The sequence below is a fragment of the Phyllobates terribilis genome, unplaced genomic scaffold, assembly GCF_046119375.1.
Source record: "Phyllobates terribilis strain yellow unplaced genomic scaffold, ASM4611937v1 Scaffold_13__5_contigs__length_258822181, whole genome shotgun sequence".
Taxonomy (NCBI): Eukaryota; Metazoa; Chordata; class Amphibia; order Anura; family Dendrobatidae; genus Phyllobates; species Phyllobates terribilis.
This window is the reverse complement of record NW_027362773.1, coordinates 160,005,089-160,149,267: the sequence shown is the minus strand read 5'-3', so window position 1 is coordinate 160,149,267 and position 144,179 is coordinate 160,005,089. Positions and strand designations below refer to the sequence as shown.

The window sequence follows — 144,179 nt, the reverse complement described above, 5'->3', positions numbered from 1 at the left end:
GGGGGCCTGTCACTTGCCATAAATATGTAATTTTATTACTTGGAGTAAATGCCGCTGTTCTCCTGAATCCGGCGATGTTTTACTTTTGTTCCTGCTCCTCTCCGTTCCTGAGATATGGCCCTTTCTTCCCTGTCTATAAATCTAGTGCAAGTAGGCATGGTCTTCATGAACACGCCCAGAGAGAAAAATTAATGATCACGCCCACTTGGTAACAAGACTGGATTTATATATCATAAAAAGGAGGCCGTATCTCAGGAACGGAGAGGCGTAGGAAGAAAAGAAAAACATTGCTGGATTCGGGAGAACAGCGGCATTTACACCAGGTAGAAAAAATTACATGTTTATGGCAAGTGAAAGGTCCCCTTTAAGGTCCCCAGTTGCATGCATAGCTGCTGCTAGGTGCCTGTAACAAGGGGGTTTTATTAACATAAAAAAATCCAATGGGTGAAGTATAAGGAGTGTGGAGGTTGCCACTACACCAATGGTGTGGAACATATAAGGGTCCAAAAGATATCGCTGCCCATTAAGAGGCTACAAATTAAAAAGTGTAAAAATCCCTGTAACAAAGTTTGGATTAAGCCCAGGAGTAAATGATGTCGCTTCCAAATAGATGCTGGCTCTTATTAAATCAATGTTCTAAAGGGGTAATTAATTATCAGGGTGTATAATAACTGGAACAGTCCCGTATTTCAGGAGCTGGATCAAAAAAGTGCGGGCTTATACCAACGGGCATAGAAGAGACATTTCTAGGATCCTTCACATTTTCACATACATCCTGCAGTTGTGGCATTTTCCGCTGGTATGTGATATCTACCCTTCCTACATGAAATCATAGTCATTAGATAAGAATATTCACAATGCGGAGATAACGATGCTGCCGAAATGCTTCTCTCTTTATCAGCCATCTCACGCAGGGCCGGAGCCGTCTCCTGAGTTCTCCAATGAGATTACAGAACAGGAGTGCAGCAGAGTATCTCTCTTCACGTCCACAGCCATATCTCGCACATCCTAAGTGCTGATAAACTCCTAAAACTTTCACTTACATATAAACACCCATAAAAAGTCTATAATAATTCATATAGCAGAGCATGCCAAGAATGCCGAAACACGGACCCACAATGCTCTCTTCTGTCCAGACAGATTTAGAGTCTTCCTTATGCACATATTTAATAATACCGCCATATAGCATCGAAATAATACTGCCAAATAGTGTGCACTCAACAATGCCTGCAATACTGCTTTTAATGCCCAATTAATTTGCTATTCAGTGGCCAAATAATTCCGCCAATCCAGTGCTTAATAAATACACATATAGGACCCAATTTACGCGGTCTGAGCTTTTTGTGCATATGTAGCGCCCCGAGGGTTCAGTCGCTACAGAAGTGTGATATCTCACTTCCAGGTAAGGATGGAGTGTGGCTCAGGACCCTAACACCCACATGCACTACACCACATTTCCGGGGGGCAGGGCGACAATGCTCCCAAGAGTGAGCACAACTGCCCCTGTCCCTGGCTGGAGTGGGGGGAGGGAACACCTAGAGAGGGGGAACCCGGTAGTGTGTGGGTGGGGAAAGTAGATCCTGGGTGCACTGATGAGAGAGGTATAAAAGGTGGGAGCCATCTTAGAGACAGTGTTCAGTTCAGTCAGAAGGAAGAAGTGACAGAGCAGGGCCTCTGTGGAGCTCTGCTCCGGAGGCGGGCCTAGCCTGTGAGGCCCTGCCAGGACTGAGAGGAGAGAGCAGAGAGAGGAGACTGGGAGCAGGGGCTCTGCACGGGCTCTGCTCCGCAGGCAGGCCAAGTCTCAAGGCCTGAGCCTGGAGGAGAAGAAAGGAGAGGAGAGGAACGGAGGAGGCTCCAGGAGTGGAGTGAAGGGACCCCGGGGGTGCGGACCGGCCAGTCGCCACCGTACGCCCGCCGCTACCAGAGTAGGGGGGTCAGGCCAAGAAAGGGAACCGGATCGCTCATCTAGTGGAGGAGAGCAACTACCCTCAGCTAGTAACCGGAGGCCGTGGCATTGCACGTGTTACGGCCCCTCACTACACCCGTTAGGAAGGCACCATATAGGGCCCAGGGAAACGGAACATACGTTTGCCCGCCAAGGCCCGAGGCAGCTGGACAGAAACGTGGTCAATTGTGGGGTACGACGGGCCAGAGAAAGGACACACGAAGGGGGTCCTGAAAAGCATTCCAAAGGTACCTGGGAGTTGGCCGAGCCCCTCACCTGGTGAGCACAGTACGACGTGGGCAGCCATTACCTGCAGAAGTGGCTTGGAGTGTAAAACTGTGAGTAAAGACCCTGGACTGCATCACTGGACTCTGAGTCATTACTGTTGCTCCCACGCACCATCACCCCCACCATCTGCGCGCACTGCCCTGAGGCTGTACTCCTCCCATGGGGAGTTATACTACCCCCTGCTGCGCACACAACATCAGCCTCAGCGGTCTGCCCGCATCGGCGGTTCTCAGTGACCGCAATCCACGGGTGGCGTAGTCGGACATTTAAACCTTACAAAACCCAAATAAACAGATCCGCCACTGGTTTGACCACCCTTAGCCACGGGACTGGGTCGCCGCCACGGAGACTACAACCCCCAGCATTGCACAGAGGCCCGGCTCCGGGTATTCCCCTACACACACGGCCCAGGGGGCGCGTCACATACACCTTTTTAATGAATTTGCCGCCTCCTTCAGCTGTCATGTGCCACCACAGGGGCCGGCCTACTTTTTTGCTGCACTTTATGTAAATTTTTGTGGCGCATATTATGGCGAATTTGTCAGGAGCACTTGGATGTGGTCGGCAGTGTCCGAGATGGGGTAAGCTGGCCGGGGCTGCAAAAAGTTTGCGGCATTTCAAAAAGTTTTATTCTGGAATTCTGGTGAAAAGTGCTTGATGAATCGGCCCCACTGTGCCCAAAATATAAAAATATTGTTCCCTTTAAGAGCCCACGTAGGCATAGCACTGCCATATACAGTGGGTAAAAAAAGTATTTAGTCAGCCACCAATTGTGCAAGTTCTCCCACTTAAAAAGATGAGCGAGGCCTGTAATTGACATCATAGGTCGACCTCAACTATGAGAGACAAAATGAGAAAACAAACCCTGAAAATCACATTGTCTGGTTTGGAAAGAATTTTTTTTCAAATTTTGGTGGAAGATAAGTATTTGGCCAATTACACAAGTTCATCTCAATACTTTGTTATATATCCTTTGTTGGCAATGACAGAGGTCAAACGTGTCCTGTAAGTCTTCACAAGGTTGCCACACACTCTTGCTGGTATGTTGGCCCATTCCTCCATGCAGATCTCCTCTAGAGCAGTGATGTTTTGGGGCTGTCGCTGGACAACATGGACTTTCAACTCCCTCCAAAGGTTTTCTATAGGGTTTAGATCTGGAGACTGGCTAGGCCACTCCAGGACCTTTAAATGCTTCTTACGAAGCCACTCCTTCGTTGCCCTGGCGGTGAGTTTGGGATCATTGTCATGCTGAAAGACCCATCCAAGTTTCATCTTCAATGTCCTCGCTGATGGAAGGAGGTTTGCACTCAAAATCTCACGATACATGGCCCCATTCATTCTTTCATGTACACGGATCAGTCGTCCTGGTCCCTTGGCAGAGAAACAGCCCAAAAACATGATGTTGCCACCCCCATGCTTCACAGTATGTATGGTGTTCTTTGAATGCAACTCAGCATTCTTTCTCCTCCAAACACGACGAGTTGTGTTTCTACCAAACAGTTCTACTTTGGTTTCATCTGACCATATAACATTCTCCCAATACTCTTTTGGATCATCGAAATGCTCTCTAGCAAACTTCAGACGGGCCCGGACATGTAATGGCTTAAGCAGAGGGACACGTCTGGCGCTGCAGGATCTGAGTCCCTGCGGCGTAGTGTGTTACTGATGGTAGCCTGTGTAATGTTGATCCCAGCTCTCTGCAGGTCATTCACTAGGTCCCCCCATGTGGTTCTGGGATTTTTGCTCACCGTTCTTGAGATCTTTTTGACCCCACAGGGTGAGAACTTGTGTGGAGCCCCAGATCGAGGGAGATTATCAGTGGTCTTGTATGTCTTCCATTTTCTAATTATTGCTCCCACAGTTGATTTCTTCACACCAAGCTGCTTGCCTGTTGCAGATTCAGTCTTCCCAGCCTGGTGCAGGGCTACAGTTTTGTTTCTGGTGTCCTTCGACAGCTCTTTGATCTTCACCATAGTGGAGTTTGGAGTGTGACTGTTTGAGGTTGCGGACAAATGTCTTTTATACTGATAATAAGTTCAAACAGGTGCCAGTACTACAGGTAATGAGTGGAGGATAGAGGAGCCTCTTAAAGAAGAAGTTACAGGTCTGTGAGAGACAGAAATCTTGATTGTTTGTAATTGACCAAATACTTATTTTCCACCAAAATTTGAAAAAAAAAATTCTTTCCAAATCAGACAATGTGATTTTCAGGATTTGTTTTCTCATTTTGTCTCTCATAGTTGAGGTCGACCTATGAGGTCAATTACAGGCCTCTCTCATCTTTTTGAGTGGGAGAACTTGCACAATTAGTGGCTGACTAAATACTTTTTTTTCCCACTGTAGGTCTCACATCGTGCTGCAATTTCGTTTCCAAAGGCCACACATTTCTAAATTGTTCTGGTTACTTACTTCTAGAGGTTCTGTCCTCATGGGCCACTTAGGAAATGGTGGGTAATGGTCCAATGTGGCCTCCAAAGTGATCAATCTCAGCTCCTGTTGGACAGAATTCTTACTCCTATACCAAATTGGGTAACGGGGGAGGCTCTCTTATTAGAGCGCTAGCCCCTGAAGTTCCAGGTATCGATTCTACATATAATAGCACCTACCATAACCAATGGACCTAAGGAGAGAACGGCAGTCAACTTTTATGGCAGGTCAAGCAGGAATTTGTTCTTCTCACCTTTTAATTTTCCGCATCCCGTTCTCTTCCGAGTCCTGCTCCTAAATCTGCTCCTAAATGCGAGGACTTCATTAGAACGGCTGTGTCTTTAACCGCCTACATCTCCGACGGCATCACTTCCGCAGAAACATCGCAGTGTGATATTTTACTATTAGTCTCATCTCACATAAAAACCTAATCTTGATTTTTTTTGCTTTCAATTAAATGAGAAAAATCTCTGTGTTTTTCTGTCCGGTTTTATTTAATGAAGTGTAGAAATGGATTATCATTGAAAATTCAGATCTCATAAAGAGAATTTCCCTTCCCGAGAATCTTCCGCACATAACTTCTCTTAATGGACAATTACAGACATTTAATGGTGGCCTTTACGCTGCTCTGTCAATGGAGCGGCAGGTAATTGCGCTGATATAATAGTGTGCCCATGATATCTGATATTAAATCCACTGATACCTGTCATTTGGTCATTGTCCGTGTCCGTAAATTACGTCATCCGATGATCGCCGTTCACTTTTATCTGTGGTATTATTCAGGTCCGCATCTATAATTTGGCCAACATGGCTGAAGACCAGATGACATCTGTGGCTGTGATAACACAATTATCATTTTTGATCTAAGACTTTTCTATCAATTGTAAAATCCATACGACATGTAAAATTAGAATACTTTATTACAACAGCTTGAAATATATTTTTAAAATCCAGAATGTCCTACTGAAATGTCTGTTCAGTAAATGCCTCAATACTTGGTCGGGCTCCTTTTGCATCAATTACTGCATCAATGTGGCATGGAGGGATCAGCCTGTGGCATGGAGGGATCAGCCTGTGGCTGCTGAGGTGTTATGGAAGCCCAGGTGGCTTTGATAGCAGCCTTCAGCTCGTCTGCATTGTTGGGTCTGGGGTCTCATCTTCCTCTTGACAATACCCCATAGATTCTCTATAATAGATTCTCTATGGGGTTAAGGTCAGGCGAGTTTGCTGCCAATCAAGCACAGTGATACTGTTGTGTGTAAACCAGGTATTGGTACTTTTGGCAGTGTGGACAGGGGCCAAGTCCTGCTGGAGAATGACATTTCCATCCCCATAAAGCTTGTCGGCAGAGGGAAGCATGAAGTGCTGTAAACTGTCCTGGTAGACGGCGGCGCTGACTTTGGTCTTGATAAAACACAGTGGACCTCCACCAGCAGATGACATGGCCCTCCAAACCATCACTGATTGTGGAAACTTCACACTAGACCTCCAGCAGCTTGGATTGTGGCCTCTCCACTCTTCCTCCAGACTCGGGGACCTTGATTTCCAAATGAAATGCAAAATTTACTTTCATCTGAAAACAACACCTTGGCCCACTGAGAACAGTCCAGGTCTTCTTCTCCTTGGCCCAGGTAAGACGCTTCTGGCGTTGTCTGTTGGTCATGAGGGGCTTGACACAAGGAATGCGACACTTGTATCCCATGTCCTGGATACGTCTGTGTGGTGGCTCTTGAAGCAATGACTCCAGCAGCAGTCCACTCCTTGTCAATCTCCCCCAAAGTTTTGAATGGCCTTTTCTTAACAATCCTTTCCAGGCTCCCGGTTGCTTGTGCACCTTTTTCTACCACAATTTTTCCTTCCACTCAACTTTCCATTAATATACTTGGATACAGCACTCTGTGAACAGCCAGCTTCTTTAGCAATATCCTTTTGTTTCTTACCTTCCTTGTGGAGTGTGTCAATGACTGCCTTCTGGACATCTGTCAAGTCAGCAGTCTTCCCCATGATTGTGGAGCCTACTGAAACAGACTAAGGGACCTTTCTAAACACTTAGGAAGCTTTTGCGGGTGTTTTTTGTTAATTATTCTAATTTACTGAAATAATAACTTTAGTGTTTTCATTGGCTGTAAGCCATAATCATCAACATTAACAGAAATAAACACTTGAAATAGATCCCTCTGTGTGTAATGACTCTATATAATATAGGAGCTTCACTTTTTGAATTGAAGAGCTGAACTAAATTAACTTTTTGATGATATTTTAATTTTGTGAGAAGCACCTGTATGTACAGAGAAGAGGAGGCCATATCTCGGGAATGGAGAGGCGCAGGAACAAAAGAAAAACATCGGCAGATTCAGGCATTTACACCAGGTGGAAAAAACTGCATATTTATGGTAAGTGACAAATCCTTTTTAAGCATAGAGCAATGTCATCTAGTTAGATACACCATTTACAGCTGTTCATCGCTAGATTTTTCATTACCCTGTGCAAAATTTAGATACAGCGCTGTATCGAAAGGCCCCACCACTTCTACTTGCAGATGTGGATCCTGGAGGTTCTGGGCCGTTGGGCAATTGTAAATTAACAATCAGTTTGAGTCAAAAGGGAAATCAACGTGAACATAAGGCGTTTATCTCTACATGAAATCGGGAGATTAGATTGTGAGCCCCATTGGGGACAGCGACTGATGTCAATGTTCACTAATGCAGCTTTATTATTTCCGTGATGCGACAGATGTGTGACTGACGGAGCTTGGACCACATAACAGATGTAGGTGATTGATGAGATCAGGACTTGGAGTTTGCAAGGGAGATACAACCCCTGGGTTAGGAAATGCCACATGCAGGTTGTTGCTGGGTAGCGGATTGAGAATATGAGTATATGCACTAATAGTTAAATGTTCATTAGGTTGCAGGTGAGAAGACAAGGGCATGGATCAGAGCAGCAGGCAACCTCATGCCCTTCTTGGTGACGCGCCCCCTGGGCCAGTGTTGTTGGGAATACCCGGAGCCGGATCAGATGGGGGTTGTAGTCTCCGAGTGGCTGTGACCCGGTCCGTGCCCAGGGTGTCAAACTCAGTGTGTGGCAGTCCTACAGATGTTATTAGAGTTCTTTGTGTCGACTATGCCACCCGTTGATTTGCGGTCAAAAGGCCGCCGCTGCAGCAGGGTCCACTGAGGCTGGTGATGTGTGTGCAGCTTAGGTAGTATAACCCCCAACGGGAGGGGTATAGCCTCAGGGGGTCAGCCGTGGAGGATGGTGGTTGTGAAGGTGCAGCAAGGAGACTCAGAGGCATAAAATGCAGTTCCAGGGTTTTACTTACTGGTGTTGCTCGGGTCACTGTGTACAGCAGTGACCACCCAAGCCGTGCTGCGTCCACCAGGTCCTGGACTCGGTCAACTCCCAGGCAACTCCGGAGTGTGTTCCTGAGCTCCTTTCTGTCTCTCCCTTCTTCTGGCCGTTCCCACCAGGGATCCACCTAAGTCCGGCTCCCTCGGGCCTCTTGTTGGTCAAGCCTCCTCTGGGCTCCCTGACCCTATTCTTGGTCTGCCTTCCGGGTGGATTTAGTGGGTGATCGTGGCAGATCCTGCCCACGACCTCCGGTTCCTGGCTAAGGTGTGCTGTAGCCTCTGCCAGCTTGGGATCCGGTACCCTGTTGCCGACCCTTCACCCTATTAGCTCTCTTATGGGCTCTTGGGGTCCCCTCTGTGCCTCTGGGTCTCTCTCTCTTCTCCTCTGCTCTGCTTCTCAGGTTACACTCTGACAGACTGACGTCTCACAGACTGACAACTGACTGACTGACTGACCCTGATCTAAGATGGTGCCCACCTTATATACTCCCTCTATGTGTGAGCTCAGGTGACCAGCACCCAATGAGCTCCTAACTTTACCCAGGCTGCCCCCCCTATCTGCCCCTACACTACTGGGATGTTCCACCCCCCTCCCACTCCAGCCAGGAACAGACACTGTCGTACCTGCACATTTCTCTAGTGGGAGTACCATCGGTCTGTTCCCCGGAAATGGTTTGTGTGTAGTGCAGGCAGCCTACTAGCTCAGTTCCACACTCCATCCTTACCCGGGAGTGGAATATCACACCTCTGGGTTGAGGTGCAATACCCCTGTAGCAGCCGAATCCTCAGGGTGCTACATTCCCCCCTGGTAAATCACAGCACGTCCTCGGGCTGTAAAATATAAACATCCAAAACATACAATTTTTTTCATAAACATAAACATAGAAAACATCATATAGATATATCAGCAATAAACTTTTCATATAAATAACATTCTTGTTTCTGGTTCCTCCGGTCACTGTGCAACTTGTGACCGGGTAAAGTACGACAGTCTCTCTTGGAATAAAACAGTTCCCTATAAAACCGGTAGGGGGCGCTTTAGGAAGCGCAACTATATACAAGGGGATATGGCCGCTCTCAGTCCTCGGCCAGGTATTAGGAACTAGGGACACACGGGCATCAGTTCAATTGGCTGGTCCCAACGGGGACTATATTTTAACTAGAACAGTTCTTATACCCTGACGGGTAACTATGTACAGTCTCTCTCTACCGTACTCAACGACGGCGTCCTCCTGCTCTTTCTTGTTGGTTGGTTTCAGTTTCAAACCCGTCCGGGTCCTCTTGCTCCTCCTCACACCGCAGCTCCTCCTCTGTCAGGCGATGCACATGGAGGGCGTAGGGTCCTTTGGCACACTTGTGCCGGGTGAAGGTGACCTCGTCCCCTACATACAGGTCACGACCTCTGTGTCCCTCCGGCAGATGGCTTTCTACGTCTCTGCGGGTCACAAAGACGTCGCCGGGGGTATGATGGTCTCTAATGAAGCCCCACCCATGCTGCATGTTGAACTTAATCACAGTCCCGATGGTGCGGGGACCATGAGCTGCACGGGGGTTCCTCCTGGTTCGGCTCTTCTGCTCCGCGCTCCTTATCTGCATTTGTTGTTCCCGAACCCGCCTCTCTCTCCGCTCCCTCTCGAAGACCTCGAGCTGCTGCCAGCAGCACTCTGCACGCTCCGCTGCGGCCGCCCGAGTCTCCTGAGTGAACCCCATGAGGTCTTCTCCAGTGGGGTCCCACTCGAACTGTGCCTCCTCCAGCGGGGGCGAGGTCCTCCTTGCGGGCTTCGGAACCGGAATCAGGGGTTCATCTAGGGGTCTCTCTTTCCGGAGTCGGGGATGGTGAAACTCCGGTGGCCATATAAAGGGCTGCCCATCCGGGCACGTATGCTGGGCGAACAGGTCTTCACCCAGGTGCGGCACTCTAGATGTTGAGGGCGCGTTGATGGTAGCGGCGCCCGGGTCGACCAGGCCTTGCGACCAGGCTTGGGGCACCCTAAAGGCAAAGGGCACCGTAAGAACGGCGGCGCCCGTGGTTACTCGGCCCTGCGGCCAGGCCGGTGGCTCCGCGGAGGTAGGGGGCGCTGTTGGAATGGCGGCGCCCGGGGGTACTAGGCCTTGCGACCAGGCCGGTGGTATTTCCTGCTTGGCCACGCTCGAGGTCGAGGCGTGTGACGTCACAGGGGTCGCGGCCGCGGTTTCCGGTTGAGGCCTAGTCGGCGGCGGTGACGATGCAGCGACGGGCACGGCAGGGGGGATTTCGGGCTCTGCGACGGGGAGCTGGGACAGGTACACGGTTTCTCGGCTCGGGGTAGAGACGTCCCCTTTACCTGCCTCCATCCGTTCAGCTCCCTTCTCGGCGCCGTCTCTGGCCTTCAGTCCTCCTGCACCATCCTCAGAGGCGGTCTGTCTCCTCGTCTCGGGCGGCGTGCTCCGCTGACGGGTGCCGGTCTGCTGGGCCATCTCTCGGCTCCACTCCGCCAACGTCTCCCGCTGCACCAGGGCCATCCTCCGTGCGAGGCCCTCCAGCGCGGTCTGTGCACACTCCCGGTCTCGGGGGAGCTGTGTTAGGATCTCCAGCAGGCCTTCTGGAGTGGCGACCTGCAACAGGCTCCTGACCACTGGGTCGGTGCTGCCTGACTCTCCCTCCATCTCCGGGTAGGCTCTCTCTGGACTCTCTTCCAGACGTCTCGTCTCCGGGTGCGCTCTCTCCAGACTGCTCCAGGCTGCACCCATCTTTGTTCTCTTGTTCTGTCTCCGCCCACATCGAGGGTGGTCCCGGGGCAACTTTGTGATTGTCAGTTCCAGGGGCAGTTCTCTTACGCTGATGGACACTTCCAGCATCACAGTCTCTGTTGGTGGGCGCGGTTTCCGCTTTTGGCGCCATTCTTCGACCTGGCCCACGATGGGAGGTGGCCTTTTGCCACCCTCTGGCACGCCCATAATGGCGTCCGCTCTTCCAAGGCGGGAAATCTTTGGAAATGGCGGGAATCGTCTCCCAGTGGCGGGAAACTCCATGGATGGCGGGAAAAAGCTGCAAATGGCGGACAACCGGCGGGAAACGACCTGTGATGGGGTCCGTTGGCGGGGACCCTCCGGAACCGGCAGGAGACTTCTTTTTGAGGTAACGGTGTACTTTTCTTCAGGCACGCAGTACCCGGTTGTTGCGGGCACGTAATCCTGCCGACTACGCCAAAGTTGACGCGCCCCCTGGGCCAGTGTTGTTGGGAATACCCGGAGCCGGATCAGATGGGGGTTGTAGTCTCCGAGTGGCTGTGACCCGGTCCGTGCCCAGGGTGTCAAACTCAGTGTGTGGCAGTCCTACAGATGTTATTAGAGTTCTTTGTGTCGACTACGCCACCCGTTGATTTGCGGTCAAAAGGCCGCCGCTGCAGCAGGGTCCACTGAGGCTGGTGATGTGTGTGCAGCTTAGGTAGTATAACCCCCAACGGGAGGGGTATAGCCTCAGGGGGTCAGCCGTGGAGGATGGTGGTTGTGAAGGTGCAGCAAGGAGACTCAGAGGCATAAAATGCAGTTCCAGGGTTTTACTTACTGGTGTTGCTCGGGTCACTGTGTACAGCAGTGACCACCCAAGCCGTGCTGCGTCCACCAGGTCCTGGACTCGGTCAACTCCCAGGCAACTCCGGAGTGTGTTCCTGAGCTCCTTTCTGTCTCTCCCTTCTTCTGGCCGTTCCCACCAGGGATCCACCTAAGTCCGGCTCCCTCGGGCCTCTTGTTGGTCAAGCCTCCTCTGGGCTCCCTGACCCTATTCTTGGTCTGCCTTCCGGGTGGATTTAGTGGGTGATCGTGGCAGATCCTGCCCACGACCTCCGGTTCCTGGCTAAGGTGTGCTGTAGCCTCTGCCAGCTTGGGATCCGGTACCCTGTTGCCGACCCTTCACCCTATTAGCTCTCTTATGGGCTCTTGGGGTCCCCTCTGCGTCTCTGGGTCTCTCTCTCTTCTCCTCTGCTCTGCTTCACAGGTTACACTCTGACAGACTGACGTCTCACAGACTGACAACTGACTGACTGACTGACCCTGATCTAAGATGGTGCCCACCTTATATACTCCCTCTATGTGTGAGCTCAGGTGACCAGCACCCAATGAGCTCCTAACTTTACCCAGGCTGCCCCCCCTATCTGCCCCTACACTACTGGAATGTTCCACCCCCCTCCCACTCCAGCCAGGAACAGACACTGTCGTACCTGCACATTTCTCTAGTGGGAGTACCATCGGTCTGTTCCCCGGAAATGGGATGTGTGTAGTGCATGCAGCCTACTAGCTCAGTTCCACACTCCATCCTTACCCGGGAGTGGAATATCACACCTCTGGGTTGAGGTGCAATACCCCTGTAGCAGCCGAATCCTCAGGGTGCTACATTGGCATCTCACAGAGCAGATAAGTAAGGGACATTCCAGTCTGTAGAGGTCTGACTGACAGACGGTGCAGATAGGCAGAGAGGGACGATCAAGGAGACGCTATGTAGTTACCTTGCACCCACCGAGGTCCTAGTAAAGACCATGAGAGGCAATCTAGTTGGAACAGCAGGGGCATATGTATCAGAGCTGGGACATCGACACCTGAAGCAGCTGAACTGGATCAATAGAAGCAAAACCAGATCAGCAGTGTAATAGAGTGACTTTAGTGATGACGAACAGTTATAGCAGAGCTGAGTTTGCAACAAAGGTTCAATGTAGCAAAGCTGGCACAGTGAAATAAAATATATATAATAATGTAGCAAAGTTGTACAGCAAAGCTTGATGCAGATGTGCAGGAGCCATGGAACGGCAGACCTGTACAGTGGAGCTTGACGTAGCAATGCTGGGACCATGATATAGCAGAATTGTACAGAAGAGCTTTATATAGCCGTGCTGGAACTACAAAACAGCAAAATTGTGTTTGCAGTGGTGGTGCAGTGTAGTGGCATGAAACTCAACTACCTGAATACTCAGACGGCACCTGCTGCTCCATTTGGATAACGTCATCTGAGTTTATCGTGTTGCCTTGCCAGTCTGAAGCGTCGTAGAAGAGATGGGAACGTCCGGACATGCTGAGTGCTGCAAGAGAGACAGCTTAGTAACAATAGCAGTGAGAGTGTGCGCTGCTGAGGGAGTGACACAGAGACTGCTGCAGAGTGATGGAGGTGCTGCTGAGGACAGTGCCAGCAGACTGTTGCAAGTTTTAGCAAATTATCACAAGGGAAAGCCACCAAGTGTAGCAAGTGCCAACTATCTACTTCACTTCAAGTCTACCTGTTGCATCCTGTAAGATGGTGTAACCACCAAGCTCATTGCCTCCTTGTGACTACAGTTCCCCAACTGACATCTGTGCACGCCTGAATCCCTCCACCAACCCTATGTGGGGAACCTTCATCTTTTCCTTTTCCCAGGCCCAGTTGCTCTTATCTCATTTGCTATTAGGTAGGCAAAACCTGCGCATGACGCCCCCTCTAGTGGAACTACGAGATGGGAAATAAACGCCAAGGGTCACAGAAAGGAGGAAAAAAAAAACACCAGGTTCTTCTGAGGCCAGAATCAGAAATGGGGCCCAATTTGATTTTCGCTTCTTTGTGGTTCACTCTTTCATTTTCAATCCAAAATGATCCTCATCCCCAATTTTACAACAGGGTTTCCTGACAACTCTTCGCACCACTGACTAGACATGATTTTGGAGGGTTGTCAGTCGTGCCTATATTTTTATATGCATGCTACAAATTACTGAAATATAAGAAACTACCAAGACAGTTATAAATTATTTCTGTGATATTACAACCCAGCGCCTCTCTCTCGCTCCCATTACCAGGTTGGACGCCTCATTCCTGCTCTTCCTAATTATCGACACATCATCTTGTTCTTACCGTACATCCCAAATACCATTGTTCCCCTGAGCTCAAACAGACCTGGCATTTCCACCCACACAAGCGAACGCCGGACCCGTGTGATAACAGAGTGGAAGAGACAGACATAACTGACTGCATCAGATTGTTAACTAGAGACAGTAATCCACTTATTGCATTACGGCCTGTGCTCCTGCCGCGCTAATGTTATGTAATGACCAAATTTAATTCAAAGAAATGGATTTTCGTGCTTGGCGTGTACGTGTGCACATCTGTTCTCCCGGTGCATTGCTCTGCAGCTCGCGACGGCTCCGAAGATCAGAGGGTCTCCATTCAGAGGGACGGAGTTGTATTTCCAGCTTTCATGTGCTATTAGAGTCCCCCGCGTACGACCTGTACAAGTGGCACCGATAACATAGAAAACAAATATTGCTTTATGCTTCCAGCGAGCAGACAAAAAGCCAAAAGGCGTCCAGTTGTTCCCAGCTTACCTGCCTTCATTATAGAGTAAGCGGCATTGAAAGAAGAGACGCTGAGGCTTTGTTGTGCAAGCGGGAATCCAAACACAGCTGCAGCTTCTCTTTTCTAAACGCATCTGTTCTTCGGAGACCCGATCCGTTCTCATTTACAGACCCGTAATCCCCTTTTATACGTTTTTATCAGTGTTTTATAGAAGTGTGGCTTAGGTGGGTATTCTGGCATCTTGTGTGAGGTGCAGGAAAGGCCCCCCCTGGAGATCAAAGATGGCACAATGCGTTAACACTGCCGTGGTCATCATGCCCATGCTTGGGTTAATCTTCCTTTAACGATATGCATATTACAGAATTCGACTGGCACAGCAGTCGTGAAATAAATACCCAGGGGAGTGTTTGTAATCTGCGGAGATGGTGCTTTACCAGCAGTTTAAAGTCTGAGTGTTGGCATCAGCAAATCTAGTACCTAAGATCAGACTATCCCCGCTCCTTTATAATTGAAGCTTGGCATCCTCTACTTTGATTGGCAATATGAGGCCTAAAGCTTGAGCTTTAATTTCTGTGACTGGCACCGACGAAGATTTCTCTTGTCACGGACTGGTTGCATGTGCTCGGTGCCCCCGGCTATTGGCAGTAGACTTGCTGTTGATACTGGCAGTGCCAAGGCTTTCACCCAGCACTTATTGACTGGCACAGCCAGGGTACTTCTGCTCAGTGGAGCTGAAGTCATTTTGGCAGAAGAAACCAGTTTACTGGCAGTATTGTCTCTAAATTATAGCAGCTTCCAACCCAGGTGAAGCATACTGAAAGTAGGGCATGATGCCCAGACTGCCACTTCTTGCTGGCCTTCTATTGAACCTGACAATTGTTTCCTGACCCAACACTCAGCAAAAATGAACATTGTCACAGGAACAGCCCAGAAGAACAGTATTATTTATTATGTGACCGGTTGCTTGGGCATTGACAGAGCTCATTAAATGGATCCCTCAATATTTAGAAGAGAAAAGTGGCACTAATCATAAAATATTGGCATTGTTTATATCTATGTATCTTCACATGGGCATGAACTGTGGTCATGTGTGGTGTGGCTGGCGCTCGCCTTTGATAAGGGACGCAATGATAATGGCTATGCCGTTAGCAGCCACCAAAGCAGGAGTTGTAGTGCAAAGTTGGCAGGGGTTAGTGTCATGCAGGTAAGATTACCCCCTGGTAGTGTTGAAGCAGTAGCAAACGGGAGCACTGATGGCACTTGGACTATGCGAATGATGGATATGCTGCTTATAAGCATCGGATGGCTCCATCTTGAGTAGTTGGGAAGGTGCCTATAAAATGGCCGCATCTCCTGGGGTTGCAGGTTGGGCAGGAGGACCTGTAAGGGCTTTTGAAGAGATGTCAAGAAATCGGTTCTGTTCTGCAGGAGAGTGAAGGCAAGAAGACTTCCCACCACCAGGGTTAGCTGCCACCTGCCATGCAATCCTACACTTTTGGCTTGAGCATGAATTCTTGAGGCAAAGCTGGAGAAAAGATCCTAAAGGTCTGAGAGAGTCCTGTGATCTGCCCATGTTATCACTGCAGGTTGCAGAGACTTTATGTAGTTCTTGGACTCAGCCTCCAACCACCATGCTGAGTGCCTTCATATCTGGACCCACATGCTTGGTGGCGTATAAATGGCTTTATGCATTTGCTTTTAGTAAAGATTCAAGTTGCTTTTGTGTTGCTAACTATGAGTCCATCTGCCATTATTCCTGCGCCATCCCATCACAGCCCATCACAGCTAAAAGGAGACTATAGTGGGACTCTTTAAGGATCGTATCCCACCTGCAGAATGTCTTTGACTTAATATTATAAGACTAATGGGAGTAAAATCATATATTTCTAAAGCAGTTCATCATATACAGTAAATATCTTTATTTTTGCTTTTCCTTTATTCCCTCAGTCTTAAAGTGTGAACTTGCTGATTGTAGGTGGTCCGACTACTGAGACCATGACTGATCCTGAGATCAGGGCTCTAAAATTCCTCAATAAAATGGAACAGTGGCCACCGATCCACTCATTGTCTATGGGACTGCCGTAGTACAGTCCTGGATCGGTAAGTAAAAGGGTGAAGGTGGGCTGCAGATAGGCTGTCGTTATAATCGGTATGTCGAGCCCATGATTTTGCATTGCTCCTTTGCACTGTGTTGTATGAACCATTGTATTTTATTGCCAGACCTCAGCACTGCTGGAGGAAGATGATGCCCTGTGAGATTTGTGAGTTTCCAGCCCTTCCATTGAATTATGTTCAGTGCACTTGTCTATGTTTTACTCCTTTGTGAATTATTCCCCTGAATGCATTCTATGTGTTTTCTGCGTGCCCGTGAGTAGTGCCAGGCCATGCTAACGCTGCAGCAGTTTACGAGTTAACATCTGTTGTCCAGTTGACTGAGAGAGGCTGGGAAGAGAGTGTTTGAGACAGAGAGAGATTATCTACAGGGCACTGGTTTCCCTCCATCCAGTATGAGTTGCAGAGGGCCTGTGTGCTGGACCAGATTGTGGAGGGGAGATTCCCTCTGTGACTCTCCCAGGCATAACAGAGGGAGATGGGATTGCCCTAGCAGAGAGTGTCTCGTAAGAGGAGATACGAGGCAGAGAAGAAGGGCAAACGCATGGTGCCTGAAATAAAAGTAGCCAAAGTATTGAGGGAGCAGAGCTTAGAGAGAGTGCAAGTACATGCAACTTGAGGAAGGTTCTGGTGGACATAGACAGAAGAGGGCCCCTGTGCAAAAACAATATCTGGGCCCTTTGCAGTCCATAAGCACATAATGCTGCACAATTCCACCTGCTTTGGAGGTTAAAATGGGCCCCCTTACCTCTTGGGCCCCTGTGCGGCTACACAGGTTGTACCAATGATATGTCCACCTATGGAAGTAGGTGATTGCAACCAGTAAACTTCAGAGGAACAGATAGCTGCACCTGAAGTAGCCCGATACAAGAGCCAGTGATCCAGGACTGTACCATCTGGTGTGCAGGTGGCACTGTGAGATTCAAGGCCTGGTGCGCACATTCAGAAGGGTACAGTCTGGGTTGTGAAAAATAACAATGTGAGGGTGAGGGCATGGAGTGCAGAGAGCGACTTATGTGAGGTTGCAAATATTGGAGTGAGCCTCATGGAGAGACCCATGGAAGTGGTCCTAAGAGTGGAACTGGTCCTACAGTGTGACCTGCAGTGGAGTTGCAAGGCTGGTGGTGATAGGTGGCAACACGAGCTCAGACACACCAGGAGGGCTGGAGAGGCCGGAGAGACAGTATGTATTTTTTGAATATACAGTACAGACCAAAAGTTTGGACATACCTTCTCATTTAAAGATTTTTCTGTATTTTCATGACTATGAAAATTGTACATTCACACTGAAGGCATCAAAACTATGAATTACCACATGTGGAATTATATACTTAACAAAAAAGTGTGAAACAACTGAAAATGTCTTATATTCTAGGTTCTTCAAAGTAGCCACCTTTTGCTTTGATGACTGCTTTGCACACTCTTGGCATTCTCTTGATGAGCTTCAAGAGGTAGTCACCGGAAATGGTCTTCACTTCACAGGTGTGCCCTGTCAGGTTTAATAAGTGGGATTTCTTGCCTTATAAATGGGGTTGGGACCATCAGTTGTGTTGTGCAGAAGTCTGGTGGATACACAGCTGATAGTCCTACTGAATAGACTGTTAGCTGCTTTTTTCTTGCCATAATACAAATTCTAAGTAAAGAAAAATGAGTGGCCATCATTACTTTAAGAAATGAAGGTCAGTCCGAAAAATTGGGCAAACTTTGAAAGTGTCCCCAAGTGCAGTTGCAAAAACCTTCAAGCGCTACAAAGAAACTGGCTCACATGAGGACTGCCCCAGGAAAGGAAGACCAAGAGTCACCTCTGCTTCTGAGGATAAGTTTATCCGAGTCACCAGCCTCAGAAATCGCAGGTTAACAGCAGCTCAGATTAGAGACCAGGTCAATGCCACACAGAGTTCTAGCAGCAGATACATCTCTACAACAACTGTTAAGAGGAGACTTTGTGCAGCAGGCCTTCATGGTAAAATAGCTGCTAGGAAACCACTGCTAAGGACAGGTAACAAGCAGAAGAGACTTGTTTGGGCTAAAGAACACAAGGAATGGACATTAGACCAGTGGAAATCTGTGCTTTGGTCTGATGAGTCCAAATTTGAGATCTTTGGTTCCAACCACCGTGTCTTTGTGCGACACAGAAAAGGTGAAAGGATGGACTCTACATGCCTGGTTCCCACCGTGAAGCATGGAGGAGGAGGTGTGATGGTGTGGGGGGGCTTTGCTGGTGACACTGTTGGGAATTTATTCAAAATTGAAGGCATACTGAACCAGCATGGCTACCACAGCATCTTGCAGCGGCATGCTATTCCATCCGGTTTGCATTTAGTTGGACCATCATTTATTTTTCAACAGGACAATGACCCCAAACACCTCCAGGCTGTGTAAGGGCTATTTGACCAAGAAGGAGAGTGATGGGGGGCTACGCCAGATGACCTGGCCTCCACAGTCACCAGACCTGAACCCAATCGAGATGGTTTGGGGTGAGCTGGACCGCAGAGTGACGGCAAAAGGGCCAACAAGTGCTAAGCATCTCTGGGAACTCCTTCAAGATTGTTGGAAGACCATTTCCGGTGACTACCTCTTGAAGCTCATCAAGAGAATGCCAAGAGTGTGCAAAGCAGTCAACAAAGCAAAAGGTGGCTACTTTGAAGAACCTAGAATATAAGACATATTTTCAGATGTTTCACACTTTTTTGGTAAGTATATAATTCCACATATGTTAATTCTTAGTTTTGATGCCTTCAGTGTGAATGTACAATTTTCATAGTCATGAAAATACAGAAAAATCTTTAAATGAGAAGGTGTGTCCAAACTTTTGGTCTGTACTGTATATTGTTTACAGTCATCGAACCTGGATGACTGTAAATAAAGCCATATTGAAATATTCCTATTGTTTGGTTTCGGGAGTCAGTGTGTGCTCGGTACATAGTACAGAAAGTACAGTGACTGTCTCCTCCTTACAGGGGAACGTCCGGAGTCCCAGCCATCAGTTCCGATACATCTTATTTCAGGTGTGTACAATGGAGGAGACAACACAATAGATATTGTTGTGAGCCTTAAAGGGGTATTCTGCTTTTGGCTAACCCCAGTCCCTCAGAACTCTCCAAAGGTTGCTGATTTTTAAGTTAGGGGACAGGGGTTCTTCCAAAACTGGAACACCCCTTTAAATGGAAATGAAAGGAGCTTGCAGAATATCCTCAAACATTTCCCGAGAGATTCCATTACAAGGAGATCTGATTAATGTATATGTTACATGCCATAATAATTGTGTATATCTCCAGGTTGTCTGTTTTCATTTTCTCTCGGTGACATAATTTGCAGCATTATTTAACACTTCCACCCCCTCCGCAATAAACGCTACTTAACCTTTTCCTTGTCAGTAAATCCTGCCTGTGCACTGACTAGTGGTGTCGCCTCACATCTATTAATGTCGTATCATAGATTTGACGTCTCTTGAACAGTTGCAGGGAACATAGACACCTCAAGCAGAAAAAAAAGAAGAAAATATTGGCATGGCGACGCTTTTGGGAAAATTTCCTCAGCGCTCATCCTAGTGTTAAATGCTAATCTGTCTGCTATCGGGGAAGAATGGAAGAGGAGGGGAGAGCAGAGCGCGATGGAGGGAGCAGAGTTTAGTGGAGTAGAAGGAGAAGACGGATGAAGGGAGTGTGAATTATGGAAGGTAGATGGTGGAACAGATAAAGGAGAGGCGCGCACGTGATTGATTAAAGTGAAAAGAGCTGAATTCTAGCAAGTATCAACTGATGGAAGTGACAAGTAATATGGCGATATGATAGCCGTCACGACCAAGGCAAGAAATCAGTAGACTTAGATGAAGATTATAGACCTGTGACCCTGTCAGATTGGAGTTCCTTGGACCCATCAGAGAAAATGCCCCTCTATCCACCCTCGTCGTCAATGAGATCTAATAGGGTATTCATCATCATCCCATAAGAAGTAGATCTAAATACTCCAAGTGACCCCCTTTCTGCAGGACCTTGATGACCATTTTACTAAGGGCCCCTTATCAAGTTGAAGAGTAGGCACACTGGAGGGTCCTCTTGTCCAATGGTGGTATAATTCAACTGGACGTTCCGAGGAGGAATAAAAATACCAGTAGGGGGCGCTCCAGCTGTAGCTCAGCAACCTGTGGCACTCCAGACGCTTAATGGGAGTTGCAGTTTGTTTCCCGACAGGGGCCTTCTCACAGGTTGCTGACCCCAATAGTGGGAGTGATTTGCACCTGAGCCCTGGAGGTCAAGGGTGCCCAAAAAAACAGTACTATGAAAGTCCCCTGATAATTGAAGGCCCTTTTGGAAATTTTGCATTGATGCCCTCTAGCTTCAAATTATACCACCCTGAATCTAGATGTGGCGCCCAGCTGCGCTTGGTACCACAGATCCTAGAGGGGTGCATTAATGGAATCCTCCACAAGAGGCCCCCATAAGCATTCACACATCTCCACCTTACCACCTCAGACCACCAGAGGGAGCCCGTTAGGGATATAAGTAGGGAAGGTGGAGCTAGGCAGTTCAGTCTAGTCTGGAAGCAGTCTTTGAGAGAGGTCCTCCGGAGAGTTCCCGCAGATGAGCCGGTGAGAGGTCAGTCTGCAGTGGAGCCCAGCTAGACTCAGGAGCTCAAGTAAGTGAGCCCAAGGCGTGCCGACGCCTGTAAGAGCGGTGAAGAGCGGCAAGCTGCCGTTACTGTGAGTAGCCTAGTGAGGGCCCAAGTAGGCCGAAGGCTAGAGGAGTGAGTAGCAGTGGGGGCAGAGGAGCTTACCCAGCTCCGGGTACCGGGATCTCTACGACCCAGTAAGGCATAACCGGAATCCCTGGAGAACTACAGGTCCCAGGATCACCAGAAAGCTGATACATAACAGTGCCAGGAGACACATAGGCCCCGTAAGCTGGGAGCGTGCACTCCAAGAGAAGGCCCTACTACAACGTCAGCCGATGCAGGACAGAGACAAAGTTAGGCTTAGCTTCAGGCAGGTCAGAAACTTACTACGCAGTGGCAAGAAACAGGAGGCCCTACACCCGCTCATTGGGGAGGATCCTGTTATGCACCCTTCACCCTACAGTGCTCCGGGATGTGCCTGAATTACCACCAGTAAAAGGTACTGAAGTGACTATCGTGTCTGTCCCTGTTCTTGCTCTGACCCGGCTGGGTCTCACCTGTCCTGCATCCCCCCTCTCCATATACTGCCCTGAGGCCTAGCTCCACCTGTGGGGAGCTATACCATCAAGCTGCATTATCACCGGCCTCAGCGGACTGCCGCAGCGCTGGTGATTCTCACCAGATACCACAGGTGGCGTCACAAACTTTCATATAATTAACAAACCACCCTTTTATAAGCTGACCCCAGGGTACGGGCCCGGGAGCCGACCACCGCGACATCCCCAAGGTCAGGCAAAAGGCCTGGGTACCGAGTCGCCCCCATTCCCCTGGGCTAGTCATAGACATTGCTCTTATTTTAAATTAATAGGAGACTAAGGGGTCATTACTGGATTAGCTTTAGTTACTAGAAGAAGGTTCCAAGATTGCTAATTTGGGGGGGCTATCGCCTATGAACATGCCTTGGCCCACTATAAATGGGCTTAAAGGAGTATTCCTAAATTTATAAGTTGCTCTCTATCCATGGGATAAAGGATAAGTTTCCGATGGCTGGAAGTCCAATTGCTTGGACTCCCACTGATCCCAAGAACCTGGTGTCTGAAGAGCCCCCTATAAATGGAGCGGTGGTCAATCATGTGCACTTCTGCCCCATTCATTCTTATGGGAGTGCAAAGGACTAGTTGCGCCCAGTGCTTGGCTATCTCTGGCGGCCATATTAATGGAGCAACAGTGTGCACGATCAACCACTGCTCAATTTATACGTTCTTGGTATCAGTGAGCGTCCCCCCAGCGGTCAGAAAGTTATCCCCTATCCCTTGGATAAGAGATAAGTTCCAAAACTGAGAATATGCCTTTAATAATCTAGCTGTCCCATTTAACATTGGCGGCCTTTTGTTGTCAGTGGATTAACTCCATTGTTGCCCATAGCGACCAATCACAGAGCAGGTTTCATTTCTAACACAGCTCTGGAAAAATGAAAGCTGTGCTGTGATTGGTTGCTATGAGCAACAAAGACAATTTTCGGCCCTTATGCTCTTATATTAATAAGTACTGCCTCTGCCCTCGGTTGCTATGGAAATTAGTTATGATTAGATTACGACTGGTTGCTATGGCAAGAGCTGGACATTAATGCAGGATAAAACCTTTTCCTTTTGCCCTGGCTGCTTCGGTTTTATTTTACCACATCTTGTTATGATTTGCATATTTTGACAAAATTACCAATATGGCTGAATATTCTGTTGTCACAGAGCATAAATCAGCTATAAAGAGTATCCGGAAGTCTGCAGGACCCGGCACATGAGAGAACTACACAGCCAGCCCATGAATTTCACTGTGTAATGCTTTATTTCTCCATCGGAGGCGCTGCAAGGGAACTGGAGACTTGACACGGGATTCCCACATATAGATTAAACTGGGGGTCTGTGATCCGTTAACTATCTGGGGACCTTTCTAGCAAAAAAAAAGAGATTATCCGAAATGGACAATCCCTCTAAGTAATCTAATTGCACATATTTTTTGATAAATTCCAATAATTCACCTTTCAGGGCAATTTTTGTTACTTAAAGGGGTATTCCCATCTCCAAGATCCTAACCCAATATGTACTAGGTGTAATAATGATAATATTAGCAAATACCTTCAATTAGAAATGAATAGTTTTTCTGATGCACTATGTCTGTTTCCTCATGTGCAGACATTGCAGGACCTTAGGTATCCATAGTTATGACCACTCGCAACTAGCTAACTAACTGTCACCATATCAGTGGTCGTAACCATAGATACCTAAGGTCCTGCAATGCCCTGTACATGAGGAAAGAGACATAGTGAATCAGAAAAACTATACATTTTTAATTGGAGGTATTTGCTAATATTCTTATTATTACACCTACTACACATTGGGATAGGATCTTGGAGATGGGAATACACCTTTAAATGCATATTTTTGGGGCTAAAAATCATTTTTGCAATTGGGTTTTCTTGAAAATTTTGTACCATTTGACTTCTATAGCATCAGTGTTGCACTGCTTATTGTTGGCTATAGAATGAGTGAACTAAAAATCCATCAGTGAGCTCATTCAGATAGTCCAATCGGAGAGTTTATGACTTTTTTTTTAAATCTGCTAAGATGAATATGCTCGGAAACAAAAAAGGCTGTAAAAGCCAAACGGTGCAAAATTTTTCATGGAACCCAATTGCAAAATAATGATTTTTAGCCCCAAATACATGCATTTAGTAAAAAAAGAAAAAAAGTGTCCCCAAAACTGGACAACCCCTTTAAGCAATCAATACAATTCAGGATTAGAGGATTTTTTACATGTCTGATGTAACATTAAAAAGACAGGTTGGGAAAGGAAGAAATCTGTTATTTTTCGGAGTAAAGTTCTTCTAGGAGTTCTCATTCGAGCAGAGATTCTTAGATTACAATAAAAAAAAGATGATAAAATATAACATTCACCCGTATTCGTTGCTTTACTGTACGGGAATGTAATATTTATGTAATTAGTGTGACAGCAGACACAATTATTGTTTGTGCCTGTGCAGAAAATGACAGTGACTTGTCAAGTACTGTATAATTAGAAAGCCAGTAAACTGACGTCATTGCAGAAAATGTAATACAGCATAGTAAAAAGCACACAAAACAAAAAAATCCCCATAGAGGGATGAGATAATGGAACTGCACAATGAAATCTCACACTGGGCTCCAGAATACTAGACTGTGGCTCAATATATATGAAGATGCAGAGAAGTTCCTGGACCTATATTTGGTGACACAACTAATCGGATGGGTCTTCTGATCACCAATCTTCTCCTAAGGCCACGGCCAGACTATCGGTATTCGGTCAGTATTCGGTCAGTATTTTTTCTCAGGAGTGGGAGCCAAAACCAGGTGAGGAACAATCAGAGAAAAGGTATAATAGAAACAAGTCACCAATTCTGCATTTATCACCCACTCCTGGTTTTGGCTCCCACTCCTGAGAAAAAATACTGACCGAATACTGATAATGGGGCCGTGGCCTAAGGAAGTTTTAGATGAATCAACTTTTCCCCAGTATGTTTTATTCAGGTAGTTAGCGCACGCTGCTACCACGTACCTGCGTTCAAGACTAGACACAAGATAAATTAAGCTTTGGTGGACTTTGCTTCATTATGGTGCTGATCTGCCAACTCACCTCTGCTGTTCCAATGTTCCAGTTAGCCAATACAACTCTGCTGTTCTAAGGAGCTGTCTGCACATGCAGCTCTACTACATAAAGGCACCTGTCTGTCTTCTGTTTAAAGGTACTGTCCATCCGCACACTCGGCTCTACTACATCAAGGTGCCTGTTTTTCTATGGGACTCTGTTGTTTCAAGGTGCTGTCCACACACTCTGATCTTCTACATAAAGGCACCTGTCTGTCTTCTGTTTAGAGGTACTGTCCATCCGCACACTCGGCACTACTACATCAAGGTGCCTGTTTTTCTATGAGACTCTGCTGTTTCAAGGTGCTGTCCACACACTCTGATCTTCTACATCAAGGTACCTGTCTGTCTAAACGTCTCTGCTGGTCCAAGGTACTGTCCACACACTTGGCTATGCTATTCCAAATGGTCTGTCTGCATCTCCAGCTCAGTTAATCCTCATTCTTCCATATGCTATCCAGCAAATCAGGGTTTGCTGAGCCATATGCCATTCAGCATACTCAGCTGTATTGATCCTTGCTATTCCACATGTCATTCAGCATATCCAGCTCTACTGATCTACATGCTATTTAGCACATCCAACATCTCCACTGAACCTTGCTGTTCCACATGTCATCCAGCATATTCAGCTCTACTGATCTACATGCTATTTAGCATATCCAACAGCTCCACTGAACCTTGCTGTTCCACATGTCATCCAGCATATCCAGCTCTGCTGATCCACGTGCTGTTTTAGCATATCCAGCAGCTCCACTGATCCTTGCTATTCCAAGTCATCCAGCATATCCAGCTCTGTTGATCCATGTGTTATTAAGTATATCCAGCAGCTCCACTGCTGATCCAGCCTATTCAACTCCACTGTATTATCACCTCCGGTCCGCGCTGCTCACTCTGTTCTACAGCTTAGACAATTCATCTCACCTGCTGAACCATAACAGCAGGAGATCATGGTGGATAAATAGAAGTCGATGATTCATAATGGTGATGGCAGGCAGAAGTTCGGTGCTACTTATGGGTGGACTGACTAAACTCAACTCTTAAATACTCTTTCCTCGCTGGGATATCTTGCTATTGTATTGGTTAGGAAAAATGGAGTTAGGTTGCCCTGTAAGAGACTGGAAGTCAGGCTGACAATAGGTCCATCTTCCCCAACCAATTCTTTGAAAACCCAGGATACTTTTGGGACTTTCCTTCATGACCCATTGACTGAGCAATAAGGCTCCTAAGTTCCTATCTGTGCAATGTTGATCATCATAATTGACTTCTATTACCAAACCAGCTTGCATTCTAGCCATGATTTTTGTCCTCTGCCTGCCCTGACCTATTGCTTGTTTAGTGCACTAAGTAAACTCTGCTTGCCCTAACCTCTGCTGCTTGACTACTATATTGAGTGAACTCGGCCTGCCCTGCCCCTGGGTTGGCTGACTGGCTTCACGGATCATGTAGTGGAGCTACATCTCAAATTGCACCATCTGCCGGCTGTTGTTAATAGAGGCGACATTGCAGTTCTGTCCTGGGGAAACCCTTTAGAGATATCAACATCTCTGTACAGGGGAGAAAGGGTGAAAGCAAGGGGTCCCTTAATCTCCATACCTCCTTCTATGCACACAACAGCTTTACTATTACTTAGCTTGTTAAAGGGTCACTATTGACTTTTAGGATTGCTACTTCCTGTAGGTGGCACTAGAGTTCTAGTCCCCTTACTCTCTGAAGAGACAATTTGCATATTTCCCAGAGGAGCATTGCGGCTTTAAAAGTCTCCTCACCTTGACATGCTAAACATGTCACTCTCCGAAAGGAGAAATGTTACCCCTTGGATACCGTTCTGACGCCTCTCACCCAGCCAAACCAGAACTCACACTTTGCAGTGATGAGGAGCAGTACCCCAAAACACAGTGTCTGCAAACTGAGTTTCTGGTTCTGGCTTATATCCTAAGTCATGTGATAAGGCTCGTTAAAGGGTCACTATTGACTTTTAGGATTGCTACTTCCTGTAGGTGGCGCTAGAGTTCTAGTCCTCTTCCTCTCCGAAAACACAATTTACCTATTACTTTGCTAAATGTTTGCAAAACTTTTTTATTCCACCCCATTTCCACTGAAAATCATCTCCCAAGTCCATCCCACTCCATTATATAGTCTTGTTTATGGGGCAGTACTACATGGGACTGTCCGGAGGTATACCTAATGACCCGTAACACTGCACGTACCCACTCCAATGGAACGGGTTGTGCTAAATTTGTAATTTAATGTATTGTTTGGTTGGATCACATGGATTTACCAGGGGCCAACAATCTATATTATTATTATTTTTTTAAATAAATTTCATTTTAAATATTATGAAAAAAAATCTGTAACTATATTATATTAGGTGATGATGAAAAAATATATAATATTTTTTTTTTCAGACAAGAAGGGTGTTTTCTAGTATAACCGGGCAGCTCCCTTGGTCTTCCTGGAGGAGTTAATATAACCTACTATCTACGACACCATAATTTACCATTTTTATTAAGTGATTACTGCAGCGCCCCTATAATATACCTATTTCTCCAATGCACTTCACTTGGCTCCCCTCGCCAGTGATCCTCGGGAGCCTTTTATCACTCCTTTAGTTTTATTTTTTCCTGATTTATAAGGACAATTTTAAACAACACGCAGAACATTTACCGAACAGAGAGATAAGACCGGTGATTTGATGCACCGTCGGCATGAGATGCTCGAAGATTCCCAGATTTACAGATGCAAGACGAAAGGAGTAAAGGGGATTCATTCAACGACCTCCCCTGTCTGGGGATGAGGCAGAAGTAGTATTTAGTACCTGATTATAAAGGTTTGATTAGCACAATATCAACCTGTTCCAAGAACGGGATAAGCTGATGGGATTTATATTGATCAGCAGGAACTTGACATAAAATACAAGGCTTTATTCTTCGCTGCCCAGACTGACATTGTGCTGAAAAATCTACTGTCCAGACAAAACATCAGTCTGATTAATAGACATAATTAACATGTCATATTGATGGACAGTTCACTTTTTATTCTCCCAGAGGCAGACGATTACCATATCTAAATACCACGGTTGTATGTCGACTGCGGGGGGGCTGAAGTTGCAATTGCACCCAGGCTTTGGTGTCTACAGGGGTCCAGCCTACATTAGTAACGGGGAAGACTAGGGTATCAGGACCAGGTATGCTGAAATTCAACATGCCCAATTATTTTACCCGATGAACTTCAGGGTAACATGTCATATACAATAGATGGTTGGCTGGTCAAGTCAAAATCGACAAATTTGCTTTGAAAGCTTCAGACATGAAAGATCATAAGTTCCTTATTAGTTTACTTTTTTTGCAGGCCCTGCTTTTTTTTGGATCATTGTATTTATAAGCCCCCATTGACCATATGGTAGCCATCCTAATGTTCTTATGGTCAGTCCACCTTTAAGCAGGACTATACATGGCACATGGTAGGTGGGGAGCACTCGTTCAAAACTAAAAATGGGGACAAGGTGATAGGATTGGTGTGCCCTCAAAGGATACTTGCACTATTTGGAGAAAAGTCTTGTGTCCCCTCCATATTCTCAAAAAACGGGTGGTCAACAAAAACATAGACATTGTGATGAACTCCGAGAACTGATCAGACAGGATTTGGCCCAGAAGCCGAGATTTGGCTGCCGGGGCGCCGGGCGGAAGTCAGGAGAATACAGAAACTTCATGTATTTGTCAAGAAAAGTGTAAAAACTTCTGAAATGTTGATAATTGCACTCCAGTAACCATAGAAACATCGACTAAAAGAGCAAAAACCACTGAAGCAGAAAACAGTGTAAAAAAAAAAGATTCTCAAAACTTTTGTCCACAGCTGTATATAAAATATATGTATATAAATTACAAATAAATGAACAGACAGTAACAGATTGGTACAGAGGGGAGAGGACGCTGCCCTCCAGGCTTACAATCTATGAGGTGATGGAGACATTAGGTTGGGGGGTTGCGGCAGCTCCGGTGGTGGTGAGGTGGCAGCAGGGTTATTGCTGGCTGTAGGGTTTCCTGAAGAGCTGTTTACATAGGAAAGAGATGGGAAATGAATGTTCCTTGGCCCAAGAACAAGGATTTCAGTTACCTCCGGGTTCACTCGCCACAGATATACTGCATCTCACACAGAGGTGTGGTATCTCACGCTCAGGTAAGGAAGGAGTACTGCCCGGGACCCACCCACCTGCATCCAACACTACACTGCTCCAGACCAGCAGGAGGGGCAAGATGCGTCGCTTCCCTGCTGAGCCCTGTCCCTGGCTGGAGTGGGGGGAACCAAAGTAGGGGGAACCATGTAGTGGGTGTGGGTGGAGGAAGGAGATCAGGGGAGCAATGAAAGAGGTGATATAAAAAGGGATGTAACCATCTAGAAGGGTTCTTCAGTGAGAGGAAGAGTTGGGAGCAGGAGCTCTGTAGGAGCTCTGCTCAGGAGGAGGAGGGCCTAGCCAGAGAGGCCCAAGACTGAAGAGAAAGAGAGAGAGGAGCAGGAGAAGGCTCCAAGAATGTGGAAGGGACCCCAGGGGTACGGGTAGTGCTGGAGGCCACCCGTATGCCCAAATCTGCCAGGCGGTGGAGGGGTCAGGTCGCACAGAGGTGACCGGTCCCTAAACTATCAGAGTTCTTTAAGCCTCAACTAGGAAACCGGAGGCTGCAGTATTTCAGGTACTGCAGCCAAAAGCCACATCTAATCACCAGAAAGGTGGCCATAGAGAACCCAGGGGACAGAGAACACGTCGCCTGACAAGATCTGCGGCCACTGGCCTGAGACACTGGGTGTGAGGTGCAGGGAGACGGCCAGAAGGAATACACAGAAGGGGGTCCCGCTACGTACTCCGGAGAAACCTGGGAGTTTGCTGAACCCCTCCCAGAGTAAGCACAGGACACCGTGGGAAGTTTCTCTAGTACTGGTAACTGGAAGTCTAAGAAACCGTGAGTAAACCCTGAGGACTGCACCTTACTGTCTCTGTGATTATTATCTGCACCATCACCTGCGCCATACTGCCCAGCATCATCTACAACATCCACACTGCCCTGGAGCTAAGCTCTACCTGTGGAGAGCTAAACTAATTCTGCTGCATTCACACCAGCTCCAGAGGACTGCTCCGCAGCGGCGGCTCCACATAGCCGCATACTACAGGTGGCGTCACGAACTGTATTTAAGAACTTTAATAATCCCCTGTAAATATCACCCTTTTGATTGACCGCCCTGGGTCACGGATCAGGTCATCACCACTGTGACATCTCCCCTAGCAAAGACCGGCCCGGCACCAAGTACCCCACGACCCAGGGGGCGCGTCATCTTTGGCGTCACGAACAGGATATGAACCCACCCGTTATCACCGGGTATTGTGCGCCTAGAGACTGTGTTCTATACTGAATGTGGTGCCTGCCCCAGAAGAACGGGCGCCATTATGTGCGAGACAAAAGACAACAAGAAACCACCACCCATCGTGGGACGGGTTCCAGAATGGCGCCAAAAGCGGGGCCCGCCCCGAGCAGCAGTGACCTTGTATGTGGATGTGTCCATCAAGCTTCGGACGCTGCCCCTAGGTGTGGCCGACAGCAAGCTGCCATGGAACCCCCCCAAAAGGGGAGAGGAGAGAAGAAACCTGGGAGACAGGGCGGAGTATCCAGCAGTCTAGACAGACCGCATCCGGCAGGCAACATGGAGGAGAGTCCGGAGCAAGCTCCCGTCCATGGCCTGCAGCAACCAGAAATGTCTCTCACCCTGGAGGATTCAATGGCGAAATTATCCCTGGAGGATACCGAGTTCCTCCATGCCGAGATCCAGGAGCTAGGCCGGAGGATGGAGAGGGCCCAGCAGGATGCCATCGCCAGCTGGAAGGAGGAGCTGCTGGGGAAGATCGTGACCCGGCAGCAGCCAGCGCTGCGCTCCACCAGCAGCGCCCCAGCCCCGGAGGAGCCTGAACAGAGCCAGGAGGCAGAGAACGGCACAGGCGCGGCCGCGGGAGCAGGTAAGAGGAGTCTCCCTGTCCCGGGCGCTGAGAGTGCTGATGTGTCACCCAGGTGGATATAGGGGACTCGGTACCCGGGCCTTTTACCTTGCTTAGGATGTCACAGCAGTCGGTTCCCGTCCTGTACTCTGGGGTCTCTCTTGAAAAAGGGTTTTTTAGTATATAGTTTGTTTCGTGATGCCATCTGTGGCTTCTGGTAATAGATACCAGCGCTGCTTCAGACCTCTGGGGCGGTTGGTAGGGCAGCTGAGTTGGAACGGCTCTCCACAGGTGGAGCGGGCCCCAGGGTAGTGTAGTATAGATGTTGGTGATGCTGGGGCTTGTGGTGCAGGAGAGATGGGGCAGCGGAAATAACTGACAGAGGCAGTGGAGTGCAGTCATCCGAGTTTACTCACAGTTCTGTTCAAGTTCCTCAGGTACACTGTACGGGTGTCAGCCTCTTGCATCGCACTGGGTCTACCAAATAAGGGGTCCAGCACTTTCTCAAGTATATCAGGAGCGCTTGACGGAACCCCGCTTTCTTTATGTTCCTTACTAGACCGACTTCTCGCGCCGGGTCTTCTCCCTCCTGCCCTGCGCTTTCCCACACACAGTCCCGATCGGGTGCTCTGAAGTCCCTCTGGGCAACCTGGAGTTCCCAGACCTACTTGATGCCCTTCACGGGTACCAAAAACTGACAGGCTGAGGACTGTGAGCAGCCAAAAACGTAACTTGTAAATAGTTTGCACTTCTTAAAGTGCCCCTTATTGGTTTTATACATCCAGACTGACCTCAGAACAAAAACCCGTTTGGCGTGGCCGAAGACGTGGTCCAGCACCTGGATCACCTATGCCCTGCAGCCTCGCCCAGGGCCTACGTTGGGGGTTTTCGGACGGGTCCCTCAGGTTCATCAGAATTGCGCCTTGTTTGGTGGAATGGACACCCGCTTACAGATTGCGCTGTAACCTGTTAAAAATGTTTTATGTGAAAAATGTTTTATGAGTGTGAAGAAGAAAAATGTGTTCTTTAAAAAGTTTTATATGGTAACCTGTAATGTTTAAGAAGTGTGCCTCCCATAAAGGGAAGAAAGGTTTTGTTTATTATCTTCTATGTGAATGCATTCTAAAAAAAAAAAAAATTGTATGTCTAAAATGTGTTTTTACTCTGTTCCAGCCCGCGGACGTGCTGTGTTTTACCAGGGGGGTATGTGGCGCCCCTGCGAGTTCAGTCGCCACAGAGGTACTGCATCTCACACAGAGGTGTGGTATCTCACTCTCAGGTAAGGATAGAGTGCTGCCCGGGACCCTAACACCTGCATGTAACACTACACTGCTCCAGACCAGCAGGAGGGGCAAGATGAGTCGCTTCCCTGCTGAGCCCTGTCCCTGGCTGGAGTGGGGGGAACCAAAGTAGGGGGAACCATGTAGTGGGTGTGGGTGGAGGAAGGAGATCAGGGGAGCATTGAAAGAGGTGATATAAAAAGGGATGTAACCATCTAGAAGGGTTCTTCAGTGAGAGGAAGAGTTGGGAGCAGGAGCTCTGTAGGAGCTCTGCTCAGGAGGAGGAGGGCCTAGCCAGAGAGGCCCAAGACTGAAGAGAAAGAGAGAGAGGAGCAGGAGAAGGCTCCAGGAATGTGGAAGGGACCCCAGGGGTACGGGTAGTGCTGGAGGCCACCCGTACGCCCGAATCTGCCAGGCGGTGGAGGGGTCAGGTCGCACAGAGGTGACCGGTCCCTAAACTATCAGAGTTCTTTAAGCCTCAACTAGGAAACCGGAGGCTGCAGTATTTCAGGTACTGCAGTCAAAAGCCACATCTAATCACCAGAAAGGTAGCCATAGAGGATCCAGGGGACAAAGAAGACGTCGCCCGACAAGGTCCGCGGCCACTGGCCTGAGACACTGGGTGTGAGGTGCAGGGAGACGGCCAGAAGGAATACACAGAAAGGGGTCCCGCTGCATACTCCGGAGAGACCTTGAAGTTTGCTGAACCCCTCCCTGAGTAAGCACAGGACGCCGTGGGAAGTTACTCTAGTACTGGTAACTGGAAGTCTAAGAAACCGTGAGTAAACCCTGAGGACTGCACCTTACTGTCTCTGTGATTATTATCTGCACCATCACCTGCGCCATACTGCCCAGCATCATCTACAACATCCACACTGCCCTGGAGCTAAGCTCTACCTGTGGAGAGCTAAACCAACTCTGCTGCATTCACACCAGCTCCAGAGGACTGCTCCGCAGCGGCGGCTCCACATAGCCGCATACCACAGGTGGCGTCACGAACTGTATATAAGAACTTTAATTCCCCTGTAAATATCACCCTTTTGATTGACCGCCCTGGGTCACAGACCGGGTCACCGCCACTGTGACATCTCCCCTAGCAACGACAGACCCGGCACCAAGTACCCCACGGCCCAGGGGGCGCGTCACCAACACTTTAAGAAAGCCGACAATCAGACCAAATAGAATTGAACGTTACAAAACATGGCTACATACACAGCGACACACAATGCGTTCCGCTTCTGTCACATGAGGCATGTCAAGTGAACTCTATAAACACCATTAAATATGTACGAGCCGCTCGCTCATGTCTGCTGCTTCCAGCACACTCACATTGTGTCCCCTAACACAACCTTGTCCCTCGCTCTAAATTCCCGCCACCCATCAGGCTTCTCTCTCTTTCGTAGTCCCTACACTTGGGATGTTGTCTCTCCAGTCCCGGCTCTCCTGGGTCTTGTTACTCCCTCAGTCATGGTCTCTATATCTCAGGGATTTCAGTCTATAATGTACCTAGAAACTCCAGGGTTCCCTCTTCATTCACAGTTCTGTATGCGCATGTCCTCAATCCTTATTTCTCATCGATTTTCTGGGGGATTGTACTGAAATGTCGTACTCACAATTACACCATACAGGTTCTACCAGTCTAAAACATCTGGACCACGCTGACCTTTACAAGCACACGCCGCTACCAACAACGAGGCTTCCTTCCACTTAAACCCTGTGTCTCACATGGACTCGATCCAGACCACCTCTTCCATTCTCAAGACCCGTAGTCCAATACAATCCATTGCTATCCCTGCAGGCCACGTTTCAGGACTACAGGACAACCAGACCTCCACTATAATCTATACATATAGCTCACAGGGTTTCTGTCAACCCTCATACAAGTCACAGCTTCTTCTAGATTTAGGTTCACCAATCTCACCCCCCTCGTTCTCCACTAGGCAGGCTTGCAGAGCTACCCACATGGGTTGATGATACATCTCAGACATTACCAGCTAAGGGGCAGCCAACATGGAGGGCTCTTTGGCCCATCTTCTACATAGTAGACTTCTATCAGACCCTGAACACCATAGGTCAACAATGAGCTTACTGTCCACCCACCAGGTCTAAGCAAGATTGGTGAACCATCTTCTGATCCAAGGTCAGCACCCGGTTCAACAGGCGACCTACTCCTACAGGTGCTCAGAGAAATCTCCCTCACTATGTCTGACATCTGGTCCAACACTCCAATTTAGCAACTTGTAGCGACCCTTCACTTCACTGGAGAGGGACAAGATGTCATCAGTAGTGGCCAAGGTCTCACCCTATGACTTTGCACACTAAAGTGCACACTCTCCCGAATGGAGTTGAATCATCATAAATAATGGGCCCCCTATAGCCTCCTCCAACTAGGTGGTGGCATAATACATTGGCATGACCATGCTTCGTCCCCGCCAAGCCAACACCAGGCTCCTCTCGGACTTAGGTAGGACAACGCAGCTCCTTTAGGACTGTCTCCCAGAAGCCTCTCATCCCCTCGTGTAGTCCCTGCAACACTCACAATAGTACCGCAATCTGTTGTGGCGCCCCTGAGGGTTCAGTCGCCACAGGGGTACTGCACCTCAGATTGAGGTGTGGTATCTCCTCTTCCAGGTAAGGATGGAGCATCACACAGGACCCCACTTCACACTCAACAGTACACCACTCCTGTCCTGTAGGGGGCCTAAATGCACCAGGGTGCTGCCCCGGCTCGGGATAGAGGAGATGGGGGGGAACCAAAGATAGGGGGAACCTAGTAGTGGGTGAGGGTGGAGGACACACTTACAGGAAGCACTGATAGCAACATATATAATAAATGGCCATCTTTAGTTCAAGGTCTTTGATTGTGGTCTTCTGTCAGGGTCCAGCAAGAGTCTGTAGCTGGCTGAAGATTCACGGTCCTCGTTCTCAGGCCTTGAGATGAGGAGCGGATCAGAGTTAACCAGTGTCTCTGTCCGGTCAGGGTCCTGTTCTAAGAAGGCCTCGGAGGGGAGCAGAGGAGATAGGCTCCAGAGGCGAAAAGATCCCTGGGGGTTACGGACTTAGCGGAGTCGCCACCTGAATTCTTCACTCTGGCCTAGCCAGAGGGATTCCTGCCGCAAGAGGGGTGACCGGCCCCCGATATTTGACTGTGTACTTCACGTCACTGTTGGAAAAGCCCGGGCGGCTTAGTGGATCCCAGGGAGGGACACAAGCGGGAGGAGAAGGAGAAGGAGAGGAACACACCGACGGGGTCTTGACAGGTGCTCCTGATCTACCTGGGAAGTGCTGAACCCCCTTCCTGGTGGCCGCAGTACGCCGTGTGTAGCAGAGAGAAGCTTTGCAGCTGAAAGTTCATCTAAAGTGAGTAAAGACCCAGATGACTTCATTCACTGCCTCCGCTTGTTTATTCCCGCGCGGCACTGCACCCACCATCCCTCCATACAGTTCACCAAACACTGCCCTGAGGCCTACTCCGCCTGTGGGGAGTAGTACCAACCAAGCTGCCAGAACATCAGCCTCAGAGGACTGTTGCAGCGCTGGTGGCCTTCACCAGAAACCACAGGTGGCGTAGTCGAACAACCACTCATCCAAAAGCCCATTATTTTTCATGTGACAGCCCTGGGCAGGGACCGGGTCACGGCCACGACGACACCCCGCACCACCACCCTACATTGGCCCGGCACCGAGTACCCCACCGCTCAGGGAGGGCGTCACACTGTCCTCTTGCGGGTCCTACAAAATAAGGACATATTTTAGCAATGGATACAAAATCACTACAAAAATCATTGATGCTACCCAACAGATTGATTTGTGTCCCTACATTTACACCAGAAGATTTTCCCCTTTTGATTTTTCCTTTTTATTAAGTATCATAGCTCTCGCCGGCAGCCTCGATATTCCTCCCAAAAGGCGGCTCGTATGACAGCGGTCATATGGTTACATTCTCCAGCAATTACGGTACTTTGCTTTTCTCGCCCTTATTTCCATATAACTTTCTAGGCTTCTCTTTGAGTTCCTCTAGTGATGGAAAGCGTTTGGGTTTGGGAGCAAGTCACCGCTGTGGAAAGCGATCATCTCACGCGAAACCCCATTAAAATTCCTCCCATTGTATATAGAAAGTCAAAGTTAGCATAGAAAACTCATTCATTTTTTCCAAACCGAGCCACGGACTTTAAAATAAGTCGCGGATCTGTCAGTCAACTCGCTGTTTGTTGAAGTCGCTCATGTAGGGAATAAGTGATTATCATATAACAGGATTTATATTTCCTGCACCCTCTGGAAATACGTTAACCCCGATTCTACATTGCATTATTGATATGCAAAAGTCTTATAATTTTTTTTTTCTCACCCTATCCCTTGGCAAGAAAAGCAAAAGATAGATAATTGACTTTGTACCATTGAGAATTAGACGGAACCAGGTGGCCAGGATGGAGGGGAGGGCGTCCTTTGTACATGGAAGCCTCAACGTCTTCATGTACCACCCAATGCGTGCTTCTGTGTAGACCCCCGGGATGCAAAGCTTGATAGCTGGGTATTTAGTGGGAAGATTAAAGGGATCCTGTATATCCTTTCTGCTGCGAGGGAAAGAGAGGGCGGCTAACGCCCATCATTAGAGGCATGAAACGTGTCAGCAAATTAAAAGGAAAAATAAGGCAGCAGGATTTGGGAAACGTCGAAATCCCATAGCATATTTCACTGACCTCATTAGTCAAAAAAGCACCAGATTCTTCAACGTAAGATTAGTTTCCCTAGAGGGGGGATGCATTGGCTTTCCGATAGTGAGCACGGTAGAAGCTCGCCCCCCACCTTAGACTTGGGGAGTGTGGATTTAGACCCATTTTCATCCAAAACACAGGCTAAGCTGTTTGCCGACACAGAGCGACGGCTCAGGAGACTCTCCTCGCTCGCACAGCGGCCGGACAATAAAGTCTAACAACCTCCTTACAGAGCACGCTTTACATGCAAGTCATTGACCTGAATATCCTGCAAGATGCCTGCTGCTGCCGCTGCGCTGAATTTGCACATCCGCTCGGCCCTGGGTGGCAAATCTGCAGTATATATAAAAAAAAAAAATCAACATTCATCCCAGAAATGTAATGAGATGGGTTATTCTGACCCACTTCTGCGAGGTTTTCCTAGGAGGCTCACACTATTTCGATTCACGATAATAACAATAAGGTCGAAGTCAGGCGGCATGACATGTTTTTGTCCTACTTACACCGCCAACAATAAGAATAATTACACAAAATGCGCATTGTAAATCTGGGGGAAGAGGGGATGAATAATGGAGGAGAAGGAGGAGACGTTTGTGCTTTTTGGAGATTTTTAATATTTAGTCCATTGATTGATGTACAGGGGTGTAACTATAGGGGATTTAGAGGGGCTGAAAATACTCCTATGCCCTATTTAACAAGACCACTACTAAAACTGGCACATGGTAGGTGGAGGACCTGGGAAAGATTTCGCACTCGGGCCCAGAAGCTGCACCTTTTAGGTTTCATCAGAGAGGGGATTTATTGGCCACTTTTGGGAACAATTTCTATTTTTCTTTTACTTAAATGAGTGCATTTGAAGCTAAAAAATTAATTTTCTTGCAATTGGGTTTTATTTAAAAAAATGCACTTTTTTTTTTTGCATTGCACTGTATTACTGGCTGCAGAATGAGTTGACTGAGAATCCATCAGTGATGATCTGATCTTTTTCTGAGCTCCTTTAGGCCGATTTATGACCACAGATGGCATCAAAGATAGGTGTACACAGAAACAAAGAGTCTGTAAAAGCCAAATGGTGCAACATTTTTTAATAAAGTGTGACTTCTGCTGCAACTCAATCCAATTCAGTCCCATTCAAGTGAATTGGCGAGTAACTGAAATAGGTACAAAAAAACTACAAGTCTCACAATGCTTCTCCAGTCTCAACTGTTCTTTTTAGCAGGATGCCAGGCGCAACATCGCACCAGATCCCCTTTTTCTGACATAATTTGGGCAGATTTATGAAAACTGTCTTTGTAGCCCATAGCAGCCAATCACAGCTGAGCTTTCATCTTACAAGAGCAGTTGAAAAAAACTGAATACAGTGCTTTGAATGGTTGCTATGGGCTACAGCGGCAGTTAGGCCCTTTTTGATTTTTCAAATTTTTTAAATTTGAATTTTATGTAAACTGATCGGACGTTTGTAGAAAACAGATCACTTTGCTTTTGGGTTTCAGTCTGTTTGTACTGATGGGCCCAAGAAGAAGCAAGAAAGAGCAGGATATAAAGAGGGCACATCCCAAACAATGGTGGAAAACCATCAACACGATTATCTTTATTAGCGACACGAAACGACCACAAACAAAACCAGATTAAACGCTTTAATAACTGACGCCAACAAGCCCTACCCGGACAAAAAGAACATAAAGGGAGCGACAGCCAAGATTGTTTTTAGGCACAACCCAACCCACAAACAGCAGAATATGAACACAAGTCTTATTTTCACATTTTGAGGCTTTTTTTTATATTCCCGTCTAGTTTTACTTATAGTTGTATCATGTGTTACAAATAAAAAAAAAAAATTCTACTTTCTACCATTGTTTGGGATAAGCCACTATTATATGCCGGTGTTTCTTCTTGGTTCCCGATGCTCGCTGGCTCCAGCCCTTCGTGCGCTCTCGTGATTTATCCATATTGATAGTACAGTTTCCCCCATTTATACATTTACCTGATAAAATTTACACCTGGTGGAGATTAATGAGCTCGGTTTAGATTAAATCCAAGAATAATGGCTTTATCGGCCTCCATAAATAGTCACATTTATCTAATGCAGATCCGTATATCCTCCATAGAGGACAACAGGGGCAGGAGTACAAACCCGTCTGCAGATAGATAGATAGATAGATAGATAGATAGATAGATGGAAAGATAGATAATAGATGATAGATAGATAGATAATAGATAGATAGATGATAGATAATAGATGATAGATAGATAGATGATAGATAATAGATAGATAATAGATGATAGATAGATAATAGATAGATAATAGATGATAGATAATAGATAGATGATAGATAGATAGATAATAGATAGATAATAGATAGATAATAGATAATAGATAGATGATAGATAGATAATAGATAGATAGATAATAGATAGATAATAGATAGATAATAGATAGATGATACATAGATAATAGATAGATAATAGATAGATGATAGATAATAGATAGATAGATAGATGATAGATAGATAATAGATAGATAGATAGATGATAGCTTGATGATAGATAGATAGATAATAGATAGATAATAGATAGATAATAGATAGATAGATAGATAATAGATAGATAATAGATAGATAGATAATAGATAGATAATAGATAGATAGATAGATGATAGATAGATAATAGATAGATAGATAGATAGATAGATAGATAGATAGATAGATAGATGATAGATAGATAATAGTTAAATCAAATTATTATGATATAGATTTTGGATATGCCTCACCTATGAAAAATGCATCTGATGCATGTTTCACATCAAGCTTCATCAGGGGTTCTAGATAAATAGATAAATATGAAGTAGACATATAAATACCTGTGCAAAAAAACATACAGAGCTAAAAAAAATTTGAAAAAGTATGTGTAGCACCCTGAGGATTCGGCTGCTACAGGGGTATTGCACCTCAACCCAGAGGTGTGATATTCCACTCCCGGGTAAGGATGGAGTGTGGAACTGAGCTCAGTTAGCTGCATGCACTACACACATCCCATTTCCGGGGAACAGACCGATGGTACTCCCACTAGAGAAATGTGCAGGTACGACAGTGTCTGTTCCTGGCTGGAGTGGGAGGGGGGTGGAACATCCCAGTAGTGTAGGGGCAGATAGGGGGAGCAGCCTGGGTAAAGCTAGGAGCTCATTGGGTGCTGGTCACCTGAGCTCACACATAGAGGGAGTATATAAGGTGGGAACCATCTTAGATCAGGGTCAGTCTTTTGCAGAGTGAGGTCAGTCTGTCAGAGCAGAGGAGAAGAGCAGCTCTAAAGCCAAGAGAGAGAGAGAGGAGAAAGAAAGACCCAGAGGGGGAGAAAGAAGGAACTCCAAGAGCCCAAATTAGACCAGAGGGTGAAGAGTTGGCAACAGGGTACCGGATCCCAAGCTGGCAGAGGCTACAGCACACCTTAGCCAGGAACCGGAGGTCGTGGGCAGGATCGATCTGCCACGATCACCCACTAAATCCACCCGGAAGACAGACCAGGAATAGGGTCAGGGAACCCAGAGACAAGGGTTTACCACCAAGAGGCCCGAGGGAGCCGGACATAGGTGGATCCCTGGTGGGGAAGGCCAGAGAAGAGGACAGGACAGAAAGGGAGCTCAGGACCACGCTCCAGAATCACCTGGGGGTTGGCTGAGTCCAGGAACTGGTGGACGCAGCACGGCTCGGGTGGTCACTTAAGGCCGGAGTGACTAGAACAACTGCAGTAAGTAAACAAACCCTGAACTGCACAGCCCGACTCTGAGTCTCATTTCCATCCTCGCTGCACCACCACAACCCCCATCCTCTGCAACTGACCCCCTGAGGCTATACCCCTCCCGTTGGGGGTTATACTACCTGAGCTGCACATACATCACCAGCCTCAGCGGACCCTGCTGCAGCGGCGGCCATATTGACCGCAATTCAACGGGTGGCGTAGTCGACACAAAAGAACATCTAGTAACATCATAAGGGCTGCCACACACTGAGCTTGACACCCTGGGCACGGACCGGGTCACAGCCACTCGGAGACTACAACCCCCATCTGATCCGGCTCCGGGTATCCCTAACAGCACTGGCCCAGGGGGCGCGTCAACTTTGGCGTAGTCGGCAGGATAACGTGCCCGCAACAACCGGGTACTGCGTGCCTGAAGAAAAGTACACCGTTACCTCAAAAAGAAGTCTCCTGCCGGTTCCGGAGGGTCCCCGCCATCGGACCCCATCACAGGTCGTTTCCCGCCGGTTGTCCGCCATTTGCAGCTTTTTCCCGCCATCCATGGAGTTTCCCGCCACTGGGAGACGATTCCCGCCATTTCCAAGGATTTCCCGCCTTGGGGGAGCGGACGCCATTATGGGCGTGCCAGAGGGTGGCAAGAGGCCACCTCCCATCGTGGGCCAGGTCGAAGAATGGCGCCAAAAGCGGAAACCGCGCCCACCAACAGAGACTGTGATGCTGGAAGTGTCCATCAGCGTAAGAGAACTGCCCCTGGAACTGAAGTTGCCCCGGGACCACCCTCAATGTGGGCTGAGACAGAAGAAGAGAACAAAGATGGGTGTCGCCTGGAGCAGTCTGGAGAGAGCGCACCCGGAGACAAGACGTCTGGAAGAGAGTCCAGAGAAAGCCTACCCGGAGATGGAGGGAGAGTCAGGCAGCACCGACCCAGTGGTCAGGAGCCTGTTGCAGGTCGCCACTCCAGAAGGCCTGCTGGAGATCCTAGCACAGCTCCCCCGAGACCGGGAGTGTGCACAGACCGCGTTGGAGGGCCTCGCACGGAGGATGGCCCGGGTGCAGCGGGAGACGTTGGCGGAGTGGAGCCGAGAGATGGCCCAGCAGACCGAAACCCGTCAGCGGAGCACGCCGCCCGAGACGAGGAGACAGACCGCCTCTGAGGATGGCGCAGGAGAAATGAAGGCAGGAGACGGCGCCGAGAAGGGAGCTGAACGGACGGAGGCAGGTAAAGGGGACGTCTCTACCCCGAGCCGGGAAACCGCGTGCCTGCCCCAGCTCCCCGTCGCAGAGCCCGAAATTCCCCCTGCCGTGCCCGTCGCTGCATCATCACCACCGCAGACTAGGCCTCAACCGGAAACCGCGGCCGCGACCCTTGTGACGTCACACGCCTCGACCTCGAGCGTGGCCAAGCAGGAAATACCACCGGCCTGGTCGCAAGGCCTAGTACCTCCGGGCGCCGAAATACCAACAGCGCCCCCTACCTCCGCGGAGCCACCGGCCTGGCCGCAGGGCCGAATAACCCAGGGCGCCGCCGTTCTTACGGTGCCCTTTGCCTTTAAGGTGCCCCAGGCCTGGTCGCAAGGCCTGGTTAACCCGGGCGCCGCTACCATCAACGCGCAATCAGCATCTAGAGTGCCGCACCTGGGTGAAGATCTATTCGCCCAGCATACGTGCCCGGATGGGCAGCCCTTCATATGGCCCCAGGAGTACATTCAGCTGGAACTCCAGAGAGCAAGGCCCATGTGCGAGCCCCTGATTCTGGCTCCGAAGCCCGTAAAGAGGACCTCACCCCCGCTGGAAGAGGCACAGTTTGAGTGGGACCCCACCGGAGAAGACCTCATGGGGTTCACTCAGGAGACTCGGGCGGCCGCAGCAGAGCGTGCAGAGTGCTGCCGGCAGCAGCTCGAGGTCTTCGAGAGGGAGCGGAGAGAGAGGCGGGTCCGGGAACAGCAAGCGCAGATAAGGAGCGCGGAGCAGAAGAGCCGGACCAGGAGGAATCCCCGTGCAGCACATGGTCCCCCTTCCACCGGGACTGTGATAAAATTCAACATGCAGCACGGATGGGGCTTTATCAGAGACCATCATACCCCCGGCGACGTCTTTGTGACCCGCAGAGACGTAGAAAACCATCTGCCGGAGGGACACAGAGGTCGTGACCTGTATGTAGGGGACGAGGTCACCTTCACCCGGCACAAGTGTGCCAAAGGACCCTACGCCCTCCATGTGCATCGCCTGACGGAGGAGGAGCTGCGGTGTGAGGAGGAGCAAGAGGACCCGGACGGGTCTGAAGAATCTAAAGAAGGAGCAGGAGGACGCCGTCGTTGAAGTACGGTAGAGAGAGGCTGTACATAGTTACCCGTCAGGGTATAAGAACTGTTCTAGTTAAAATATAGTCCCCGTTGGGACCAGCCAATTGAACTGAATCCCGTGTGTCCCTATTCTCACTGACCGAGGACTGAGAACGGTCAATCCTCCCTAATACCTGGCCGAGGACTGAGAGCGGCCATATCCCCTTGTATATAGTTGCGCTTCCTAAAGCGCCCCCTACCGGTTTTATAGGAAACTGTTTTATTCCAAGAGAGACTGTCGCACTTTACCCGGTCACAAGTTGCACCGTGACCGGAGGAACCAGAAACAAGAATGTTTATATGAAAAGTTTATTGCTGCTGATGATGTTTTATATGTTTATGTTTATGAAAAAAAAATGTATGTTTGTGGATGTTTATATCTTGCAGCCCGAGGACGTGCTGTGATTTACCAGGGGGGAATGTAGCACCCTGAGGATTCGGCTGCTACAGGGGTATTGCACCTCAACCCAGAGGTGTGATATTCCACTCCCGGGTAAGGATGGAGTGTGGAACTGAGCTCAGTTAGCTGCATGCACTACACACATCCCATTTCCGGGGAACAGACCGATGGTACTCCCACTAGAGAAATGTGCAGGTACGACAGTGTCTGTTCCTGGCTGGAGTGGGAGGGGGGTGGAACATCCCAGTAGTGTAGGGGCAGATAGGGGGAGCAGCCTGGGTAAAGCTAGGAGCTCATTGGGTGCTGGTCACCTGAGCTCACACATAGAGGGAGTATATAAGGTGGGAACCATCTTAGATCAGGGTCAGTCTTTTGCAGAGTGAGGTCAGTCTGTCAGAGCAGAGGAGAAGAGCAGCTCTAAGGCCAAGAGAGAGAGAGAGGAGAAAGAAAGACCCAGAGGGGGAGAAAGAAGGAACTCCAAGAGCCCAAATTAGACCAGAGGGTGAAGAGTTGGCAACAGGGCACCGGATCCCAAGCTGGCAGAGGCTACAGCACACCTTAGCCAGGAACCGGAGGTCGTGGGCAGGATCGATCTGCCACGATCACCCACTAAATCCACCCGGAAGGCAGACCAGGAATAGGGTCAGGGAACCCAGAGACAAGGGTTTACCACCAAGAGGCCCGAGGGAGCCGGACATAGGTGGATCCCTGGTGGGGAAGGCCAGAGAAGAGGACAGGACAGAAAGGGAGCTCAGGACCACGCTTCAGAATCACCTGGGGGTTGGCTGAGTCCAGGACCTGGTGGACGCAGCACGGCTCGGGTGGTCACTTAAGGCCGGAGTGACCAGAACAACTGCAGTAAGTAAACAAACCCTGAACTGCACAGCCCGACTCTGAGTCTCATTTCCATCCTCGCTGCACCACCACAACCCCCATCCTCTGCAACTGACCCCCTGAGGCTATACCCCTCCCGTTGGGGGTTATACTACCTGAGCTGCACATACATCACCAGCCTCAGCGGACCCTGCTGCAGCGGCGGCCATATTGACCGCAATTCAACGGGTGGCGTAGTCGACACAAAAGAACATCTAGTAACATCATAAGGACTGCCACACACTGAGCTTGACACCCTGGGCACGGACCGGGTCACAGCCACTCGGAGACTACAACCCCCATCTGATCCGGCTCCGGGTATCCCTAACAGCACTGGCCCAGGGGGCGCGTCATATGTACACTGCTCAAAAAAATAAAGGGGACACTGAAATAACCCCTCCTAGATCTGAATGAATGAAATATTCTCATTGAATACTTTGTTCTGTAGAAAGTTGAATGTGCTGACAACAAAATCACACAAAAATCATCAATGGAAATCACATTTATTACCCAATGGAGGCCTGGATTTGGAGTCACCCCCAAAATTAAAGAGGAAAAACACACTACAGGCTGATCCAACTTTGATGTAATGTCCTTAAAACAATTCAAAATGAGTCTCAGTATTGTGTGTGGCCTCCACGCGCCTGTATGACCTCCCTACAACGCCTGGGCATGCTCCTGATGAGGCTGAGTATTGTGTGTGGCCTCCACGTGCCTGTATGACCTCCCTACAACGCCTGGGCATGCTCCTGATGAGGCTCAGTATTGTGTGTGGCCTCCACGTGCCTGTATGACCTCCCTACAACGCCTGGGCATGCTCCTGATGAGGCTGAGTATTGTGTGTGGCCTCCACGTGCCCGTATGACCTCCCTACAACGCCTGGGCATGCTCCTGATGAGGCTGAGTATTGTGTGTGGCCTCCACGTGCCTGTATGACCTCCCTACAACGCCTGGGCATGCTCCTGATGAGGCTGAGTATTGTGTGTGGCCTCCACGTGCCTGTATGACCTCCCTACAAGGCCTGGGCATGTTCCTGATGAGGCTGAGTATTGTGTGTGGCCTCCACGAGCCTGTATGACCTCCCTACAACGCCTGGGCATGCTCCTGATGAGGCTGAGTATTGTGTGTGGCCTCCACATGCCTGTATGACCTCCCTACAACGCCTGGGCATGCTCCTGATGAGGCTGAGTATTGTGTGTGGCCTCCACGTGCCTGTATGACCTCCCTACAACGCCTGGGCATGCTCCTGATGAGGCTGAGTATTGTGTGTGGCCTCCACGTGCCTGTATGACCTCCCTACAACGCATGGGCATGCTCCTGATGAGGCTGAGTATTGTGTGTGGCCTCCACGTGCCTGTATGACCTCCCTACAACACCTGGGCATGCTCCTGATGAGGCTGAGTATTGTGTGTGGCCTCCACGTGCCTGTATGACCTCCCTACAACGCCTGGGCATGCTCCTGATGAGGCTGAGTATTGTGTGTGGCCTCCATGTGCCTGTATGACCTCCCTACAACGCCTGGGCATGCTCCTGATGAGGCTGAGTATTGTGTGTGGCCTCCACGTGCCTGTATGACCTCCCTACAATGCCTGGGCATGCTCCTGATGAGGCTGAGTATTGTGTGTGGCCTCCACGTGCCTGTATGACCTCCCTACAAGGCCTGGGCATGTTCCTGATGAGGCTGAGTATTGTGTGTGGCCTCCACGAGCCTGTATGACCTCCCTACAACGCCTGGGCATGCTCCTGATGAGGCTGAGTATTGTGTGTGGCCTCCACATGCCTGTATGACCTCCCTACAACGCCTGGGCATGCTCCTGATGAGGCTGAGTATTGTGTGTGGCCTCCACGTGCCTGTATGACCTCCCTACAACGCCTGGGCATGCTCCTGATGAGGCTGAGTATTGTGTGTGGCCTCCACGTGCCTGTATGACCTCCCTACAACGCCTGGGCATGCTCCTGATGAGGCTGAGTATTGTGTGTGGCCTCCACGTGCCTGTATGACCTCCCTACAACGCATGGGCATGCTCCTGATGAGGCTGAGTATTGTGTGTGGCCTCCACGTGCCTGTATGACCTCCCTACAACACCTGGGCATGCTCCTGATGAGGCTGAGTATTGTGTGTGGCCTCCACGTGCCTGTATGACCTCCCTACAACGCCTGGGCATGCTCCTGATGAGGCTGAGTATTGTGTGTGGCCTCCATGTGCCTGTATGACCTCCCTACAACGCCTGGGCATGCTCCTGATGAGGCTGAGTATTGTGTGTGGCCTCCACGTGCCTGTATGACCTCCCTACAATGCCTGGGCATGCTCCTGATGAGGCTGAGTATTGTGTGTGGCCTCCACGTGCCTGTATGACCTCCCTACAAGGCCTGGGCATGTTCCTGATGAGGCTGAGTATTGTGTGTGGCCTCCACGAGCCTGTATGACCTCCCTACAACGCCTGGGCATGCTCCTGATGAGGGTGAGTATTGTGTGTGGCCTCCACGTGCCTGTATGACCTCCCTACAACGCATGGGCATGCTCCTGATGAGGCTGAGTATTGTGTGTGGCCTCCACGTGCCTGTATGACCTCCCTACAACACCTGGGCATGCTCCTGATGAGGCTGAGTATTGTGTGTGGCCTCCACGTGCCTGTATGACCTCCCTACAACGCCTGGGCATGCTCCTGATGAGGCTGAGTATTGTGTGTGGCCTCCACGTGCCTGTATGACCTCCCTACAACGCCTGGGCATGCTCCTGATGAGGCTGAGTATTGTGTGTGGCCTCCACGTGCCCGTATGACCTCCCTACAACGCCTGGGCATGCTCCTGATGAGGCTGAGTATTGTGTGTGGCCTCCACGTGCCTGTATGACCTCCCTACAACGCCTGGGCATGCTCCTGATGAGGCTGAGTATTGTGTGTGGCCTCCACGTGCCTGTATGACCTCCCTACAAGGCCTGGGCATGTTCCTGATGAGGCTGAGTATTGTGTGTGGCCTCCACGAGCCTGTATGACCTCCCTACAATGCCTGGGCATGCTCCTGATGAGGCTGAGTATTGTGTGTGGCCTCCACGTGCCTGTATGACCTCCCTACAACGCCTGGGCATGCTCCTGATGAGGCTGAGTATTGTGTGTGGCCTCCACGTGCCTGTATGACCTCCCTACAACGCCTGGGCATGCTCCTGATGAGGCTGAGTATTGTGTGTGGCCTCCACGTGCCTGTATGACCTCCCTACAACGCCTGGGCATGCTTCTGATGAGGCCGAGTATTGTGTGTGGCCTCCACGTGCCTGTATGACCTCCCTACAACGCCTGGGCATGCTCCTGATGAGGCTGAGTATTGTGTGTGGCCTCCACGTGCCTGTATGACCTCCCTACAAGGCCTGGGCATGTTCCTGATGAGGCTGAGTATTGTGTGTGGCCTCCACGAGCCTGTATGACCTCCCTACAATTCCTGGGCATGCTCCTGATGAGGCTGAGTATTGTGTGTGGCCTCCACGTGCCTGTATGACCTCCCTACAACGCCTGGGCATGCTCCTGATGAGGCTGAGTATTGTGTGTGGCCTCCACGTGCCTGTATGACCTCCCTACAACGCCTGGGCATGCTCCTGATGAGGCTGAGTATTGTGTGTGGCCTCCACATGCCTGTATGACCTCCCTACAATGCCTGGGCATGCTCCTGATGAGGCTGAGTATTGTGTGTGGCCTCCACGTGCCTGTATGACCTCCCTACAACGCCTGGGCATGCTCCTGATGAGGCCGAGTATTGTGTGTGGCCTCCACGTGCCTGTATGACCTCCCTACAACGCCTGGGCATGCTCCTGATGAGGCTGAGTATTGTGTGTGGCCTCCACGTGCCTGTATGACCTCCCTACAAGGCCTGGGCATGTTCCTGATGAGGCTGAGTATTGTGTGTGGCCTCCACGAGCCTGTATGACCTCCCTACAATGCCTGGGCATGCTCCTGATGAGGCTGAGTATTGTGTGTGGCCTCCACGTGCCTGTATGACCTCCCTACAACGCCTGGGCATGCTCCTGATGAGGCTGAGTATTGTGTGTGGCCTCCACGTGCCTGTATGACCTCCCTACAACGCCTGGGCATGCTCCTGATGAGGCTGTGTATTGTGTGTGGCCTCCACGTGCCTGTATGACCTCCCTACAACGCCTGGGCATGCTCCTGATGAGGCCGAGTATTGTGTGTGGCCTCCACGTGCCTGTATGACCTCCCTACAACGCCTGGGCATGCTCCTGATGAGGCTGAGTATTGTGTGTGGCCTCCACGTGCCTGTATGACCTCCCTACAACGCCTGGGCATGCTCCTGATGAGGCTGAGTATTGTGTGTGGCCTCCACGTGCCTGTATGACCTCCCTACAACGCCTGGGCATGCTCCTGATGAGTCTCAGTATTGTGTGTGGCCTCCACGTGCCTGTATGACCTCCCTACAACGCCTGGGCATGCTCCTGATGAGGCTGAGTATTGTGTGTGGCCTCCACGTGCCTGTATGACCTCCCTACAACGCCTGGGCATGCTCCTGATGAGGCTGAGTATTGTGTGTGGCCTCCACTTGCCTGTATGACCTCCCTACAACGCCTGGGCATGCTCCTGATGAGACTGAGTATTGTGTGTGGCCTCCACATGCCTGTATGACCTCCCTACAACGCCTGGGCATGCTCCTGATGAGGCTGAGTATTGTGTGTGGCTTCCACGTGCCTGTATGACCTCCCTACAATGCCTGGGCATGCTCCTAATGAGGCTGAGTATTGTGTGTGGCCTCCGCGTGCCTGTATGACCTCCCTACAACGCCTGGGCATGCTCCTGATGAGGCTGAGTATTGTGTGTGGCCTCCACGTGCCTGTATGACCTCCCTACAACGCCTGGGCATGCTCCTGATGAGGCTCAGTATTGTGTGTGGCCTCCACGTGCCTGTATGACCTCCCTACAACGCCTGGGCATGCTCCTGATGAGGCTGAGTATTGTGTGTGGCCTCCTCGTGCCTGTATGACCTCCCTACAACGCCTGGGCATGCTCCTGATGAGGCCGAGTATTGTGTGTGGCCTCCACGTGCCTGTATGACCTCCCTACAACGCCTGGGCATGCTCCTGATGAGGCTGAGTATTGTGTGTGGCCTCCATGTGCCTGTATGACCTCCCTACAACGCCTGGGCATGCTCCTGATGAGGCTGAGTATTGTGTGTGGCCTCCACATGCCTGTATGACCTCCCTACAACGCCTGGGCATGCTCCTGATGAGGCTGAGTATTGTGTGTGGCTTCCACGTGCCTGTATGACCTCCCTACAATGCCTGGGCATGCTCCTGATGAGGCTGAGTATTGTGTGTGGCCTCCACATGCCTGTATGACCTCCCTACAACGCCTGGGCATGCTCCTGATGAGGCTCAGTATTGTATGTGGCCTCCACGTGCCTGTATGACCTCCCTACAACGCCTGGGCATGCTCCTGATGAGGTTGCGGATGCTCTCTTGAGGGATCTCCTCCTAGACCTGGACTAAAGCATCCGCCAACTCCTGGACAGTCTGTGGTGCAACGTGACGTTGGTGGATGGAGCGAGACATGATGTCCCAGATGTGTTCAATCGGATTCAGGTCTGGGGAACGGGCGGGCCAGTCCATAGCTTCAATGCCTTCATCTTGCAGGAACTGCTGACACCCTCCAGCCACATGAGGTCTGGCATTGTTCTGCATTAGGAGGAACCCAGGGCCAACCGCACCAGCATATGGTCTCACAAGGGGTCTGAGGATCTCATCTCGGTACCTAATGGCAGTCAGGCTACCTCTGGCGAGCACATGGAGGGCTGTGCGGCCCTCCAAAGAAATGCAACTCCACACCATTACTGACCCACTGCCAAACCGGTCATGCTGAAGGATGTTGCAGGCAGCAGATCGCTCTCCACGGCGTCTCCAGACTCTGTCACGTCTGTCACATGTGCTCAGTGTGAACCTGCTTTCATCTGTGAAGAGCACTGGGCGCCAGTGGCGACTTTGCCAATCCTGGTGTTCTGTGACAAATGCCAAGCGTCCTGCACGGTGTTGGGCTGTGAGCACAACCCCCATCTGTGGACGTCGGACCCTCATACCACCCTCATGGAGTCTGTTTCTAACCGTTTGTGCAGACACATGCACATTTGTGGCCTGCTAGAGGTCATTTTGCAGGGCTCTGGCAGTGCTCCTCCTGTTCCTCCTTGCACAAAGGCGGAGGTAGCGGTCCACGTCTCCTGGGGTACTGACCTGTCTCCTGGTAGAGCCTACAGCCTCTGGACACTACGCTGACAGACACAGCAAACCTTCTTGCCACAGCTCGCATTGATGTGCCATCCTGGATGAGCTGCACTACCTGAGCAACTTCTGTGGGTTGTAGAGTCCGTCTCATGCTACCACGAGTATGAAAGCACAACCAACATTCAAAAGTGACCAAAACATCAGCCAGAAAGCATTGGTACTGAGATGTGGTCTGTGGTCCCCACCTGCAGAACCACTCCTTTATTGAGGGTGTCTTGATAATTGCCAATAATTTCCATCTATTGTCTATTCTATTTGTATAACAGCATGTGAAAGTGATTGTCAATCAGTGTTGCTTCCTAAGTGGACAGTTTGATTTCACAGAAGTTTGATTTGCTTGGAGTTATATTCTGTTGTTTAAGTGTTCCCTTTATTTTTTTGAGCAGTGTATATATTTTATTGACATATGACTATAAATCAATTAGTAAACATACAAAGTCAGACATATAAGACAACAACAAGACCACGCTGATAGGTGTTAAATACAATATAGGGTAGGAGAAACAAATGATATCTCATTGAAAACGGACATTCAAAAGAGATGAAAATCAATGAGCCCAAGATAATCAATGCATAGAGAAAAAAAACTATAGAAAGGAAAGAGGGTCATGCATGATAAAGTGCATTCACAGTGGTATTGGTAAGGTCTCACCTATGAGAAATGCACCTGATAAGTGTTTCGCATCAAGCTTCATCAGAGGGTCTAGACAAATAAATAGATAAATATGAGGTATATCTATTAATAGATAGATTAGATGGTTGGATAGATATGAGATAGTTAGATAGATATGAGATAGATAGATGATAGATAGATAATAGATAGATGATAGATAGATGATAGATTGATGATAGACAGATAGATAATAGATAGATGATATATAGATAATAGATAGATAGATAGATAATAGATAGATGATAGACAGATAGATAATAGATAGATAGATGATAGATAGATAATAGATAGATAATAGATAGATAGATGATAGATAAATGATAGATAATAGATGATAGATAATAGATAGATGATAGATAATAGATAGATAGATAGATGATAGATGATAGATAGATGATAGATAATAGATAGATAGATAATAGATAGATAATAGATAGATAGATGATAGATAATAGATAGATAGATAATAGATAGATGATAGATAGATAATAGATAGATAGATAGATAGATGATAGATAGATAATAGATAGATAGATAATAGATAGATAATAGATAGATGATAGATAGATAATAGATAGATAATAGATGATAGATAGATGATAGATTGATGATAGATAGATAGATAATAGATAGATAATAGATAGATGATAGATAGATAATAGATAGATAGATAATAGATAGATAATAGATAGATGATAGATAGATAATAGATAGATAATAGATGATAGATAGATGATAGATAGATAATAGATAGATAATAGATAGATAGATAATAGATAGATAATAGATAGATGATAGATTGATGATAGATAATAGATAGATAGATGATAGATAATAGATAGATGATAGATAGATAATAGATAGATAATAGATGATAGATAGATGATAGATTGATGATAGATAGATAATAGATAGATAATAGATAGATGATAGATAGATAATAGATAGATAATAGATAGATGATAGATTGATGATAGATAATAGATAGATAGATGATAGATAATAGATGATAGATAATATATAGATAATAGATAGATAGATGACAGATAGATGATAGATAATAGATAGATGATAGACAGATAGATAATAGATAGATAGATAGATGATATATAGATAATAGATAGATAGATAGATAGATAGATAATAGATAGATAATAGATAGATAATAGATAGATAGATAATAGATAGATAGATAGATAGACAGATAGATGAAATATAAACTGCATTACTGCCATATAGAGAATGCTGAAGGCATTTAGCGCACAAATTGGCTAATTCATGTGAGCCCACCAGCAATGACAAGACCACCTCTCCCTTTTATAAGTATATTCTATTTATCAGTAATGTGGTATAACTTTCTTATATTCAATGTCAGCATATATCTTAGTGTATACAGAGGCTGCTGTGCTCTTTTGTTTGTATATGATGCAGTCATAGCAGCGTGCACCTGTTTACATTTACAGAAGGTGCTGCCCAGTTTTTGGGGTTTTTTTTTTGTAGAGAAATAGATCAGGCACTTGTTCTCAGCAGACGGATGGTTGCACGCATGACACGATTTGCATGGTGCGCTGGTAGCACCCGGCCAGGTGTATCTGCACTGATATCTGCTCGCTCAGGTGATATCTGCTACCTGGGACTTTCTGATTGAAATGTCAGGAGGATCTGTCATGGGAGCTCTGGCAGTAAATGCTGCATTCAGATGCCTGTAAAAATCTAATTTTCTTGTCTATACACAGAATTCCTACATGTGAGCACCATATTATAATACTCAGCAGGAGGCCTGGAAATGTCACCGAGAACATGTGGCCTGAAACAACCCTCCTCCGGAGGAAGAGCGAGGCGCGCGAGTACATCATGATCCCTGCTAAATATGGCATATCATCCAGACTCATCCAGACTCCCCAAATACATTAGCCAGTGACTGGCCTCTCCAAAATTTAGTGTTCACCATTGATATCACCTGGAGACAGAACGTGTTCACATCTAGCAATAGGAAGGAAGGGGCCAGGTATTACACCCCCAGGACAGAAGGGCCAATTCCCCCATTTACCAGTAACATAGTTCTTCAAGGCTTGGGCTTTTTCCCTCCAAGGGCCCGTAACAAACTCATGAGCTGCCCTTATGGTACACACATGCTTGCTGGATTTGGGTAAATTTAGTCTGCTGTTCTCTGTTATCAGCTGGGTACAAGCAGACTGCGTTCTTCAGCAGGACTTTCATGACCAAGTCACCAAAACAATGGGGCCATAGCCCATCTATCCCAAGGATAGGCTACCAGTAATTTTGAAAGACACTTAGTAAAAGGGGTTTTCTGGGTACAAAAAAAATGACATGGCTGTACCTTACAGGAGCTGACATTCAGGCTCAGTGCATTGTGGGAGGGTGGGGAGGGGAATATGTCTTATAATATAGTCATATATTATAATGTAATATAGCCTTTTTGAACGCCCAGCACCATCCCCTCTTACCAAAGTCACAAGTCAAAGTACTTGTTTTGTATGGCGCCTGCAATGTCTGTGGTCTCTCCATCCCTCCCTGAGCACATCCCCAGTCACTTACAGTTTGCTGATCACAAGCCACGCCCCAAGTGACATCATCCATCAGAGCTCATTGCACAGCTGCTGCACAGCACAGACTGATCTCTGCTCAGAAGTAAGACTCTAGCACAGGTGACAGCTGAGGAACAGAGAAGAATTCTAAAAGCAAGTAAATTCTGAAGTTTCTTAATTTCTGGTAAACTTTACAATGCTTTAATAGTCTGTGTGCCCTTAAATCCATCTAAGTATGATGTGGACAGATAGATACATTTGAGATATATGGTTAGATAGATACAAATTCAAAAAATGAGGCAGAAAATCCAATTTGGTGAATGCGAATATAAGTGTCCTTCATTGACACTGAGCAGCTTCAGTTTCAGATCTATCTACAGAGGCTTTCTTAAGTTTCGCAGAGAGAGTTAAAAGGGAAATACTTCATAGAGAGAGCAAGAGCTGAAACGTAGTTGGTGTGAGTGAATAAATGGATCCTTATACTCGTTTTCACTAAATTGGGTGTGTCGCCTCATTTTTGGGATTTTTGTCCGTAAAAGATAGGATACTGAACTGGAATCCTTAAAGAAGTTTTGCATTGTTTCTCATCTGTCCTATTTCAGGCACTTGTTTTGGTTCCATTTCCTGGACCCAGTTCCTTTTATGCAAGTCCCCTTGGGTTTCTGTTATGAGTGGCAACTATCTTTGACATCATCACCCAAGGCTTTTTAAAGCTGACTCAGACGGCTATGTGCTGTCTGAGTATTCATTAAGAATAGCACTCAATTACCATATTTACTTCTGGAGTTTGCCTCACTATCCATTTCCCTCAGCTGGCTATTCATCTCTTCAGCAAATCCCCACTTTTGAATCAACCATCTGCATTTACTTCCACCTTAGAATTGCCGATAAGCATTTGTCTAAGTATTTATCTGCTTTAAGCATGTCAAACTCTTCTCTGCCAATACTTGCTCTATTCACACTACAACTCTGCTGCAACAGTGAGTTATCTTCTATGCAATCTAGTATCCAGTTTGCATTTTCATCACTGGTGCATCACTGTTCATCACCACGTTTGCTGATTGCTTAAGTCTCTGCCGTTGACTATCTGTCTGCTGATAGCATACAACTCTGCCTTTAACTATTTGTCTGCTGCAAGTCCCGGATTCACTATATACCTAAAGTTTCGGTATGTATCAACACTCCTGGCTATGTCTTCTGGTGTTTCTTGCTCCATTTGTCCGCCTGCTGTCCATGTCCTCACAGTTCCACAGTTCAGCAAGTTCTGCCAGCTATGTCATCCCCTTCGCTTCATGTTGCTCACACTGACTAACGGCCTAGAGAATCCACCTGACCAGGTGAGTCCTTAACATGCACGTAATTAAGCTGTGCCACTATTTCTTGGATTTATAGATAGCAATGAGCTAGACAGATCAATGGAACAGAAATACTAGTGATGTGAACAGTCTAAAATGGCTGCAAAAACTACAACAGCAGCAGCAACAGCAACAGCATGTACACAGGAGTTTTACACGTATAGACTACAGTAAAAAGCTTTGGCGCGAGAACGGCATGAGACTGCATATAAAGCTCGGCCTTCTATAAGTCTATGAGAAAAGCTCAACATGTATATAACAATAATGAGACGTGCACACAGGATGTGATGGGTAAAGTAATAATTAAAAGTAGCGTCGGCAAAACAAATTGTATGTGATGTGTTAGTTACAATCTGTATCTAGGCATTGATTTTGCCCCTCAGACTAACAATTAGGGTCTATTACCCATATCTGCATCGCTTTGCACTAAATTCTCAATCTTTAAAGGTCCATGTCTGCGGAGGAAATGACACGTTGCATTGTGGGGCAGATGAGCCCCCGCCCCGGTGTCACATTGAGGGATAACGGCGTGTCATAATTAGACAAATTATCCAATATTAAAGCCTGGTGACGTGCGCGGTCCTGGCCCAGGGGACGGTACATTACAGGGTGATTAGGGCAGATAGAAACCATATTAGAACCTGAGATGCTTCTCTTTTTCCCCCCCGGGGAGGAAGGAAATGTCTATTTGTTAGGGGCTAAAATATAGTGTTAATTCACGAGCTCGCTACCTGTGATTTTAAACAAACCAGAATCTTCCATAAATCCACATTAAAAATAAAAGCAGGAGAGCGAGGAGCTGTCGACGCTCGTAAAAACATATTACTGCCGCTTGTTTATTGTCATCGCCGCTCGCTCCTGCGGTTTCTTGTGCATTTTTTAAATTAAAAAAGTGAGCAATAGGGAAAAGTGTCAAAGTGTCGGCGGATCCGGGAATGTAAAAGAGAAGAATTGGCCCCACGGGGATGTGACGCCTTAGCGCCCGGTATAAGAAGTCTCTGAATCTCCGTTTACTCTGTTATAATGTTCTGCATAATTGTATAAATCATAAGGTAAATATATCAAATACGATAATAATGGATGTATATGACGCGCCCAGGGGATGGGGACGACTCGGCGCCCGGGCCTTGCTGTTAGTTTTGGGGATGCCGTGGTGGCCGGCTCCCAGGCCCGTACCCTGGGGTCACTCTTAAAAAGGGGGTAAAGGTTATTTGGGATAGGGAAATGTTCGTGACGCCACCTGTGGTGTCTGGTGAGGATCACCAGCGCTGCTGCAGTCCTCTGAGGCCGGTGGTCAGGCAGCTTAGTTGGTGCGGCTTCCCACAGGTGGAGCGGGGCCTCAGGGCAGCGTAAGGAGGAGAGATGCAGGACAGAGAGGACCCAGCAGGGTCAGGAGAAGAACAGGCACACTCACAACAGTTCACTTCAGTACCTTTACTGGTGGTGTTTTCAGGCACAATCCAGGGCACTGTAGGGTGAAGGGTGCATTTCAGGACTCTCCCCAGTGAGCGGGTGTGGGGCCTCCTGTTTCTTGCCTTTTCCTGGTAAGTTTATGACCTGCCTGGAGCTAGGCCTAACTTGGTCTCTGTCTGGCACTTGCTGACCTGGTGGTAGGGCCTTCTGTTGGAGATCACACTTTCTGGTCTCTTGGGCCTCTGTGATTCCTGACCCTGGGATAACGGTCAGCTTCTGGTATTCCTGGGACATGTAGTTCGCCAGGGGTTCCGGTTGTTTCTGCTGGTCCTAAAGATCCTTGCAGACACGGACCCGGTGTCCGGTATATGGTCTTGGGGTGAGCTGGCTAAGCTCCTCTGCCCCTTATGTAGCTCGCTTACTCCACTCGCCTTCGGCCACGCTCGGGGCCCTCACTAGGCTTCACACTGGCAGTAGGCCTCACTACTCTTCACCGCTCTTATGGCGTCGGCACGCCTTGGGCTCACTAACTTGCGCTTCACTCTAGGCTTTCTCACTAGAGGAACTGAACTGAGAACTCTGTCCCTCTCTGCTCTGAGCAGGGACTCTGTTCTCTAGACTGTGCTCGACTCTGTATTCAGACCTGTACTTGCTGAACTCTCCAGAGGAACTGCCTGCCTAACTCCACCCTCCATATATATAACCCTATCCGGGCTCCCTCTGGTGGTCTGAGGTGGTATGGTGGAGGTGTGTGTATGCTCTGAGGGCCTCTTGTGGAGAAATCCGTCCATGCACCCCTCTAGGATCTGTGGCACCAATGCGCAGCAGGGCGCCACATATACAAATCAGATGTCAGAGACTGACAGCTACACAGAGGTAAGCGGCGCTACATGAGCACTGCTGATCTCCAAAGAAGTCTAAGAAAGTTCCTCATTGTGTGTCAACCCAAGACTGACCAACATGCATTCCACCCCTCATTCTGAAAAAAGAGGCTCTTCAGTAGCTGCTGTTTTTTAAGAAAGTAAACTTTTGGTAACGAGCCTGCATAATACCGTCATATAGTGCCAGGATAATACTTCCAAATAAAACTCACAAAATAACCCCATATAATGTTAAGATCCAATTGTTACATGCAGCCCTAGAATACCAAAAACTCACATAATACCAATATATAGTGCGGAGATAATTTTGTCAAATCCAGTTTTTATAATACCGCAGTGTACAACTCACATAATACCAGCATATTGTGGCAAGATAATATTGTGATATGCAACCATTAAATAGTGCCAAAATAATACTGCCATATATAACTTAAATAATACCACTGTATAGCAGCAAGATGATATTGCCATACGCAGTCTTCATAATATCATGTGATACTATTATATAGTGAAAAGATAATACTGCCATGTACAGCTTACATGATACCACCATAGAGTGCCAAGATGATATTGCCATGTGCAGCCTTTATAATACAATACAATGCTGCTATATAGCGCCAAGATAATAATTGACAAATGCAACTCACATAATACCGCAAAGAGTAACAAGATGATATTGTCATATACAGCCTTTTTAACATCACTATATTGTCCCATGATAATACTGCCAGATACAACTCACCTAATACCACCATATACTGCCAAGATGATATTGCCATATGTAGCCTTTATAATACCACTATATATTGCAAAGATATAAGTGGCATACACAAGTCCCATGTTACCGCCACATAGTGCAAATATGATATTACCATATGCAGCCTTTATAATACCATATAATGCCATTACGATACATAGTGCCCAGATAACTGCCTTATAAACCTCAAATAATGGCACCATGTAGTGCCAAGACAATATTGCCATATGCAGCCTTGATAATACCACTATATGGTGCCAAGATAAGACTACCGTATACAACTCACATAAAACCCCCATGAAGTCCCAAGGTGATAGTGCCATACGCAGCTTTTGTAACATTACCGCATAGTGTTAAAAAAATACTGTCATATACAACTCATATAATACCACCCTATAGTGATAAGATAATACTGTCATATGCAGCCTTCATAATACAGCTATATATTGCCAAGAAAATATTGCTATAGACAACTTACAAAATCAAACAATATCATATAATACCGCCAACGCACATAATCAAACCATATAGTGCAGAGTTAATACTGCAATAGTATTGCCATATGCAGCTTTCATTATAATACTATATAGTGCCATATACAGCTCACATAATACCCTCATATATTGCTCGAATAATATGCAGAATCCAAAGGATAATTCCTAAAATGGGGGAATGACGATAAAAGGGATAAAGATTTGATAACCCCACCAGCCGCTACTAAAATGACAGTCCATAATGCTGCCATATAGTGCATACATAATGTTAGAATTCAAATAAAATAATACTGTCATATACTTCTACATAAAACTGGGTAGTTTTAGTCTACTTCTAGTGTTCTGCACTCTCTCCATTCTGGTTCCTACAGTGAGGGAACCCCCTGTAAAACATACATATATCCCAGAGAGAAGAGTTGTCAAAGGCTGAGAGCCCTTTTACCAAGCAGACCCCTGCTATCATTTATAACAAGTTCCTGACAAACCCTGAGAGATCTATGGATCTGCTACTTTCCACATAATACTGCTATAACGTTTCTAGGTAATGCTACATTTCAATTAAATAAACAAACCCGATTTTCCATTCAAATACATCATATTTGACAACTTTAGTTGGTTGTCATCTGGGAGACGGGTGGCTTTAAGGTGTGGAAAGTATGCCGTCAAACAATTTAAGACATAATCACCCATTAGAGGCCCCTCTTTGGCCATCCTACACCCTTGTATGCCCAAGTTCATGCCTCCTTGAAACTTCAATTTACAAAAAAAGTGCCCAGTATGGCTTGTCCCGAGCCATAATGACTTGACGGATGAACGATCTGTAGGAGCATGGATCTTGTACAAGCCTAGATAGGTCCACCAGGGTCTTCTCCATTGTTACCTTGATAGTATCAAGCCATTGGGTTTCTGGTCTTCTTCATCTTGTTCCTTCTATTCTTCCAACCATGAGGTCTTTCTCCAGTGATTTCTCTCTTTGTATTATGTGTCCAAAGTAGGTAAGTTGTAGCTTGGTGATCATTGCTTCCAGTAACATGCCTGGCTTAATTTGTTTGTTCTTCTTGCCATCCATGGTATCGATAACGTCTTTCTCCAGCACCACACTTGGAAGGCGTCGATTCTTCTTCTGTCTTGTTTCTTTATTGTCCAGGTTTCACATCTATACAGTATGTTACTACAGAAAAGACCAGACTATATGCGAGCCGTGTCTTCGTTGCCAGTGAAAAGTTCCTTGATTTGAAGACCTTGTCCACTGACTTCATTGTTGACTTGCCCATAGCTATTCTCCTATTGACTTCCGGTGTCGTTGCTGCATCTTGAGTGGTCATCGATCAGAGTAGGTTGAAGTCCTTTACAGCTCCTAGTTCGTCACCATAAAGCTCAAATTTGTCCTAGTTGTACCAGGCAGTTGTCAATATCTTTGTCTTATTTGTGTTGAGTAGCTCGAGTTTTCCATCTTGACAGTCCATAATAAGTTCTTCATTCCATCTACGCTTGTTGCTATCTATGTTGATTTCTCACATAATACTGCCACATAGTTCCAAGGTAATAGCAGCTTTTGCATGCATTTTTAGTGTGCTTCTATAAAGTTGTGGTTTTATGAAGATCACAGTCCTAGATTTTTCCAAGTTTCCAGAACATGCTACATTTTGGTTCCCAAAATAATACCACCATACACTTGCAAATAACACTGAATCGCTTGAGTTGGCTCCTACTCTGGACCTCTTTAGGAAATAGATCCTTCCCACAGTACTTGCCAACCTTAGTCTGTTGGCGCACGGAAGACGATGGGGTTAAACTTGCTGCCAGAAAGTGTTACCACCCCCTCCATGCCCATTCTCCACCTCCACTACACTTCAGACTCTTTGAGATACCAGGGCACAAGAATGATTGATTTCCAGAATTTTTAGATGGTTTTGTTGGGACCTGAGCAATTTCTGACTCTTTCGAAGCCTCCTGGATGCTCTGGGTGAATTGGCAAGTCTGTATTATATCCCTATGTTCTAACTGGGCTACAACAGCCACGTGCCAGAAAAGAGAACAAGAGCCATGTCCCAAGAAGGACAACAAGAGCCACATTCCAGGAAGAAGAACAAGAGCCACATTCCAAAAAGGAGAATGAGCCATGTACCAGGAAGGAGAACAAGAGCCACATCCCAATAAGGAGAACAAGATCTATTTCCAAGGAAGGAGAACAAGAGCCATATCCAAAGAAGAAGAACAAGAGCCACACCCCAGGAAGGAGAATAAGAGCAACATACCAGGAAGGAGAACAAGAGCCATGTCCCAGGAAGGAGAACAAGAACCACATCCCAGGAAGGAGAACAAAAGCCATGTCCCAGGAAGGAGAACAAGAGCCACGTCACAGCCAAGTCCCACGTCACAGCAAGGAGAACAAGAGCCACATCCCAATAAGGAGAACAAGAGCTACTTCCCAGGAAGGAGAGCAAGAGCCATATCCAAAGCAGAAGAACAAGAGCCACACCCTAAGAAGGAGAACAAGAGCCACACCCCAGGAAGGAGAACAAGAGCCACATACCAGGAAGGAGAACAAGAGCCACGTCCGAGGAAGGAGAACAAGAGCCATGTCCCAGGAAGGAGAACAAGAACCACATCCCAGGAAGGAGAACAAGAGCCATGTCCCAGGAAGGAGAACAAGAGCCACATCCCAGGAAGGAGAACAAGAGCCACGACCCAGGAAGGAGAACAAGAGCCACGTCTCAGGAAGGAGAACAAGAGCCACGTCCCAGGAAGGAGAACAAGAGCCACATCCCAGGAAGGAAAACAAGAGCCATGTCCCAGGAAGGAGTACAAGAGCCATATCCAAAGAAGAAGAACAAGAGCCACACCCCAGGAAGGAGAACAAGAGCCACACCCCAGGAAGAAGAACAGGAGCCACATACCAGGAAGGAGAACAAGAGCCACGTCCCAGGAAGGAGAACAAGAGCCATGTCCCAGGAAGGAGAACAAGAGCCACATCCCAGGAAGGAGAACAAGAGCCACGACCCATGAAGGTGAACAAAAGCCACAACCAAGGAAGGAGAACAAGAGCTACTTCCCAGGAAGGAGAACAAGAGCTACTTCCCGGGAAAGAGAACAATAGCCGCGTCCCAGGAAGGAGAACAAGAGCCACATCCCAGGAAGGAGAACAAGAGCCATGTCACAGCAAGGAGAACAAGAGCTATGTCACAGCAAGGAGAACAAAAGCCACGTCACAGGAAGGAGAACAAGAGCCACATCCCGATAAAGAGAACAAGAGCTACTCTCAGGAAGAAGAACAAGAGCCATATCCAAATAAGAAGAACAAGAGCTACACCCCAGGAAGGAGAACAAGAGCCACACCCCAGGAAGGAGAACAAGAGCCACATCCCCGGAAGAAGAACAAGAGCCACGTCCCAGGAAGGAGAACAAGAGCCACACCCCAGGAAGGAGAACAAGAGCCATGTCTCAGGAAGGAGCTCAAGAGCCACGTCCCAGAAAGGAGAGAAAGAGCCACGTCCCAGGAAAGAGAATAAGAGCCACACCCCAGGAAGGAGAACAAGAGCCACGTCCCAGGAAGGAGAACAAGAGCCACACCCCAGGAAGGAGAACAAGAGCCACATCCCAGTAAGAAGAACAAGAGCCACGCCCCAGGAAGTATAACAAGAATCACGTCCCAGCAAGGAGAACAAGAGCTACTTTTCAAAAAGAAGAACAAGAGCCACATCCCAGGAAGGAGAACAAGAGCCACGACCGAGGAAGGTGAACAAGAGTCACATCCCAGGAAGGAGAACAAGAGCCACGCCCCAGGAAGTATAACAAGAATCACGTCCCAGGATGGAGAACAAGTGCTACTTTTCAAAAAGAAGAACAAGAGCCACATCCCAGGAAAGAGAACAAGAGCCACATACCAGGAATGAGAACAAGAGCCATATCCCAGGAAGGAGAACAAGAACCACATCCCAGGAAGGAGAACAAGAGCCAGCCCCAGGAAGGAGAGCAAGAGTCACATCCCAGGAAGGAGAACAAGAGCCATGTCCCAGGAAGGAGAACAAGAGCCACATCCCAGGAAGGAGAACAAGAGCCACGACCCAGGAAGGAGAACAAGAGCCATGTCCCAGGAAGAGAACAAGAGCCATGTCACAGGAAGGAGAACAAGAGCCACATCCCAGGAAGGAGAACAAGAGCCACGACCCATGAAGGTGAACAAAAGCCACGACCAAGGAAGGAGAACAAGAGCTACTTCCCGGGAAAGAGAACAATAGCCACGTCCCAGGAAGGAGAACAAGAGCCACATCCCAGGAAGGAGAACAAGAGCCATGTCACAGCAAGGAGAACAAGAGGTATGTCACAGCAAGGAGAACAAAAGCCACGTCACAGGAAGGAGAACAAGAGCCACATCCCGATAAAGAGAACAAGAGCTACTCTCAGGAAGAAGAACAAGAGCCATATCCAAATAAGAAGAACAAGAGCTACACCCCAGGAAGGAGAACAAGAGCCACACCCCAGGAAGGAGAACAAGAGCCACATCCCAGGAAGGAGAACAAGAGCCACGTCCCAGGAAGGAGAACAAGAGCCACATCCCAGGAAGGAGAACAAGAGCCATGTCTCAGGAAGGAGCTCAAGAGCCAAGTCCCAGAAAGGAGAGAAAGAGCCACGTCCCAGGAAGGAGAACAAGAGCCACATCCCAGTAAGAAGAACAAGAGCCACGCCCCAGGAAGTATAACAAGAATCACGTCCTAGGAAGGAGAACAAGAGCTGCTTTTCAAAAAGAAGAACAAGAGCCACATCCCAGGAAGGAGAACAAGTGCCACGACCGAGGAAGGTGAACAAGAGTCACATCCCAGGAAGGAGAACAAGAGCCACGCCCCAGGAAGTATAACAAGAATCATGTCCCAGGATGGAGAACAAGAGCTACTTTTCAAAAAGAAGAACAAGAGCCACATCCCAGGAATGAGAACAAGAGCCATATCCCAGGAAGGAGAACAAGAACCACATCCCAGGAAGGAGAACAAGAGCCAGCCCCAGGAAGGAGAGCAAGAGTCACATCCCAGGAAGGAGAACAAGAGCCATGTCCCAGGAAGGAGAACAAGAGCCACATCCCAGGAAGGAGAACAAGAGCCACGACCTAGGAAGGAGAACAAGAGCCATGTCCCAGGAAGGAGAACAAGAGCCACGTCCCAGGAAGGAGAACAAGAGCCATGACCCAGGAAGGAAAACAAGAGCCATGTCCCAGGAAGGAGTACAAGAGCCACCACCCATGAAGGTGAACAAAAGCCACGACCCAAGAAGGAGAACAAGAGCTACTTCCCAGGAAGGAGAACAATAGCCACGTCCCAGGAAGGACAAGAGCCACATTCCAGGAAGGAGAACAAGAACCACATTCCAAAAAGTAGAATGAGCCATGTACCAGGAAGGAGAACAAGAGCCATGTCCTAAGAATATAACAAGAGCCACATCCCAGGAAGGAGAACAAGAGCCACGTCCCAGGAAAGAGAACAAGAGCCACACCCCAGGAAGGAGAACAAGAGCCACAACCCAGGAAGGTGAACAAGAGCCACGTCCCAGGAAGGAGAGCAAGAGCCACGACCCAGGAAGGTGAACAAGAGCCACATCCCAGCAAGGAGAACAAGAGCCACGTCCCAGGAAGGAGAACAAGAGCCACGTCCCAGGAAGGAGAACAAGAGCCACGTCCCAGGAAGGAGAACAAGAGCCACGTCCCAGGAAGGAGAACAAGAGCCACATCCCAGGAAGAAATACAAGAGCCACGAGTCAGGAAGGTGAACAAAAGCCACGTCCCAGGAAGGAGAACAAGAGCCACGTCCCAGGAAGGAGAACAAGAGCCACAACCCAGAAAGGTGAACAAGAGCCACGTACCAGGATGGAGAACAAGAGCCACGTCCCAGAAAGGAGAAAAAGAGCCTTGTCCCAGGAAGTAGAACAAGAGCCACTTCCCAGGAAGGAGAACAAGAGCCACATCCCAGAAAGAAGAACAAGAGCCACGAGTCAGGAAGGTGAAGAAGAGCCACGTCCTAGGAAGAAGAACAAGAGCCACGTCCCAGGAAGGAGAGCAATAGCCAGGACCCAGGAAGGAGAGCAAGAGCCACGTCCCAGGAAGGAGAACAAGAGCCACGTCCCAGGAAAGAGAACAAGAGCCACACCCCAGGAAGGAGAACAAGAGCCACAACCCAGGAAGGTGAACAAGAGCCACGTCCCAGGAAGGAGAGCAAGAGCCACGACCCAGGAAGGTGAACAAGAGCCACATCCCAGCAAGGAGAAGAAGAGCCACGTCCCAGGAAGGAGAACAAGAGCCACGTCCCAGGAAGGAGAACAAGAGCCACGTCCCAGGAAGGAGAACAAGAGCCACAACCCAGGAAGGTGAACAAGAGCCACGTACCAGGATGGAGAACAAGAGCCACATCCCAGGAAGGAGAAAAAGAGCCATGTCCCAGGAAGGAGAACAAGAGCCACGTCCCAGGAAGGAGAACAAAAGCCACTTCCCAGAAAGGAGAACAAGAGCCACATCCCAGAAAGAAGAACAAGAGCCACGAGTCAGGAAGGTGAAGAAGAGCCTCGTCCTAGGAAGAAGAACAAGAGCCACGTCCCAGGAAGGAGAGCAATAGCCACAACCCAGGAAGGAGAACAAGAGCCACGTCCCAGGAAGGAGAACAAGAGCCACGTCCAAAGAAGTAGACTTGACAGTAGATTTTTAATTTTGGGGGGAAAATGTATACATTGTAACAAAAATTTTTCATGTGTTTTATATCGCCTTTGCAAATCATACAAGAAAACAGCAATGATTCATCTCATGTGATCATTCATCCTGTGTCTATTCCTGCCGGAGTATTTGCAGCCTCCATCTATCTGTATTGTTAAAGGTGCTGCCATTTAAAGGAGCCCCCCTCCCCGTCAGTGTAAATAAGCTGATCTGTATACTGAGGGAGGATATTTATGGACTCTGGCAGCAGATGCTTTGGTGTGAACCTCTCCGCAGAGATGGGGGCAGCCGCCCTGACGACGGCGGTCGCAGCTTCTGGGATTACTTTTGGTGAAAAATAAATAAATAAATAAAAAAATAATGATAATTTTGTCATTTCTTTTCTGGAGGAATGTTGTATTTCACACGCGCGTCGGGATAATCCTCTGAGGGCTGAGCGCGCTGGAAACGTGTTTAACTCCTTGTGTAGCGTTTAATCATCAGAGATCCCTGACGTGGCGTCAGAAAAGTAATTAATGCAGGAAGTTTAACTCCGAGCATCTGGATAAGACGTGGAGATAGCACCAGGAAATGTACCAGATGGCAGTATTTTATAAGGACTGTATGGGGATATTATTTAAGCACCGTATATCAGTATTCTATAGGGACTGTTTGGTGTTATTCTATAGACACAGTATGGTAGCATTATATACAGATTGTATGGTGATATTATTTAGGCACCGTATATCAGTATCATATAGTGACTGTATGATTATATCATTTAGAGACAGTATATCAGTATTATATAAGGACTATTTGTATAGCAGTATAATATAGACTGCATATTGAAACTGTCATTTAGGCACTGTATAACTATTATATAAGGATTGTAGTGATAGTATATATGCAATTTATAGCAGTATTATTTAGACTGTGTGGTGAAATTATTTAGTCACTGTATACTAGTATTATATAGGGACTGTATTGTGATATTATATACTGTATTGCAGTATTATGTAGGGATTTTAGAGTAATGTTATTTGGGTACTGTATGGCCATATTATCTAGTTATTGTATGGTGATATTATTCAGACAGGGTACATCAGTATTATATATGGACTGTTTAGTGTTATTATATAGACATTGAATGGCAGTATTATATACGGATTGTATGGTGATATTGTTTAGGCACTGTATGTCAGTATTATATAGAGACTTTATGATTATATCATTTGGAGACAGTATAGCAGTATCATATAGAGACTATTTGATGATGTTATAGGTGTTATATAGCAGTATAATATAGATTGCATGGTGATATTATATAGGCATTGTATAGCAGTATAAGGCCATGGCCCCACTATCAGTATTTGGTCAGTATTCGGTCAGTATTTTTTCTCAGGAGTGGGAGCCAAAACCAAGTGAGGAACAATCAGAGAAAAGGTCTAATAGAAACAAGTCACCAATTCTGCATTTATCACCCACTCCTGGTTTTGGCATACAAAAACTGATGTGAAATACTGACCAAATACTGATAGTGTGAACACGGCCTTAGAAAGGGACTAAATTGATGATGTTACTTAGGCACATGTATCAGTATTATATAGACTGTGGTGAAATTATTTAGCCACGGTATGATGGTATTATATAGGGACTGTAGTGTGGTATTAAGCATTGCATAGCAGTATTATAGCGGGACTAATTGAATATACTATATAGGCACTGTATAGCAGTATTATACAGAAACTATTGATTTGATGTTATATGGGCACTGTGTGGCAGCATTATATAGACTGTATAGTGATATTATTTGGGCACTATATGTCAGTATTATATAGACTGTATAGTGATATTATTTGGGCACTGTATGGCAGTATTATATAGACTGTATGGTGATATTATTTAGGCATTATATGGCAGTATTATATAGACTGTATGGTGATATTATTTAGGCACTATATGGCAGTATTATATAGACTGTATGGTGATATTATTTAGGCACTATGTGGCAGTATTATACAGATTGTATGGTGATATTATTTAGGCACTTTATGGCAGTATTATATAGACTGTATGGTGATATTATTAAGGCACTATATGGCAGTATTATATAGACTGTATGGTGATATTATTTAGGCATTATATGGCAGTATTATATAGACTGTATGGTGATATTATTTAGGCACTATATGGCAGTATTATATAGACTGTATGGTGATATTATTTAGGCACTATATGGCAGTATTATATAGATTGTATGGTGATGTTATTTAGGCATTATATGACAGTATTATATAGACTGTATGGTGATATTATTTAGGCACTATATGGCAGCATTATATAGACTGTATGGTGATATTATTTAGGCACTGTATGGCAGCATTATATAGACTGTATGGTGATATTATTTAGGCACTGTATGGCAGCATTATATAGACTGTATGGTGATATTATTTAGGCACTGTATGGCAGCATTATATAGACTGTATGGTGATATTATTTAGGCACTGTATGGCAGCATTATATAGACTGTATGGTGATATTATTTAGGCACTGTATGGCAGCATTATATAGACTGTATGGTAATATTATTTAGGCACTGTATGGCAGCATTATATAGACTGTATGGTGATATTATTTAGGCACTGTATGGCAGCATTATATAGACTGTATGGTGATATTATTTAGGCACTGTATGGCAGCATTATATAGACTGTATGGTGATATTATTAAGGCACTATATGGCAGTATTATATAGACTGTATGGTGATATTATTTAGGCATTATATGGCAGTATTATATAGACTGTATGGTGATATTATTTAGGCACTATATGGCAGTATTATATAGACTGTATGGTGATATTATTTAGGCACTATATGGCAGTATTATATAGATTGTATGGTGATGTTATTTAGGCATTATATGACAGTATTATATAGACTGTATGGTGATATTATTTAGGCACTGTATGGCAGCATTATATAGACTGTATGGTGATATTATTAAGGCACTATATGGCAGTATTATATAGACTGTATGGTGATATTATTTAGGCATTATATGGCAGTATTATATAGACTGTATGGTGATATTATTTAGGCACTATATGGCAGTATTATATAGACTGTATGGTGATATTATTTAGGCACTATGTGGCAGTATTATACAGATTGTATGGTGATATTATTTAGGCACTTTATGGCAGTATTATATAGACTGTATGGTGATATTATTAAGGCACTATATGGCAGTATTATATAGACTGTATGGTGATATTATTTAGGCATTATATGGCAGTATTATATAGACTGTATGGTGATATTATTTAGGCACTATATGGCAGTATTATATAGACTGTATGGTGATATTATTTAGGCACTATATGGCAGTATTATATAGATTGTATGGTGATGTTATTTAGGCATTATATGACAGTATTATATAGACTGTATGGTGATATTATTTAGGCACTATATGGCAGCATTATATAGACTGTATGGTGATATTATTTAGGCACTGTATGGCAGCATTATATAGACTGTATGGTGATATTATTTAGGCACTGTATGGCAGCATTATATAGACTGTATGGTGATATTATTTAGGCACTGTATGGCAGCATTATATAGACTGTATGGTGATATTATTTAGGCACTGTATGGCAGCATTATATAGACTGTATGGTGATATTATTTAGGCACTGTATGGCAGCATTATATAGACTGTATGGTAATATTATTTAGGCACTGTATGGCAGCATTATATAGACTGTATGGTGATATTATTTAGGCACTGTATGGCAGCATTATATAGACTGTATGGTGATATTATTTAGGCACTGTATGGCAGCATTATATAGACTGTATGGTGATATTATTAAGGCACTATATGGCAGTATTATATAGACTGTATGGTGATATTATTTAGGCATTATATGGCAGTATTATATAGACTGTATGGTGATATTATTTAGGCACTATATGGCAGTATTATATAGACTGTATGGTGATATTATTTAGGCACTATATGGCAGTATTATATAGATTGTATGGTGATGTTATTTAGGCATTATATGACAGTATTATATAGACTGTATGGTGATATTATTTAGGCACTGTATGGCAGCATTATATAGACTGTATGGTGATATTATTAAGGCACTATATGGCAGTATTATATAGACTGTATGGTGATATTATTTAGGCATTATATGGCAGTATTATATAGACTGTATGGTGATATTATTTAGGCACTATATGGCAGTATTATATAGACTGTATGGTGATATTATTTAGGCACTATATGGCAGTATTATATAGATTGTATGGTGATGTTATTTAGGCATTATATGACAGTATTATATAGACTGTATGGTGATATTATTTAGGCACTATATGGCAGCATTATATAGACTGTATGGTGATATTATTTAGGCACTGTATGGCAGCATTATATAGACTGTATGGTGATATTATTTAGGCACTGTATGGCAGCATTATATAGACTGTATGGTGATATTATTTAGGCACTGTATGGCAGCATTATATAGACTGTATGGTGATATTATTTAGGCACTGTATGGCAGCATTATATAGACTGTATGGTGATATTATTTAGGCACTGTATGGCAGCATTATATAGACTGTATGGTAATATTATTTAGGCACTGTATGGCAGCATTATATAGACTGTATGGTGATATTATTTAGGCACTGTATGGCAGCATTATATAGACTGTATGGTGATATTATTTAGGCACTGTATGGCAGCATTATATAGACTGTATGGTGATATTATTTAGGCACTGTATGGCAGCATTATATAGACTGTATGGTGATATTATTCGGGCACTGTATGGCAGTATTATATAGACTGTATGGTGATATTATTCAGGCACTGTATGGCAGTATTATATAGACTGTATGGTGATATTATTCAGGCACGGTATGGCCGCATTATATAGACTGTATATCAGTATTATAAGGGGATTGGCTGCTGGCTCTGACCCCTGGGAACACATTGTATTGCCAAAGCAGGGGCATTGCTGCCAGGAGAAGGTGAATTGAGCGTTTGGTCATAGAGGAGACCTGCTTCTCTGTACAAAGTCTACCATGGCATCGCTTATCAGCCAATGGGGAGGGGATAAGTGTTAGGTCATCACATGATTGTGGGGTGCAGATGGCATTATCATGGCAGTCGAAGGGTTACAGAAAGCCGTCACCCCTCCGGTGTCTGCCATGTCTGTACACCTGTATGTGGCTGGGCCTTATAACTTTACGGTACACTGCACTATTACAGTACTTCAGTCCCTCGGGGAGCAATGAAAAAAAAAAGTAAAAAATAACCCTATGGAAAATAGAAAAATAAATAAAAATTTCCATCCTCCTTTTTTTCCTAGGCTAAATAAAATGTAAAAATAAATAAAATATCATATTTATCTAATACAATGAAAAAATAATGGCAGAATCGCTGATTCACCTCCCAAAAATAGTGGAATAAAAAGAGATTAATAAAAAAAAAATTAAGCTGTGGCCAACAATGAAAAAGAAGTTTTACAGGATTCATGCACATTGCACATAACCTGTGTAGCAGAAGTTTCCGCAGTCAGCAGCCTCCGGAGCTGCGCGCATTCCAACACAGGCCGGCACTGAAGGGGTGTCACACAGGTGGATGCTGAGCCGGGGACCGCGCTGTGATTGGCGGGCTGGCGGTGACGTCACGGCTGTTTAGTCCCGGCCGGCCGCTGGCTGGAAGCAGTCGGTGCGCGGAGCTCGGGGGGAGCGGGCGGGAAGCGGGAGTTCTCCGAACATAACGTGGGATGTCCGGAGCGAGGAAGTGTGAGGAGGGGGCGACACCACGGTCCTCCTGAGCTGACAGAGGCGCCATGAGCTCCGAGATAGGAGGGGCCGTCACCTGGGAGGACTCCGGTAAGTGGGGCATTAAGTACAGGTGTAGGGGCCCCTGTATCTGCTGGGGGCCCCATTAAATCTAGACTTTGTTTTATTTTCTATTTTAAATCTTTACCATAATTAAAAAAAAAAAAAAAAAAAAAGTCAGTCCCATGTAATATTTGCAAATTTCCAGGACCCCAATAAGAAGTTTTCGACCAATCGCGATTTAACAACAAAAAAAAAAACTTCAAAAAGTTTCTGCATATTGTAGATTTTGGTAAGTGACCGATCGTAGGGTGACGCGCTGATTGACAGCATCAATACGTAGCAATAATCTGTCAGCCGGCATAACGGGGTTAACACTTTCTATTCGGCTTTTTTTCTTATGGGGGAAAATTGTCTCCAGACGATCGTTTCAGACTGGTGTTAAAGAAAACAAACAAAAAACCCCCATAAATCCGTTTTTTTTTTACCAGGTGATCGAGGGCTGATGGGGAGGGAGAATCCCGAATTTATCAGCTCCTTGTATGGAGGGGGAATATGAGGTTATTTTGCAAGATGCTGGGCATTAAGTGGTTAATAGTACCCCTATTGGGGGGGGGGGGGGGGGCATATTTCAAAGTTGCAGCCCCTGCCAGCCTGAGACTAGCGCCAAAGTCAATGGCACAAGCCACACACACACAGCTGTAATAATGTATCAGCTGGCAGCCATTGCTTGGGCGGGGGTGGAGGGGATTTGGGGTTATTTTGCAAGGTGTCAGGCATTTAATGGTTAATAGGTTTGCCAATTGTAAGCCCCTGCCAACCTGAGACTGGCGGAGGAGCCCCATGGGTGCTATGCAGACTGCAGCTCCGCACGGGGAGCTGCCTGCTATATATATAGACGGACCCCCGAGCGGAGCGGATAATTATGAGATTCCACCGAGGACTGGACTGGAGGCGATGTCTATATGGCATATAAGTGTAGGATCAGTGCCTGGCACCGGTGGTAAACGTCTCCTATATAGCACATAGGGCAAACAGAATTAGCAGAGGGAGCTCCTAGTGATGGGATTCTGGTGTATGGGGCAAGTATATGGACCCAATGCTATCACAGCAAGCAGTGGAGGTGTGCCAGGGTTGGAGCCTGGTATATGGGGCAAGTAAATGGACTTCTGCATTATTACTGCAAGCAGTGGGGGTACCTTTTCTATGTGCCAGGGTTGGAGCCTGGTATATGGGGCAAGTAAATGGACTACCATATTGTTACAACAAATAGTGGGGGTGCATTTACAAGATGTCAGGATGGATACTAGGTGTATGGGGCAAATAACTGGACTACCGTATTGTTACAGCAAGCAGTGGGGATGCATTTTCTAGGTGTCAGGGATGGGTGCCTGATATATGGAGCAAGTAATTTGACTTCTTGTGTTACAGCAAGCAGTGGGGGTGCATTTATAAGGGTGGTTACCTAGTGTATGGGGCAAGTAAATGGACTTAATACTGTTACAGCAAGCAGTGGAGATGTGCCAGGGTTGGTGCTTGTTATATGGGGAAAGTAAAAGGACTACCATATTGTTACAGCAAGGAAAATGACTTGTCTGGTGTTACAGCAAGAAGTGGGGGTGCATTTACAAGGGGGTACCTAGTGTATGGGACAAGTAAATGGACTTCTGTGTTCTTGTAGCAAGCAGTAGGGGTGCATTTAGCAAGTGCCGACATGCCAAGGTGTGCAGACTTAGAGCAAAGGTAACAAACTGAATCATTGCCTCTGGTGAGGGAAAGACTTGGAGATGGCACAGGTAGAGGTGCAGCAGAGCTGAGTTTCTCTATTAAGTGATATTACAATGATGTGCAGTTCGGCATAAGACTTGGCAAAGAGTTAAGAATTGGAGTCGTCTCTGCTACATCAGGTCGGATGTCGTAGATGAAAGATGCATGATCGCATGTTCTGGTTTGCAGGGATGCAGCGGAGGAACTCAGAAAGTACGCGATGTGGTACATGTATATCCTTCAACAAGTAGCCAATATTGCTATTATAGGAAGGTGAGCGCTTACATGTGATGTCTACCGAGGTCAGTAAGCAAGTAATCAGCAAATCATGAACCTTACAGTAGCAGAGCCAGGCTCCCATCATAGTGTGGTGCAATAATCCGCAATGATATCAGCCGCCTGGAAGAGTCTGATATATAATAGTCTGAGAAGAATCTGAAACATTGTACATCTCTGAAGTATCAAAATATCCTGGAAAATTGTGTAATATGCAAAAGTCAGGACTGAAAGGATAAAACATAACTGTCTATAGTGAGGTCTAAGGTGATGGAGAACGTGGTGTATATAGTAGTCAGGTCTGAATAGAGATTATAGAATTATATATATGGTATGGTCAGAGAATGTCATGTACACCGTAGTAGTCAGAATTGCAAATACAGTGGCTTGTGAAAGTATTCACCCTCCCTTTGGCTTTTACCTATTTTGTTACATTACAACCTGTGTGTAAATATTTTTATAATCCGTTGTGTGTGATGCATCAGCACTAAATAGTCTAAGTTGGTGAAGTGAGAAAAATATATGTATAAATAAAATGTATGGGATCGAATAACTAAACATTGGCATGTGCATATGTATTCACCCATTTTGCTATTAAGCCCCTAAGAATTTCTGGTGCCAGCAATTCCCTTCATAAGTCCCCATGCTTAGTGACAGGACGTCCACCCGTGTGCAATCTAAGTGTCACGTGTCTGTCAGTATATACACTTTACGTTTTCTGAAAGGCCACAGAGGCTGCACCACAAACCAAGCAACGCCATGAAGACCGATGAGATCTCCACGCGACGCCATGAAGACCGATGAGATCTCCACGCGACGCCATGAAGACCGATGAGATCTCCACGCGACGCCATGAAGACCGATGAGATCTCCACGCGACGCCATGAAGACCGATGAGATCTCCAAGCGACGCCATGAAGACCGATGAGATCTCCAAGCGACGCCATGAAGACCGATGAGATCTCCAAGCGACGCCATGAAGACCGATGAGATCTCCAAGCGACGCCATGAAGACCGAGGAGATCTCCAAGCGACGCCATGAAGACCGAGGAGCTCTCCAAGCGACGCCATGAAGACCGAGGAGCTCTCCAAGCGACGCCATGAAGACCGAGGAGCTCTCCAAGCGACGCCATGAAGACCGAGGAGCTCTCCAAGCGACGCCATGAAGACCGAGGAGATCTCCAAGCGACGCCATGAAGACCGAGGAGATCTCCAAACAAGTCAGAGACAAAGTTGTTGAGAAGAACAAGTCAGGGTTGGGTTATAAAAAAATCTCCCAATCTCTAATGTTCCCCCGGAGCTCCATCAAATGGAGAGAACGGGGTACTGCAATAAACCTGCTAAGAGGGGGATGCCCGCCCAAACTCTCAGTCCGGGCAAGGAGGGCATTAATCAAAGAGGCAGCACAAAGACCAAAGGTAACCCTGAAGGAGGTGCAGAGTTCTCAAGCAGAAACTGGAGTATTTGTCCATATGACCACAATAAACTGTACACTCCATTGAGGTAGCCTTTATGGAAGAGTGGGCAGAAAAAAAGCCTTTACTTGCGCACATAAATTGTAAGCCTCGTTTTTGAGTTTTCCAAAAGACATGTGGGAGACTCCCGAAATGGATGGAGGAAGGTGCTGTGGTCAGATCAGACCAAAATTGAACTTTTTGGCTATCAAGTTAAACACTATGTCTAGTGACAAACTAACACAGCTCATCACCCCAAGAACACCATCTTCACAGTGAAACATGGTGGTGGCAGTGTCATGCTGTGGGGATGTTTTCGCCAGCAGGGACAGGGAAAATGGTCAGAGTCGAGGGGAAGATGGATGGTGCGAAATACTGGGATATTTTTGAGCAAAACCTGTTTCAGTCTGTCAGTGATTTAAGACTGTCTTGTTGGAAGGTGAACCTCCATCCCAATAACTCAAAGTATACTGCTAAAGCAACACTTGAGTGGTTTAATGGGAACGTGTAAATGTTCTGGAGTGGCCGAGTCACAGCCCAGACCTTAATCCAATGGAGAATCTATGGTCAGACTTGAAGAATGCTGTTCACCAGTGGAAACCATCTAAATTGAAGGAGTTGGAGCAGCTTTGTCTTGAGGAATGGGCAAAAATCCCAGTGGAAAGCTCATCGGCTCATCCAAAGCAACTTACAGCTGTAATTGCTCCAAAAGGAGGCGCCATAAAGTACTGACTTTAGGGGGGTGAATAGTTATTCACAGTGAAGTTTTCAGTTATTTTGTTTGCTTGACAATAAGAAAACGAAATGTTCACAGTTGTCGGCATGTTCTTTACATGAACTGATGCAAACCCTCAAAAAAACAGGGCTGGTGTCCGAGAAGATATGTCAGAATTATATATTTATTTGGTCTGAAAATGTATCCGTGAATTGTTATACAAAATAGTTTGGTCTGAGAAGATACAGTTGTGCTCAAAACTTTACATACCCCAGCAGAATTTTTTCTTTCTTGGCCTTGTTTCAGAGAATATGAATGATAACAAAAAATCCTTTTTCTCCACTCATGGTTATTGGTTGGGTGAAGCCATTTATTGTCAAACTACTGTGTTTTCTCTTTTTAAATCTTAATGACAACCAAAAACATCCAAATGACCCTGATCAAAAGTTCACATACCCCAGTTCTTAATACCGTGTATTGCCCCCTCTAACATCAATGACAGCTTGAAGTCTTTTGTGGTAGTTGTGGATGAGGTTCTTTATTTTCTCAGATGGTAAAGCTGCCCATTTTTCTTGGCAAAAAGCTTCCAGTTCCTGTAAATTCCTGGGCTGTCTAGCATGAACTGTGCACTTGAGATCTCCCCAGAGTGGCTCAATGATATTGAGGTCATGAGACTGAGATGGCCACTCCAGAACCTTCACTTTGTTCTGCTGTAGCCAATGACAGGTCGACTTGGCCTTGTGTTTTGGATCGTTGTCATGTTGGAACGTCCAAGTACGTCCCATGTGCAGTTTCTGGGTTGATGAGTGCAAATTTGCCTCCAGTATTTGCTGATAACATTCTGCATTCATCTTTCCTTCAACTTTTACCAAGTTTCCTGTGCCTTTTGTAGCTTACACATCCCCAAAACATCAGTGATCCACCTCCATGCTTTACTGTAGGAATGGTGTTCCTTTCATCATAGGCCTTGTTGACCTCTCTCCAAATGTAACGTTTAGGGTTGTGGCCAAAAAGTAAAATTTTGGTCTCATCACTCCTAATTACCTTGTTCCAGAGGTTTTGAGGCTTGTCTCTGTGCTGTTTGGCATATTGTAGGTGAGATACTTTGTGGCATTTGCACAGTAATTGCTTTCTTCTGGTGACTCAACCATGCAGCCCATTTTTCTTCAAGTGACTCCTTATTGTGCATCTTTTTAATCCAAGTAAATTTTTATTCATTTTATAACAGTTGCACATATACAAATAACATTCTCAACCAATGTGTTTAACCCCCTCCCCCATACTCTGAACCCCCCCTCCCCCAACATATGTTATTCAGAATACCATATCGTAGGTACTGTATATGTCCACACAAAACAGAATAAATCAGGCCAGCCAAGTCAAAAGGCACAGAACTGTTTGGCATTTGTTAACACAATGTGTTGTGATTCTGTAACCACTGGTATACATCTAACAAGACCCTATCGAGGCTGATAACTGGTTGTCTCCAAGCCAGGGACCCCATAGTTTATCAAAATATTTACTTCTATCCCTTTTGATTTATACCCCTTTTTCCAATGATAAAAGGGACTCCACTTGTTTAATAAACTCTCTGCCTGTCGGGGGAGCTGCAGAAATCCAGATTTTTAGCAATCAGTTTTCTAGCCATGTATAATAATCACGCTATGGCAAGTTTCCCAGTCTCGCCAGTGCTCAGCTCGTCTACATATCCCAGTATGCAGGTCAGAGGGTTACTAGTCACCACGCACCCATACGCTGACTCTATATAGCCCAAAACTGCTCCCCAATATGTGTGTAAATGTGGGCATGACCAGAACATGTGCAATATCCCTGCTACCTGTTGGGCGCACCTCGGGCGTCCAGAATCAGTTCTAAGACCTATTTTAAACATTTTAGGTGATCTGTACACTCTGTGAATGACATAGAGCTGTGAGAGTCGTTTGGGCTCACTAGGCGAAAGATTGGGTTTGTATTCCAGCACCGAAGCCCCCTCATCATCTGTGATGACACCAATATCCGGCTCCCATTTCCGTTTAACCAACAGAGGGAAGCTCTTAAGGAAGACAAAGAGAAGGTCATTGTAGACACTGGATATTACCCCCTTCGTGGCTCCATCTGAGCAAATAATGTCCAATATCACATCTCTCTGAGTTTTAACATCTTTCACTTTACATTGGGCTCTATAGGTGTGTTTGAGTTGACAGTATTGGTAGAAGCAGCTATCAGGTTGATGGAACTCTTTTTGCAGATAATCAAAGGATTTAAGCCCCTCATTGCCAATCACCTGGTGAACATACTGTATACCCATTTATTGAGCATCTTGAAACAGCCACACCGCTAGTTTTCAGAGAGTCCTGAATTTCAGCTGATGTTATTTGTGGGTTTTTCTTTGCATCCCGAACAATTTTTCTTGCAGTTGTGGCCGAAATTTTTGTTGGTCTACCTGACCGTGGTTTTGTTTTTACGGAGCCGCTGATTTTTCCATTTGTTAATCAGTTTGAACGCTGCTGACTGGCATTATCAATTCCTTGGATATTTTTTTGTACCCCTTTCCTGTGTTATACAGTTCGTAGATCTGTTGACAATTCTTTTGCTTTCCCCATGACTCACAATCCAGAAACGTCAGTGGCTGGATGAAAGATGCAAGAATCTGTCTGGATCCCAGAAACTCACTCAGCTTTTATGCACACACAGTGATTACAAGCAAACAGGATGTGACCTTTAGTAGCTATTGAAACCCATTTGTGTCAAATTCTGTGCATGTTATCAGGCCAAAATCACCAGGGTATGTGAACTTTTGATCAGGGTCATTTGGATGTTTTTGGTTGTCATTAAGATTTAAAAAGAGAAAACACAGTAGTTTGACAATAAATGGTTTCACCCAACCAATAACCATGAGTGGAGAAAAAGGGTTTTTTGTTATCATTCATATTCTCTGAAACAAGGCCAAGAAAGCAAAAATTCTGCCGGGGTATGTAAACTTTTGAGCACAACTGTATTTTAGTATGATATATTGTAGGACCTATGAATGTGTTGAGCAATAAATCAAATTATACATATGTCGTAGAGCTTATTATGGAGCGGAGTGAGACTGTGCCTGAGAGAGAAACCAATATATAGAGCCTGAATAAGTGGTCTGAACATAGATGGGGAAATAAAATGCCTTTTTATTATGGTTACAAGTGGGTACGTGGAGGCAAAGTTAAAAATTAAATAACTTGGTACCCCCCAAAAAAATAAATTGCAGGACAGACACCAGAACGAGGTGAACCTAGAACATGGTTAGATTTGTATGTTTGATAGATGGAATATAAAGTGCAGGGAGTGCCTTAAATAAATATAATAAATGAAGCACCAGTATAACTGTAAATCAATATATGTATAAGATGGATAAGATAAAAAGAGCAGAAGGTGCCTACGTTATGACCATACGGAGTATGTAAGACATAGAGTTGAGAGAGCCAGCAATGCATAGGACTATAGTATGCTGAAAGATAGTAGCAGTTACATGGGTTCCTCTAAAGTGCAAGACTGCCTTAGGCAAGTATGATGCAAATAATGCCTCAGATAAATATAAAGACAGTGTTATGACCATAAGAAACATGCAAGAACAATAGTTGAAATATACTTGGCCAGCGATGTATAGCACTATAGTATGCTAGAAAATGGTTGCATGGGTTCTACGCCTATAGTAGGTCCTGAAAGTCAGTACATTGTTTATTGCACAAACCATCACCAACATTGGTGTATAATTGTAGCATGGTCTAGGAAGTTGATATAATCATACCTGGGTCCTGTAAAGAGTGTGGCGCTCACCACAATGCCTGAGAGCTGTCTATGGACCCTCCTGGGAAGGATGGGGCGGGAGAGCTGCCTGGGAGCCCTCCCGGGAAGGATTAGGGGGGAAGGATGGTGCGGGAGGGCCGCCTGGAGGCCCTCTCGGGGAGGATGGTGCGGGAGGGCCGCCTGGAGGCCCTCTCGGGGAGGATGGTGCGGGAGGGCCGCCTGGAGGCCCTCTCGGGGAGGATGGTGCGGGAGGGCCGCCTGGAGGCCCTCTCGGGGAGGATGGTGCGGGAGGGCCGCCTGGAGGCCCTCTCGGGGAGGATGGTGCGGGAGGGCCGCCTGGAAGCCCTCTCGGGGAGGATGGTGCGGGAGGGCCGCCTGGGGGCCCTCTCGGGGAGGATGGTGGAGGGAGGGCCGCCAGGGGGCCCTCTCGGGGAGGATGGTGGAGGGAGGGCCGCCTGGGGGCCCTCTCGGGGAGGATGGTGGAGGGAGGGCCGCCTGGGGGCCCTCTCGGGGAGGATGGTGGAGGGAGGGCCGCCTGGGGGCCCTCTCGGGGAGGATGGTGGCGGGAGGGCCGCCTGGGGGCCCTCTCGGGGAGGATGGTGGCGGGAGGGCCGCCTGGGGGCCCTCTCGGGGAGGATGGTGGCGGGAGGGCCGCCTGGGGGCCCTCTCGGGGAGGATGGTGGCGGGAGGGCCGCCTGGGCGCCCTCTCGGGGAGGATGGTGGCGGGAGGGCCGCCTGGGGGCCCTCCCGGGGAGGATGGTGCGGGAGGGCCGTCTGGGTATGGCCCAGCCTGGTAATTTAGTGTGACATGACGTCAATAAATGTGATCAGAAGTCATATAAAGTGTAATTGTAACATGGCAGAAAACATGAGACCATGTAAGATGCTTGCGGTATTTATGGTCTGAGACGTATATTTGCCGGTCTATTACAGTGTAGCAGAATGCGTTAACATATGGAAACTAGTTATGGAATTGCATTATATGTGAACACATCTGAGACGGTGCAAGAGAATTGCATTATATGTGGGCTGACTGAGAGTACAGAATAATTGCATTACGTGTGGACAGACCTTACATGAAGTGCAGGGGAATCGCATTATATGTCTCCTGACGGAGCAGCGTGCATGACAATTGCATTATTTGTGGCAATCTGCAAGTGAAGATGGATTACATTACTATGTGGTCCGTAAGGGAGGGTGCATGCAAAATGTTTTGGATGGAAAAAGCTAATAGGAACAAGGGGCAAATATATAATACACAGAGGGCTTATTAATAAAGTGCCACTTATCAGTATGAAGATTTCATCTACTCCCAGATTACGGTAAGTAGTCGGCAGAATATCCAACAGGCTCCTCGTGCCTTTGTCAAAGCGATGAACATAACTTGGTTTACACAATGGGCACAGTCACTAACAAGTGAAGCATGCAGCACCCATAGGGGAATCTGATCCACAATAAGTTGTAACTAGTACAAGTTGCCCATAACTATATCCCCCACAGTTAACCTGCAAATGTCCCATGCTGGGGGTTGCGGTAAAGTGCAGAGAACAACGGGTTCCAGCTAACTGCGCAGGAGGGAAAGTGCATTGAGAGATGACCATTACATACACTGGCGACCAAAAGTTTTGCATTAACTTTTAAAGTGTTAATCCTTCTGTCTTGTGGTTGTGATGCCATTTTCCTGGTGATTTTAGTAAACCGGAAGCAAATGGTTGTCAGCTATAAGGAAAAAAAATTGTGTGTGACATTGTTTTATCCTTTTACGTCTTAGTTTTCAGCATTTGCTGGGCCAAATGTTTTGCATATTTTGTCATGGGTAGTCGAATTTTGCCTAAAATTTTTATTTGTGTGTGTTTTTAGGATAAAACATGGCAGAGACAAAGACCAATTTATCCCCAGATGTCAGGAAGCTTATTATTCTGAGAGAGAAGTCAGGCAAAAGCCATAAAGAGGCGGCTCTGGAATTCACCTGTTCTTAGAGTCAAGTAGAAAGAAAGAAAGTCCTGGAACAGCTGACAAACCTAGAAGTGGACGACCGCGGAAAACTTCTTCCAGAGCTGATCACATTATTAAGAAAAAGTCAGTATCTGAAGTCCATAAAAGTGCTGGACAGATTTCACACAAAATGGTGCAACAGCTAAGAGCAGTAGGGTGAATGCATGAGGTCCAGTCAAGAAGCCTTTCATCTCTGCAAGAACCGGAAGGTCTGACTTGATTTTGCCGAAGAACAATGAAAAAAGACAGATTGGATTCATCTGACCACAACACCTTAGACCAATCTGTTTGGCAGTGATGGCGGCATTATATAAACCGCCCGATGTGAAAACGTAATGATGTAAGGTACCAAACACCTACAGTGAAACATGGTGGAGGCAATGTCATGGTTTGGGGATGCTTTTCTGCATCTGCCATTGGCCCTGTGCATAGAATTGATGGAAATATGAATGCTACCATGTACAAGGATATACTAGAGAATGTAATGCTGTCACATGGTTCAACCAAAGTAGGCAGGAGATGGAAATTCTAGCAAGACAATGATCCTAAGCACACATCCAATTTAGTAAAAAATTGGTTAGCAAAGAAAAATGTTCACCTGTTGCAATGGCCGAGGCAATCACCTGATTTACACCCTATAGAGCACCTTTGGGATGAGTTAGGGCGATGAGTTGGGGCCTGTACCCATAGCAATACAGATGAATTGTTTGCAGATTTGCAAATGGAAAGGAGCAAGATCCTTCAAGATGTTTTGAATCCCCTGTGGCTTCGATGCCTTGTCGGTGCGGTGCAATAATTACAGCAAGAGGTTCTGCTACAAAATGCTAAGTTCTGGCATTGTAAGCAATGAATTACTCTCTATGTTGTGATCAATAAATAGTAGATGCAAAACTTTTGGCCGTCAGTTTTCTTTAATTAAATGACCAGACCGATACTCAAAAGCATTGTGGGTAACATTAAGGTCTTGCCTGATGACAACTTCATGCACTTTCAATTCATCACCAGGAAAATGGCGGCAACAACAACCAGACAGAAGGAATCACACTTTAAAGAGAAAAAAAGATTCCCCAGCCAGAATATTGGCAATTTTTCAGGCGGGTCCCCTTTAAGACCGACCAGCGTCATGCCGTTCAACATGAATGGCTGAATTAATCCCAGATTACTGCAACGAGAAAATAACTGGTAAATTGGCCCATGAATGATGCGCGCTTGTGAACGTGGGTAATTTTGGGAGCTACGGTTCATGTAGTATAGAATATAATTACACATAATGATTAGTTATCAGGACGTCCTCATTTTATACATTATGTCAACACTGGAGATACAAACTAACCACAGAAACAAATTGAATCTATTGGAGCGAGTGCTGATTAGCATCACATTGTTCTGCATCTTCTTCTTAAAGGAACATTACGCCTAAATACGACCACCATCCAACATGCATCGTCTACAAATATCTGTTTAAGAGATTGCATAACTTTACAGAACTTAAAGGGGAACTTCGCTTTTAGCGGCTAAGGAGCATTAAACGGGGTCCTTGTACTTTTAGACCACTTGATCTCAATCTCCAAATTCGCTTGATGAATTGTGTTGTCTTACCTCTGAAAAATCCCTCAAATGCCAGCCATTGGCGGTCTCCCTTCTATCTAACCTGCTGCTCACTGCCTGTTGTGAGGAATAATCCATCTCTAGCAGCAGAGACGCCACGATGGATTACAGCAAGTGGGTGACAAGTGGCAGAGCGGGAGACTCCGCCCAGTTCCTGGACATCACACTGGTTGGTTTGTGCACCTAAATCCAGTTTTATTTTGTATTTTTACTTGCCCATAGATTCCCCGACACTCCTCCATCCTACTGGCAAGATTCCTGGCCGATCTCGTCCAACCTGGTCAACACCTAACCACTGCAGCCAATCATTGGCCACAGTGACGATACAACGACATGAGAAACATAGACTCTGCTGCCCCCTTTTTTTTTTTTTTTCTCTAGACTCCCTCTTTGGACACCACTGTCCTCTTGCAGGTCCCCCCTGTCCTCTCCAGACCCCCTTGTCCCACACAGACCCCTCTTTATCATCCAGGCCCTTTTATACTCTTCAGACTTTTCTCTAGCCTTCATACATCTCCTGAGCGCTCCAAACTCTCATGTCCACCCAGATACCATCTCACTCCCCAAGCTGCTCCGTCCTATCCGAGGACCCCTGTTCTAGAATTCAGTGGGGGTCTCAGTGGTCAAACCCTCAGCAAAAAAAATTGCTTTAGTAGGAAACCCCTTTAAAATTGTATTTATGCAAAAATGGAAAACCCTTTTAATTTTACATTCCACTTATTCTCATAGTTACTGCTGGCCGGCAAATCTGATTATAGAGCAGAAAGTGTGCGGTGCGGAACAAAAAATCTCACCGGCAGAATTTTTGCAGACTCTGATAAACTCTCGGCACGTACACGTCGTCCTTATCACATGAGAACTTTTTTTTTTTTTGTGTGATGTGTTCTACTTTTATCTGCATTCACAGTGAGCCGGTCATATATAAACGGGAACCAGCTAAAAAAAAAAAAACTGTGTGAACACAGCCTAAACGCCCTATGTTGGTTTTGTACTCTAGATGAAGATTCCTCTGTCCACCGGGATTTTTCAGGAGCAGACTCCTGGACTTGCAGTAATTTTTAGGTTTTTATTTCTATTTTTTTTTTTTAACAGGTAAGTTTGGTTTCTGCATAATTTGCATCTATAGAAGGATTTGCTGTCAGTGATTCAATGCAATATTAAAATAAGCAGCGAGTGATGAACTAATATTGATTGACAGGTAGCGGAGTGGCAGGTGAGTGGGAGTCGGATTTTAGACGTTTTTATGACGGCCCAGGTAATCTCCATGGAACAAATTGTATGAGCAAAAGAGCTGCAAAAAAAAAAAAAAATTGCACGTTAATGTGTGCAAAAAAGAGAAAAATATATAAAAAATTAGCGACAAGCTCGATTTTTTTTTTTTTAAAGTGCACGTAGTACATTAGATAGCAGATCCCTCTGCTAGGAGTGAGCCTAAGAGTGCCCACCCCCCATCATACCAAAACTCCACCCAAATCACAGCTTTTTGCTTTATAGTTCATTTAATTGGGTAGCACTTGCATTTAGATTTCGTGTAAAGGCAAATCCCTGCTTAGGACCCTCAAATAGAAATGTGCTTCTTTTGGAGCCGTCCCTAATATGACATGAACTTCCAGTCATCTGACCGCCATGTTAATACTACACGTTCCCACTTTATGGAAAGGGGATGACAATGCCTTCAATTGTTCACAATTAAAGCACCCCAGATTGGATAAAGTTATAGTAAGGGATGTCGCTGCGTTGCCTACATAAGTCACAATCCTGTCACAGACATTTAAGCCCCACTGCCAGGCTGCCCCAAAATTGCAAAGCAGTGTCCTCTTTAAGGTATGGATTGCCTAACCTGCCCAATTCTGGGATAAAGTAACACAATCAGCCCTGTTGAGCTGTATGTATGGGGACATACAGTTCTGCGGACCCGGGACCACCGCTGGAGAGTGCAGGAATGCCCACTAATAGGAGGGGATTACAGAGCCCTTCCCCTTTTTGTGGTCTGGATTGTCCCTGGATAATGCGGACTGTTACTTAGCATGAACATGGTGCCCATACAATTCTATGGACCTCTAAAACACGGCACGGGATCCCCCCCCAAAAAATAAGAAGGAACGCCCACTTTTGGGTGAGGTTTACGTAACCGTAGCAGTATGGTTTACTGGATTGTCCCAACCCAAAAGTGCTGTTGGCAGTAGAATTTGTATGTTAATACACAAGGAGCGGAAGTTTTTGGTATATGCATAGATGGGCCAAATGATTACCTGCGGATTTACCCAGACTTTTTCGATCAAATCCATGGGTTGAGCTGCTTGAAAACTAAAGGTACAACAGTGCCCCGGCGGTGGTGATTTTTAGCGGGTGAGTCACGGCACTTTCCTTCACTTTCATACATTTTGGAGCACAATTATTTTTCTTCCTTAAATCCTGACCGTGGGGTCCATCATGCACATTTTATTTTAATGTCTCGAGTCTGGCCAGCTGAGCTTTGAGCATATACGGATTAAGACCAAGACGCGGCTTGTATTGAGGGGAGTGTGTTTGGGAAGAGGTAGGGGGTCATCTAAGATCAATTTTCATTACCGCACAAAAAAAAAAAATCCTGTCTCTCCTGGCTATTTTTGGTTAATGTGACAATTCTGCCATTTATTGTTTGTCTATACTGGGTGGTAGAAGACCTTTTTTTTTTCCTTTCCTGTGCGGTTTATTTGACTGTTTGGCAGATTTGGGGAGATCCTTGTAGTTGGTTTGAGAATGAATCGCATGCCTCACCCAAAAGAGAAAAGTTGTCCCAACTAGTCTGCCTTTTTTGGGGGGGCTCCTGTTGGGGGAAGATGATGTCCCAGGAAGTGGGTACATATCAGAAACGACCATCTGTGGTTGTTCATGGTTCCCTCTGCAAGATTGGTGGCCGTTTCTTCCATGCAACTCTTTGCAAGAATGAAGTGGAGAAGGTCTTAGGAGCTAAGTCTTATAAGATCGGAGTGATTGATTGGAATTATTCCAGTACTTCCTGGGGAGGTCCGATGGTGCAGATGCCTAAGGTAAGGTACCAGACCCTACAACACAATCACTGTGGTCTCCACATCTTTTTCGTAAAACGTCAACTCCCATCGTACCAGCCGTGGGCTGTCGGGCCGTGTTGGGAGTCGTAGATTCATAACGGCTGCAGAGTCACAGGTTCAAGACATCTACTTTAAGGCATCCAGTCACTTTGGGATGAAATCATCGATTGTCGCTGAATATTAATGTAAATCAAAGGAGAAAACCTACAGGAAATGAGTATTAATGTCGGGCCGTATTCTGTACGGAGCAAGCAGATGGATGCAACCTCATTAGAGCGAGCGGGAGAAATACTGCAAGACAGTGCGATGTGCATTAAGGAGAAGTCTGGTGCAAAAGAAGGATGCATATGGCGATGTGGGACTGCGCCGATTATCATTAAATATTTTCACTTCAGCGGCGTTCGTGTTTGATTAATATTATCCTCTGGATTCATAAACCTTACAGCGGACATAGTGATTTTTATTGGTCTGCCGTCTTTACTTGTATACAGGCTTCGATTTAAAGGGATTTTGCAACAAGATGTGGCATGAGTTACTGATCGTGGAGGTTTAGCTGCCGATCCTTAAAAGGAGCTTTCCAGATATTTTAATATTAAAGCCCTATCCGTATGATGGGTGGTTGTGGGGTCTGATTTTCGATCAGTTGATTGCAGCGGTTTTACTTCCTGGAAGGGGAATAGCGCCATAGATTTGTATAGTGGCCATAAAGGGTACTGCAAGCGCTCTCCCATTCTCTTGAATTTCCCTTGTTGCTGGTAGCCAGTAGTGACACTGGACAGAGAAAAAGCTGAATGGGGCTTTGGTCTCTTCCTTCTGTGTTGGTAGAAGTCGCGTTAGTTGGACTTGCACTGTTTTGCAATGTCTGATCCATTCGGAGCTGTTAGAAAAGCAAATAATTTTTAACTACTTTGTGTTTTCCATGTCGCTACTAAGCACAGGGAATGTTACCGCAGCTATGAGACCCCACCAAACGGCTCTGCTTATCGCCACTTCCAGAACCCTTGTAAATGCAACGTTACCAAAAAGTGAGATACAAAGGTTAACACTAGTCATGGTTTTTGACAAGGAGACATGCAAAGTCTTACATCTGGGCAAGAAAAATGAAAAAACATATACAGAATGGGAGGAATAGGGCTAAGCAGCAGCACATGTGAAAAAGACTTAGGTATACTAATAGATCATAGACTGAACATGAGTCAACAGTGTGATGCAGCAGCACATGTGAAAAAGACTTAGTTATACTAATAGATCACAGGCTGCACATGAGTCAACAGTGTGATGCAGCAGCAAAAAAGGCAAATACAATTCTGGGATGCATTAACAGAAGCATACAGTCTAGATCACGTGAAGTCATTATCGGACTTTACTCCTCCTTGGTCAGACCTCATCTGGAATACTGTGTCTAGTTCTGGGCACCACATCTTAAAAAAGACATGAAGAAAACTGGAGCAAGTTCAGAGAAGAGCGACCAGAATGGTGACTGGTCTGCAAACCATGTCCTATGAGGAACGGTTAGAGGATCTGGGAATGTTTAGCTTGCAAAAAAGAAGACTGAGAGGAGACTTAATAGCTGTCTACAAATATCTGAAGGGCTGTCACTGTGTAGAGGGATCATCCTTATTCTCATTTTCACAAAGAAAGACTAGAAGCAATGGGATGAAACTTAATGGGAGAAGATACAGATTAGAGATTGGAAAAAACTTTTTGACAGTGAGGTGATCAATGAGTGGAACAGGCGGCCACGAGAGGTGGTGAGTTCTCCTTGAATAGAAGTCTTCATACAACGGCCAGACAGACATGTGTCTGAGATGGTTTAGTGACTCCTGCATTGAGCAGGGGGTTGGACACGAGGACCCTGGAGGTCCCTTCCAATGAGAATATCCTACCGGAGATGTTCTCCTTCTCTTTTGAGAGTCCTCAAAAATATATCTAGCAAAATACAATAAATAGAAGGGAGAAGGTAGGGATGCAGCTGCAGTTTGTGAGGCTGCATTCTTTGGGAGGGCGGCAGAAGTGGGGAGACTTTGGCTCATTGTGCTGGTGCGACACAGGAACAACACAGCTGACATGGAGATAGAAAGTTTTCTAAGAGACCCCCATCTAGTGCACAGTCATGTTTGACAGAGGGACGAGTATGTATATCACAGCCCGAGGTCCATAGTTTAATTTTATTTCCAAAATCATGAACTTTGTCATTTTAATGTTGATGTGAACGTGTACATTGTGAGTATATAAAATATATCATGTGGCATGTGACACAAAGCGTGAAGTTCTCAGTCACAAAACCTGAGTTTGCCCCGGGGGTCCTGGTAGAATTTCTTGCCTGAGGTCACCACTGGAGATGACCAGTATCTGGAGCAGCATGGACATCCAATATCGGGCACAATAGGGTGACGATACTATTATATGGACGCCTGTATGGGTTTTTTTGCTATGGAAAATCTTAAACTTTACACTGAGTTGGAAATTCTGTGATTTTCTTCTGTATCATCTGTTGCCTACATTGCTACTATTATGTGTGCACTGCATGTAATATATCCATTGTTATTTGGCACTACGTGGACGGTACAAGCTCATCCCGAGATGCTTTCCATAGAAATGGAAGCCTTCACCTTGACAAGACGCTGTGACCTACCTTCAGAAAGTAGGCCAGGTTCAGAGCTCGTCATCGCTGAAGGCAAACTTATATTATAAGCCCTTTATTGTCAGGTAATGGAGGAGGAAGTGTTATATTTATGGGGTCCAAACATTTTGCACGAGGCGAAGAACTGGCACCTGAGCCAATGCAGCCATTCAGTAATTCTAAGAGGGCTGTAATATTCCGCTGGGATTGTATCCATATCCTCATATTTCCACACATCAACACATCAGTTCTGGAACAATGGCGTCTATACAGAGCTGGATCTAAGTTTACACTTTGCATTCAATCTGCCTTTTTAAGGGTGGGTTCAGATTTGGAGCTGATGCATATGGCGCAGAATTTTATGCCAGTACATGGAGTCCTTTACAGTTTTGTGCTACCCTTCCTCAGTAGAATGCACACACGCCCTGCGTTTTTGTTTTTTTTTCCCCGGCCCTTGATGGCCACCCCTCGCCCGTTAATCCCTGGCTTGGCTAGCGCATGTTCTGCACATCCTCCCCCCCCCCATCCCTCTTTCCCCTTCAGGGCTTGGCTAGCGCCCGCGCTCTGCACTCCCAACCCCACCCCTCGAGCTTGGCTAGCGCCCACACTTTGCGTTCCCCTGCTCCCCTTCCCGGGCTTGGCTAGTTCTTGCATTCTGCGTTTCCCCGGGCTTGGCTTGCCTTCTGCGTTTCTCCGGGCTTGGCTAGCGTCCGCGCTCTGCATTTCCCCCGCCACAGGCTTGGCTAGCGCCCACGGTGAGCGTTTCCACTGCCCTGGGCTTGGCTAGCGCCCGCGCTCTGCGTCCCCTTCCCAGGCTTGGCTAGCGCTCACGTTCTGCGTTTCCCCGGGCTTGGCTAGCACCCACGCTCTGAGTTTCCTCCGCCCCGGGTTTGGCTAGCGCCCGCGCTCTGAGTTTCCCTGAAGATTGCCCAAGATTACTGATGGGCAAGTCACGGCCGTATTATTTATCTACAGTTAGGACCATATATATTTGGACAGAGACAACATTTTTCTAATTTTGGTTCTAGACATTACCACAATGAATTTTAAACAAAACAATTCAGATGCAGTTGAAGTTCAGACTTTCAGCTTTCATTTGAGGGTGTCCACATTTAAAATTGGATGAAGGGTTTAGGAGTTTCAGCTCCTTAACATGTGCCACCCTGTTTTTAAAGGGACCAAAAGTAATTGGACAATTGACTCCAAGGCTATTTCATGGACAGGTGTGGGCAATCCCTTCGTCATGTCATTCTCAATTAAGCAGATAAAAGGCCTGGAGGTGATTTGAGGTGTGGTGTGTAGCATCGGCGTCTCTGCCCCCTGCCAGGCAGAGACGCCGTCCCTCTCACCTCCTCTCTCCCCGCTCAGCCTCCTCCAGCGCTCCTTTTCCTGCTGCGGCCGTCCTAAGGAGTCCCCGGCCAATAGCCGAGGGTCCTCCCATATATAAGGCACCTCCTCCAAAATGGAGGTGCCCAAGCAATGTTGTTGCACAGTGTTTCTGACCTCTGCTTCAGCCCTCAGGTCCCGCTGCTAGCCTGACTTCCAGTCTTGCCCGCCGTCTGTTACCTGCCTGTAACCTGCCGTGCCTGCCAGCCCGCTCACCTGGGAGCACTTGCCTGTTGCCTGCCTGTTACCTGCCGTGCCTGCCAGTCCGCTCACCTGGGAGCACTTGCCTGTTGGCTGCCTGTGACCTGCCGTCACTTGCCGTGACCACCTAGAGACTCCTGCCGTCACTTGCCGTGACCACCTGCAGTCCACCTAGAGACTCCTGCCGTCACTTGCCGTGACCACCTAGAGACTCCTGCCGTCACTTGCCGTGACCACCTGCAGCCCACCTAGAGACTCCTGCCATCTCTTGCCGTGTCTACCTGATAGCCTACCTGGAGGCTTCCGTTCGCCAGCAGGCTGCTGTGCCTACCTGCTATTCCGGTCAGTCCCTGCCATTTGTACCGTGGGAGTCATCTGCTCCCTTACAAGGTCGTCCCCAGAGTAGCACCTGGTCCCTCGGCTCGGTCCCTCCCTGGTCACGGAGTCGTTAGCCTCCGTACGACCTGGGTCGGTCCGGGTTGATACTTAGTTACGCTCCTCTGGGTCCCTCCTTGCACCGTAGCACAGAGGTTCCACCCCCCGAACCCGTTACATGGTGCTTGCATTTGGAAGGTTTTGCTGTGAAGTAAACATGTGGTCAAAGGAGCTCTCCATGCAGGTGAAACAAGCCATCCTTAAGCTGCAAAAACAGAAAAAAACCATGCGAGAAATTGCTACAATATTAGGAGTGGCAAAATCTACAGTTTGGTGCATCCTGAGAAAGAAAGAAAGCACTGGTGAACTCATCAATGCAAAAAGACCTGGGCGCCCACGGAAGACAACAGTGGTGTATGATCGCAGAATAATCTCCATGGTGAAGAGAAACCCCTTCACAACAGCCAACCAAGTGAAGAACACTCTCCAGGAGGTAGGCGTATCAATATCCAAATCTACCATAAAGAGAAGACTGCATGAAAGTAAATACAGAGGGTTCACTGCACGGTGCAAGTCACTCATAAGCATCAAGAAGAAAAAGGCTAGACTGGACTTTGCTAAAAAAAACATCTAAAAAAGCCAGCATAGTTCTGGAAGAACATTCTTTGAACAGATGAAACCAAGATCAACCTCTACCAGAATGATGGAAAGAGAAAAGTATGGCGAAGGCGTGGTACAGCTCATGATCCAAAGCATACCACATCATCTGTAAAGCACGGCGGAGGCAGTGTGATGGCGCGGGCATGCATGGCTGCCAGTAGCACTGGGTCACTAGTGTTTATTGATGATGTGACACAGGACAGAAGCAGCCGAATGAATTCTGATGTATTCAGAGCCATACTGTGTGCTCAGATCCAGCCAAATGCAGCCAAACTGATTGGTCGTCGTTTCATACTACAGATGAACAATGACTCAAAACATAAAGCCAAAGCAACCCAGGAGTTTATTAAAGCAAAGAAGTGGAATATTCTTGAATGGCCAAGTCAATCACCTGATTTCAACCCAATTGAGCATGCATTTCACTTGTTAAAGACTAAACTTCAGACAGAAAGGCCCAGAAACAAACAGCAACTGAAAACCACCGCAGTGAAGGCCTGGCAGAGCATCAAAAAGGAGGAGACACAGCGTCTGGTGATGTCCATGAGTTCAAGACTTCAGGCAGTCATTGCCAACAAAGGGTTTTCAACGAAGTACTAGAAATGAACATTTTATTTACAATTATTTAATCTGTCCAATTACTTTTGGTCCCTTTAAAAAACAGGGTGGCACATGTTAAGGAGCTGAAACTGCTAAACCCTTCATCCAATTTTAATGTGGATACCCTCAAATGAAAGCTGAAAGTCTGAACTCCAACTGCATCTGAGTAGTTTTGTATAAAATTCATTGTGGTAATGTCTAGAACCAAAATTAGAAAAATGTTGTCTCTGTCCAAATATATATGGACCTAACTGTATATTATGCCATTCAAAAAGTACACGCCTGTTCCCGGAGGGCCAGCCTACTCTCTACATATCACATTTGAGCACCGCTGTCATTAACTGTGAGCTGGGACCTAATATGTCGTTTCTAAGTGCAAATGATGAATCTATATTTATATTGTACAGTGTAATACATTGGATTAAGTATGTGAATTGCAGTAATTACTTACATCCACCTCGTCTGTGCAAAGGCTTATCTCATTAATTGGAGATCCGTAATTTCCACAGCACCTCGGCAGACTAATAAGAATATCAGGAGATGTTGATTTGGAGACTTAATAAAGCAGCCGAGCTCATAGGTAAGTTATGGTTCTTTACTCGAGAGACTCCTTTTTTTTTTCTTATACTATTTAAAAAAAAAAAAAAAAAAAAAGTCTGAATAAGGGATCTCAAGACCTGGTAAGGCCAGAAGGTGCAGTCGCAACACAATGTATGGAGGGACCCACGCTTTGAAATGACCCTGTTGGCACATCCCTACCTGAGGAATGCATCTTTACCTTATATCTGTCAGTTGTGAAGGTATGGAGACACGGCAACTCTACCAGAATGTCCTGGAGATCTCATAAAACGCGAGGAGACCTCCCAGAAGAGTTAGCAAATCTGGGTGCTGCAGAAGCTTCCTAAAACCTCCCTGAAATTGATGCTCTTTTAAAGCTCCCAGAACATGACGTCAAGGTGCTTCGTCATCAAACTGGGCTCCTGCTCATTTCAGGTGGAAACCGGGGGTCTGGAATGGGTGTTTTATGCAAATATAATACTGTATTCCAGAATCTCGTACAAGACGTTGACCAGTATGAGGCATGGTATTCTGCTAAAATCATGGTGACAAGTTTGGTCTTTTTTTTATTTTATGCAAATATTGTGTGTGTTGCCCACTTTGACTGCAACCATCAATAATGGAGGGGTCACAATCCTGCAGGCATAGAGTCCGTGCTCTGCAACCCGTAACTCAAAGCTCTTGGTTCCGAATGCAAATGTTAGAACCTTATTGTTTGTTTTTTCCATCTTGTGTTTTGCGGTCACGTGACCATCTGCCTTTATATTCCAGCTCCGCCCTTATGGCTGTGCTGGACTTCAGTGTTGTTTGACTGTTTTGCTAGCCAGGTGCTTCGGTGCCTATCTGTCAGTTCGCTTGATCCTTCTGGGACCTCTAGTACCTTTTTGTCAGTTTATCTTTTTGTGTTCTGCAACAACTTCTCTGTTTAGGAGGTGTCTGATTTTTGTTCCAGTCCTTAGTTCTTTTAGGGACCCTCCCCTTATGCTATAGGTCTTCGTTCAGACTAGCCGAGGACTAAGACAAGTCTGTTCGCTAGGAACAGGCAGCCCGCTACATCATAGGGATTCAGCTTAGTCTTACTGTAGGGATAGCTTACCCCTCTCTTTCCTTAGTACTTGTTGCAGATCATAACAGTAAGTCCAGCCCAAAAAAAAGAAAGGAAAGAAATTCGGGGAACAGTATGGCTTCTGTCCAAGTTTTGGGTCAATGCTTGCAGGGATTGTCTCTGGAGGTGGCCGAGCTCAGCAACACGTGAGTAGCTGTTCTGGAGCGCATTTTGTAGAACCCAAGGTAGGACTGCCTGATGTTTTTTATGGTAAACAGCAAGATTTTTTTTTCCTTTAAAAATGCTTGTTATATTTTCATTTGAGACCAAAGTCCTCTGGGAATGAATCACAGCGCATTGGTTTTATTATGTCACTTTTGCGCAATGAACTACAGGGGTGGGCCTTTTCTCTCCAACCTAATGATCCATGCTAAAGGTCTGTAGAGGAGTTTTTTTACTGCTATGGGTCTATTATATGACGATCCTGATCGAATCTCATCTGCTGAGGCAGAACTCAGGCGTTTGAATCAGGGGTCAGGTGATGTTGAAAATTATTGCACACACACTTTAGAAGGTGGGCTTCAGAAGTCAAATGGAATGATCCTGATCTGAAATGTCTATTTCTTGCTGGTCTGAGTGAAAGGGTTAAGGATTTGCTAATTGCATTCCTCGCACCTGAGACTCTACAGGATGCCATGCAATTAACTGTTCGTGTGGATAGGAGGCTGAGATTTAGGCAGAATGAGGTAAAGACTCCTGTAATGCCAGGTCCTAGTCCCCAGAAAATCTACTCAGACGGCAGAGAACCTATGGAGGTTGTGGCGAAGTCGCTCCCCTCTCAGGAAAGAGTCCGGAGGTTCGCTGAGGGATTGTGTCTTTATTGTGGTAAAGCTGACCATTTGATTAAGTATTGTGAGCTTCGTTTAAGTAAAGAGAAAAAAAAAATGGTCAGTTACGCCCGTATAGCTTGATTACGCTCTGCAGGAGTATTTCTTTCAGGGAGTACTACTTTGCAGGAAAATTTGATTGAATTTCAGGTATTTGTGGATTGTGGTTCAACACTTAATGTGATTGATAAAGGGTTTTTGGAAAACCTTAAATTGAAATCCAAACCTTTGTCATCACCTATTTCTGTGGTTGCAATTGATAACACTCCTTTGAAATGTATTACTCACAAGGTTGCTGCATTTCCCCTCACTATCAATGGAGTTCACCAAGAAATTTTGGACTTGGTTGTTTTGGATAATTTGCCCTCTCCGGTCGTTCAAGGATTGCCTTGGTTAAAACTGCACAATCCTTTATTGGACTGGTCTACTAATGTGATTAAGTCTTGGAGTCCGACGTGCTATGATAAATGTTGTAATGGTCGCATTGCGGCTGTGGAAAAAGGGGAATTACCTGTACCTATTCAAGATTTTTGGAGGGTTTTTTCAGAGGAGGAGTCGCAAGTTTTACCTCCTCATAGGGATTATGATTGCGCCATTGAGTTTGTTCCGGGAGCTACTCTTCCCAAGAGTCGCTTGTTTAATCTGACTATCCCTGAAAGAAAGGCCTTGGAGGAGTACATACAGACTAGCCTGGCTGCTGGTCACATTAGACCTTCTAAGTCGCCTGTGGCAGTTGGATTTTTCTTTGTTAAAAAAAAGGACGGCGGTTTACGTCCATTTCTGGATTTTCGTGAAATTAATAAAATTACCGTACGCAATTCCTACCCATTGCCGTTAATTCCTGACTTGTTTAACCAGTTAGTGGGAGCCAAGTGGTTCTCCAAAATTGATCTCCGGGGGGCATGCAATTTGTTACGAGTGAAGGAGGGTGATGAATGGAAAACTGCTTTTAACACTCCTGTGGGTCATTTTGAGAATCTGGTGATGCCTTTTGGTCTTACTAATGCTCCTGCATTTTTTCAGAACCTTACTAATGACATCCTGAGACCTTTGATTGGTAAGAATGTGGTTGTGTATTTGGATGACATTTTGATTTATTCACCAGATTTGGAGTCCCATTGGCAGAGTGTACGTGAAGTTTTGCAGTTATTGAGTAATAATTCACTCTTTGCTAAGCTGGAGAAATGTGAGTTCGCTGTGCAGAGAATTAGTTTTTTGGGCTACATTGTCTCCAGCGAGGGCTTTGAGATGGACCCGGTGAAGGTTCAGGCTGTGCTGGAATGGCTTAGGCCTATTAGTTTGAAATCTATACAGAGATTTTGGGGTTTTGCCAATTATTACAGGAAATTCATTAAGAATTTTTCTGTAATTGTTAAACCTCTAACCGATCTCACCAAGAAAGGTGCGAATACGGTCCAGTGGACTACTGAGGCCATTGAAGCGTTTGAGTATCTCAAGGAAAGGTTCAGTTCTGCCCCCATCCTTATGCAGCCTGATGAGACCAAACCTTTTTTGGTCGAGGTCGATGCTTCATCTGTGGGGGGTGGAGTACATCCTTGTGCCTTCTTTTCGAAAAAAATTTCGGAAACCGAACTGAATTATGATGTTGGAAATCGGGAGTTGCTGGCTATTAAACTCTCGTTTGAACATTGGCGTCATTTTTTGGAAGGTGCTAGATTTCCTATTCAGTTTTTCACAGATCATAAGAATTTGATCTATCTTGATGCCGCCAAGCTCTTGAATGCCAGTCAAGCTAGGTGGGCACTTTTTTTTTTTTCTCGGTTTCATTTTTCTGTTACCTATATCCCTGGTACTAAGAATGTTAAAGCCGTTGCTTTATCTCGCAGCTTCTCTCCTACGGTCGGTGCCGAGGAGGAGGAGAGCATTTTGCAGAAAGGAGTTGTGGTGGCGGCATTGGACTCCGTTTTGGAGAATGGGATTCTGAAAGCTCAAGATGATGCTCCATCTAACACTCCCCCTGGGAGGTTGTTCGTGCCTAGAATCTTTAGGAGAGATTTGTTTGTGGAGTGTCATGAGTCTCGGTTGGCAGGTCATCCAGGAATTTCTGAGACTAAGACTTATCAGTCGCAGTTTTTGGTGTCTTGGATGGCAGAAGGAAGTCATCAAGTGGGTGCGTCAGTGTACTGTGTGTGCTAGGTCAAAGGCTTCACATGCTCCTGCTGCGGGGTTGCTTTGCCCTCTGGAGGTTCCTAGTGCACCTTGGACGCATCTCACAATGGATTTTATTACTGATCTGCCTGTGTCCGAGGGTTTTACTGTCATCTGGGTGGTCGTGGACCGTTTTAGTAAGATGTGTCATTTGGTTCCCTTCATTAAGTTGCCCTGCGCCAAGACGCTCGCTAAGGCGTTTGTTAAGGAGATTGTCAAGCTCCATGGCGTTCCTACCGACATTGTTTCCGATAGGGGACCTCAGTTTGTGGCTCACTTTTGGCGTGCTTTTTGTGACAGGTTGGGAGTCCATTTGTAATTTTCGTCTGGTTATCATCCTGAGTCTAATGGACAGACTGAAAGAAAGAACCTGGATGTTGAACAGTTTTTGCGTTGTTTTGTGGCGGACAATCAAGAGGGGTGGTCTGAGTTTCTGCCTCTCGCAGAATTTGCTCTTAACAATCATACATCCTCCTCTGCTGGGTGTTCTCCTTTTTTGTGTTGTACTGGGAGACATCCGTCTTTTGGTTCGTTTTCCAAATTGGGGTCGGCGGTGCCGGAGGAGGAGAATTTTTCCCGTGATTTGGAGAGAGTTTGGACTAATGTACGTTGCAACCTTCAAGAGGCTAACAAGAAGTATTTTGACAGGAAACGTAATGAGGTTTTGTTTACTGTGGGTGACATGGTTTGGTTGTCCTCAAGGAACTTGCGGTTGAGGATTCCCTCTAAAAAATTGGGTCCGAAGTTTGTGGGTCCATTTAAAGTGCTTCAGGTTATTAACCCGTCTGCTGTTAGGTTGGATGTCCCTACTTCCTGGAAGATTAATCTTGTGTTTCATGTTTCCTTGTTGAAAAAAGCTGATATATCTGGTAGGGACGCCACTGTCACAGTTCCTCCTGTGGTGGAAGACGGCGAATATGAAATTTCTCATATCTTGAATTCTAGATGGCATAGAGGGAGATTACAGTATCTTGTCTCCTGGAAGGGTTTCGGTCCCGAAGATAACTCCTGGGTAAGGACGGATGATGTCTCTGTTCATAGGCTTGTTAGAGCTTTCCACAGGAGGTTTCCGGATAGGCCTGGGCCTGGAGGATCCGGAGGATCCTCATAAAAGAGGGGGTACTGTTAGAACCCTCCTGTTTTTTTTTTTCCATCTTGTGTTTTGCGGTCACGTGACCACCTGCCTTTATATTCCAGCTCCACCCTTATGGCTGTGCTGGACTTCAGTGTTTGACTGTTTTGCTAGCCAGGTGCTTCGGTGCCTCTGTCAGTTCGCTTGATCCTTCTGGGACCTCTAGTACCTTTTTGCCAGTTTATCTTTTTGTGTTCTGCAACAACTTCTCTGTTTAGGAGGTGTCCCATTTTTGTTCCAGTCCTTAGTTCTTTTAGGGACCCCTCCCCTTATGCTATAGGTCTTCGCTCAGACTAGCCGAGTCTGTTCACTAGGAACAGGCAGCCCGCTACATCGTAGGGATTCAGCTTAGTCTTACTGTAGGGATAGCTTACCCCTCTCTTTCCTTAGTACTTGTTGCAGGTCATAACAGCAAAATCTGCAACAAGACTCCAACTACCATGTGCCATTTATGCTACCGATTTGCGCAGCCTCCACCCCAGGACCTAGAGGGGACTACAAATTTGTTTTTCTTCACTATTGCACATGAGTCCACCACTCACTGCTGATTTTTCCTGAAGTAAAGGCTCCTCTTTAAGTTCTTCTGATCTTGAGACGTTATCTGTGAATATCCCTGTCCTGCTCTTCTCTGGTTTCTTGAGTGATTTCTCTCCCCGTTCTCTGCATACAGAATTATCTTTACCATGCAGCAGAGGGAGAACGTTTTCAAAGTCGCGATTGTCAGGCTCACAAGCTCCATTATGGAGTTGGATCGGGTCTGAGTCCGGGCTCTGTGCGGCCGCTCATGGTCTCCTCTATGTCTGTATGGAGCTTGTGCACTGGGTGCAGTCATGGGGGGCAGATAAGGGTCTTCCCCAAACTGTTCCCACAAAGCTGAAGCTACAATTGTCCATAATGTCTTGTGCTGAAGATTAAGATTTCCCATCACTGGAGCTGAAGGTCTGCGGCCGCCCCCCTGATAACAGCCCATAGCATTATCCTTCTCCACCATCTGTACAGCACAATGCAGTCAGGGGGTAACGTCCTCCTGGAATCACCAAACCCAGACTCCTCCATCAGACGCAGATAGAGAAGTGCGATCCGTCAAGGCACAGGACACGTCTCCTCCAGAGTCCAGTGGTGGCGGCTTTTCACCACTCCATCCGAGGCACAGCATTGTGCTTGGTGATGTATGGCTACAGCAGCTGCTCGGGTATGAAGCTCCCGTCTGGGGCACAGTGCTTCTGCTGATTGTTAATACCAATGGAGGTTTGGGGTCAGCCGAGAATTAGTGACGTTTCTGTCCTTTGCTCCTCAGCACTCGGCCCCCCGCTCTGTAACGTTAAGGGGTCTCCACTCCGTAGCCGAGTTGCTGCGGTTCCATCCTCTTCTCAGTAATATCACTCACAGGTGATGGGGGAAGATCCAGGAGGAAGAAATGCCATGGACGGACTTCTTACCCCGGTGGCTCCTATTACAGGACGCGCTGGTATCAGGGAGCGCTGCACCACCGGCCGATCTGTCACATGGTAGTAACGGCAGATGGCATGGCGGGGGGCCAAATACAAAGACCGGGGGCAACGGGGCCTGAGGTTTTGCACCAGGGGGCAATGAGACTGAAGGAAAATCCTGAAAATCCGTGATTAAGTCGTGCAGCCGGTACTTTCCTCCATATCTTGGGATCGGTTTACCGAACTTATACCAACATCATAAGTCATACGGCTCCTACTGATCTGTTCTTTGCTGATTAATGTCTGTAGGACGCAGACACGGATCCAAAAATAGCAGATTCTGCTTTAGCTGCCCCCTTTTTTGGTAATTCCAGTAAGTGGTCCCTGTCTCTTTCCATCACTGTCACCGTTCCAACCTGAGTGTTTTCCCATGTCAGGATGAGTGAGCATATTACTCGCATCTTCATAAATCAAGAGTTTTTCTCCCTCATGTGAAAAGACGCGTCTATTTATCCTGTTCGGAGTCTTCCTCGTCGCTCCCTCCTCCCGGCCCCAGGAGACAAGCATCTGGGTTTAATTTGGTATTTGCCTAATAGAAGGATATGTCACAGCGGTGTCAGGCGGTGTACTGATTAGGATGGCGGTAGGATTGCTGTCTGCTTCCTCTGACTCTGGTATTGAAATACTTGTCTTTTTAAGGGGCTGCCACAGATAAGACGACTTTGTGATTTTTTTTTATTTTTTATTTTTCCCCTATGCAATGTGTGCGAAACCACGGCGGGGAAGTCTATCAGCGGTAATTAGCAGAACTGAGTCGTTATATTGGTATAGATTGTCTGCAGCATATACAACGTGCAATGCAAGGAGCGGCTTCTCTTTCCTCCAACAACACGCCGATATTGGGGCTTATACGTTACCCCGGACTGTTCTTATTGTAATCCTGTTTTTACTTTTCTTATTGTTTGTAATTTCCGGTGTACGTGAGGAATAACAATGTCTCTGGCCAATCTATGATTTTGTATTCTGCATTATTCACCACTCTTCCCCCTATGTAGGTTTTTCTCTCAAATTTTCAGTTGCCTCTGAGCTAGAGGGTGGAGACGAGCTGCTATGTCTCCCATACACAGACATGAGGGATTCCTGCTCTCCTGTCTGTGTAGCATATAAGCAGCTAGTATTATATACTGAGCTGTGGGGTGAGAAATACTTACTAATAAGCAGCAAAAGCATAGAGGAGATTATACAGTAGTACTGAGCAGTGTGGCTGTGAGTGCAACTCTGGAGGGAGGTAAACAGTTGCTTGAAGAAAGAAGGCACCAGACGGATAGAGGACATTATACAGCAATACTGAACAGAGTGGCTGTGAAACCAGCTGTGGGGCTAGATAAACACTTGCTAGAAAGCAACAGAAGCATAGAGGTTATTATGCAGAAGTTGTCACGCAAGGTGTGGGAGAGACTTAGTGCAACACAAAGGGAAGAGGGAAAGGGGGGGGGGAGGTGGAGACCTCTTAGGGGAGACAGGGTGACACTAGATAAACCTAACGTCCATGTATTGGCTCTTAACTAATCGCTGCATGCGAACCTCACCCTGTCTTTCCCTGGCGTTTGGCTCAAGCGAGGGAAGGGAGGAGATGAGCACTAGTCGATCTCCACTAAACACTATAAACAAGGAAGGACAAACAGGGGAAAGTGTTTTAGCTTTAGATGACTCCTGACAAATGCACAAACATGTCCTCAAGCTCCAGAGAGGAAAAGGTACTGCTCTTGCTAAGCCTTCACAAGGAATAATGAATATCGCCGACACCTCCCTCTAGAGCACACCAGGTATTTATACACCCAGGCCAGGGAGTTAATTAGCCAGAGGGAGGTAGCCACTGGGTCCTAGAGACTGCCTCTAAGAAGATGTCTGTAATGCCAAACGTAGAGATCTCCTGCAACCAACTGCAGGGCGACTGTCTATCACCTCTGACACACCCGTGACAGTAGTACTTAGCAGTGTGGCTGTGAATGCAAATCTAGAGGAAGGCAAAATAGTTTCTTTAAGCTGAATCTGTGCTGATTGCTTCTCATTCCACCTTCCACCTCACCTCTCCATAAACTTCAGTAGATGGATGTAATCTGACACCTAAGGGAGCTGATAGTGCGTTTTGCTGTAATTTAATGTGGCGCCTCTGAGGGTTCAGTCGCCACAGAGGTACTGCACCTCACCCAGAGGTGTGGTGTCTCCTTCTCTCAGGTAAGGTGGGAGTGCTGCCTGGAACCCCAAACACCTGCATCCAACACTACACCACTCCAGACCAGCTGGAGGGGCAAGATGCAATGTGTGTTTCCTGCTGAGCCCTGTCCCTGGCTGGAGCGGGGGGAACCAGAAGTGGGTGTGGGTGGAGGAAGTAGTTAGAGGGAGCACCATCACAGTAGGTATATAATGGGAAGCCATTTTAGTGTGGCAGGAGAGAGGAGTCGAGTAGTGAGAGGAGAGCAGTTCAGAAGAACAGTCCGGGAGCAGAGTCTCATTAGGAGCTCTGCTCCACAAGTAGGGCCTGGTCTGGAGGCCCCGGAGGGGAGCAGGGAGTAAGCTCCGTTCTAAGAAGGGATCCTAGGGGGTACGGCGAGTGCAGGACGGCACCCGTACGCCCCGAATCTGTCAGACAGAGGGATCGTAAGCCGCATTCTAATACCCTTGGGGGTCAAGCAGGTCTGTGAACTCCCACGCACAGGAGGGACTTCAGAGCACCTGAGCAGGATTGAGAGTGGGCAGCGCAGGGCAGGAGGGAGAAAGACCCAGCGTGAAGTCGGTCTGGCTAGGAACACGAGAAAATGGGGTTCTGTCTGGTACTCCTAATCTGCCTGAGGAAGAGCTGAACCCCTGCCTGGTGAACGCAGCGCGACGCGGGAGGCTGTAAGCTGACAATGCACCCTGAGGAACTAAAGAACTGTGAGTAAAGACTCGGATGACTGCACCGTACCGCCTATGTCCATTATTTCGTCCGCGCCATCTTTCCCCCTGCACTACAACGCCCAGCGCAACTTACACTACCTACACTGCCCTGGAGCAAGCTCTACCTGTGGAGAGCCACACCATCCCTGCTGCCGTATCACCAGCTCCAGAGGACTGCTCCGCAGCGGCGGCTCCCTTTAGCCGCATTCCACAGGTGGCGTCACGAACAATCCCAAAAACCCCATATAAGAATATCCCCCCCCCCTTTTGAGTGACCGCCCTGGGCCACGGACCGGGCCAGCCACCGTGATATCCCCCAACCGGCATTCAGAAGCCCGGCTGCCGAGTACCCCACGGCCCTGGGGGAGCGTCATCTTCTGGCGTCATGAACAGGATACGTGACCGACCCATTATCGGCGGGTATTGTGTGCCTAAGAACTGTGTTATGGTACTGAATGTGGCGCCCGCCCCAGAAGAACGGGCGCCATTATGTGCGTGCTAAAGAACAACAAAATGGAACCTCCCATCATGGGCCGGGTCCCGGAATGGCGCCAAAAGCAAACCCTGCCCCTTGCAACAGTGACTGTCCGCGTAGATGTGTCCGTCAAGACAAGCAGGCCGTCTCAAGGAGTGACCGACAGCAGATTGCCATGGGACCGCCCCCGAAAGAGGAGAGGAGGAGGAGAAAAGGAATGGAGACAGGGTGTGGTCTTAACCAGTCTAGACAGACCGCACCCGGCAGCCAGGATGGATGGACGCGAAGACGAAGCCTCCTCCTCTAGCCTGCTGCAGCAAGCAACCCCCCCCCCCCCCCATCCTAGAGGGAGAAGCAGGAAAATTGTCCCCGGAGGACGCAGAGTTCCTCCAGAAAGAGGTCCTGGAGCTGAGCCAACGTGTGGAACAGGCTCAGCAAGCAGCGGTCACCCAATGGAGGAGTGAGCTGCTAGAAAAGTTGGCAGCACGGCGGAAAGCCGCACCAGACACCAGCAGCGGCACCGCAGCCCCGGCGGAGCACCAGGAGGCTGTATACAGCGCAGGAGCAGGTAGGAAGGAATCCCCTGTCCCGGGCGCTGCAAGCGCCGACCTGCTCCTGGGCCTCTTTCCTCAGTACTCCCCGTATGCCGCCATGCCCTCTCTAGAGCAGCTGCTCTGCCCGGAACCTCCACCCCCGGGTGCTGACCCTGAGGATCCCACATTTTGTGCCCTCCCGGAGGCTCCACTCCCGGGCGCTGAAGCCAGGGGCCTGCTACTGGATGCCCTCCCGGCGCCTCCACCTCCGGCACCTGAGTAGGTATACAGAGCGCCGGCCTTTGATTGGTCCGCCTGGTTCGAGGACCAGCAGCCGATACCAGCTGCCCGGTTTCCTGTTCCAGCGGAGAGGAGTTTTGCTGGGACAACCAGGGGGGGGACCTGATGGGGTTCCCGAGGGAGACTAAGGCCGAAGCCCTGCAGAGGAAGGAGTTCTGCAGGCAGGAGCTCCAGCAGCTGGAAAAGGAGCGGCGCTCTCGGCGGGCGCGCTGGGAACGCCTGGAGGCCCGGGACAAGGCCGCAAAGGCCCAAGTTCGCCAGGTGGAGTCAGCCCACCCCGGCCCCCGCGACGAAGGAGTCGTAGTAAAGTTTGACCTGAAGGCTGGGTGGGGCTTTATAAGAGATCCCATCTTTGCGAGGGATGTCTTTGTAAACCGGCGGGATGTTGAGCCCGAGCTGGAAGAGGGCCATCCCGACCGGAACCTGTACCCGGGGGACCGCGTCACATACACACGTCACCACGGAGAACGCGGGTGGTACGCCCTGCAAGTGTACCGCGTCATCGAGGACACCCCCCCCCCCCCCTGCACGACATACCTTATGACCCGGCCGGGTCAGGTAAGAACCAGCAGTACCCCAGGTGGGGACCCCACTACCAAGTGTAGTAAGTGGGACTAGACAGTGTGTATATAATTACCCGTAAGGGCATAAAAAGACAGTAGGGCAGAGGACGTTGATCTCCCTAAAAACTTTCCATTGTATATAATTGCACTTCTTAAAGTGCACCCTAATGGTTTTATATCAGCAACAAATGACCTCAGAAGAAAAACCGTCTGGCGTGGCGGAAGACGTGGTCCTGCACCAGGATCATCTATGCCCTGCAGCCACGCCCAGGGCCTACGTTGAGAGTTTGCGGACGGGTCCCTCATGCTGCTACTTGTTGCACCTGTTTAAAAGTAACCCAGCGTGAAGTCGGTCTGGCTAGGAACACGAGAAAGTGGGGTTCTGTCTGGTACTCCTAATCTGCGTGAGGAAGAGCTGAACCCCTGCCTGGTGAACGCAGCGCGACGCGGGAGGCTGTAAGCTGACAGTGCACCCTGAGGAACTAAAGAACTGTGAGTAAAGACTCGGATGACTGCACCGTACCGCCTATGTCCATTATTTCGTCCGCGCCATCTTTCCCCCTGCACTACAACGCCCAGCGCAACTTACACTACCTACACTGCCCTGGAGCTAGCTCTTCCTGTGGAGAGCCACACCATCCCTGCTGCCGTATCACCCGCTTCAGAGGACTGCTCCGCAGCGGCGGCTCCCTTTAGCCGCATTCCACAGGTGGCATCACGAACAATCCCAAAAACCCCATATAAGAATATCCCCTCCTTTTGAGTGACCGCCCTGGGCCACGGACCGGGCCAGCCACCGTGATATCCCCCGACTGGCATCCAGAAGCCCGGCTGCCGAGTACCCCACGGCCCTGGGGGCGCGTCATTAAGATGGATTTTTAGCAGATTTTCAGGGTGTATGATGCGTTCAGGAGGTGGGAGGAGAAGCGGCTCATAAGTGGAGAAAGAAACAGATTTTTCTGATGAGGTATATCACAGAATTTGTTATCTCACATACAGTACTCTTGATTTAAGTTTGTTGAAATGATAGCGACCATTTAAAGTTTATTTTATATCGCCTAGGTGACCCCTTTTTTTTGTGACAGGTCAACGTTTTGGGTATAATGGCAATTCTACAAATTTTGGTAATTTTTTTTTTCTTTCCCTGATTTGTGTCATTACATAGTAATGTTTATGAATGAAGACTGTTTTTTCTTCTATTTTCCTTGGATCTTGAACACTGGGTCTTCTAATTGCCTTTATGATACAATTAATCCCTTGTTGAATTTGACATTGACGTTCATTGTCTTCTAGGGCCGGGTTTGCCAACTGTCCCTTATGCCCTAGGAAATATTTGTACTTGGTAAGGCAATTACATTGTTACTCTGCTGCGCCAGGATATGATACAACTGATCATAAAACAATTCCGGCACCCTGTGTGTACTGGCTGCGGGTGCTATGCCATATATACCCGGCTAACCATCCGAGAGGTAAGGTTAGAACAGGGGAAAGGAGATGTAATGTCTGGGAATCCACACAGTAAGGCCACGGCCCCACTATCAGTATTCGGTCAGTACTCTTTCTCAGGAGTGGGTGATAAATGCAGAATTGGTGACTTGTTTCTATTATACATTTATCACCCACTCCTGAGAAAAAATACTGATAGTGGGGCTGAACTTGCATTGGCAGATAGTGCCACTTAAACTTAATTGGTTAATGCTCTTACTTTTTTTTTAACCTTTTAAATGCTGCCCTGGACCACGTACTTTCAAAATGTATAAAAGCTGTTTGGTAACCTATCGTGGTTGTGCCCATTTACACACCATTTCCCACCAGTGGTCGTTATCGGGATGTATCGGTGCAGTTGGCAATTATGGTATAAAACACCGATACATATGGACTGGTCTCTTGACCTGAATATTGCCATAAATTGGCCACAAAATCCATCTATACAAGGGGCAAATAAAACTGCTATTCCTTATCCAAAGAAAATCTTTCCATGTGGTTAATGACTACAGCCCTTGTTGCAGACTGGAAGCTCCTTGGCCATATGCAAAATTTATAAGCGTCTCCCTCCACCTTCCATGACCCATAAGTGGTAATGTTGGGGTCTTCTTCGTGAAGAAGCCTTTGTGCCCATCAGGCTACATGATCCAGGTACAAATGCTGCTCCTGCCCAGGTGGTCTCCAGCAAGGAATGGGTTAATAGTAAAGTCTCTATTGGTCAAGACTGTAGAGCAAGAAAAAGTGGTTAACTGCAAAGTCCCTGCTGGCCAGGGGCACAGGGTCCCCTCCCCCAAGTCCCTGCTGGCCTGGGGCGCGGGCGGGGGGGGGGGGGGCCTCTTACTTATTTTTCCCCCGGGGTCCAGTGTCACGAGTGTGTCAGAAGTGACAGTCACCCTGCAGTTGGTTGCATGAGATCTTTGTTTGGCATTAGACACTGTCTTAGAGGCTGTTTCTCTAGGACCCAGCGGCTACCATCCTCTTGATAATTAACACCCTGGCCTGGGTGTATAAATACCTGCTGTTTGCTAGAGGGAGGTGCCGGCGATATTCACATGACACCTTGTGAAGGCTTGAGCAAGAGCAGTACTTCTTCCTCTCAGGAGCTAAGAGGACGTGTGTTCATCTCTCTGAAGTTGACTAAAGCTAAGCTACCTTCCCTTGTTTGTTCCCCTTTGTTGTCTTTAGTTGTCAGTGTGGTACTACTAGCGCTCATCCCCTCCTTTCCCATGCCAGGGCCAAATGCCAGTGAAAGACAGGGCGAGGTTCCTGTGAAGAACCAATATAGGGATGTTAGTGGAGACAGGGTGATATTAGATCACCCTAGGAGGTCTCCACTACCCCCTTTCCCTAGAGTCTGGGCCCCCTTTTCCCCCTTCCCTTCGTGTTGCACTTAGTCTTTCCTTCACCTTGCGTGACATCCAGTTGTTGCTGTTTTTCTAAAGCCCAGTTGTCCTGCAGGTTTCCCATAACCTCAGTACCAATTACATTTTTATTTTTCAAGCCAGGATAGAGCATGAAAGCTGGGGTTATGCTGTATGGTATCAACAAAATGCAAAAAAACAAAACAAAAACCCAAATGTCTGGAGTCGCGAGGCCCCGTGTGTCTGGATTTGCTCGCCATATCTACTACATATGCAAACCAGAGTGTGACTTCTCTTATCCCTTTCTCCCCAGACACCAGAAATAGATTTTAAGCTTGACTGGGCAGCGTGCCTCCTCGACAGCCCAGCAAACATCGCCACTTTATACCAATATAATGACAATCTCAACACCTCGCTCTTATCCCCCCAAAAAAAAGAGAGAAAATTATAACAAAGCTGCAAAATCCCGGGAGGAAAGGAGAAAAAAAGTGAACGCAAACGTGTCGCTCACAAAGAAATATATTGGACGAATACAATTAGTCCAATAAATATATAAGTAAAGAGTAGCGTGTGGCGTTCGCCAGCCCTCGTGGTAATTAGCGCTTTCATCACATCTCCGTGCCCTCCTCTGCTGCTTAATTGTGCATTAACATGCCATATCTGCCTGGATGGAGCCTTTTTAACCAGCTCACTGCCAGCGTCATTCATCGGCTCCCCTGAGAACACCCACACAACGCGTTTCGCCAACCGACTCCACTTCTCCATCATTACAGGGTGTTATTGATTTCACTAGTCTGTTTTGCCTGCTGTTACTCCCAGGAGGTGGCATGAATCACCGCTCCATCTTCCGAGCCCCCCAGAATACCCACAGTCAGGTGGCATTGGTTACTCATGGCATAAAGCTAATTAGACAGGTTTGTCATCTTTTTTTTTGTGATTTCAATGATTCCATGGCAACGGCGAGGTTTGATGTGTTGTTCAATCGAGGACGCTGTCTTCTCCGAATTGACAGGTGTGTTTTTGTACCCGCTGCCACCAAAGAAGAACGTCTAGTCAATCGGCCAGTAATGAGCGAGGGAAGGGATGGGGAGGTCGCCGTGCGTCGTGCTATCCTTCGACTAGATCTCCTTGTTATATCCCTTATTGACTCTCCTCTCTTCACTTATTACTTGTTGTGCCAACATCGCCAATTATCAGGGACAAAATGTCCTACACGGTTACAATCAAAATTAATTCGCACCGCTCGCCACCCACCATCGCAAATGTACAAACTTTCCGCTGTTTGTTTTTGTTTCATTGGTTTATTGCAACATAAACATCTGAACTGCTATAAGGGGCTTCTCCAAATGATGCACGAAATGCCACTTTTACTGACTGCTGCAGCCTCAGAATTATTCATCTCCTTCATAATAAGCATTTTTAGTACTTCGTAGAACCCTTCTGGCTGTTATGACCTGCTGCTCTTCTGGCTGTTATGACCTGACGCAGACATGATGCATAGCCAGGCACCAGCTTCTGGCTGCATTTCTGAAGAATCTTAGCCCAGTCCTCATGAACAATGGCCTCCAGGTCAGGAATATTCTTGGGCTTGCTGCAGTTGCTTTCATTACATCCCAGCATAGATTTTCTGTATGGTTCAACCTTATTGACCATGACTAAGACTCCAGAGTCTTCAACGGCTACTTCTGAAACTTCAGCTTCCTCATAAGACTCATAACGTTTTATAGAATTTCCTAATGCTTGATAGGATCCATTGTGCCTTCCACACGCTGCAGGTTTCTGAGCCTCCGCTGTCCTTTGCCATAGGCATCATTGAGCCCCCCGCAGTCCTTCACCGTAAGCATCACCGAGCTCCCATCATGTTTCGCTGTAGAAAGGATGTTCTTTTCAGTATATGCTTCAGAGATACTGCTGGACACAGAATTTCCGGTTTGGTTTCATCATCCACAGAACAGAGTCCCAAAATGTGTGTCATATATATATATATATATATATATATATATATATATATATATATATATATATATATATATATATATATATATATATATATATATATATATATATAATGACTAGTATTTTGGAGCTGCCATTTTTTTTTTTTTTTTTGTTCTCTTTTCCTCTCGTTTTCTTTTCTTCTTAAAAAGGTAGACTCAGAACTTTAATTTCCTATAGACTCTGAACACTGGGTTAATGAAAAACAAATTTAAACTCTGAAGTACGAGGTCTGTCTTCCATTCGGATTCCCATAAACTTTAATGGCCGAGGCTGATCTTCAGAATGGAGGAGAACAGGTCCTGCTCTGAGTGTCAAGGACCCGTTTTTAAAACTGTGTGTGGCTCGATGACACTGTGTGCTGTCCAAGAAAGTGCAGCACTAGGATGCGTCACCCGGGTGCAATCTGGGACCTCTGCCTATAGTTGCAACATTTGCTGATCTTAAAGGAGTTGTCTCAAGTTCTTAAACAGGTAAAATTGCAAAAATGCTTGTAAAGAGAAGCAACTTTTGCAATTTATCCCATATCAAAAATTCCTTTGAGAATGGAGGGATGCTTAATTCTTTAGAGTAGATCCCATTACTTGGGCAGGGCGAGCATGCTTTGTTCATTACAGCCTGCCCACGTCGGTCTAAAGCTGCCTGGATCCAACCAGCCTTGGTCACCTTGTGATTCTCCTTCCTGCAGAAGTAAAGCTGCAGCCTGGGAGAGACACGTGATGGTTTTCTTTTTGTTCGTGCTCCTTTCTGTTCCTGAGAAATGGCCCCTCTCTTCACTTTATATAATCTAGTATTTTTGACAATTGGGTGTGGTTGTCAGCTCTTCTGTGGGTGTCTTCCTGATGACCATGTGGCGCCCCTGAGGGTTCAGTCTCCACAGAGGTACTGCACCTCACCCAGAGGTGTGGCATCTCCTTCTCTCAGGTAAGGATGGAGTACTGCCCGGGACCCCAACACCTGCACTCAACACTACACTACTCCAGGCCATCTGGAAGGGCAATATGCACTTCTTCTGCTGCCCGGTCCCTGGCTGGAGTGGGGGGAACCAAAGATAGGGGGAACCAGTAGTGGGTGTGGGTGGAGGACGTAGAGTAGGGGAGCACTTAGAGAATAGATATAAAAAGGGAAGCCATCTTAGTTAGAGAGGGGAGTTGAGTCAGTGAGTAGTAAGGAGAGGAGTGGGAGCAAGGGAGGAATGCGCCGGGAACGGAAGGGATCCCTGGGGGCACCGTGAGTGCAGGACGGCACCCGTACGCCCGAATCTGCCAAGAGTCAGAGGGATCAGGCCGCAGGAAGGGAACCGGTCCCTGGACCAGCCGTGTTACTGGTCTCGGCTGGAAAAACCAGAGGCTTCCGCACTTCCATGGTGCAGTTGCCACAGCCTCACCCTAGTCGCCGTGAAGGGCATCAAGTAGGTCCGGGAACTCCAGGCTGCCCAGAAGGGACTTCAGAGCTCCCGATCGGGACTGTGTGTGGGGAGCGCAGGGCAGGAGGGAGAAGACCCAGCGCGTGAAGTCGGTCAAGGAGGGAACATAAGGGGGTCCCGTTAAGTGCTTCTAAACCCCTGCCTGGCAAATGCAGTGCGACGCGGGAGTCTGACTACTGGACAGTGTACCCGAGAAATCTAAAAAGAACTGTGAGTAAACTCTGATGACTGCACTCCACTGTCTGTCAGTTATTTCCATCACGCTACCGCGCCTGCACTACAACGCCCAGCATTACAATCAACCCTGCCCCGGGGGCCCGCTCCGCCTGTGGGGAGCAGAAACATCCCAGCTGCCATCCCATCACCCCCGGAGGTCTGCAGCAGCGCCGGTATTCATTACCGGGAGCCACAGGTGGCGTCACAAGACAAACTGTTAACAAAAAACCCTTTTAAAGAGTGACCCCAGAGGACGGGCCCGGGAGCCGACTGCCGTGACATCCTACAAAGAAGGTAAAGGCCCGGGCACCGAGTCTCCCCCCATATTCCCCCTGGGCGAGTCATACTCTTCCTGGCGTCGCGAACAGGATTTCGTGCCTGTTATCACCGGGTACTGTGCGCCTAAATACTGTTTATGCTTCACCGAATTTGGCGCCCGCCCCAGAAGAACGGGCGCCATTATGTGGGTTCCCTTCCTGCGGCCTGATCCCTCTGACTCTTGGCAGATTCGGGCGTACGGGTGCCGTCCTGCATTCACCGTACCCCCTGGGATCCCTTCCGTTCCCGGAGCATTCCTCCCTTGCTCCCACTCCTCTCCTTACTACTCACTGACTCAACTCCCCTCTCTAACTAAGATGGCTTCCCTTTTTATATCTATTCTCTAAGTGCTCCCCTGCTCTACATCCTCCACCCACACCCACTACTGGTTCCCCCTCTCTTTGGTTCCCCCTACTCCAGCCAGGGGCGGGGCCAGCAGAAACACAGTGCATCTTGCCCTTCCAGCCGGGCCGGCCTGGAGTAGTGTAGTGTTGAGTGCAGGTGTTGGGGTCCCAGGGCAGTACTTCCTCCTTACCTGAGAGAAGGAGATGCCACACCTCTGGGTGAGGTGCAGTACCTCTGTGGCGACTGAACGCTCAGGGGCGCCACAACCACACCCCCAAAGATAACCAGACTGGAGTTACACACAGAGAAGAAGGGGTCCATATCTCAGGAGCAAAACAAAACCCACACCGGATTCAGGAGAACAGCGGCATTTACACCAGTTATGAAAAATGACATATTTGTTCCAAGTGACCGCCCCTTTTAATGTGACCACGCCCCTCAGGTCTCTAAATTCTAATTTTCCATTAAGCAGATGATACTTTAAGAATACAATAAGAGGCGTGAAAGGCTTAAATCTGCATCAGCACAAACACTGCATCTCCTGTAAACATTAATAAGTCATATCAGTCATCTGGAAACTCCATTAAAGTCCTGATTTATTTATGGTTGTGGTGCCAACATGTATTCCACATGTTGTACTGACGAGTGTGGACTCCGATGTCCTGTTTTCTGAGCCTTAAAGGACAGTTCTAATATCTTTTAGACTTGCAGAGGGAAGAGTCAGTGTTGCCAGATGAGATCTGATAGATGATGTCATCCTGTAGCTCACAGGAAGTCACCGACTGACTTCCTGTCTACACATAAGTGCATGTACTGGACTAGTGGTCAGACTGCAGATCACATGACCCAGCTGCCTATGATAAAGGGAGGAAATGTATGGATAAAACTGATTCGTGATGAAATAAAAGATGCGGCTAGAATATTGCTGGTGAGGTAGCAACGTGTGTGCAAAAAAAAATTATGCTGGAGTGTTACTTTTAATTTTTGTGGCATATTCTATCTTATTTTTGTCTTTTCTAAATTAATTTACACTGTGTGTGTGATTTTCTTAAATAACTCTGCTTGAAGGATTGTTCGAAGTCCCTACGGTGGACTGCAAACTTTTTAATGTGCGGCACTGGTCCTCAGAGGAGAAGCTTAATATATAAAGTGGTGGCAGGGAGAGAGCAGCAAGGGAGAGGAGGGCTTGGGGGTCTTACAGAAGTTTTCATCCCTGCTCCTTCTGAATCAAGCCAGACCAGGGCATTAGCTGTCATATGTTGCCGGGCATGATGTAAAACTGCCATATTGGATTTGCTGGGTAGAGCACAAGCTACTGAAGATGGAGACGGATGTGAAACCTACCAGGAACTGTGAATGTTATGGCTAAATGGGGAGTTGCTAAATAAAGTTATTTCTGACCAACTAAAGTTTGGGTAAGAATATCCCGAATGCTGGTAGCTAGAAATTAATACATTCTCACTGTCCCAAGTTGTAATTGTGCCCACCAAGCTGGATTCCTGGGGTCAATGGAGCCGCGGGGCGGAGTGCCTGGGGTCAGTGGAGCCGCGGGGCGGAGTGCCTGGGGTCAGTGGAGCCGCGCGGCGGAGTGCCTGGGGTCAGTGGAGCCGAATTGGTCAGGAGGTACAAATATCAGAGGCTGGGAAGCGGTCCATGGCATTGATACCAACTACCTGAATATTCAGGCAGGGTCTCTCCACCTGAGCGGGCTGATAAGGACTGAAAGACGGACATCACAGGAGCGCGCTGGGTAGGTAGAGCAGAGGGAGCCGGCCCTGGATCCGGGCAAGTGAGTTACATATATACCGGAGGTGGGCAGAGCAGGAATTCTGTGAGTTGCACCTTCAGCAATGTTTTGGTCACTTTTTCTGTACAGCCCAATTGCAGCCAATTTTGTTATTTTCAATCTTTTTAAGGACCGGTGGTATACAGATGACCTTAAAAACTTGCATTTCAGGGAGCGGAGACTGGGGAGAAATACAGACCTGCTGTAATCACTGTATAGTAATGCTACAGCGCCAAGTAACATTACTATAAAGGGATTATATAATGCCAACAGGGTTTCATAAAACTAGTAAACTTCAAAACTTTTTTTTTGCTCTTGTTCACAATGTCACCACTGGGGGCAGTATTTTATTGGAATAAAAGTAATTACATTTTACCAGCAAAAAAAACAAAACCTAAAATTACCCAGATTATGGTTATATATCTGGACCCAATTCATTGTTCTATATTAAAAAAAAGAGGGAAATGTGCCCTAAATCTACATTTTTTATCCCCTCTAAGAAACTCCGCTACCAAGGAATCCGTGAGACGTATCAGTTATTCGTGAGCCATGTTAATATTTCCTTATTAATATGGAGGGGGGATCTTCCCGGTGTGTTTTTCCTCCGTTTTTAGCGTGTGATTACAGGCTGTTCTGTCTCCGGTGCTGGTAGAACCTCGGTGGCTGATGTCTGCGACGTCCCCAGAGCCCGTCCACAGCTAAAATAACCTCCATGTCCCTGACTAAGAATTGGTTTGGGGGCATCAGAGCGGCTGCTTAAAAGCTTTATGCAATCAGCAGATTAAAGTTTTATTCCACTTACAGCAGACAAAACACTTCTACATGTATTTTCATCATCGATGTATCATTACCGCTTTAATGACGCAGAGCGCCCTGAATCAGAGCGGCGCCTTTTTAAGGGATTTATTTATAACGCAGCAGCAGTGGCTTCAAGTGTCAAAGCTGCGCCGCAGCTGCCCGGATCACGAGCCCGCAGGGAGAACCGTGGCACAAATGGGACTTTTATTATAGGGGTAATAGAGGTACATCTAGCATTTATAATAGAATCTATGGGCTGGTATAATGCCGCCATATAGTGCTATGTAACATTTCTATATGGTGGCCACATAATGGTACCTAAATTACACCATACCCTGCCTAAATAATACTGCCATACAGTGCCATGTAACAAGAATTATGTAATGGTGCATAGAGTGATCACACGTAACAGTGCCTTTAATAATACTGCCATATAGTGCCTTAATGATAGTGCCACCATGTGACAAAACTATACTGTGAATATATAATGGGGCCATAGAGTGACTGACTAAATAATCCTGCCATACAGTGCCATGTAACCCTGCTAAACAGGAATTGTGGTGCATAGTGATCACATAACAGTGCCTTAATACTGCCATATAGTGCCTTAATGATGATTCCCACGTGACAAAAATATATTGTGAATATATAATGGTGCCATAGTGACTAAATAATCCTGCCATACAGTGCCATGTAACCCTGCTAAACAGGAATTATGATGCATAGTGATCACATAACGGATACCTTAATACTGCCATATAGTAGTGCCTTAGTGTCGCCATGTGACAAAACTATACTGTGAATATATAATTGTGCAGTAGAGTGACTAAATAATGCCACCATACCATGTTATATAGTGCCTCAATATTACCGCCATACAATGCCATCTAACAGAACTGTACAGTGATTATATAATGCCATTGGGTGAACGTATAAGTGCCAAATAGTAAATAAATAGTATCGCCATACTGTGTTGTATAGTGCCTTGATACTTCCGCCATATAGTGCCATGTGACAGTCCTATATAGCCACCATTGAATACTTCCATAAAGTCCACAGATTGCAGAGGGGATTTTGACTTCATGGCCCAATCAAAATATTTAATATTGTGGATCAATTGTATGATGATGATTAGTGCTGAGAAAGGGGTAACTGGCAGATCCTCATGGTCAGTGGCAATGAAGGGGTTATTGCGCATATTCCTGGTGGTAATGGGCACATCCCAGTTAGAGGGACTAATGAGAACGTCCCTGGTGGTCAGTGACAATGAAGGGGTTATTGATGACCTCACTGGCAAGTGTTGATCTGTAGAGTGGTCTTTCATCCTGCTTTAGGAAATTTGAGCCCCCTGTATACATCCATATGCAGTGTGCTCCCCCTAGTGGTGACTGCTTGCAGCCAAAATGTTTCTTCTTAAAGGGTTATTTCCATCTTGATTAGTTGGGGCCTGTCCAGTGCATAGGTGATGACTTGTTTATTGCTGGGGGGGGGGGGGGTCTCACCACTTAGATCCTTGACAATTTATATATTGTGCCCCCTGTTAATGGAGTTTGGCTGCACATGTGCACCACGGCTCCATCCATTTTCTATAGGATAGTGTTGTAGTTGCATATTCCTCCGGCTGGCCTGGAGAAGTAGCGTGCACCTGCTGAATGTCCGACCTTTCCAGGAAAATGCATCTAATAAGTGTAGATGGGATGTTCCTCTGTTGTTCTTCTTGAAAATGGGTATTACCATACCCATTGTCTATAGGGGCTATCCATACAGAGTCTGACACTGTGAGCACTGGCGGGATAGTGCCGTCTATGTAGGAACACACCCTACTGATCCGGGGAATGGGAAGACCCAGTTTCCAGGAGGAATAACTGAGGAATTCAGCAATGCAGATTTCTCAGAAAAAAAGTTGAAGTTCATGGGGGAATAAACTTGGAGAGGATTGAGGAGCGCAGACGGAGGCAGGAGGCGGCGTGCTCTGTTTGGTGAGATATCAGGCGTCGCTGACATAACACAGAACTAAACTGACTGCCCCTGAGTGGGATGAGCGCGCCAGCAGCGCCTGGATGCCGCATAACTGCTACTTGCCACCATTATCTTTTGATGTTTCCGAACCATATAATCTTAAAGTTCACTGAGCGTCATCACGTTTCACCGCGGACAGGCAGGCTGCCATTACTGGCGTGCGTGGGGATTTAACTCTTACCTCTCTGGATCGTCTATACTCCAATTACTAATCGGGGTATTGTAGCCCCCAAAATAACGGGGTGCAATTTCTTGGTGGGATTGTGCCAAATTTGAGATTGATCACCTATTCAGAGTAATGGCTGGTCACTGGGGGGTCCCACCAGTCAACCATGGTGGGGAGCAGCAGTCGAAAATGCACCTTTGTGACACTGACCTTGTTTTATTTCTATCCGCCCCATAGACCTAGAATGGACGTGTACGCTCTCTTACCACTCCGTGCCAACCCCTCCTTACTGCAGGACCCTCTTATTCTCAGAAGCTGCTCATCGTATATAATTATAGTCCTCTATATCTTGTAATAGAAATCTGCTCCTCGTGCATCAACTTCCTCAAGTTCTCCTTTAAAGAAGCAGTGATGCAGTGTAAAGTATGGGGAAGGCTGAGAAATAGATCTGAGATGACCTCCAAAACTATTATTACATATTCCATAGCTGTTCCCTACGACTATAGTTAGGAGGGAAGTATCATCTTTAGGTCGTCCTCCAGTACGGGAGAACAGAGGGTCATTTAATTTGCAGGCATGACACCGCGCTGTTATGTAGATTTAATTGGAAACAGATTAAGGACAAGAGTTGTGGGAATTTCTGGCAACTTTTTAAGAAACTTTTTATTTATTTTTTTATTTTTTTAGACTGCATTACCTCTCCTGACCACTGTCATTAACCATTACTTTTTTAATAGACACTAATGCAACAGCGCCCCCCCTACTAATGCACAAAAATATGGCTATAATAGATGCACTGTATCTATTATAAATCAGATGGCAAGCTTTGTTTTTGTTTTTTTTTTTCACCACTGCTTTTAGTTTGTATGTGCAATTGTAATAATTCTAATTTTTATGTTGGAAAAAAAAAATAATAACCATTCTGCTGCACATTTTCTTAGAGCCTCTGTTATTCCTCCTGGAAATGTATGAATAAATGGAAAACTGGGAAAAATCCAGATGGAAAATTTGCTGCCCAGCTCCGTTGTATATGTAGATCCTGCCAGATAATATTTCTGAAACTTATTAATCGTTATATGTTTGGGTTGGATTAATGGGGATAATCCAATTTTCTAACTGCTGGCACCAGAACGGGGGTTCGAAGTGAATGGTGATTAGGTCGAGCATGCGTGACACGGCTCCATTCATTGTCTATGGGAGTGTCGGAGATGGGCGAGCGTTGTCCCATAGACAATGAAATGCAGCAGTAGTGCACAACCCCCTCTAATGTCACCTGTGTGGATTGACAATCCCCCATAATTGAAAAAATTGGGAAAAAAGCTTTTTTTTTTTTTTTCCTATGAGTGCTGCAAATATGCTGCAAAATGCTTAATTATTTGCAAAAACACAGAAAAAATATTGCCGTTTTTCAATCTGACTGCAGTGCAGGGTGAAGCTCCCCACCTGCTGTTCAGCCATGGAGGGGGGAAATGACTGCAACTTCATACTTAGTGGGGGAGATCCAGGGTGGTCTCGGCGCAGCCCACAGACTGATATGGAGGGGTTGGTGCACTGGTGCGGCCATCGCTCCATGCAAACACTTGACAGCTCGATTTTGAAGTTGGTGGGGTCCTGGAAACTTGCAGGTCATCTCCCCTCTGTAGATGGGTAATTAGGTGTAGTGTGACTTTAAATGCATAATGTAAACTCTGTAGGATCTGATAAGAGAGAAGAGACGTCGCCATGTGGTGCGCATTTCTCGAATCCCTGAAAATAGAAATGTTACGGTTTAGTCTAACAAGTCTCGCATGCATGTAAAAAAGAAAGATCCGTGAGAAATACATAAAAATGGCTTGTTATAAAGCCTATGTTATATCGGCGGTTCAAAGCTGCCACCTGCTGGCTGTCTGGTTAAAGTGCGTTTATGTATATATAATACATATGTCCTTGAAAACGACAGAATGCAACTGCAGCAGCCACATCCTGGCAGCAGAGGGCACCAGCTGCACCTGGTGATGATTGTGGCAGGAGCCTCGGGTGTTTACAGAGTAGGGGGCTCTCACCTTGTACGGTGGGGGGATCTGGAGTCTGTATAGGAGTATGGGGGTCCCTACTCTGGGGTCTGTATACAAAAGAGGAGGTCTCTAGCCTGGGGTCTGTATATACAGTAGTGTTCAAAATACTAGCCGTCCAATATGACTAACCAGATTAATCGCTGTTTTTGGTATAAATTCTATCACCACATGTCAGACAATTCACCAGTCGGTGCAGTAGATTGTAAGAAAACCCCCAGACTCCGCATTCATGATCTGCAGGTTATGAGTCTGTGTATCTGAATAATTAATTGTACTGGGGTGAGTTCAATATAATATCAGTGTGGAGTTCAATTAGTGAGGTCAATCATTCTGTGAAGAAACAGGTGTGAATCAGGTGGCCCTTATTTAAGGGTGAAGCCAGCACATGTTGTACATGCATTTCTCCTTGAAAGCCTGAGAAATATGGGTATTCCAAACAGACATTGTTCAGGAGAACAGCGTACTCTGATTAAAACATTGATTGGAGATGGTAAAACTTATACACTGTGTTCCAAATTATTATGCAAATAATATTTTCTCAGATTTTCCCAAATTACCTATATGAATTGCAGTCATTGTAATTTTCCAGTCAAATAACTATTAGAGTACAATTGAAAGGTTTTTGTATAAACTGCCTATGATAACAGGATATTTTTAAAAAAATAAAAAACTCAAACTGCACTCAAAATGCATGTTCCAAATTATTATGCACAGCAGTTTTCAACCTTTTCATTTTAATAAAGAACTAAAAAATGTTCATTTGTGAAATTATAAGCATTAGCAGGTTATTACACACTGAAATCAAACAGTTTTCAATTCAAAATTTTATTCTAGGTGATGTTACATTTGCACATAGGACCGCTTGTTCGAAAGGAGCTTCTGAACTCTCTCATCCATTGAATTTGTCAGGTTTTGGATGGTTTCTGCTTCAATTGTTTTGCATGAGGACAGAATACCCTCCCAGAGCTGTTGCTTAGATGTAAACTGCCTCCTGCCATCATAGACACTCCTTTTGATGATGCTCCAGAGGTTCTCAATGGGGTTGAGGTCAGGGGAGCATGGGGGCCACACAATAGGTTTGTCCCCTTTTATGCCCATAGCAGCCAGAGATGCAGATGTGTTATGTGCAGCATGAGACGGGGCATTATCATGCATGAAAATGATCTTGCTGCGGAATGCACGGTTCTTCTTCTTGAACCATGGAAGAAAGTGCTGTTTGAGAAACTCCACATACATTATGGAGTTCATCTTTACCCCTTCAGGGATCCTAAAAGGGCCGACAATCTCTCTCCCCATGATTCCAGCCCAAAACATTACTCCACCTCCTCCTTGTTAGCGCCGTAGCCGTGTTTGCATGGGGTGTCCATCAACCAGCCATCCTCCACTCCATCCATCTGGACCATCGAGATCATTTCATGCATGATAATGCCCCGTCTCATGCTGCACATAACACATCTGCATCTCTGGCTGCTGTGGGCATAAAAGGGGACAAACTTATGGTGTGACCCCCATGCTCCCCTGACCTCAACCCCATTGAGAACCTCTGGAGCATCATCAAAAGGAGTGTCTATGATGGCGGGAGGCAGTTCACATCTAAGCAACAGCTCTGGGAGGGTATTCTGTCCTCATGCAAAACAATTGAAGCAGAAACCATCTAAAACCTGACAAATTCAATGGACGAGAGCGTTCAGAAGCTCCTTTCGAACAAGGGGTCCTATGTGCAAATGTAACATCACCTAGAATAAAGTTTTGAGTTGATTTCAGTGTGTAATAACCTGCTAATGCTTATAATTTCAAAAATGACCATTTTTTTTGCTCTTTATTAAAATGAAAAGGTTGAAAACTCTGCTGTGCATAATAATTTGGAACATGCATTTTGAGTGCAGTTTGAGTTTTTTATTTTTTTTTAAATATCCTGTTATCATAGGCAGTTTGTACAAAAACCTTTCAATTGTACTCGAATAGTTATTTGACTGGAAAATTACAATGACTGCAATTCATATAGGTAATTTGGGAAAATCTGAGAAAATATTATTTGCATAATAATTTGGAACACAGTGTAAAGAAGTGCAGACAATGATCGGCTGTTCAGCTAAAATGATTTCCAATGCTTTAAAATGGAAAGCAAAACCAGAGAGAGGTGGAAGAAAACTGAAGACTACCATTCAAATGGATGGAAGAATAGCCAGAATGGCAAAGGCTCAGCCAATGATCAGCTCCAGGATGATCACAGACAGTCTCCAGTTACCTGTGAGGACTGTGATAGTTAGAAGACGCCTGTGTGAAGCTAATCTGAGCAAGGAGTCCCCGCAAAGTCCCACTGTTGAAAAGAAGGCATGTTCTGAAGCGGATACAAATTGCTAAAGAACACATCAACTGGCCTTAAGAGAAATGGAGAAATATTTTGTGGACTGATGAAAGTAAAATTGTTCTTTTTGGGTCCAAGGCCGCAGACAGTTCATCAGACGACCCCCAAACTCTGCATTCAGCCACAGTACACCCTGCAGACAGTGAAGCATGGTGGTGAAGCATCATGATATGGCCATGTTTCTCTTACTATGGTGCCGGACCTATTTACCGCATACCAGGGATCATGGACAAGTTTCCATATATTTAAAATACTTGTAGAGGTCATGTTGCCTTATGCTGAGGCAAAGCCAACAAATGCCAAAAATTGTGAGATGTACTCAAAGCATCCTGGGCTGGAATAACAGGTGACAGGTGCCAGAAGTTGGTTGACTCTATGCAACATAAATGTGAAGCAGTTCTAAAAAACTGTGGCTATACAACTAAGTATTAGGTTAGTGATTCACAGGAATGCTAAATCCTAAAAAAAAAGAGTTTGTAAAGACAAATGCAGACACTTATTTTTTTTTGCACAACCCAATGTTCGTTTTTTGTAAAGTAGTTAAAATGTATCTACATTTCTCCATGTTTTGAATTAGAAAACAGCGTGCAATGTTCCCAATGCTGGAAATAACAACTAGTATTAAGATTTGTGCTTAACTTATAGTGTTCAAAATAATAGCACTGTGTTCAAACACATAAGTGCGAGGGTCTCTGGTCTGGGATCTGTATGCAAGCGGGGGGATGACGCTGGTCTGGGATCTGTATGCAAGCGGGGGGGTGACGCTGGTCTGGGATCTGTATGCAAGCGGGGGGGATGACGCTGGTCTGGGATCTGTATACAAGCGGGGGGGATGACGCTGGTCTGGGATCTGTATACAAGTGGGGGGATGACGCTGGTCTGGGATCTGTATGCAAGCGGGGGGGATGACGCTGGTTTGGGATCTGTATGCAAGCGGGGGGGATGACGCTGGTCTGGGATCTGTATGCAAGCGGGGGGATGACGCTGGTCTGGGATCTGTATGCAAGCGGGGGGATGACGCTGGTCTGGGATCTGTATGCAAGCGGGGGGGTGACGCTGGTCTAGGATCTGTATGCAAGCGGGGGGATGACGCTGGTCTGGGATCTGTATGCCAGCGGGGGGATGACGCTGGTCTGAGATCTGTATACAGGGGGGGATGATGCTGGTCTGGGATCTGTATACAAGGGGGGGGTGATCCTGGTCTGAGATCTGTATATAAGGGGGGGGTGGTGATGCTGGTCTGAGATCTGTATACGGGGGGGGATGACGCTGGTCTGGGATCTGTGTACAAGCGGGGGGGGGGGGATGATGCTGGTCTGGGATCTGTATACAAGGGGGGGGGTGGTGATGCTGGTCTGGGATCTGTATACGGGGGGATGACGCTGGTCTGGGATCTGTGTACAAGCGGGGGGGGGGATGATGCTGGTCTGGGATCTGTATACAAGGGGGGGGGTGATGCTGGTCTGAGATCTGTATACGGGGGGGGGGGGATGATGCTGGTCTGGGATCTGTATACGGGGGGGGGGGGATGATGCTGGTCTGGGATCTGTATACAAGGGGGGGTGATGCTGGTCTGAGATCTGTATACAAGGGGGGGGTGGTGATGCTGGTCTGAGATCTGTATACGGGGGGTGACGCTGGTCTGGGATCTGGGTACAAGCGGGGGTGGGGGTGATGCTGGTCTGGGATCTGTATACAAGGGGGGGGTGACGCTGGTCTGAGATCTGTATACAAGGGGGGGGTGATGCTGGTCTGAGATCTGTATACGGGGGGGGATGACGCTGGTCTGGGATCTGTGTACAAGCGGGGGGGGGATGATGCTGGTCTGGGATCTGTATACAAGGGGGGGTGGTGATGTTGGTCTGGGATCTGTATACGGGGGGGGATGACGCTGGTCTGGGATCTGTGTACAAGCGGGGGGTGGGGATGATGCTGGTCTGGGATCTGTATACGGGGGGGGATGATGCTGGTCTGGGATCTGTGTACAAGCGGGGGGGGGGGGATGATGCTGGTCTGGGATCTGTATACAAGCGGGGGTGGTGATGCTGGTCTGAGATCTGTATACGGGGGGGGTGATGCTGGTCTGGGATCTGTATACAAGGGGGGGTGGTGATGCTGGTCTGAGATCTGTATACGGGGGGGGGGTGATGCTGGTCTGGGATCTGTATACAAGGGGGGTTGGTGATGCTGGTCTGGTATCGGAGTACAGGGAGGTTTGGTCCGATATGATCTTAGACACACTAGAAAACAGCATTGCCGGTCTGATCCACTGCCTGAACGTTGCCGTGTAGTCCTCCCTCATCGTGAGCTGCAGCACTCGGTCTGGAATATATTTTGCTTCCTATGATTCGCCATTAGTATCTTTTGCAGCGAGTAATGACTGGAAAGTCTTCATGAAGTATCGCTGCTTAAATCGAAGCTTTCCCAGTATTCCCCACTTGCAACCACTTTGTACAAAAATAGCCGTTCTCCTGCGGTTTGGAAGTAAAGCTACCATCGGGCTCATTAAAATGGCACACACTAATTAACTAATAACCGTGACCCAAGATGTTCATTCCCATCGTCTTTGAGAACCATTATACAAGGACCATGGAACATGTCAGGCCTTCTCGGCAGCCGTCTAATTGAGTGTGCTGACGGTGCGCTCCGTGTCTGTGACTAAATTCTCTTGGAAACTGTTTGTGACAATTTTTGATTTTAACTTTTTTTTTTCTTTTGTGTTCTTCCCGTAGAGCTTTTCTACAACATATCGACTCCTCGTTGGCCAGTCAGAATGGAAAACGATACCTGGGAGAACGCGACAGGCCTTCCCACCCAACCTCCCAATAACACCGGAGAGATTTCGAGCAAGTATCAAACTATGGAGATGATCTTCATTGCCACAGTGACGGGTTCTCTTAGCTTGGTCACCGTTGTGGGCAACATCTTGGTGATGCTCTCAATCAAGGTCAACCGCCAATTACAGACAGTGAACAATTATTTTCTCTTCAGCTTGGCCTGTGCCGACCTCATCATTGGTGTGTTTTCCATGAATCTCTACTCAGTGTACATTATAAAGGGCTACTGGCCACTTGGTCCCATTGTGTGCGATCTATGGTTGGCATTAGACTACGTGGTCAGTAATGCCTCCGTGATGAACCTTCTGATCATCAGCTTTGATCGATATTTCTGTGTTACCAAACCCTTGACCTATCCAGCTCGAAGAACCACCAAGATGGCAGGATTGATGATTGCAGCAGCTTGGCTTCTTTCCTTTGCACTCTGGGCACCTGCCATCCTGTTTTGGCAATTCATTGTGGGTGAGAGGACAGTGGAAGATAGGGAGTGCTACATTCAGTTCCTCTCCAACCCTGCAGTTACTTTCGGCACAGCCATAGCTGCCTTCTATCTTCCTGTGATCATCATGACCATCCTCTATATTCACATTTCATTGGCCAGCAGAAGCAGAGTCCGCCGGCATTGTCCTGAGACCAAACCAGAGAAGAAGAGTAAACCGATAAGCTCCATGAAGAGTCCTTTGATCAAGCAGACAAAGAGCCTTCCTAAATCCGTGGCAGTAGAAGTCAAGGGGGAAGGGGAGAATGGGGTAAGAAATGGCAAGCTAGAGAAGTCATTGACTAACCTTCAATCGGTGGAAGATAAAGAGACCTCCAATGAATCTAGTTCCGCCAGCATGACCAACAACCCTCAGGAAAAGCAAGTGCATGATCCATCTTCTGGTGTCGTCTTGGCTCCCACTCAAAGCTTGCAACAATTGAATCCAAGGGTCGGTGCTGCCTCAAAGTGGTCCAAAATCAAAATTGTGACCAAGCAAACGGGCAACGAGTGTGTGACTGCTATCGAGATAGTTCCCGAATGTTCGATACCTCTGCACAAAGACTCAGCCCTGCCAAACTCTCGGCCAGCTAATGTGGCGAGGAAATTTGCCAGCATAGCTCGCAATCAAGTGAGGAAAAAAAGACAGATGGCGGCTAGGGAGAAGAAAGTCACCAGGACCATCTTTGCTATACTGTTGGCCTTCATTATTACTTGGACTCCTTACAACGTCATGGTCCTAATAAACACTTTTTGCGAGACTTGTATTCCTGAAACTGTGTGGTACATAGGCTACTGGCTCTGCTATGTGAACAGTACGATAAACCCTGCTTGTTATGCGTTGTGTAATGCTACCTTCAAAAAGACCTTCAAACATCTCCTTATGTGTCAGTATAAGAACATCGGCACGGCCAGATAGGCTTCGAGAAGGAACAGTGCCTTGAGGTTTGCTAGATGGGAGACGGAAAGTGACAATATAGACTTGGAGCATTTCCCGGGCCACAAAAAAAACAACCTCAGACATTCTTGGGAGCCCTAACCTGGCCGGAAGGATTGCAAGGAGATGAGTCGAATGAAGTCAATACTATTATAAGAAGCTAGTCCTGTTTTTTGAAAGATAGGTTTAAGAGGTCTATCATCTAAGTCCATCAATGGTGGACACCAATCCTAAAGAACCATACACATCCATGTGAACTACTGACTAAAGAGATCACCGGGTCAGCCAGTGATAAGGATTTATTTTATCGCAGCTCAAAATCTTCTTTGGTATTTTTATTTCATAGAAACTGTTGTTACCAAGCCTCTCCCTTCTGCAATTTCAGCCTAAGGTTTCTACAACTCCAACCCTTGGTCAGACCTCTAGTAACGTCAACGGTTAATGATCCTATCTATAATGTTACCGTCCACGAGTCCCCACCACCTGTGGGTGAGTTTTTCGGTTGGTCTGATCAGGTTGTATGGAAACTGTGTCTGGGGTCTGTTGCAGGGTGGATCACGAGAACTCTGCCCCCAGTTGTGGGACATCAGGTTACCTCTTTATATAGATGACTTGTATGTGTACATACATCGGGCCGTCGTTAATCTGACCCTATAGTCTTAAGCAACTGGTTCGTTTATTAAAGGTGATGACTTATGTTGAGTACCAAAAAAAAACAAACAAATCTCTCTGATATCGGGCCATGTTTTTTAATCAATTAGGTCTGCTAAAATCAGGTCACGGTAATCTGTACCATCCTTCCTTTAAAATTGCACTGAAAAATGGTCTTCTCATAGAAGATGGCCAGTATACATGATATATAGTGGAAATCTGACCTGAATAAGGTTGTCTTCTCGAAGAGAAGGTCTTTTGGAGAGGTTTCTCTTTATGTATTTAATGGCCCTTTTTACAAAGGATAATTGGCCAAACGAGTGTTTGGAAGAACCCAATCCCAATGATTGACCCAAGTAAACACTTTGATTGCATCTTCGTTGTTGGCCTAAAAGTCATCGTTGAGATGGAGATGTAATGACAAAACATTCGCTCTCCATATGGGGACCAAGCAATTTGTGTTAATGATTGTTTGTCCTTGTAGGGTTGGTATTGGTCCATGTAAAAGGGTCTTTAGAGAAGCTCCAATTGACATTTTATGTGTTTGTAAATCTGCCATAAATTGAGCTGTTAGACCCAAAATGCAAAATTTGTAACGACCCCGCATCTACCACGTGCCATTTGTAGATCTACTGTCTTATGCGGCAGGGGAGTTTGGACCCTCTCGGGCACCATGATTCAGATGCGACTGCTACCTCTGCACTCTCTGTAGCCTAACCCTTGCAACAATCAGCTTTGGTCCAGCAGTAAAGTCCACAATTTCTATTTAATGTATCCAGTTTCCGATAATGTGGACAAGCGCCTAGAAGACTTTGCCATTACTAGATGTGAGTGCCAATTCGAGTAATTTTCCAACTGGGAGCACTCGACATTCAGATGTAGCTTAAACTGGACACAAGGATGAACTCTCGATTATTTTTTTTTTTTACCTTAATCTGAATTTTTATTTCTGCATGATCCCAAAACTCGCGATTAATGCTTCTGTGCCATGGGATATTCGAGGAAGCGTAAGGTAAGCGTGGTCAAAGGGCAGTGGAAAAGCAAATGGTATGCTATATATACGCCAAACAGTTGTCAATAGTGCAATTACCCCATCTAATCACAGTCCAGGGATGGGCACCTCCTTGTGTTAAAGTATAGTCACTACGAGCTGACTTAAAGGGACACTAAAACTAAAGTCTAACTAGTGACAAATTTATATTAAGCTATTGCTGTCTGTACAGAACCATTTTGGATTGAGGAAAGGCTCCAGAAAAATGGCCGTCGTCATGCTTGGTACTTTATTGCTACAACTCCAGGTCTGAGAACCTCAGGAGACATTTACATACACATTATGTATGCTTCTAGCTGTTTTATTGAGGAGCTCTACTTTTTTATAAGCTTTTTTAATTTTAGATTTAGTGCCCCTTTAAGCCACGTGCCTGTCTCTTGCACATAGTGGAGGTGTTGATGGGCGGCCACAGTTTCCATGATGTATTTATGTGCACTTTAAGCTTCGTCTAAGACTTTTTTCCCATTCATTAAATATTATTTTTCTGTAGTCATGGCTAATCCTTCTATCACTTTGGACAGAGTTTATATTGTATAATACTAAACAGGGCAGTTGTCGCGTCACGAAAAGCCAAAGTGCGGGCGGAGAGCGGGGACCACATAGAACGAGGTCATTGAGATGTAATATCACTGTAATCTGTGCCATCATCCGGACACGGGAGAAGCGTGACATCCACAGGTGACGCTTACTGGGTGGGGGGGGGGGGGGAGAACGGTCAGAATGTTCTTTTTAAATTATTTTTTGTTACCCCTAAAAATGATTAAAGATGTGTTATATAAGGTAACTGTGGCGTCTGCTCATGCTTTATTTTTTTTTATTTTTTTTTTATTTTTTTTTATAAATGCCTTTTTTGAATATTAGATGTCATATTTGAGCTATACAATACTGTGCAAAACTTTTTTTCCATTTTTTTTTTGCAAAGTAAAAATGCTTTAAAGTGTTAAAAATAAACAAAATACAAACTATTAAGTGAATAAACAAAAGAAAACTGAATCCCATTGAAGTTTGGTGATTGCCAAATCACCATTACCCTTTTTTTTTTTTTTAAAGGCTTGAACGGCACATCTCGAAAACCCAGTTTGCTGTTACATCTTTGCCTGGAACAGACTTTGTTGATGCAGTAGAACTACCTAGTGTCTTGTTTCTGAGCTCATTCTTTCTATGGTGTATGATCTGTGACGTGAAATTGTCTTCCACAACCTCACCTTTTGTAGTAGTTTGGCCATTCCTCACCCAGCTTCCTACACATCTGTTTCTGTTTCAGTTAATGACTGTTTGAACGCATACATGACAATGATGATCATTTATCACCTGTTTGGTAATAATGGATTACTCCTACAACTGATTTATAATCCTGCTAAATCCCTGAGTGAACAAGTGTACAGCATCAATTCTTCTAGGTCAAAAAAAATACTGATGGGAGTCACATTTCTCTTTTGTTCATTTACTTTGCATTTTGTTAATTGGTCAAAATAAACTAACATTTCTATTTTTGAAAGCTCCTTCCTTTGCAGTAGTTTTTCCACACCAGGTCCAATATCCATCCAGCATCTAAAAAAATTGTAATTAAAAAAAAAAAAAAAAAATTTTGGCAAGGTTTTTTTTTTCCCCCCATAATTCAGTCTTTATTAAAAATAAACATCTTTTAATTTTCACACTGGTCACCGGGGTTTTTAGACTCAAACTTCCTGTTTAAAGAAATAGCACATGTACAGTTATATGAAAAAGTTTGGGCACCCCTATTAATCTTAAGCTTAATGTTTTATAAAAATTGGTGTTTTTGCAGCAGCTATTTCAGTTTGATATATGTAATAACTGTTGGACACAGTAATGTTTCTGCCTTGAAATGAGGTTTATTGTACTAACAGAAAATGTGCAATCTGCATTCAAACAAAATTTGACAGGTGCATAAGTATCGGCACCTCACCAGAAAAGTGACATTAATATTTAGTAGATCCTCCTTTTGCCTCTAGTCGCTTCCTGTAGCTTTTAATGAGTTCCTGGATCCTGGATGAAGGTATTTTTGACCATTCCTCTTTACAAAACAATTCCAGTTCAGTTAAGTTTGATGGTCGCCGAGCATGGACAGCCTCTTCAAATGATCCCACAGATGTTCAATGATATTCAGGTCTGGGGACTGGGATGGCCATTCCAGAACATTGTAATTGTTCCTCTGTATGAATGCCTGAATAGATTTGGAGCGGTGTTTTGGATCATTGTCTTGCTGAAAGATCCATCCACTGCGTAACTTCAACTTTATCACTGATTCTTGAACATTATTGTCAAGAATCTGCTGATACTGAGTGGAATCCATGCGTCCCTCAACTTTAACAAGATTCCCGGTGCCGGCATTGGCCACACAGCCCCAAAGCATGATGGAACCTCCACCAAATTTTACTGTGGGTAGCAAGTGTTTTTCTTGGAATGCTGTGTTTTTTTGCCGCCATGCATAACGCCTTTTTGTATGACCAAACAACTCAATCTTGGTTTCATCAGTCCACAGGATCTTCTTCCAAAAAGAAATTGGCTTCTCCAAATGTGCTTTTGCATACCTCAGCCGACTCTGTTTGTGGCGTGCTTGCAGAAACGGCTTCTTTCGCATTACTCTCCCATACAGCTTCTCCTTGTGCAAAGTGCGTTGTATAGTTGACCGATGCACAGTGACACCATCTGCAGCAAGTTGATGCTGCAGCTCTCTGGAGGTGGTCTGAGGATTGTTCTTGACTGATCTCACCATTCTTCTTCTCTGCCTTTCTGATGTTTTTCTTGGCCTGCCACTTCTGGCCTTAACAAGAACTGTCCCTGTGTTCTTCCATTTCCTTACTATGTTCCTCACAGTGGAAACTGACAGGTTAAATCTCTGAGACAGCCTTTTGTATCCTTACCCTGAACAACTATGTTGAATAATCTTTGTTTTCAGATCATTTGACAATTGTTTTGAGGAGCCCATGATGCCACTCTTCAGAGGAGATTCAAACAGGAGAACAACTTGCAAGTGGCCACTTTAAGTAGCTTTTCTCATGATTGCATACACCTGGCTCTGAAGTTCAAAGCTCAATGAGGTTACAAAACCAAAAAAAGTGCTTTAGTAAGTCAGTAAAAAGTAGGTAGGAGTATTTAAATCAAGAAAATAAGGGTGCCCATACTTATGCACCTGTCAAATTTTGTTTGAAAGCAGATTGCACATTTTCTGTTAGTACAATAAACCTCATTTCAAGGCAGAAACATTACTGTGTCCAACAGTTATTACATATATCAAACTGAAATAGCTGCTGCAAAAACACCAATTTTTATAAAACATTAAGCTTAAGATTAATAGGGGTGCCCAAACTTTTTCATATAACTGTACATTAGCTGCAATAAACAGATTCTGACTCTTTTTTTTTTTACTGGAGCATCTAATGAGCATGTGTAAAAATCATTGTGGAGGAGGTGAGCTGTGACATCGCCTTTTGTGATTGGTGGATCCTCTGTCATCAGCTGTGTAAGAGGTGTTAGTGGTCATTCTAATCCTGCCTCTGATGATAATGAGACTGCTGAAAACTCATCATGGAAGGACAGGTAATATGAGTCTAATATAACCTCATTGGTCAGTCTGAAAATGGCAAGATTATATAAAAAAAATAGTAATCAGTATATATAAAAAAAATATATGGAACACAAAAACCTGATTTTAAACTGTCACATGTAAAGCGCCATGGAATAAATGGTGCGAATAATAATGTCATTTTCTGATGACGCATTCCTGTTAAACAATAATACCACTTTTGACCACCAGGTGGAGGCATTGCAATTGATGCTTATTACATAGTATTGGTCAGATTCGACCCCAGGGTGGCAAAGCCGGAGCCCCATCGAGCATGCTCTTCCACTTTATATATTATATCCAGTATAGATCAGGTGTGACCAGTATACAATAAGAACATTTTTACCCATGACATGTACCATAATCAAATATATAGAAAATTACCAGGGCAGACCTGAGAGCAGAGTTCACTTGGTGATTAAATATGCTGGTTTTATGGGTTAGAAAATGACTTTTCCAAGAAGAAAAAGCACAATGTCCGACACTGGTCACATCGTCCTGAGCCAGATTGCAGCTCTGAAGCATAAACTGCTGCTTCAATAACCAGAGAAATTCTGCGGCAGGAACATTCACCTTCCCTACATCTGTCCGATATAGTCTGCAATTTTTCCTCATTTTGTCTCAAAGCCGAGTCCCACTGAGTCGGCCGCCTGTTCCCGAAGCGGAAAATACTTTGTGGCTTTGAGAGAATTGTTCTGGTTGTTGTCTGCAGCTCCCACACAAATGTCTAAGGGGCGAAATTGCCGGTATTCTAGGAATATCTTCACATAGAGATGAGTCACCAAAAAAACATGTCTGACAGATGAAAGGGATCCGGTCACTGCATCCCTGTGGGCGTCTGGAGAAACCGGACCATAAAAAGATTTAATAGATTAGCAGAGAATCTCCAGAAGACAAGGGCTGCGGCATAAAAGCATCTCCTAGAGCAAGCGTAGAAAGATAAAAGGGCCGATTCATCACTGGCGGTAATCTTCTGTTATTCGGAGACTTTTTTTTTTTTTTGGGATCCAAATTCTTCAAAATGGCATATGTGGTTCATGAATTTTGCACAAAATCTTTTGCTTTCTTTAACATTGTAACACAAATTTTTTTTTAAAATTTGAACTTTTTAAGAAGGCACAATTAACAAATTTGCTGAAACCTCTGGAATTCGCAAACCCCCGGCCACAATGACAAAATAAAAAAAATAAATAAAAATAAGTTGAATATATAAAAAATAGACTTTCAAAAAGTCTACTACTGCCCCATCCCCCTTAATATATACAGTGGATACGGAAAGTATTCAGACCCCTTTACATTTTTCACTCTTTGTTTCATTGCAGCCATTTGGTAAATTCTAAAAAGTTCATTTTTTTCTCATTAAAGTCCACTCTGCACCCCATCTTCACTGAAAAAAAAACAAATGTAGAAATTTTTGCAAATTTATTAAAAAAGAAAAACTGAAATATCCTATGCTCATAAGTATTCAGACCCTTTGCTCGGTATTGAGTAGAAGCCCCCTTTTGAGCTAGTACAGTCATGAGTCTTCCTAGGAATGATGCAACAAGTTTTTCACACCTGGATTTGGGAATCCTCGGCCATTCTTCCTTGCAGATCCTCTCCAGTTCCGTCAGGTTGGATGGTGAACGTTGGTGGACAGCCATTTTCAGGTCTCTCCAGAGATGCTCAATTGGGTTTCGGTCAGGGCTCTGGCTGGGCCAGTCAAGAATGGTCACAGGGTTGTTCTGAAGCCACTCCTTTGTTATTTTAGCTGTGTGCTTAGGGTCATTGTCTTGTTGGAAGGTGAACCTTCGGCCAAGTCTGAGGTCCAGAGCGTTCTGGAAGAGGTTTTCATCCAGGATATCTCTGTACTTGGCCACATTCATGTCTCCTTCATTCGCAACCAGTCGTCCTGTCTCTGCAGCTGAAAATCGCCCCCAAGTACTAGTAATATTACAGGTTATATATACTAGATTCCTTGATAGGGCGTTGATCCAGGGTAGTGTTGAGCGATACGATATTTCCTGATATCGGAAGGTATCGGATTGGATCGGGCCGATACCCAAAAAGTATCGGATATCGCCGATTCCGATACCGGAAACCAATGCAAGTCAATGGGACACAAATATCGGAATGAAAATAAACCCTTTCTTTCCTTGTAGGTTAATTCTACATGAAGTAAAACAACTAAGAATAATGTAGAATGACATGAAAAGCCGGCAATTCATCAGCGGCATTCACCGGTACCCGACAATTTACAACAGAAAGAATAGAGCATCACACATAGATTAGATAGATAGAAACATGTCAGTCACATATATATGAAGTACAGTGACAGTGTTGCTTACTGTACTTGTCATTTAGTGTAAAGGATTTATTAAAAAAAATATTAGTGTTTTCGTGCACCGTCTCTTTAAAAAAGCCGGCCGGCAATTCAGCAGCGGTACCCGACAATTTATAACAGACAGAATAGAGCTTCACACATAGATTAGATAGATAGAAACATGTCAGTCACATATATATGAAGTACAGTGACAGTGTTGATTACTGTACTTGTCATTTAGTGTTAAAATAAAGGATTTATTTAAAAAAAAATTGGCGTGGGGTTCCCCTTAATTTTAGGCTCTAGCGGAGGTTAAGCAGACGGCTGGGGCAGATGTTTGAAGCCTGGGAAGGGGGTAATATCCACGGAGCTTCCCAGGCTACTAATATCAGCCCCCAGCTGAATACCTAGCCTTTACTAGCTATTAAAATGGGGGAACCCCCCAAAAAAAATAACGTGGGGTCCCCCCTAATTTAATAGCTAGCACAGGCTAGGCAGACAGCTGGGGGCTGATATTAATAGCCCAGGAAGGGTGCCATGAATATTGGCCCCCTCCCAGGCTAGAAACACCAGCCGTCAGCCGCCCCAGAAATGGCGCATCCATAGGATGCGCCAATTCTGGCACTTAGCCTCGCTCTTCCACGCTGCCCTGGTGCGGTGGCAGTGGGGTAATAGGGTTGGGGTTAATGTCAGCTTATAATGCCAGCTGACATCAAGCCCAGGTTAGTAATGGAGAGGCGTCTATAAGACACCCCCATTACTAACCCCATAGTCAAAGTTAAAAAAAACACAAACACCCAGAATAAAGTCCTTTAATTGAAATAAAGACACAATTCTTTATTGTTCTAAATTAAACTATACTTACCATCACGCCCATTCCAGCTGAAGCCAACGATCTCCTGCAATAAAAGTAAAATAATAAAGCAACCTCATCCTTACCTTTCCATGGTTCCCACGACAGCTTCAGCTCTGCTACATCGAGATGACAGGCTGGACCGCAGCAGAACGCTGCCATCCAGCCTGTCATCCCGCAGACACTGAGAAGCGCAGGCATGCTTGCGCTCCTCAGTGTCTCTCTGTGACGTCATCCAGATGAGCCGAGTTCATGTCCAATGAACTCAGCTCACCTCATGTACGTCACTGACAGCGTGGGAAAATTCTCCTGCACTCAGCGCTTCAGCGTGAGAATTCTCCCACGCTGTCAGTGACATACATGAGGTGAGGTCATGTCCAATGAACTCAGCTCACCTCATGCACGTCACTGACAGCGTGGGAAAATTCTCACGCTGAAGTGCTGAGTGCAGGAGAATTTTCCCACGCTGTCAGTGACGTACATGAGGTGAGCTGAGTTCATTGGACATGACCTCGGCTCATCTGGATGCCGTCACAGCCAGACACTGAGGAGTGGAAGCATGCCTGCGCTTCTCAGTGTCTGCGGGATGACAGGATGGATGGTAGCGTTCTGCTGCGGTCCAGCCTGTCATCTCGATGTAGCAGAGCTGAAGCTGTCGTGGGAGCCATGGAAAGGTAAGGATGAGGTTGGTTTATTATTTTTCTTTTATTGCAGGAGATCGTTGGCTTCAGCTGGAATGGGTGTGATGGTAAGTATGGTTTAATTTAGAACAATAAAGAATTGTGTGTTTATTTCAATTAAAGGACTTTTTTCTGGGTGTTGTGTTTTTTTAAATACTTTACTAGAAATTCATGGTGGTCATGTCTAATATTGGCGTGACCCCATGAATTTCGGGCTTAGGGCCAGCTGATAATGCCAAGCTGGCCTTAACCCCTTTATTACCCAGTGAGCCACCGCACCAGGGCCCTGGATGAGTTGGGTACAGCGCCAGAAGATGGCGCTTCTATGAACGCGCCATTTTCTGGGGCGGCTGCGGACTGCAATTTGCAGCGGGGGTGGCCCAGAAAGCTTGGGTCTCCCTGCGCTGCGGATTCCAGCCCCCAGCTGCCTAGTTGTATCTGGCTGGGCACAAAAATAGGGCGAAGCCCCACGCATTTTTTTTTTTAATTATTTCATGAAATTCATGGAATAATTAAGAAAAAAAGGGCTTCCCTATATTGTTGTGTCCAACCAGGTACAAATAGGCAGCTGGTGGTTGGGGGCAGCCCGTTCCTGCCTGCTGTACCTGGCTGGACACAAATATAGTGCGAAGCCCCACGTCAATTTTTTTTTAATTATTTCATGAAATAATTTTTTTAAAAAAGGGCTTCCCTATATTGTTGTGTCCGGCCAGGTACAAATAGGCAGCTGGTGGTTGGGGGCAGCCCATTCCTGCCTGCTGTACCTGGCTGGACACAAATATAGGGCGAAGCCCCACGTCAATTTTTTTTAAAATAAATCCTTTATTTTAACACTAAATGACATTTGAGGAGTTAATAAAGATGCAGTCCCTAAATTATTATTTATTTTTTAATTAATTTTTCCCAAAACTTTTGACGTGGGCTTCGCCATATTTTTGTATGCCAGCCAGGTACAGCATCCAGCTTCTATGAACGCGCCATTTTCCGGGGTGGCTGCGGACTGCAATTTTCAGCGGGGGGCAGAAAGCTTGGGCCTCCCTGCGCTGCAGATTCCATCCCCCAGCTGCCTAGTTGTACCTGGCTGGACACAAAAATAGGGAGAAGCTTCACGTATTTTTTTTTTATTATTATTTCATGAAATTCATGAAATAATTAAGAAAAAAAGGGCTTCCCTATATTGTTGTGTCCGGCCAGGTACAAATAGGCAGCTGGTGGTTGGGGGCAGCCCGTTCCTGCCTGCTGTACCTGGCTGGACACAAATATAGGACGAAGCCCCACGTCAATTTTTTTTAAATCATGTCAGGAAATTCATGAAATAATTAAAAAAAATTGACGTGGGGCTTCGCCCTATATTTGTGTCCAGTCAGGTACAGCAGGCAGGAACGGGCTGCCCCCAACCACCAGCTGCCTATTTGTACCTGGCCGGACACAACAATATAGGGAAGCCCTTTTTTTCTTAATTATTTCATGAATTTCATGAATTTAAAAAAAAAAACGTGGAGCTTCGCCCTATTTTTTGTGTCCAGCCAGGTACAACTAGGCAGCTGGGGGCTGGAATCTGCAGCGCAGGGAGACCCAAGCTTTCTGGGCCCCCCCCCCGCTGCAAATTGCAGTCCGCAGCCGCCCCGGAAAATGGCGCGTTCATAGAAGCTGGATGCTGTACCTGGCTGGCATACAAAAATATGGCGAAGCCCACGTCAAAAGTTTTGGGAAAAATTAATTAAAAAATAAATAATAATTTAGGGACTGCATCTTTATTAACTCCTCAAATGTCATTTAGTGTTAAAATAATGGATTTATTTAAAAAAAAAAATGGCGTGGGATCCCCCATAATTTTAGTCTCTAGCGGAGGTTAAGCAGACGGCTGGGGCAGATGTTTGAAGCCTGGGAAGGGGGTAAAACCCACGGAGCTTCCCAGGCTACTAATATCAGCCCCCAGCTGAATACCTAGCCTTTACTAGCTATTAAAATGGGGGACCCCCCCAAAAAAAATGACGTGGGGTCCCCCCTATTTTAATAGCTAGCAAAGGCTAGGCAGACAGCTGGGGGTTGATATTAATAGCTCAGGAAGGGTGCCATGAATATTGGCCCCCTCCCAGGCTAGAAACACCAGCCGTCAGCCGCCCCAGAAATGGCGCATCCATAGGATGCGCCAACTCTGGCACTTAGCCTCGCTCTTCCACGCTGCCCTGGTGCGGTGGCAGGGGGTAATAGTGGTGGGGTTCATGTCAGCGCCAGCTGCCATGAAGCCCAGGTTAGTAATGATGGGCGTCTATAAGACACCCCCATTACTAACCTACAAAGTGTTAAAAAGAAAAAACACACTACACCCAGAAAAAAATAATTTATTTGAAATAAAACACACAATTTTATTTAATTCTTAGTTTACTAAAAATAATAGTTACCTGTCCACGTTCCTGCGCTGATCTCCCATGCACAGCTGTCACATCTGGAGATGGTGACAGCTGTGTATGGCTGCTGTAAGCTCACGCTGCCGGGAACACGTCCGCTCCCGGCAGCGGGAGCCACTGACTGAGGTCACCGGAGTGCATTCAGGCAGCGCAGCTCCGGAGACCTCCTTTACGGCAGTGCTGTACCGTGGGAATTTCTCACGATACAGCAGGGCCGTAAAGGAGCTAACCGGAGCAGCGCTGCCTGAACTCCGGTGAACCCTTACGGCCCCGTCATTCTAGCGGCGGCAGCGGTTCAGAGCGGTCACATTCTATGTGGCTGCTCTGAACTGGAGATCTTCGTGGGACACTCGTGGACTGCTACGGAGGGGTAAGGATAAGGTTGTGGTTTATTATTTTATATTTTATTACAGGAGATCGATGGCTTCGGGGAATTAGGTGTCTAGGTGAGTATAGGTGTAGTTTTTTATTTTTTACTTTATTTTAGGTGGTGATCGGCGGGGACAGGTAATGTATGAACTAATTTCTTTTAGGTAACCACTGGCCACCAATGACATGTATTTAACATTTATTGGGGACACAGTAGGGCAATTTAAATAGCAGGATCAGGCTGATGGGAACTACTGCTCCCATCGAGCTGATCCTGCTGGCAGGAGTGGACGGGGGACAGACATAGGCCGATGGGAGTAGTAGTGTCACATCGGCCTATGTCTGCCTGCACGCACACACACCGCACACACCCGCACACATCGCACAGACACCGCGCACACCCGCACAAACATCGCGCACACACACCCCGCACACACACCCCGCACACACACTAATCATGACGGGTCTGGGAGGTGAGGCTGACCTGTGCGGCCGTGGGAAAGTTCATGTGAGTTCATACAATGCAGTCAAGCATGAACTCACATGAACCCTCTGAGGGCAACGCGGCGACTTCAAATGAACAGCTGATCGGCATCACCTGATACCTCAGCTGTTCATTTGAAATAACCGGCGGGAAAGCGCAGCACAGAACGGGAAAGCCGGCGGTGAAGTCTTTTCACTGCCGGCTTCCCCGCCCGGGTCCTTCACTCCCTGCTCCTTGGAGCTGCGCTCCCCGCCCGGTCCTAACTTACGATCGGGATGGGAGGTGGCGAGGGGAGCGGAGGATCGGGGTGGGAGGCTGCGGGGAAGCAGTATGGGGCTGTGTGATTGTTTAAAAGCCGGCGGCTTTATACCGCCCGCCGGCTTTTAAACAATCAGGAGAATTCTCCCCCGCTGGGATGGCATTCTGATGACAGGCTGGATCGCGCTGCCATCCAACTTGTCATCCTTCACAGACACTGCAGAGCGCAGGCATTATGGGAACTTCCGATTCCGGTATCCGATATTGTAAAAGTATCGGAATTAAGTATCGGAATTCCGATACCGCGAATATCGACCGATACCCGATATTACAGTATCGGAATGCTCAACACTAATCCAGGGAACTAGTCTGATTGTCGTATGGAGTCGGGAAGGAATTTTTTTCCCCAATGTGGAGCTTAGTGTTTGCCACCTGTTTTTTTTGTTGCCTTCCTCTGGATCAACATGTTAGGCTATGGGGTGAACTAGATGGACTTAGGCTATGTGCCCACGATGCAGAAATGAAGCAGAAAATTTCTGCAGCATTTCTGCATCTCCCTGGCAGAAAAAACGCATGCAGATTGTGCATGCGTTTTTCCTGCAGAATACATGCGGATTCACATGCGTATCCACATGCGTTAACGCATGTGTTTCCGCATGCGGACTGACAAGCACTTTCCAGGCGATAGCATCACTTGGAAAGTGCTTGACAACTAGGTCACACTGTATAAATCCATGCAAACGGCATGGATTTATACAGTGTGACCGTAAAAATAAAAAAATAAAAGCTATACTTGCCTCCGATGCCGTCGCGCTCCTTCCTGGTTCCTTCCTGGTTGCCGGCATCTCGCGAGACAGCCTGCGGTCATCTCAGGTCCTGGAAGGAGAAGCGCTGCAGGGGCCGCCGGACAGGTGAATATAAACTTTATTTATTATTTTATTCTTTTTTTTACAGGTACAATGGTACCCGGGTCCAGAGGAGAGTCTTCTCTCCTCCAGAACTGGGTACCATCCGCACATTGAAACGCATGATATCCGCTTGTACAAATGTACAGACACGGATTCTATGCGTCTCAATGCAAGTCAATGGCGGCGCTTCCGCAAAATTAATGAACATGCTGCGGATTTATTTGCGCTGCAGAAACGCTGCAGAAAAATCCGCAGCATGTGCATTGACATTGCGGAATGCCATTGGGGACCATGGGGTGCGGATTACCATGCGTTTTTGATGCGTTTCCGCTGCGGAAATTCCGCAGCATAAACGCATGAAAAACGCATCGTGTGCACGCAGCCTTAGTCTTCCTTCAACCTTAAAAACTTAAACTATGAATGGCAGAGGAACCCCAAATCCAGGTGTGAAAAACTTGTTACATCATTCCCAAGAAGACTCATGGCTGTACTAGCTCAAAAGGGGGCTTCTACTCAATACTGAGCAAAGGGTCTGAATACTTATGACCATGTGATATTTCAGTTTTTCTTTTTTAATAAATTTGCCAAAAATTCTACATTTCTGTTTTGTTTTTTTTCAGTCAAGATGGGGTGCAGAGTGGACTTTAATGAGGAAAAAAATGAACTTTTTAGAATTTACCAAATGGCTGCAATGAAACAAAGAGTGAAAAATTTAAAGGGGTCTGAACACTTTCCGTACCCACTGCAGTGTAGTCTATATAGTCTTGTCCCATAATACATAGCATATTCTTATTCTGAAAAGCAATGTCCCATTATTGTATAATTTCCTTGTGTTTTGTGTAGTGCCATAACTTATTAAATTGTGCCCCCCCCATATTCACTAGAGCTTGTCCATTATTACATAGTGCCTTTCTTGAATTGTATAGTGTCATCTCTTATTGCATAATATCTACCCTTATGTTTAGAGCCTTGTCCTATTCCGAAGTGTCCGCCTTTGATATGTATAGCTACTTTCATTACATAGTGCCCTCTCTTGTTATGTAAAGCTTTGTTCTTATTACAGAGCATCCTCTTGTTTTATATCGCAGAGTCCCTTATTACATAGAGTCCTCCCTTGCTCTATATAAGAGATGGCTTCATACAGTGTCCTCTTATGTATCTCAGCATCCATTATTATATAATGTCCTCTCTTACAATGTAAAGTGCCTTCCCTTATTACAGTGTCCTCTCTTATGTATGTCATCTTCCCTTATTACATAGTTTCTACTCTTGTTTTGTATATCACTACTCCCCTTACTATATAACATCCTCTCTTATGTGTAGTTACTTCCCGTATTACATAGCATACTCCCATACTATGCATGGCTCCTTTACATTCTTTCATGTTATGTTAACTGCTTTCAATTATTTCATATTGTCCTTTCTTATTAAATATAGTGCCATCCATTATTATACTTCCCTTATTATGTATAGCTACTTGACTTATTAAATAGCGTTCTTTTTTGTTATGTATATCACTTTTCCTATTCTATAGCGTCCTCTTATGTATAGCACCTTTGCTTATTACATAGTGACCTACCTCGTTATGTATAGCCTCATCCCTTGTTACATTGTGTCCTCTTATGTTTAGTGTCATCCTTAACATAGCATTCTCTTACTTTGCAAAGTGCTATCCTGTTATTACATAATTCCTTTTTTTATGTACGGTGCCATCCCTTACTACATAGTGTCTTCCCTTATTAAATATAGTGCCTTCCCTTATCACATTTCTCCTTTGTCATGCTGCATGGTGTTGTAATCGTTGATTCATTACAAAAAAGTACAAAGAGGGTATGGATGCCTTCCTTGAAAAATATAATATTACAGTTTATGGGTACTAGATTCTGTGACGGGACGTTGATCCAGGGAAGTGGACTGATTTGCCTATGTGGAGTCGAGAAGGAAATTTTCCACAAATCTGGGACTATTAGCATCTGCTTCATGGGGTTTTTGCCTTCCTCTGGATCAACATGTTAGGTTATCAGTTGAACTTGATGGACTTATGTCCACCTTCAACATTAAAAACTATGAAATTATGTTTACAGCCCTCTCTTTTTACATAATGTCCTCTTGTTTTGTATAATGCCTTCCTTTATTACATAATGTCCTCCCTTATTTTGTATATCCCTTTAGTACATTGTGTTTTCTCTTACTATGTATAGCATCATCCTATTATTACATAGCATAAGCTCTTCTTTTAAAGTATATTTCTTTCCCTTATTAGATAATGCATAAGTCCCAATTGTCCCACATGCAGTATAGTCCTAAATTTGGGGATTTGTCCCACTGTCCTGGGAGGTTAGGATTAAACCCTCACAACACAGAAAAAGTTTACTGGTGGTGTAAGGATCCATCAATTCTCTACCCTACCATTCAGTCTATGTAGAGACTTAAGGCCCTGCCAGGAAACAAGCTATGGTCACGGAACTGAGCATCAGCGACCTAGACTGGTGGAGCAGATATGCAAGCCAATATGGATGGGCCCTGAGGGCATCACACTGTGTTGGGGGCTGTAAAAGTAATATATGTGGGTTATCTGTGGGGACATAATGCTATGTGGGGGGGACTGGGAACATCATACTTTGGGGCCTGTGGGGGCATCATAGTGTGTGCATGGGTCGGTGGGAAAGAGACTGTGACATTATACTGTGAGGGCAACATTTTGTGGGAGGGCAGTGTAGGAGCTTTATGCTGTGTGGGGTCATCATTGCGTGGGGGGCATCAACTTACTGGGAACTTGGGATGGGACTTTTGCAGTTAAGCCTACAAATAAAGGTGCTTCTTCTGCATAAAAGTTAAATGATTGATGTGTAGCTGTCCCGCTGTTGTATAGAAAGTTTTATTTGAGAAAGGGTTAAGTACAGACCCAAATTATATAATAGACTACTTGAAGCACAAATACAAGTAGCTACATGTTAATTCCTCAACTTCCCTTATTATACAGCATCCTCTCTATCTAATAAAGAATGGCTCTATAAATACCAAGTGTCCTCATATGTACAGCACCATCCATTATTGCATAGTATTTTTTCATTAAATAGTTATCTATTAAATTGTCCTCTCATTGTATATAGTGAAGTATCTTCTTTTACTATATAGTGCCCTCCCTTGTTAAGTATATAACACATTCTCTTATGCCATAATGTCATCTCATTAAAAATCTCATTATTAAATGGTGTCCTACCATACGTATATGTTCTAATAAACAAAAAAATATATATACAGTGGGTATTCAGACCCCTTTAAATTTTTCACTCTGTTTCATTGCAGCCATTTGGTAAATTCTAAAAAGTTCATTTTTTTCTCATTAAAGTGCACTCTGCACCCCATCTAGACTGAAAAAAAACAGAAATGTAGAAATTTTTGCAAATTTATTAAAAAAGAAAAACTGAAATATCACATGGTCATAAGTATTCAGACCCTTTGCTCAGATACTCATATTTAAGTCACATGCTGTCCAATTCATTGTGATCCTCCTTGAGATGGTTCTACTCTTTCATTGGAGTCCAGCTGTGTTTAAGTAAACTGATAGGACTTGATTTGGAAAGGCTCACACCTGTCTATATAAGACCTCACAGCTCACAGTGCATGTCAGACCAAATGAGAATCATGAGCTCAAAGGAACTGCCCAAGGAGCTCAGAGACAGAATTGTGGCAAAGCACAGATCTGGCCAAGGTTATAAAAGATTTTCTGTATTACTCAAGGTTCCTAAGAGCACAGTGACCTCCATAATCCTTAAATGGAAGAAGTTTGGGACCTCCAGAAGTCTTCCTAGCCCTGGCCGTCCAGCCAAACTGAGTAATCGTGGGAGAAGAGCCTTGGTGAGAGAGGTAAAGAAGAATCCCAAGATCACTGTGGCTGAGCTCCAGAGATGCAGTAGGGAGATGGGAGAAAGTTCCACAAAGTCAACTATCACTGCAGCCCTCCACCAGTCGGGCCTTTATGGCAGAGTGGCCCGACGGAAACCTCTCCTCAGTGCAAGACATATGAAAGCCCGCATAGAGTTTGCTCAAAAACACATGAAGGACTCACAGACTATGAGAAATAAGATTCTCTGGTCTGATGAGATGAAGATAGAATTATCACCAAAATGTTCTAAGCGGTATGTGTGGAGAAAACCTGGCACTGCTCATCACCTGCTCAATACAATCCCAACAGTGAAACATGGCGGTGGCAGCATCATGCTATGGGGGTGTTTTTCAGCTGCAGGGACAGGACGACTGGTTGCAATTGAAGGAAACATGAATGCGGCCAAGTACAGAGATATCCTGGATGAAAACCTCTTCCAGAGTGCTCTGGACCTCAGACTTGGCGAAGGTTCACCTTCCAACAAGACAATGACCCTAAGCACACAGCTAAAATAAAAAGGAGCAGCTTCAGAACAACTCTGTGACCATTCTTGACTGGCCCAGCCAGAGCCCTGACCTCAACCCAATTGAGCATCTCTGAAAGACCTGAAAATGAAAATGGCTGTCCACCAACGTTCACCATCCAACCTGACGGAACTGGAGAGGATCTGCAAGGAAGACGGGGACAAGGGGGCATCTTCTACATCTGGAGGAAAGAAGGTTTAATCATAATCACAGACGGAGATTCTTTACTGTAAGAGCAGTGAGACTATGGAGCTGTATGATGTTGTAATGAGGGATTCACTACTAACATTTAGGAAGGGCCTGGATGCCTTTCTTGAAAAGTATAATATTACAGGTTATATATACTAGATTCCTTGATAGGGCGCTGATCCTGGGAACTAGTCTGATTGTCGTGTGGAGTCGGGAAGGAATTTTTTCCCCCAATGTGGAGCTTAGTGTTTGCCACCTGTTTTTTTTGCCTTCCTCTGGATCAACATGTTAGGCTATGGGGTGAACTAGATGGACTTAATCTTCCTTCAACCTTAAAAACTTAAACTATGAATGGCAGAGGGTCCCCAAATCCAGGTGTGAAAAACTTGTTGCATCATTCCCAAGAAGACTCATGGCTGTACTAGCTCAAAAGGGGGCTTCTACTCAATACCGAGCAAAGGGTCTGAATACTTATGACCATGTGATATTTCAGTTTTTCTTTTTTAATAAATTTGCAAAAATGTCTACATTTCTGTTTTTTTCAGTCAAGATGGGGTGCAGAGTGGACTTTAACCACTTCGCGCCAGAGCCTGTTTTTGCCTTCGTGACCGGGCCAATTTTTTCAATTCTGACCACTGCCAGTTTATGAAGTAATTACTCTGGAACGCTTCAACGTATTCCCCTGATTCTGAGATTGTTTTTTCGTGACATATTGTACTTCATGATAGTGGTAAAATTTCTTGGATATCACTTGTGTTTATTTGTGAAAAAATCGGAAATTTGGCGAAAATTTTGAAAATTTTGCAATTTTCAAACTTTGAATTTTCATGCCCTTTAATCAGAGAGATATGTCACACAAAATAGTTAATAAATAACATTTCCCACATGTCTACTTTACATCAGCACAATTTTGGAACCAAAATTTTTTTTTTGTTAGGGAGCTATAAGGGTTAAAAGTTGACCAGCGATTTCTCATTTTTCCAACAAAATTTACAAAACATTTTTTTAGGGACCACATCATATTTGAAGTCACTTTGAGGGGTCTTTATGACAGAAAATACCCAAAAGTGACACCATTCTAAAAACTGCACCCCTCAAGGTGCTCAAAACCACATTCAAGAACTTTATTAACCCTTCAGGTGCTTCACAGGAATTTTTGGAATGTGGAAGAAAAAAATTAACATTTAACTTTTTTCACAAAAATGTTAGTTTAGACCCAATTTTTTTTATTTTCACAGGGGTAACAAGAAAAAATGGACCCCAAATTTTTTTGTGCAATTTCTCTTGAGCGTGCTGATACCTCATATGTGAGGGAAAACCACTGTTTGGGCGCACGGCAGGGTTCAGAAGGGAAGGAGCGCCATTAGACTTTTTGAATGTAAAATTTGTCTGAATAATTAGCAGACGCCATGTTGCGTTTGGAGAGCTCCTGATGTGCCTAAACAGTGGAAACCCCCCACAAGTGCCACCATTTTGGAAACTAGACCCCTTAGGGAACTTATCTAGATGTGTGGTGAGCACCTTGCACCCCCAGCTGCTTCACAGAAGTTTATAATATTGAGCCGTAAAAATAAAATTTTCACATTTATCCCTCAAAAAATGTTTTTCATTCCCTAATTTTGTATTATCATAAGGGTAACAGGATAAATTGCACCAAGAAATTTGTTGTGCAATTTCTCCTGAACACGCCGATACCCCATATGTGGAGGCAAATTACTGTTTGGGCACATGGCAGGGTTTGAAAGGGAAGGAGCGCCATTTGACTTTTTGAATGTAAAATTTGTTTGAATAATTAGCGGACGCCATGTCACATTTGGGGAGCCCCTAATGTGCCTAAACAGTGGAAACCCCCCACAAGTGCCACCATTTTGGAAACTATACCCCTTAGGGAACTTATCTAGATGTGTGGTG

At 46.1% G+C, this 144,179-nt stretch overlaps 1 protein-coding gene across 2 annotated transcripts; it reads left to right on the top strand.

Annotated features, from left to right (window-relative positions):
* Nucleotides 1-70,850: 70,850 nt before the first annotated feature.
* On the top strand, nucleotides 70,851-126,492 carry CHRM4 (cholinergic receptor muscarinic 4). Of its 2 annotated transcripts, XM_073658865.1 has the most exons (3): nucleotides 70,863-71,047; nucleotides 92,002-92,072; nucleotides 122,594-126,492. In XM_073658865.1, exons 2-3 carry the CDS (start codon nucleotides 92,033-92,035, stop codon nucleotides 124,093-124,095), a joined length of 1,542 nt encoding a protein of 513 aa, XP_073514966.1. In that variant the 5' UTR covers nucleotides 70,863-71,047; nucleotides 92,002-92,032; the 3' UTR covers nucleotides 124,096-126,492. The 2 variants fall into 2 exon arrangements, with proteins under 2 accessions (XP_073514965.1, XP_073514966.1); XM_073658864.1 differs by lacking the exon at nucleotides 92,002-92,072 and having other exon boundaries at nucleotides 70,851-71,047.
* Nucleotides 126,493-144,179: the final 17,687 nt, after the last annotated feature.

Coding starts and splice junctions, on each gene's coding strand:
- CHRM4 (XM_073658864.1), top strand. CDS start 71,005: ATGAGCTCCGAGATAGGAGGGGCCGTCACCTGGGAGGACTCCG. Junction 71,048..122,593: donor CGTCACCTGGGAGGACTCCG/GTAAGTGGGGCA, acceptor TTCTTCCCGTAG/AGCTTTTCTACAACATATCG.